The following is a 138,224-nucleotide window of genomic DNA, read 5'->3' on the forward strand; positions in this document are numbered from 1 at the left end:
CTTTTCAATTGGCTCAGCATTTAATGTAGTTGTATTACAAGTATTAGTGTTCAGTGACTTTTGGAGATTATATGCAACCTGTTGATAATACTTATTGAAAAAGTTACAAATGTCTATACTATCATCCATATAATTTCCATGTTCATCGATTATCCTAGGGACATTAGTAACTGTATCTTTTTGAGCTGCTCTCCTATTTCTATTAATTACCTCCCAAACAGCAGAGTTAAAATTGGTACTAGTTGTTAATATTTCAGCTGTTTTCTTACACTTAGCTTCACTCGGAACATCCCTCACTAATTTAAATTCCTCATAAGCTTCCCTAACAATATTTCTTTGAGTAAGAATATCTTCAGTTATCCATTCATCTACTTTGTTCAATTTACTTTTTACTTTGACTTTTTTTATTGGACAGCATACACTAATGTGAAATCTTAGAGTATCAATGAATTGCTTATATTTGTAATTTAGGTTACAACTGTTATAAACACTACTCCAATTTTCTTGAAGCAGTTCCTGCTTCAAACAATTTATATTTCCTAGCTCATATTGCTGAATTTCTTTCACAAAAGTTTTTTTTCTGCTTGGATTTTGGCCCTGCAACTTAACATCTAAAATTTGATAGTTATGATCTGATAGATCTGAGCTACCTAACCTGACATTACAACCTTCTATATTTGTGAGGATATTATCAATAATTGTCTGTGAAGTTCGAGTTACTCTTGTATATTCGTGGACCTTAATTTCTAAATTATTCATGTTAATAATATCTCTAATATCCTCTGTCATTTTATCCTGCCTGGGTTATTGTTGTTTAAGAATGAGGCTCCCAGTTAAATGAGCAAGGAAAGTTGTGTGAGTGTACCACACCAGATTTTTTTTTGGATAGTAGCTCTCATCGAATTTCCATCTAGCTGTTACTGTAACCCTGTTGTCAATGTCTGCAGTAGCAGAGGTCTTCGGGGTGTGATTTACAGCATTTATTTAGGATTTTCGTTAAATAATAATTATATATAAAAATAAATGTGTACAACAAAATTGGCAAATAGTAATAAACAGCAGTAATTGATAAATAGTACGGTAGTTATTAAAACGAGGTCCAACACAAGTCAAAACAAAGCTGTTACAGTTTAACAGATGAACACTGATGCTATTAAAAAAAAAAACTTCACATAGTTGCTTATGAAGCAACACAACCGATTAGTCATTGCAATTGGACATGTCTTCATGAGCAACTATGTGAAATATTGTGACTAAACGTGTCTTGTCTTTTCTTGACTAACTGGTGTGTGCCTACCCTAAGTTTGCTTATGAAGACATGTCTAATTGCAATGACTAATCGGTGTGGGTTGCTTCATAAACAACTATGTGAAGTATTGTGACTAATCGTGACTAGTCTAGCCTAGCCTAATGGAGCAGCAAAGGAAGTTAGTTTTCAAGCTTGTGAATGTTAAAAATAATGCATGCATTCAAATGGGTCAAACTATATCGTTCCACTATTTATAACATAGAATTATAGTAGGCTACCCTTTGAAATTAATAAAATAATAAGATAAAAATACAAATTATAACTACTAGTTTCGCTCCACTATATGCGTGACCATTTGAATACAGACATTCTTGTCAAACTCTCTCAAGCTTGAATCTTCCTTCGCCGATCCACTTTCCTTTACCCTAAGGAGTATCGTGCAATAATTATTGATGAGGGGCATAGACTGTTGTACAATATTACTGTATACAGAAATAGAAAGGTATGAACTCTTGTGAAATACATTAAACAGATTTTCATATCCTGGGTTAGAAAACGCTACAAAAATGTTATAATAATTTATTCATTTTTGTGGAGTTTTATATTGGAATGCATTCTACTTCTGAGTTTGGCCAGTCTGAGTTAGATATATTCCAGAATAATTGAGAGAAACTCGTGAATCTTCTTAGTTTCCTCCTACTCCCCCTCCTCCTCCTCCTCCTCCATCTCCTCTTCCTATTCATCAATGTCCTCCACCTCCTAAATTTATTTCTACACTTCCCTACTCTCCACCTACTCCTTCCTATCATTAGGCTACCAAACAAATTGGAAATAAAAAATTCTAAAGCAATTAGAAATTTATTGAATGATTCAAGTGGGAGAACTACGTCTATTTTATAGTTATTACTATTCAACTTTGCAATAAATATACAATACCTAATAACAAATGAACTTTTGCATCGAAATTTAGTTTTAGATAGGCTATTTGTTTTTCTTTTTTATTAATTGCAATCCTACCCTAAGTTCTGTTGCTAGCATAGTCTTTATTTTCACTCATCTTACGTATTTTGTTTAAAACAAAAATAATTGAAGATACTGCTCTTTGATGGCATCTCCCACACAGAAATTTCTCGGGAGTGTCTTTCTCAGTAAATTTAGAGATTATATTTAGAATATATATTATTGTAAGTACATCATTTTTCTAATTTCACAGAAGCTATATGTTTTCTATTTTGTTTGTACTTTTGTTCACTTTCTATACTGAAGAATAAAATTTATTATTAAAAAATATATTGGAAAAATAATTTGATAATTTGAAAAATAGAAGATGAAATAATAGGATATAGATACATTATGGAGAGGTAGGGTATTCATTGATGACACCCATCTGAAGAATCATACTATCACTTATTACACTGTAATTATTATCATCAATCATACATTGTACATTAAACAGTTGTAGTACTATTCTTTTCAGTTTCATTAATTTTTCATTATTTTGTAAGCAAAGATCTAAATCAATAATGAAAACAATTAATTATTATTATTAAACGAAAATCCAAATTTTTTGCTGTAATTCACCCCGAAGATTCCTGCTACTACAAATATTGACAACAGGGTAAGCAGCTAGATGGAAATTCGATGAGCGCTACTATTCAAAAATTATTTGTCAGCCCGGGGAAAAATATTTTTTGAATAGTAGCACTCATCGAATTTCCATCCAGCTGTTTACTCTGTCATCAATATTTGCAGTAGAAGAAGTCTTCGGGCATAGCCACCTCTATAGTGAGGTCCACGTTATAATGGCAGTGGATAAAGATAAAGGGATAGGGATGCTGATTCTCTGCATTAATTAATTATATTTCTACACTGTCAAAAACATAATTGGCATCGTTGTGGACCTAGAAAAGGATAGTACCACCGGCTTTGTCGAATGATAGACAAGGAAAGCAAAACCAAAGTTGATCAAATACTGTCATTATAACGTGGACCTCACTATAATACAGGATTAGAGGTGGTTATGCTTCGGGGTGAATTACAGCATTTAATTTGAATTTTCGTTTGATAATAATAAATTCATTAGCATTTGAATAATTGCAATATCTCAGTAATTTCCATCTGTAGGATGAAAACAATATATTACATATTGGAAAATCTTGATCTAGCCCAAGATTCATCAAAGCATCTCTATAACCTACTTTACATCTGAAATAATGCCAGATCTTGAGCTCCGGTACACTATTTCAGAAGCCACATGGCCAAAATGCATCACGGTTAATAATTTAGATAATAGATGAAACACTTCATGTTCCACATTATTAGTGGAATGCATAGAATATTATTATTATTTTTAGTTCCGTTCATCAGTTTGGTGGTGCAGCGGTAAAGTAGTACTAGTTAAAACCTTGACGAAACGAGCAAGAGGGGATTCTCGCAAGAACACCTATAAATAAGTCTAACTACAGTAAGACTAATTGTCCCGGTAATTGATAGGAAATTTTCAAATAGCGGTCTTTTTTCGATTAACAGGCCGTACTGTAACTTAATAATCAATTTTGACAAAATCTTGTGATTGCATATTTGGGAGTGAATTTATTCATGTTTTTTGACATGTTGGTGGTGGAAGTCTTTGAACCGAGGTTGGTGTATGGTGTGGTGGTGACTGTATGTTCAGAAACACTTTCGGTCGTCTGTTGGCTCGCATTCAACTTGTAGCTGTCTAATTTTAGCCAGAAGTTCCGCGGTTTCAGTGCGCGTCTGGAGTATTGGGTTATCGGGTTTGCGGCTGTTTCTGCCTTCCTGCCTGCGAGCATGCCATTATGCAGGTGAGTTTATTTCCTTTCATCATCATGTTTATTCACAACACCTGTAACAATCATGACATTGACATATCAGACAGTGAGAACTTCAATTTGAGAACTAAATAAATAATAACAATAACAACATTTAAAATATTGGCAGTTCATTTGAAATATTAGCTGTTCAAGTTAACACTAAAACTGAATTTGCTTATTAATAAAACTAGGATCTGTGTATATAAGCTCTTCGATGTGATTGATTTTGTGATTTGTCAATTTGAGAACTACATTAATAATAACAATAACATAATAATAATTAAACAACATTTAAAATATTGGCAGTTCATTTGAAATATTAGATGTTCAAGTTATCACCAAAACTGAGTTTGCTTATTAATAAAACTAGGATCTGTGTATATAAGCTCTTCGATGTGATTGATTTTGTGATTTGTTGTCAAGTTGAATAAAAAATATATTGAAGTTGCTTTCCATGACGAAACACTATATAATAACTTTGTTGTAGTCCATACACTGTGTTACTTGTAAATTTTTTTTGTGTAGTTGAGAAGTTGATATCGTGGTAATTGTTCATATTGAATGAAAAAGACTAAGAAATTGTCAAAAACCACAGATTTATTGATACTTAGAAAGACCGGTTTCGGTTATTACACCATTGTCAATCTCTGATAAACAATGATCAGTGATCAGAACAATGATCAGTGATCAAACAATGATCAGTTTATCAGAGATTGACAATGGTGTAATAACCGAAACCGGTCTTTCTAAGTATCAATAAATCTGTGGTTTTTGACAATTTCTCAGTCTTTTTCATTCATTACTTGTAAATATTTGAAAAAAACACTTACTTTTCGTGGAGTATTGAGGAATGCATTTCACTCCTGAAGCCTGAGCTTCATCACTCCTGTTGACGAGGCTGATGAAGCTCCTCTTCAGGAGTCAAATGCATTCCTCAATACTCCAACAAAAGTAAGTGTTTTTTCAAATATTTACAAGTACACAGGGTCAGAACTACAACGAAGTTGAAAGATATAATATTGTTATTGAAAATATGACATGAATAATTTATTATTGGTATTAAATTATACAGCCTACCAAATGTTTTATGTGATGTATCTTACTGCGAAATAGAGTGACAGTATGGTTTCATCATGCCATTGAGTTTAGCCAATTATACGGTTTTAATATGAGTGGATCCATTATTCAATTATTATTAAATATTTATATCAGTATTAGTACAGAGTGTAACTTCTTATTAATTTTTAATTATCCAGTGTCTTATTTGAATTATCGCAACTTGGAATTTTTAACACCAGTGTGTAAAAAGTGATGACTAAATTTCAAATCAAATCAAATAACTTTTTATTCATTATTCAACAACTTTTAATTTGAAAATCTACTTTGTGAAAATATTTGAGGACTGAAAATTTTGTGAATTAAAGAACTACAAGACTTAACCTATTTCGGACTATGTGTTATCTAAATTTGAGAGAGGAATATCACAAGGTTACCTTATTTTTCCTCTCCCTATCATTTTGATAATGTATTTATTGTATAAATGAATAAAGAAGAAGATGAATATACTTCTATCAATTATTTTTGAATGGGATACAATATAGAATTCACTTCAAATAATTTTAAATTAGCTACGGTATTACATGTTTTGTACTTAAAAGCTCAATTTTGATTCAAATCTAAGTTTTGTGTGCTTCAAATAATAACCATAACTCACTCTTGATTATATAAATATTACAAATACAATGAATGAAGAAACTGCCATATTAAGAAACCTTCATATTGTATGAGTGATGAGTTTATTCATAGAATTTCCAGATATTTAATTCTAGTTCCTATTAGAAAATGTAAAATAAATTTCAACAAGAGACAAACTGACTGGCAAAATCATGAAGGTTTCACATTCTTAAGGCAAAATGTCTACACTTTTCGGTTTGCTGTTGAACCCCAAAACTAATGAAATATACTTAAGTCTGGTGCTTTCGATAAAAGTTGACCCTTTTATCACTTTTATTGAATTACGGTGAATAAATCCTTAGAACCTTTGAATTTTTATATTCAACTATTTAAAAGCTCCCTCAACATGGATTTGTCAAAATAGATAAATGTGATATGAATAAAATCCCTACCTAATACTTAAATTTGACTTGATAATGGCATTATAGACGGAGCATGTAGTGCCAATAAAAATATATATAAAAGGGTGCTACTAGTTAATTCGGTATTAAAAATATAAAAAAACTCTGTGTAGTTAAATAATTTATTGAGAAGTAGCTTCTACATTAAAAAAATCAAAATCACAAAATCATAGACGAGATCCATGTACCGTACATGTTATATGTTTGTTGATCAATAAAATGTATTCTATTCTATTCTAATCAATATGGATTTGGAAAAAGAAATACCCAATAAATATTGATGAAACATTAATAAAGAAATTTGATTGTAGCCATGAATTATTTTTCAAAATACTAAGGAGCTTTTTTACAAGGAGAATATCAGTTTTAAGATTTTGAACTATTTCTAAATTACTAATCGCTTTCAACTTACCGTATTTAATTTAGAAAATTATAATTATTTCAAAATACGTTAAGGCTGTTGATGAATGATTATGCATCATAATACAGTACGGTAGTGATATAAGAAATTAATTATAATTACAATAATATATTCAGAGAATTCTTAACGATTCAATGCTCTCGCTCCAATATTAAAATGCAATGAGAAGTCCTATAACTGGAGTGACCACTCGGCAATTTCAAACTTCTTGGCAAAAGCTCCTATCCAGGACTCTCCAGTATCTATTTTTGATCAGCAAACTGGATTCAGTCCCCGTCTTGGCATAAAGTTACACAAAGAGATCAATGGGTTCTCTGCCCTAAATACGTTTTTAGAGTAAGTTTTCAAATGGAACAGCAACTGAACAGGCCTAGAGATATGAAATTAAAATAATGCTAGTAAATAATTCTTCACTTCAATACCTATGCAATCAATTCGATTTACTTATAGGCTAGTATGATTTTATAGTGTTCAACAATTTTAAAATATTTTCTCATCGTTAAGCTGCGTTTACACCAAAGTTATTAACAATAAAATGTTAATAACTTACCGTAATCCTTATAGATTCTATTAGATTAAACATAACTTATCATACACATGATGAACATACATATGAAGCACATGTATGTGTTTGTCAAGTTCCGTTCAATCTAATAGAATCTATAAGGATTAAGTTATTAACATTTTGTTACAAAATGTTAATAACTTAATCCTTATAGATTATAATACACATGATGAACATATTTGTTTGTCAAGTTCCGTTCAATCTAATAGAATCTATAAGAATTAAGTTATAAACATTTTGTTAATAACTATTAAGTTATTGAAATTTTGGTGTAAAATAACTTTGGTGTAAACGCAGCTTTACTTTAACTAATAGTTTTGGAACTCATAGTTGTGTAAAATCAACAAATTGGAATATCAAATATATTCAAATTTGTATATTCAAATAATTTAGAATCATACATTTTTGATAAACTTTTCACACCCGAGATAAAATTTCAATCTTCGGATGAAGAATGGCTGCAATCGTGAAAATACAGATAATCTGATCACAGAATAAATTATTTCTGTAATTTTTAATGTGAATGAAACTAACAAAAGAAATGACAGTGTTCATTTCCATCTTCACGCCTTATATCAGGAATTAAACATTAATATTAGAATTTTCTTTTGAGGGTTCAAATATTGAATGAACGGAGCTCATTAGAATACGAGTTATATAAAAAAAGCCAAGTGATATAGAGAGAAAAATCATAGTATTATCTTCAGCATAATATATTACAAGTAAAATATATGTTTTGATGGCAATTTAGTAAGCAATAAAATAATGAATGAATAATGATAGGTAGCGGTAGTGGTCCTTGGAAATATTATCATGGTTTTTTCACTTGAAGAGTTATTGTTCAAGTACCTACCGTTTGTAATTTCAATTTTTTTGAAATCAGTCTATGATTATAATATCCTAATCCTTGATATTTTTTACAGAACATAAGTAATGAAAGATGGCGTTCACCCCAAGCTGTGAGCCCCAACAATAAACTAAATAATAAGACATCTCGCTCAATGCCACAATGGCTGGTAAGTACCCACTCAATCTTAATTAAAACTACTCCAACCAGTAATTAGTTCTTTAAAACTATGATGTATTTAGAAATAGAATTCATTATCAAATGGTTGGTTTTTCATATTGAACAGAATATCATCATAGGAATTGAGAACAGAAAAACCAAGAGAATATTATACACAAGAATGAATTATTATTTTTCAAATAATAGATTTATACTACATTCATTTACCAAACAAAATATTCTTGTAATAGCCTCTGGCCAATTTACAATATAAATTGCTGAAGTTTTATCAGTAAAGAATAGCCTACTAAGATTTTGGCATTAATCTTCAGTATAGCCTCAGCAACGTCACGAATAAATATATTTTTTGGGAACTTCCATAGAATTTTTCGTCAAATTTCTACTATTGTAGGTGGATTTCAAGTGAGAAATATGACATTTTTCCAATAATAATGCTCTTACAGAAAATGTTTCCACTAAATAACCGGTTACCAGTTATTTTTTTAATAATTCAGATAATTCCAAGAAAAATTTTAGGTAATTAATTTTTTGGGAACTTCCATAAACCTTTCCTCAAATTTCTACTCAAGAACCCCCGACTCAATCAACCAGAAATTTTAATAACAGACTCGCTTCGCTCGCCCGCATTCTTCATTTGAGCTTCCTTCCTACCCTAAAATAGTTGAATACAGATTTTTATTTATTTATTCAACAATGACAAAACAACTTAATCATAAAATGATTGGAAACGAAAAAACAGGCAAAAAACCTACTCTAGTAGGTGGATTTGAAGTGAGAAATATATGGCATTATTAAAATAATGAAACTCAACATAGTATCTTAATTCACATACAGCATCTTATTATACCTACTATTTAATTCCCAATAATATAATCATTCAATATGCTTATTGTTTGTTTGTTTGTATTGTTTGTTTGGTTTGTTTGCTTATAAGGTACACACAGTTTCTACATCCATTAACAGCACACAAGTTCTAAATAGCTTACTAACTCTATGCTAAGTATTATGCTAAGTATCACTCATCTCATATTATAGCACTAAAACACTCCTTATTATAAGAATTATTTCTTCTTCATACAAATTCTACATCGTATCCATGCTCCTTTTATGAGAATCATGGCATTGAGGAATCCCAATTAGAATATTCATTTATTTACTTTTTACAAAAAAACACACAGATTGAGAGAGAAAAACTAAGGATATATTTTACCATTATCTTACAAATTGAGATAGCATTACAAATCCAAAATAGGGTTGTCTTTTAGATATATTTAGTATTTGCATAGCCACCTAATACAGAGGTGTATTAGAGGTGGCTATGGCATTTGTCTGATTTTAAAATAAAAGTGACATATGAATTCAATTTTCAATATAAATGAATATTACATACAAATGTAAGATTACATCAAGTTTCAAATATTTCTTATTCTTTCAATTACAAATAAACAATATGTAGCTGTAGACAAATTTTCAGAAGCTAAGCAACAGCATCCTATAAAGCATTTTTGTAGCTCAATTTCACAGAGCAGATTATAGTTGAGCATAGTGTGCAGTCTGTTTTGTCATAAACAGAGAAATTCCACTCTCATAGCATGTATCTCTGAATTGGACAGAAAAGATGAATGCAAAGTCTAGACTACTTTGGATTTTTGCCAATTTTCTGTCTATCTTTAGTTTATCAACTGCTTCGATCTGTTTTATTTTAACACTTCAAGACATACCACAAGTATTGCCTCAGCAACGTCACCAATAAATATATAATTTTTTGGGAACTTCCGTAGAATTTTTCGTCAAATTTCTACTCTTGTAGGTGGATTTCAAGTGAGAAATATGACATTTTTCCAATAATGCTCTTACAGAAAATGTTTTCATAAAAAACCTGTAACTAGTTATTTTTTTAATAATTCAGATAATTCCAAGAAAAATATTAGGTAATTAATTTTTTGGGAACTTCCATGAAACTTTCCTCAAATTTCTACTCTCGTAGGTGGATTTCGAGTGAGAAATTTGACATTTTTCCAATAATAATGCTCTTACAGGAAATGTTTTCATAAAAAACCTGTTACTAGTTATTTTTTTTATAATTCAGATAATTTCAAGAAAAATATTAGGTAATTAATTTTTTGGGAACTTTCATAAACCTTTCCTCAAATTTCTACTCTCGTAGGTGGATCTCAAGTGAGAAATATATGGCATTATTCCAATAATGCTCTTTCAGAAAATGTTTTCATAAAAAACCTGTTACTAGTTATTTTTCAGATAATTCCAAGAAAATATTTATTATTAATGTAGGCTAGGAGATTTTAGTGTTGTTATTGAGACTATTTACTGAAAAATTTCAAACTAAAATTTCTTCTCACCTCTTGGAAGTAGTTTAATCAATATTTCAAGATTGTAAATTTGACTAGAGATATATATGCCACAATACACAAGTCGCCACCACTCAAATTTGCAATTCTGTACACGTTTTCAATAGTCTTTATTGAATTCTATTTTATAATCAATCTCGATAATCTGCAACGGCAATACATATATTATTCACTGTAAAGCTCCAGAATTATTTTAATACATTTAAAAAAATCAAATCTGTACTAAATTCAACTACCGTAGTTTAATAATATATAGCCATATACTCATCTATTCCACTATCCATGACGAACTGCAAGTTAATAATTCGTTTTGAACTATTTTGACGACACTGGTCTAATTCTTTTGAATATTAGTTATTAAAACTAGTAGTACGGTACTCACTTGTGAAGCGCAGAATAGTTCAAAACGAAATATATAGTCAATATAAAACGTGCAGCCAGAGATTAATACAATGCTAATCCTTATAATTATAACAGTTGCGGGGAAGGCAAGAATAAAAAATAATCTTCATTATAAAATAAACCTTGGAGAGCGAAACGGAAAATATTCAGCGACGAAGCTGTTTATTTGGATAGGATAGGATGTTAAGAATTTTAGGACGACTCAAGGTGTAGGTTGACAATTTTTGACAGCCAACTACCATTATGCTATATGCCTCTATGACTCCATGATAAATTTGATTACATTTGATTTTGATAGACTTCATTCGATTACATGCAAACACTTTTCAGTGGCTTGAACCCTACCAAAATCTGTCAGTCTTAATTATAATAGTGGAATAGTCTACATTGACCGTTTAAATACAGTAAATCAACTCACAAATACCATAATAGCAGTACTATAAAACAGTAACTATAAAACTATAAAAGTTAGGGTAACTATAAAAGTTCATGCATAGATTTTAGGATAATTCAAGAATCACAGAAGTAAATGAATTCCAGAATCACAGCTAATTCCAGTTCACAATTAGAAAAGAGAAATACGTCTTCTATTTTCTATGAAGAGGAAGTTTATCTGGAATGGGAGGTGTTTTGCCCAAACACTTGCATATGCAAACTGGGTCAAAAGCAGTCGTTGAAAGCCGAACTAACACTCATCTAATAAGTGCTCTGTGTGTAGTTCTTCTGTTCTGATGGATTGCCAAATAATTTGGAAGCTCAACATCAGAGAAATGTGTTTCTATTCTTGCTGAAACAATCAGGCTGCCGAAAACGATTGACAACTGATTTTTCTCAGTTTGATTGCTGCAGTACAGAACACAACATGAATTAAACGTACAGTGATTGTGATAAAATAAATATCTATTAATTCGACAAACTTAATCAAACATTTTTTCTAGTTTTTCCGTAAGTTGTGTAGAATTTTACTGGAACGAATTAATAATCTTTACTGTAACACTGTAACGTAAAACGGTTCAGAAAACAAGAAAAGTGTATGACTGTTAATAGTTTATCTACAAAGAATTACGGTACACTTAATCAAACATTTTCTTCTAGTTTTTCCGTAAGTTGTGTAGAATTTTACTGGAACGAATTAATAATCTTTACTGTAAAACTATAACGTAAAACGACTCAGAAAACAAGAAAAGTGTGTGACTGTTAATAGTTTATTTACAAAGAATTACGCTACACTTAATCAAACATTTTTTCTAGTTTTTCCGTAAGTTGTGTAGAATTTTACTGGAACAAATTAATAATCTATACTGTAACACTGTAACGTAAACGACTCAGAAAACAAAAAAACTGTGTGACTGTTAATCGTTTATCTACAAAGAATATCGGTACACTTAGTCAAACATTTTCTTCTAGTTTTTCTGTAAGTTGTGTAGAATTTTACTGGAATGAATTAATAATCTATACTGTAACACTGTAACGTAAACGACTCAGGAAACAAGAAAACTGTGTGAATCTTAATCGTTTATCTACAAAGAATTACGGTACACTTAATCAAACATTTTCTTCTAGTTTTTCCGTAAGTTGTGTTGAATTTTACTGGAACTAATTTATAATCTATACTGTAACACTGTAACGTAAACAACTCAGAAAACAAGAAAACTGTGTGACTGTTAATAGTTTATTTACAAAGAATTACGGTACCGGTACACTTAATTTTGTATAGTGAGAGTTGAAGCGCTACTGCAACATAGAACCTATTCCTGAGAAGTAAATGAAGTCCCCTCTATTTTTACAGATTGAGAAGTCTCGTATTCTGACACATCAAGCTCAATAGTTTCTTTTGGCTGGGAAAGTTTTTTCTTTCGGTACGGTAGGCCTGAGCTACTTCTGAGGACTGAACATTTGTATATTGTTCCCTAGTTTGAACCAGGCTGAATGTTGTACAGTGGGTGTTTGGTTTTATAGTGTTTTGAAGGACTTGAAATTTTGGTGCAATATGAAATCCAAAGTAAAGATCGATGATTCAATTTTAAAATTTCTCTTCATTATTCCAATATTTGTTACTTCTGTTGCATTTACTACCAAATTTCTGGTTCCAATGTCTTAGTACGGTATTATATATGTTGGTAGCTTCTAAAGCAACTAGAGTTTGTGTTTTGACCCCATTATAGTTATTTGTGTAACTAGTGCGCAAAGTGACAGTTTGCTGCACCGAAAGAAACGTTTACGCACGAGCCGTAGGCGAGAGCGGAATGGTTTCTTGAGTGCAGCAGAGGAACTTTGCGCACGTATTTCACATTAAATTTTTCCTACAGTTACCATTGAATATGAGAAGTGGTTGATTATGGGTAAAATGATGGCTGAAATCCATCAAATGTTTGTCTGTATAATTTTGTTATTAATAACAACTTTAATTTATTTTAAACTTGATAATCCAATTAAAAATTAATAATCGATAATTTATTCAAATTAAAAATTTAATTAATCCAATTAATTTGAAAATTTGAATAATTTTGAGTGAATCTTAATTTCTAAATAATTTTTCAACCAATCAATTTATGAATGAAAAAATATTATTTGAAATAATGAATAATTAATAATATTCAAAATGTTTAATTTAATGTGTTCTCATTTTTATTTATTTGAAAATCAGAAAAAATATAGATAGAACAAATTCGCATTCAAAATACACGCCAACAATGTCAACAGCTGATTGGGATGGCTGCAAGATAATACCTACGCAAAATATTAAGAGTAGGTACGCAAAGTAATACCAGAGAAAACTTCTATAATCTTGTATTCTGTGGTAATACTTTGCGCACTAGAGCAGAAAAGTGATTCTTTGCGTTCTGTAATCAGTGCTGGAATGGTCACTTTCCAAGGTAACTGTAGGATATAGTTATTTGTGCAACTAGTGTGCAAAGTGACAGTTTGCTGCACCGAAAGAAACGTTTACGCCCGAGCCGTAGGTGACGGCGGAATGGTTTCTTGAGTGCAGCAGAGGAACTTTGCACACGTATTTCACATTAAATTTTTCCCACAGTTACCAATGAATATGAAAAGTGGGTAATTATAGGTAAAATTCCCTGAAATCCATCAAATGTTTTTCTGTGTAATTTTATTATTAATAAATAAAATAGAATAATGTATGTGTGTTTGAATGGCGGAGGGGGGGGGGGGCTGTGTGGTGTGTGCTGTGGTGGCACTGTGCTGTCAACTGCTGTCATCCACTGTTGTCCACCACCTCAAGATTCTTATAACGTGCACCACAGTCACAGTTACCAACTTAATTTTGATTTTGCTGCACTGGTGCTCCATATAACCTACTAACTATTTTGCGTTGCCATGTTGCAAATCTGGAGTGCAGGAAAAATTTTTCCCGCACTAGAGCGGAAAAGTGATTCTTTGCATTCTGTACGGTAATCAGTGCTGGAATGGTCACTTTTGAAGGTAACTGTAGGAAAAAATATTTTTTACAGTTGGTTAACTATTTTCAGTATAAATATAACCCGGATGTGTTTTGGTTTCCTTGTGATTCAATAAATATGCATTTTATCAATCAAGAAGAATCTATAAAATAAATAAAAATAATTTTCCTTTTTTCAGCAGGCAAGGGGTTCTGTATTGCCTCCCCCACCACCCCCACCAACCCAAGCAGACCTCACAAACCATGTGGATCCTGATTATGAAGTTATAGAGTTTTCAAACAATCAAGCTTATATTAATGCACCGACAATAATGAATCACGGTAAGAGTTTTCAAATAATATTTTTATTTCAAAATAATTATCAAAATACACATATTTTTATTCATATAGTCCCATTTATAAGAAAATTAATTAACTAATAGACAATATAGGACGTTGATAGGAAACCGAACCTATGCATCAAGTTTGGTATCTTTACCGTTCACAGATTCACCATAAACAAAAATAACTATAGTGAGATCCACGTTATAATGGCAGTGTTTGATTAGCAATGGTATTGCTATCCTTGTCTATCATTCAACAAAGCGGATAGCGCAATCTCTTTCTCGCTTTGCTCTGTTGCCAGGTCGTCTTTTAACAATGTAGAATTAATAATTAATCAACAAAATATTTCATCTTAATTATGAAAATTCATTATGAAAAAATATAATTTCTTGCTTAATAAAATATAATTGATTAGGTTATTTTAAACGAGAATGAACAGTTAATATTATATCAATAAACCTGTATCAGCTACCTTCTATAGAAGGCATTGACAAGATAGAGGATTGGCAACGTTTTTCTCCTAGCTATCTTTCTCCACTGCCATTATAAAGCGGACCTCATGATAGTTCAGGAAACAGTAATATACACATGATGGATGATGGAATATACTTATTTAAAAAGTTATTTATTATATAATAATTGAAAAATTATAAAGTATAAAGTATACTTTCTTATGAAATTAAATTGACAGTAGATTCCTGAATCAGTGAGACCAATAAGTGCTTTACATAGATACTACGGTATGCACTTTACTGACAGTTAGCCTATACCACCCAGAATTCAGCATAGTATAGTATACCGTAGTAGTTATTATAGTAGTTTTCTCTGCCTATACCGTAATCGATCTGATGTGAGGACTGATCGAATCTTGCCGCCACCAACATTTTTTAGTCGAATTTTTACTTGGTTTTAGATTTTTCAGTTATGACACTTCAATTTTAAATACAAAAAGAAAGTGCGTTCTTATTTTTACTTATAGGCCTACTTACATTTGTTCACTTTTTCTTCACAAAATATAAAAATTTTTGAATTGAAAAAATTGAAAAACAATTTGTAATTTTTATTCTCAAATTAGGTAAAGGAAAAGAAGGAAGGAGATGTGACCTGTGCGGGTCATCAGCTCCCAGTGTTAAATGTGATAAATGTGCTCAGCAGAACTTCTGCTATTCCTGTGATGATATGTACCATCGACATCCAAAGCGGCAAAGCCACATAAGGAAGGTGAGAATCGTATTAAAAAATATTTTTATTCATCTTTAACGATCAATCAAGTTAAAGTATAAGTAGCCTAAAAGTACCTCATGATAGAATAACTTTAGCATGTAGGGTATTGACATAGAGAAACAATAGCATAAGTAGATATCCCATGGTATAGGGCGTTTATGTCGTGACTTTTACTGTTATCTCAAGCTGACAGTACACTTACTTCTTTCCTGTGAAGCTTTATGACGCTGGTAGTCTCTCATATTGTGCCGTTCATACACTCTTACCCGGTCAAAATAGTAAGAATCGAGAATAATCGACAGTAATCGGCTTGAGATAACAGTAAAAGTTGCGACATAAACGCCCTATACCATGGGATATCTACTTACGCAATTGTTTCTCTATGGTATTGATTAATAGATAATAATTGACCGACGAAGTGAGGTCTAAGATTCAAGTCGACGGTTTGGCATTTCTCTTAATGTTTATATGTTGCGCATTCACGGTGAAACGCGGTAATAGATTTTCATGAAATTTGACAGGTATGTTCCTTTTTTGATTGCGCGTCGACGTATATACAAGGTTTTTGGAAATTTTGCATTTCAAGGATAATATAAAAGGAAAAAGGAGCCTCCTTCATACGCCAATATTAGAGTAAAAATCAGACTATAGAATTATTCATCATAAATCAGCTGACAAGTGATTACACAGATATGTGGAGAAGCCAGTCTATTGCTGTATTTCCATAAGGTCTATAGTTTCAATCAGGTACTTGTGGATGAGAATACTGCGTGAGGTCTACTGTTTACAGTGCTACTAGTAGTAAAGTCGTTAAAAAGAAAAAGTTTGTTTCGATCAATAAATTATTTATTTATGAGGTTCAGATTTATTAGCATTATGACCTAGAGCAAAGGATATACAAAATTTTATAATATATCTCATCAAGGAAGTTTATTTTAAATAAATAATTTATACTTTTCTCCTTCTTTGGCTGTGCCTTATCCCATTTAAATGGGGTCGGCATTCCTTTCTCTTAGTCTGCCTCTCCACAAAGCCCTATCCTATGCTTCCTCTCTCCTCCAACCACTCTCCCGCAAGTCAGCCGCTATTCTATCTCCCCACCTCATCCTAGGTCTACCTCGTCCTCTCACACCATCCAAAACCAAATCCTGCACTCTTCGTCCAACATAATCCTCCTCCCGTCGCTGTACATGCCCAAACCACCTCATCCTTGTCTCCTGCATTTTCTTTCCCAGTGGTCCAACTTTTACAGTGCCTCTGATCAATTTATTTCTTATTTTATCTCTTCTTGCAAACCCCACACATCCATCTTAACATTCTCATTTCAGTCACTTCCATCTTTCGTTTCTGTTTTAAATAATTTATACTTTTGCAGTGCAATAATCATTCATCCTACGTATACTCTCGTTTAAAATCGAATCAGATTTCAAGAAGATTTGATGTGTTTGATTAATCAGTTCACAAATAAACTATTTAGTTGAAAATAAAATTGAATTCTAATAGAAGTCTAGGTTCAGATTTATTAGTATATTATGACCTAGAGCACAGTATACACAAAATGTTACAATCTCATCAAGCAAGTTTATTTTGAATAAATTACACTTATGCTGTGCAATGATTATTCATCCTACGTATAGGCTACTCTCGTTTAAAATCTAATTAGATTTCAAGAAGATTCAATGTGTTTAAATAAAAAGATCACAAATGAATTATTTATACGTTGTTGGTTATCCATCGTGTTTTTACTTATATTATTGCTATTTTATTTTTATAACTTTAAAGTGAAAAAACACTCACATTCATTGATGTGGCGACGACCGTTTCGTGCTGGTGTTGCACACTCTCAAGCCAAAAAGAAACTGTCTTACGCTAGGCACACACCAGTTAGTCAAGACAAGACAATAAGACATGATCAGACACGATACTTCACATAGTTGCTTATGATGCAACACACACTGATTAGTCATTGCAATTGGACATGTCTTCATAAGCAACCATGTGAAGTATTGTGACTGAACGTGTCTGATCATGTCTTGACTAACTGGTGTGTGCCTAGCTCAAGTCATTGCAATTAGACATGTCTTCATAAGCAACTATGTGAAGTATCGTGTCTGATCATGTCTTGTCTTGTCTTGACTAACTGGTGTGTGCCTAGCGTCAGTTTTCGCCACCCCAAAGAATGTGAGTGTTTTTCACTTTAAAGTTATAAAAATACAATAGTAATGAACTTTTTAATTGAATTCTAATAGAAGTCAACTGCCAGATTCATATTCCTTATTCGTACATTATATGTCTATTTATGGTAGAGATCTATATGTTGAATGAAAATGACTGGAAGAGATTATTGTACGATATTTAGTGGCAGAAAACATAACGGTATATATAATTTTCCTCAATAATTGAGGTTAACAACACAGCAAATTGTTTACAGCCGTTGGAGCCGTCGAAAGCAAATTTCCGTCCCCCCCTACCCCCTAAAGGAGAGAGCTCTTCTGCCCCTGTCCCTCCCCCACGACGAAATAAGAGAATGAGTCGAACGTCAACCCCTGGACCACCTGATCAGGTAAGTTATCTTTTTTTTAGTAGGTTATTCATTAATAAATTGACAAATTAACACATAAATAGACCTTTAAGCACGAATAACGCACGACATCTCAATTCAAGTTTTCATGGATGTAGTTTGCAAAAGGCTAGAACAGTATTCTGAACACTTTACCAACTGAATGAAAAGAATGTAGTAGCACGATAAATTAAGGCTGTGCAAAGGCTAAAAATAAACTTTCTACTCGTGATATTTTCCCAAGTTTTTTGATTTGTATATCATCAAGCTATCAAAATGGAAAAGTTCTCTCAGGACAAAATTTTTTTCTGATCATTACTTTTTGAGATATGAGCGCCTAAAGTTTAAATTCTTGGGACAGAACATTTCAAATTCGGTAAGAGATAAATTCATGCGATTTATAGGATAGATTCTTCATGGTATTGTTGATCTATTAAAACAGAAATTTTCTGAAAATATCAATTTTTAAGATAGTTTATTCAATTTACTAAAAATAACCAAAAATAGCTTTTAGTTGAGTTATTTTTTTGGAAATTGAATAACTTTTTCAAAAATTGATATTTTAAGATAACTATTGTTCTGCTGGATCAACAGTACCATGAAGAATCCATCCTTTAAATTTCATGGATTTATATCTTACCGAATTTGAAATGTTCTGTCCCAAAAATTCAAACTTCAGGCGCTCATATCTCAAAAAGTACGTAATGATCGGAAAAAAATGTTTTCCTGAGAAAACTTTTTTATTTTGATAGCTTGATGATATACAAATCAAAAAACTTGGGAAAATATCACGAGTAGAAAGTTTATTTTTAGCCTTCGCACAGCCTTAACGCTTAAAGTGACTAACTTTACTGGTAGATTAAATGTTTGGGAAGTAGTTTTGAGAATAATCGAGAATTCTTTGAGTAGTTTATTAAATGAACTATGACAAAGAAATCGTTGCAATAAAATACTACTAACAAAAAAACTACGTTGCAATAAAACTACTTTTATAACGCAGATTTATTTCCAAATAAGAATTAAAAGTGCATTTGAAATCCAACTCACCGAATATTAGTTTCCGGATGTTGAGATGCCAATAACCAGTTCTTGCCAAAATGTTGAAAGAGTAGGTGGTAACTAAAACTAAGACTGCGCGCCACTACAAAATTATTCTGAATACAAAAATATCGAAGGAATCTTTATTTTTGAACATTTCACTCCTTGTTGCATAACATGGCTCTCTAGCTTCAGTAAAGTACTAGATCTAAGCTGGTCTGAAAAAAGCAAATGAGCTAGTAAAAAGGTATAGAAATTAGCTAGAAAAATGTCATAGTAGTTCAATATTTTTCATATTACAAACTGCGAGTTGAGAATTAATCTTCATTTCTTTATTGGCAAAGACAGAAATTTTATAAAACACAATATTGAGAATTCATAAAATAATAATACACTTTTTGTGTAGTTGAGAAGTTGATATTGTGGTAGGCTAATTATTCATATTGAATGAAAACGACTAAGAAATTGTCGAAAAATCACAGATTTATTGATACTTGGAAAGACTGATAAGCTAGTTTATCAGAGATTGACAATGGTGTAATAACCGAAACCGCTCTTTCTAAATATCAATAAATCTGTGGTTTTTCGACAATTTCTTAGTCTTTTTCATTTAATAATAATACAATTTGGACAATTTGAGCATATTATAATTACCAAAAAAATAATGCTAATAAGCCTGTTGTCCATCTCGAGTTACTAGATCTGTGTGAGAAATTATATTGAAATAGCAGTGCTCAATGGAAAAGTATTGCTAAGGCCGACAATTTGCTGATCTAATGATACATATTAATAATAGGATCACGGATTTATCAACTTATGCTTTGAAAAAAAAAACTTCTACAAAAGTATCTTCTTTTAATTGTTATTGATTGAGATTCTTTTCTCATAGAATGCATTTTAATTGGGAATGGAATGAAGATTATGTCTTGATAGAGTAGTTAGTCAAAATAATCGTGCCTAACCGTAGGCCTACTTGAATGGTTGAAAACTTTATTTCCACGAACACCTAAAATGCATGCCCGTATTTGATTAGAATTCAAATGCTAGTTTTTAACACATCAATACAGTTGAAATAACCAAGTAATCAATGAAATTATTAGAATTCTCAAAGTAGTTCTAAAACTATTTAATACCGTACTAAAGATGAAGCACGTCCTAGTGCATTAATAATTCAATTATCTTACTGTGTACAATGTATTACCGGTAATGGGTTTAAATGCAAAGCATGCTTCATGCACAGTCTAATGAACAATTCTAAAAAAATAAATATAATTTAAGGAATTTGAAACAGAACTGAATAATATTATTCCTTGTAGCCTACACGATTTACATTGCTCAAACTGAAAACCACTTCTCACATAGTTATAAGCTATTTTTTAAACTTCATCATAACCTTCTGCTTTCAATGTATGTAGTTCTATATGTAGTTCTGAATGTATTTTTTAATTATTTCAGGATTATGTTTAATAATTTTTACTGTATTAGCCTATTTGTCTAAAAATAAATCACTGCTATTATTGTTGAGTATTATGTTGAATGATTTGTAATAGCTTGTAATGTGTTATGAACTGTCATTTAATTGCTTTGACTTATGGTATTATCCCACTTTGACATTACCAAATTATTATGATTATTTATTTATAATTATGAAGATTGAATTGAATTTGAATTTTCATGTCTAATTAATATGCTCATTGTGATTTGTTCAATGTTTTGCTCACAATTATTCCAAAAATAATTATTTACTGGATCAGAAATGATTGCCTATTAATCAGTGGATAAAAAAACTTACTATTGTAGACCTATATCATCTTCCTAGACTTCCTATGACTCCTAGACTACCTATGACTTTCAAATCATAGGGTTTTCATCACCGTGAAGTAAAAGGCTTTCTGAATTGATCAAGTTTTTAATGAATGAGTTGAATCAATTGGGCTCTGAAAATGAAATTATTCAAAGCATTGAATCGGTGAAGGGAACATGAATATTTGTTTTCAATAATTTGTTAAAAATCTTTGTCGTTCAATTTAATTCATAATTATTGTATTTTATGTGTATGTCGCGGGAGAGGTACAAACAGAATGTTTTTTAGTGTAGTCGTTCTCATAGTTCTCATAGAGGACATAACATAGAGAATCCTACCAAAACAATTGAAATTCAACTTGATTTGTTGATTTTTAAAAATATCATTTTATTTACAAGTGTTACTTATGTTGGCAGTGCCAAAAGGAAAAATTGCTTTTACAATGAAGTTTACTGAACATTTCATTTTACTCCTACTACTGTACTATGTCAAGTTTGTTTATTAAGTTATTTACTTAATCTATTGTACATAAGTATTTAGTATAATTTATAATTTTGTTTCTGTTTTGTATAGTTAAATTTTCATTTTGTTTCATTTCATTTTAATGATGTAATATGTGCTTTTTGGCGAAATAAAATTCAATTCAATTTGATTATGATATCCGAAGACACAATATTTCACCCAAAGTTAAACTTTATCTAACTGGATATAGCATGCCTATAAGAAAAACTTGACTTACCAACAATGAAATTAAAGTTAGTATTTCAAAGTATATTGTAAGCAGGTTAATAGTTTATTTTTCCGGGTTTATTTGAAACTTCCGGTATGATTACAGGGGTTCAAAAAAGATGGAAGTTTAATGGGCAGCCTCAGAAGAATGATGGGCACTAGGCCACTGCCTCCCACTCCAACATGTAAGCCGAAATATTCATATTTCATTATAAAGTTAGTAATAATAATGAGGCTGCTGGATACAGTAAAGAATAACTATTTTGATTTTATTGAATGGCATTCCTTCAATTAGTTTCATATTTGCACTATAAGATGGGCAATCTGAAATGAAAACTTACTTTGCAACTGTTTAAAAATGGTAAAGAACCTTCTAGACTACAGTACCTATTACTTCTAAATCGATATTTTTTAAATGCTGCTATGGAATAAGGATTATAAGGATTTGAATAGGTCGTTCATTTTCATTCAATGTATATTGGAGAAAAGTTTTTCAATTCAATGAATTGGTTTTTAAAAGGCAAGAAATGAATTAATTGATTGATGAAATATCGTGGACATATTTTATGAGATTCTAATGTAATCTTTAAAGATTAGATAGATACGGTAATCTACTTTTCAGCAATTTGGAATAGTTATGTATTGTAAATTTTAATGAATTTATAGCGTTTTTATGTCAATGACGACTATTAGTTCTCTTGTAAGTTATTGATTATCTAATTGAAAAAAGTGAAGAAAATTGAGAACAACAGTATATGATTAGAAACCCAATGAAATAGGCATTTTAATTCAAAAGGATGGAATGAAATGGGTGTATCAAATTTTGTTTGAAATGTAATAGGTGATCATTTAAATAAATATTTTCAGTAATTTCAAGAGATCCAAGACAAGACAAGATGATGGAGTTCCAGGATCATCAGGTGAGTTTCATCAATAACTTGATTTGTTAATTGATTAATTATTACAGTTGAACAAGAATTTATCTTATACTATCCGACATTCATGGTTACGGTACTATTTATTTCAAATAACCCAAACCCAAATAACCCATGAGTAGGTCATGATTAAAGAAAAATATAATTTCATTTAAAAAAAAATTCATTTCATTGAAATGAAAAATATCATTTCATTTAAGAAAAATATCGCATCAATCACTAATTTTCTATTCACGCTACTCATGATAGATTATATGTATTATTGCTTAGTGAAGAACTGGTGAGAAAATATACAGTTGTATGAATAGATATAGTACAGTAGTATAAACTATACATAATGTACTGGGTTGCTGATGTCAGAGTTTTCAGGTAGTACCGTACCGAATCAATAATTTCAGGGCCTCTCACAAGATTTATCACCCTCAGTATTATTATTTTTTATCAACTGTCTTTAGGCAGCTCTATCCAAAACTCGGGAGTGACTAAAGAATATTTTGACTCACCGAGGATCAAACACTAGTAGAACTAAGGCTCAACTAACACGCGACTCAGGTCGAGAAGAGACTCGATTCTAGTCGAGAGCTTGTGTTTTCAAATGATGACAGTCGCGGAGACTAGAATCAACTGGTCTGAGTGTCACCATTTGGAAACACATGCTCTCGACTAGAGTCGAGTCTTTTCTCGACCTGAGTCGCGTAAGTGTGAGTTGAGCCTTAATGTTGAAAAAACTAGAGCTAATGAGCAGTTTTGAAAAATTAAATAGTTCAAGAACGGGGGACGACTTTGATAATATATATTTACAATAATGATTAAGTTACAAGAAGGGTACCATAAATAAATAAATCCATAGCAGATATGATTTTAACGCGATATATTATCCATCGGTAGAACTATAGCTCAAAGTTTATTTATCCACATTTCATCATACACAAATGAAATACATGATTAGAAAAGGACTAACAGGTCTAGCCCAATACTTCTTTTTTTGTAAAAGTTTGTCCAAGTGATTGAATTGAATTGAATGACCGGTTTTTTTCCTAGAGAGCGAAGTTAGGGCGCAGTCGGCCCTCTCTTACACTTAACTCTCTAGGTAATTTTATTGTGGTGAAATGAAAGAGATTATTATCAGATCCACATAACTTGTAGAAATTATAATGTGGAACTGACAATATCTTTTCCATTTCACCTTAATTTCGATAAATTCCACAACACCTTTGTGTCTAGTTTAAATGTTGTATAAAATATTGTCTTTGACAGCCTCCAAGCAGAGATAGCGGCTACTTGGATTGGGAACTGGACAGTCGACACAGATCAGGCAGCCTGACAGCACTCAATGCGCCAAACTTTGCACCATTAATGCATGTGAGCATGATATTATACAAGCTTATACGAAATATATTAATTAGAAACAATGACCAAGAGAAGATTCAAAATAAATTCCTCCAAATAATGAACATATGAATGATTTTGATCAATGAATATGTCGATCAGAATTTTGATGTTTGGTTTTGTAAAAATAAATTTTACTGAATAATAATGAACATATGAATGATTTTGATCAATGAATATTTCGATCAGAATTCTCATGTTTGGTTTTGTAAAAATAAATTTTACTAAATAATGAACATATGAATGATTTTGATCAATGAATATGTTGATCAGAATTTTGATGTTTGGTGAAGAGTGTTGAAACATAAGCTATTCATAGTTTTAGTACAAACAGGTAACCCGTGCTCCACAACGGGCTAATTTAAAACTTGACAAACTGAAATCTTGAAGAATTTGAAATATGCCTATTACCATATTCGGAAAATTGAGAATTGACAAGGAAAATTTCAAGTTAATCAGTCCAGTAGTTCAGATGTGATGATGCGTCAAACATAATTTTCCTATCCGCCGTACGTGTATGAGCCCGTTCTTTCCTTTATTATAGTATAGATTATAACACTATATCAGCAATCCTCAAAAATAACATCGATACTTCCCATTTAATGAACGCTAACAGTTCAATGTGAGTCTCATTATAGAAATAACCTTTTCATTATTAGAGTTTGTGAACGCTTCTTTTATTAACTGAAGATACAAAATATGGATAGCATTAGAATTATACAAAATAATGAAGTATTTCAAGAGGGTTTCTTGGATTTTCAATTATAGAAAATTACAAAAGGGAAATATTATTTTTCTATACCTAATCATGCAAAATAATGAAATTAATTAAATATGTGAATATTTCCTATTCTAGTTATGATAATGTGAACTATTTCTGCTAAGTTTAGTTTTGAAGCATCTAAATTTGAAAATATACTTTGTCAAAATACAATTTTGAGTACGGTACTGAGAAATTTTGTGAATTGGAGAACTACAAGACTTGACCTATTTCGGACTGCGTGTCACGTTATCTAAATTTGATTGATTGATCGATTGAGTACTTTATTTATGTAGATTACAATATATACTGGCTTATACACTTATATACAATAGCTTACAATACAGCAAAATTATAGATGAATTTACATAATAGAGACTAAGAAAATAATTATTGAACTGTATATGATATGAAAAAGCAATTTGTGATATAATAACTATAGATAATAATTATATTGTTATGCATCTACATAAATTGGCGGAGCTTTGGACATATCAATGTCCATTCTTCGGAAAGAATATTAAAAATATCCTCCCCACTAACTCTCTACCAAAAAAATTTGGGAGAGGAATAGCACAAGGTTACCTTATTTTCCTCTCCCTATCGTTTCGATAATGTACTTATTGTATAAATGAATAAATTAATTCATTCATATTCCTCATTCATTCATACAATAAGTAGGCTACATTATCAACATTATAGGAAGAGGAAAAATAAGGTGACCTTGTGATATTCCTCTCCCAAATTTAGATAACACATAGTCCGAAATAGGTTAAGTCTTGTAGTTCTTCAATTCACAAAATTTTCAGTCCTCAAGTATTTTTACAAAGTAGATTTTCAAATTTAGATGCTTCAAAACTAAACATAATGTGATGTAGACCTATATTCACTGGATGTTTTTAAATGAGGAAGTGATTTTAATAAAATTGTAATATGTAAATTGCAGGCACAATCAATGGCACAACTGAACTGCCCCAGCTGCCAACACCACGGCATGGTCTGGGATTGGAACCATCAACACATGGCCGGAGGCTTCAACAGGCCGGCCTGGAATGGACTGCCAACCGGCACCTGGCACGGCTCAGCCATGATCCCACAATTCAAACAAGAAAGCTCAATGGATGGCCTCCGGAGGAACAGTCTGAGGCCGAGAAGAAGCCGGCGGGATTTGGCTAGTGATATGTCAGGTGAGGAGGACGAGACATTCTTCAGGCGACGCCATACGTCTCCTGCGCGGTCGCGTCGGGGCATGGTCAGCGACTTCGATGACTCAGATGATGACGACCTTGTGTCTCATAAGAGTGGCAGGCGATCTAGGAGGAGGGGATCACCGACTCGGAATGTGTCTCCGGCGATGTCTAGGAAGAGTTCAGTCAGGAAGATGTCCGTTGAAGAGATGATAAACCAAAGGCTGAGAAAGAATGATGAGGAGAGCTTCTCATCGAAAGGGCGTAACTATGATGACAATGATACTGTGTCTCTTCGAGGAGGAAGAAGGACGGATGATCATGATACTGTGTCTCTTCGTGGAGGAAGAAGGACAGATGATGAGGTCTCTTCGAATAGAGGAGGAAGACGCTACCAGGATGACGAGGTAGCCTCAAACCATGGACGGAGCAGGAGGTACGACGACGAGACCATGTCTCAGAGGGGCGGTCGCCGCAGTAGCAATGTGTTGGACGACACACATTCCAATCGGGGAGGAAGAAGGAACTCTGAGATTCGGAGACGGCGCAATAAATCACCTGAGCCAAAGAGCCACGCGGCTCCCGTGAGGAGAGAACCGTCAAGTGAGGACTCCGGCGATGAGCTGTCCGATGAAAACAAGCAGTCAAGGATGACAACAAACAAGAATGAAGAAGTGGAGAAAGAAGTTGTCAAGTCTACAGAGGAGACAAACGGCAAGGAAAGTGCGAATGAGACTGAGGAGCCTCTGGGTCCAGTCCCGACGCAGCAGTGGGAGTGTGACCACTGCACGTTCGTGAACCGGGCCGGCACACGAGTCTGCACCGTCTGCTGCAAGACCACGGCCAAGCCAAAGTACATCGAAGAGAAGAAGAAGGCAACGCCTGTCGAAGCTGCCACAAAAGCCAAACCTCTGCTACCCAAACAGAAGAGCATCACCGAAGTCGACTTGGTGAAGAGGATGGACGACATGTCGTTCAGCGACAACGCTCACGACAAAGAAACTGCACAAGAAACAGAAGAGGAGAAGAGGAGGAAGAAGAAAGGTAGGCGGAGGACTATATCATTTTGGATTGGCACTAAGTTATATTCGTAAATTGAACCTGACACTCCGCAGTCAAAATAATTGATGGTTGTTATTCAATCACACGTTCAATGCTATCTCTCTGATTATGATGACACCACAATAAAACGTCTAATTCGATTGAAAATTTTCGTGTTTCTCTCAATTTTCCAATATCACATAGAAAGTAAAAAAAATATTTTTGCAAATAAATGCATCTTTGTTGTCAGTGAAAATCTATATAACCAGTATCTATCGGTACTGATAAAACTTAAGTTCCCGACATCCATAATGATTCTTGATTTTTGTTTTTAATTTATCATGAATGACATACTTAACTGGATTTTGTATTCAATGATTTGCTAGTATTGAGTACATTCAAAGTTCATCTAAGATAGACCGTACATCGCGAAACTGTTAATAGAAATCGCTGTATGATTAATAAGTGATATATTCTTATTGAATAGTAAATTTTCATAAACAGGATGATAAAAAGAAAAAATTATTTGTTCACAATCAAATAAAAAGAAATCAAATGATAATAAGTCACTAGTAATTTATTGATATAATCAAGTGCATATTTCTATAATAGAAAGGAACACATGAGTAAAAACACACTCTTATTTCTAGAAAATAAACTTGTTCCCAATCAAACCATAATTTTACTTGAACAAAATGTTTTCAAGTTTGAGAATCATATAATAAATCATTGATAAAAAATAAATATTGTTTCTCAATATTTGAAATAGAGTGGATAATGTTGAAAACAAAAATTAATACAAATTATTGAAAAAATGAAGCTTGAACAGCCAGTTTAAAATGTGCCAATCCAATAACCCAAATAATTAATTCAACAAAGGAATTTTTTTCCAACAATCCAGGCAATTACAATAAAGATTGATGAATTTTTTCGGTTTTTAAATCAAGAAGGCGTTATCAACTAAGTAAGTTTACCTAGAAGCAAGCTTCACTATCGTTTTAAAATCCTATTATATTAAGCGAGCAATTTCTGTATTTTTATATTTATATTTATATCTGGTTATTTATGTTCAACGGATCTCAAAACGGCTCTAACAATTTCCACAAAATTTGGAACATAATAGGTTTATAATATAAGAATTCAATTGCACTAGGTCTCATCCTTGGGAAAACTCGCTGAACGACATTAAAAGGATATTATTCATCCTTGTCTGAAACAGATGTGGATAGTAAAAAGTGAGAAAGCGATTGAGTATGTGAAAAATCAAAATATCGCATCCCCGAAATTCATAAGATGACATAATTATAGCCAGCTGTGAAATATAAACATGATCATTTTAGAGAATTGTGTTCTGTTTATCAATAAATAAAAATAACGAGCAAAGCTCGGTGCCCCGATATTAATAATAATAACAATTCTACTACTAGTGGAGATTTGACGAAACAGTTAAGCTGCGTTTACATCAAAGTTATTAACAAAATGTAACTATACAAAATAAAAAAAAATGTTATTACAAAATGTAAATTTTTTAACTTTGGTGTAAACCCAGCTTTTGAAGATAAATTTGATATTTTGTTAAGAGTATTTTTGACACTACTTGATAATAGGATAAATATACCCAAAACTAGTCATGTCTAAAATAAAATCAAGGGTACTAGTAAGTTAATTCTTTAAAACTGAATAAATACAAATTCATTTGCAGACTTACGACATTCTGAGACCGAAGCTGCGGCGAGCAGCGTCATTGGCTGACCACGACTTATGGGCGGCGCCACAGCGGTCAGTTAGTCGACAATCGCTGACAAGTGACAGTCAGGTGAGTTCATTTCAGTCCTCACCACCTTGACACTGACCTTGACCACAGCAACTGACCTTGACCTCACCAACTTGACCTTGCCTTGACCTCATCTTTCCTTGACCTCACCAACTTGATCTTCTCCTTGCCTTGACTTCACCAACTTGACCTTGACCTCACCACCCTGACGCCGACCGTGACACCACGTGACTGACATACGTTTCGTTGATCCTCAGAGCCTGCCGCTGACGCCGTCCCGCAGCCAGAGCCCGGGTGCCGAGAGCCTGCCTTCGTGGGGCGACCTGCACCTCAAACGGGACGCGGCCGCCAGGGAGCAACTCTGGGGAGACCTGCAGTCCGAGAACGGCAATGTCAGAAACAACTTCCAAATGACACGCAGACCCTCGGAGCCGGCACTCAATTCAAGGGTCGCTAATTTACATTCACTATCTTTTCATAATGTAACAAAACACAAAATGTATCACTCATGCTGTTTTATTTGGATGAATGTCTGTTGCATCACATTATGCAGTTATTTCAATGTACTATATTTTCCAATAATTGTTTTAATGCATTTCATTTCTCTATGTTGTATTCGATTGGGTAATTTCTTCAATGTATGTCTAATATGCATATAATTAATTTTTGTTAATGATTTGCAATTTGTTTTGTGTGTTGTTTGTTGATGCTATGTTATTTGTTAGAGTTTGTAATAATTTGCATATATTATTGTTGATGTTTTTTTTATTCTTGATGTGTTATAAAAAGAGTGTGTTGTGGATGTGATAATCTTTTAAAGGAAAAAGGACAATACAAGCTGTCCAACTTTGAAAAATGTATAGCCTTCAAATTTATCCCATTTACTTTCTAATAGAACAATCATTATGCTTAGACACAATGCATACTACATAATTATTGCATATTGCATATTGTGTTAAAATATGATGCACCAGCTGTATGTATAATAACCTGTATAGTTTCTGACAGTTGCTTCTTCTAAAAGTTTTGATGGTTTGTAAGCATCAAGCACCTTTTCTAATTATTGGTTAGAGCTCTTCTTGGTAAAATAAGGTACAGAAATTTCAAATCCTGGTTGAATAATAATAATTATTTCTTGTTGGTTATCCATCTGGTTCTCACTAATATTATTACTATTGTATTTTTTATATAACATAAAAGTGAAAAAACGCTCACATTCTTTGGTATGGCGACGACCGTTTCGTGTTGGTGTCGCACATTCTTAAACACAGTTTCTGAATTCAGTTTCTGTTTGGCTTGAAAATGTGCAACACCAGCTAGAAACGGTCGTCGCCATACCAAAGAATATGAGTGTTTTTTCACTTCAAGTTATTGAAAAAATACAATAGTAATAATAATTATTTATTAATGAATGGTAGGTAGAAAAAGTAAATTCGTATGGCTTTTGATGGTGGGGAGTCCCTAGCTGGAAGGTTCCACCGCCTGAATATATAATTTAAGCCGTCAATGGGCCTTACGACTGTCATACTTCAGCCTGGACCGACTGTTTTACGTGCCCATCCGATAACACGGGAGTGATCTGGTTAAAAAACTTTTGTCAATGAGAGGGTTTGAACCCGGGGTCTCTAGGCTGCTACGCAAGCACTCTAATGGTAGGTGATTTTTAACCAGATCACTCCCGTGTTATCGGATGGGCACATTAAACTGTCGGTCCCGGCTGAAGTATGACAGTCGTAAGGCCCATTGGCGGCTTGAATTATATATTCAGGCGGTGGGACCTTCCCGCAAGGGACTCCCCACCAACCAAAGCCTTACGAATTTACTTTACTTTTTTACATAAATATAGGTACTCCATAAGCCCATTCGGTGTTCCATTTTATCTAATTGTATGTGTTTTTATTGTTGTTAATTACAGTATATTCCAATTTTTGTAAACTAATTCTTTGCAATAGTTTCAATATTAACTGTTTCTGTCTCTATGAAAGTCAGATGTAAACTGACCAATTTAACAATGAACCTATGATTGCACTAATTTGTAATAAATTTCCTCAAGCACACTTATTACACTAGTATTATATGATTATGTTTCTAATGTCAGTGCCGCATAAAGACAGAACATTTATCATGGAGGTGGAGCTGCAGTTGAATAATAGCCAACTTAGAAATTAATTTAATCTTATATTGGAGTGGAAAAAATTCAGTACACAATTATTGTCACTCTTAAGGAATACCGTAATCACCCATGGACGTAATAATAGGGAAACGCTCTGTCTCCTCCTACTGTCACTCCCATAATTTTAATGATAAGAAAATTTGGAATTGAAAGAATTTAATGTGAAGTAACTTCTAAATGATTCGGAAGAACAATAATATTGTAAACGCTATCAACAGTGCCAAACTTTAAAAGTCATTGTCCACATCTATCTACTAGATGGCGAAATCATCTTTCTGTTGAGCATATCTTCATTTGGGCTGTGTAATGTGGTACGTTGTATTATTTGCAAGCTCTGAGTTCAGTTCAAGTACGGAAACACTTCTTAGTTACTGGCTCAACTAATGATGAAAATGATATATTTTTAGCCTTATTCTCAATTTGATGCATACTCTTCTGATTTTCTAAAAATATATGTAATACATCGTTACGTTTTTTACGATCTTTAAAACTCTACTATCCGAAAATCAAAATACAAAACAAATAAATTTTATTTCCATAATTATACAAATAAACAATCTAATCAATAAAATGTACATAATATTCAAAAATACAATACATGAAATTTACTACAAATATAAATAAATTGCATTTTTTCGGAAATTAACCTACTCAACTATGGGAAACCCATGTTCTAGAGCAGGTGTAGTAGTAATGCAATTAAATTCAGAGTGAGGGTGCAAATACATTATGTAAGTGAGCTCACATATTGTTCGAAATTATGCTTTCTATATTCTGTCTTCCAGTTGTTGTGATCCAGTTTTTTACGGCGCATTTAAATTTTCTTGAGTTTTCTATTATCTTGATGTATACAGGAAGTAAAATTTGTTAACATATGTTTGATTGTCTGTGATTTTTATCTGGTTTGCTTATTTTTTATTAGTTGCTTTTATTGATTGTCAGAATCTGATTTTAACTTTTCAAGGTAACTGAAAAATACTGATGTTTTGGTTTAGATGAATATGATGGTAATTCTCGAATTGATATTGTTTTCTTGTATGAAATTTCATTTGAACGATGAAAAAGTTCTAAACCGTAGTCAAATTAAGTCTGATACAACGTCAGTACTTACAATCGTTTGAAATTGTAATTGAAATTGTTTTCTTGGTTATTTCTCATGTGGGATAAGGCCCGCCGCAAAGTAGACCCACGCTAATCCACGAAAAGCAACCCACACTGTGGGATGTTTTGTAAACCATTGCTCCAGACATCTGTGTAATGATAATGATACATGCAAGAATAATCCACTTGTCAGCTGATTGATTATGAATAATTCTATAGCAATGGTTTACAAAACATCCCACGGCGTGGGTTGCTTTTCGTGGATTAGCGTGGGTCTACTTTGCGGCGGCCCAAGGTTTGAAATAAGTTCAATATATTAATATATTATTGCATGAATTAATATTAGCCCAGATACAATATTAGATGGTTTAAGTGAGATGTGGTTTTCAGTTGATTTATTATGATTCAGATGTCTTACGTCTTTATTTCTTTTAATTGTAAATGTTATTTATTTACGTAATTTTTGTAACACATGAATGGACAAAAGTGAGATGTGGTTTTCAGTTGGTTTATTTTAATTCAGATGTCTTTATGTCCATATTTCTATTAATTGTAAATGTTATTTAGTGACGTAATGTTTGTAGCACATGAATGGACAAAAGTGAGATGTGGTTTTCAGTTGATTTATTATGATTCAGATGTCTTACGTCCTTATTTCTATCAATTGTAAAAGTTATTATTTCAACAACTTGAGTGCTCAGACAAACACTTAGGCCAGACGTATCATCAGACACGTTTAGTCACAATACTTCACATTGTTGCTTATGACGTAACTCACACTGAATAGTCATTGCAATTAGACATGACTTCATAAGCAACTATGTGAAGTTTTGAGACTAAAAGTGTCTGATCATGTCTTGTCTTGTCTTTACTAACTGGTATGCGCCTAGCCTAATGTTTGAATTTGGGATGTTTCAGGCAGTTGTAAGACGAGCTGGTTCTCAACCACCAGAATATTTCAACACTCTTGTACAGAAGCAGATGAAACAGGGATTAGAAATGGTGAAACTTTTGAGGGTAAGTGTCACAGACAAATTCCAATAGCATGGGTACTCATGAAAGCGAGATCCATAGTATATAGTAGGTCTATTCTCAACTTTCCTAAAACTCTAGTCAATTCATCTCATGAAAACATTCTATTTTTTTCAACTCTCAAATCAGCTACACACATCTAATTGTCATCCATCCAGTGTTATCGGATGGGCACGTTAACTGTCGGTCCCGGCTGAAGTATGACAGTCGTAAGGCCCATTGACGGCTCAAATGATATATTCAGGCGGTGGGACCTTCCCGCAAGGGACTCCCCACCAACAAAAGCCATACGAATTTATTTTTTATTTATCTATTTTTTTTCAACTCTCAAATCAGCTACACACATGTAATTGTCATCCATCTAATTATCAATTATCTAAATTTGAAATTGTCTGTACTATTTTGATTTGTGATTTCAAGATTAATGATTTGGTGAAGAAATTGAAATGGACATAGCCCATATAATATTTGGAAAATTCTAGAACACATTTAGAAATAGAAAAAGTTTTGGAAAATAATAGCCTGTTTTTTATTTTCTGACTGTTGTATTGTATTGTATTGCTCTATCAAATGAATAAATAAAGTTTAGTTATCTATCATTACTCTAAATAAATTGAACTGCTTATAAATAGCCTGCTTTTTATTTTCTGACTATTGCATTGTTTGATCTAACACATGAATGGACAAAAGTGAGATGTGGTTTTCAGTTGGTTTATTTTAATTCAGATGTCTTTATGTCCATATTTCTATTAATTGTAAATGTTATTTAGTGACGTAATGTTTGTAGCACATGAATGGACAAAAGTGAGATGTGGTTTTCAGTTGATTTATTATGATTCAGATGTCTTACGTCCTTATTTCTATCAATTTGTTATTATTTCAACAACTTGAGTGCTCAGACAAACACTTAGGCCAGACGTATCATTAGACACGTTTAGTCACAATACTTGACATTGTTGCTTATGACGCAACTCACACTGATTTGTCATTGCAATTAGACATGTGAAGTATTGTGACTAAACGTGTCTGATCATGTCTTGTCTTGTCTTTACTAACTGGTATGCGCCTAGCCTAATGTTTGAATTTGGGATGTTTCAGGCAGTTGTAAGACGAGCTGGTTCTCAACCACCAGAATATTTCAACACTCTTGTACAGAAGCAGATGAAACAGGGATTAGAAATGGTGAAACTTTTGAGGGTAAGTGTCACGGACAAATTCCAATAGCATGGGTACTCATGAAAGCGAGATCCATAATATATAGTAGGTCTATTCTCAACTTTCCTAAAACCCTAGACAATTCATCTCATGATAACATTCTATTTTTTTCAACTCTCAAATCAGCTACACACATCTAATTGTCATCCATCCCGTGTTATCGGATGGGCACGTTAAACTGTCGGTCCCGGCTGAAGTATGACAGTCGTAAGGCCCATTGACGGCTCAAATGATATATTCAGGCGGTGGGACGTTCCCGCAAGGGACTCCCCACCAACAAAAGCCATACGAATTTATTTTTTATTTATCTATTTTTTTTCAACTCTCAAATCAGCTACACACATCTAATTGTCATCCATCTAATTATCAATCTATCTAAATTTGAAATTGTTTGTACTATTTTGATTTGAAGATTAATGATTTGGTGAAGAAATTGAAATGAACATAGCCCATATAATATTTGGACAATTCAAGAACACATTTAGAAATAGAAAAAGTTTTGGAAAATGGCCTGTTTTTTATTTTCTGACTGTTGTATTGTATTGTATTGCTCTATCAAATGAATAGATAAAGTTTAGTTATCTATAAATACTCTAAATAAATTGAACTGCTTATAAATAGCCTGCTTTTTATTTTCTGACTATTGCATTGTTTGCTCTATCAAATAAATAAATAAAGTTCAGTTATCTATCAATACTCTAAATAAATTGAACTGCTTATAAATAGCCTGCTTTCTATTTTCTGACTACGGTATTGCATTGTTTGATCTATCAAATAAATAAAGTTTAGTTATTATGTGTATGCCCAATCTATCTCACAGTATGGTATCTTAGCTTGGGGAGGCGCCACAAAGACTGTCTTGAATCCCTTGGAAGTGACTCAAAAATCTATTATTAAAACGGCGTTACAGAAAAATAGTAGGTACCCTACTGAAACCCTATTTAACGAGTTTAAAGTATTTAATATTAATCAGCTGTATGTTCGATCCCTACTTATGCACATCTACAAGAATAAACCAGACATATTCGCTCAAGTGCAACATGGCTACACAACCAGGAGCTCGGTGAACGTTGGCATTGTTATTCCTAGAGTATCCAAATCAATAAACACAACAAATTCCATCTATAAAGCAAGTATACTTTACTCAAAACTCCCCCAACACATTAAATACATTGAAACACGATCTATAGGCGTATACAAACGCCACTTTAATAGATGGCTTTTGGAGGTTGGTAGGATAAGAATTTTAGATTTTCTTAAATCAAATTATACTTTTTGATAAGACTAGCCTTAATGCATGCTGAGTCGGTTGGCCATTGATCTGATCCGTTTCACTTGTACTTGGCTTGACAGTGAGTTTTCTGCCCCTCATTCATTTTTTTCTCTCTCTTCTTCTTCTTCACTTCATACTTCATTTTTCCATCTCTCACATAATTATATTGTCATGTATTTCATTATGTTAACTTATTATGAACTATTCAGATTGCTACTCTTTCCTGCACACAGGCATTTTGCCCATGCATGGAAAAAAATGTGTATTATTTTTATTTGAAATGTATTCTGTTTGTAACATGAAATAAATAAATAAAATAATAAAATAGTTATCCATCAATACTCTAAATAAATTGAGCTGGTTATAAATAGCCTGCCTTTTATTTTCTGACTATTGTATTGTTTGCTCTATCAAATAAATAAAGTTCAGTTATCTATCAATCCTCTAAATAAATTGAGCTATTTTTAATTGCCAGGAAGCCGAAGATAACCAGTTCAGCGCGGATGAGCTGGGCATTGCGCTGAACCAGTGCGGCGAGGGCAACCCGGTCACGTGGTTGGTGAACAACTGGCGCAACATGGTGGACACCGTGGTGACGCTGGCCACCAACTACGGCCACGAGCGCAAGGAGAACACAGTGGGCACCATCTCTGTGGCTGAGGCCAAGGAGGCCCTCATCACCCACAACGGCAACGTGTGGGCCGCAGTCACAGAGTGCATTGAGCAGCGACAGAAAAAGGTTATTTACAGAAATTCACCACTATAATAAGCATCAAGCATTACACTACACAGTTCCCAGAAAAAAAAAATCTGGTGTGGCGCACTCACACAACTTTCCTTGCCGTTATGAAAATTGATCACCTGACGCTAGTGTTCACGCGCATCCCAAGTCTACTATTCAAAGATCTGAGTCAACTGGTGACAGGACAATAACGCTGGAGACACACGAGGTCTGCTATCTCTTCATAGCGAATGATTTAATAGAATCAACAGATGCCAACAGTTTGCAATTGAATAATCAGATTTTCTCACATTTTGAAGCCTATTTTCAATTTTAGGTGAAAATGTTACTGGACATTAATTGTAGAGATTTTCATGCTCAATCTTTTCCACTAGAAATTTTTCGTTTAAATTATATCTGAGACCTGATAATTGGAAATCTAGAATCAAACTTTGCATAGATGGGGCGGAGCTCCTGAAATTTTTACAAATATGGGACTTGTAGCAGTTGATAGAGCTTATCAATGACTATTTTAGGTATAAATTTGATCAAAACCGTTGGACCCGTTTTCGAGAAAATCGCAAAAAATCCTGTTTTTGACAACATTTTCGCCATTTTAGCCGCCATCTTGAATTGAATTTGATCGAAATTGTTCGTGTCGGATCCTTATAGTGTAAGGACCTTAAGTTCCAAATTTCAAGTCATTCCGTTGATTGGGAGATGAGATATCGTGTACACAAACGCACATACACTCATACACACACACCCACACACACACACATACAGACCAATACCCAAAAACCACTTTTTTGGACTCAGGGGACCTTGAAACGTATAGAAATTGGGGTACCTTAATTTTTTCGGAAAGCAATACTTTCCTTACCTATGGTAATAGGGCAAGGAAAGTAAAAAGTTATGAAAGATAAAAGAAAATAATAGTCTAATGAATAGATTTGAATTAGAGACATTAGAAAAGAGTTTTTAACAAACGTATTTAAATTTTCTTACAGTATGCTGACTTGATGTCGAGAGGCAATTTCACACGCGAAGATATAGTGACCGTTCTAACAGCAAACCATGGTAACCTGGAATCAGCATTCCTCGAGCTGAATAAGAATCAGCTGAAACCTTTTTTGATGAGAATATGGGGGCCACCTCAAGGCACTGACAATGATAGTGGCAACATTATAGGGCTCCAACAAACAGGTTAGTCTGATAAATCAACAAGGATAATCAATAATAATTATTGATTGAAATTTAAAAAAATGGAATCAACATACTGTACTATATTGTAAGCATACTCTATTAAAATGTGTAAGCTACTAAGTTTGGTCATGAGATTCATAAAATGAAAACTTATAACTCCATCCTCCTTTAAATTTTGCAGCAAAAACAGTAAGCTTACTACTTCTAAAACAAAACATGTTTATTGCTCGTATTGTACTATTGAAAGTTCATAGGAAGGCTACATAAGAGTTATATACTAAACAGGAATTTTAGATTTTCTTAAATCAAATTATACTTTTTGATAAGACTAGCCTTAATGCATGCTGAGTCGGTTGGCCATTGATCTGAACTGTTTCTCTTGTTCTTGGCTTGACAGTGAGTTTTCTGCCCCTCATTCATTTTTTTTCTCTCTCTTCTTCTTTTTCACTTCATACTTCATTTTTCCATCTCTCACATAATTATATTGTCATGTATTTCATTATGTTAACTTATTATGAACTATTCAGATTGCTACTCTTTCCTGCACACAGGCATTTTGCCCATGCATGGAAAAAAATGTGTATTATTTTTTATTTGAAATGTATTTTGTTTGTAACATGAAATAAATAAATAAAATAATAAAATAGTTATCCATCAATACTCTAAATAAATTGAGCTGGTTATAAATAGCCTGCCTTTTATTTTCTGACTATTGTATTGTTTGCTCTATCAAATAAATAAATAAAGTTCAGTTATCTATCAATGCTCTAAATAAATTGAGCTGTTGTTAATTGGCAGGAAGCCGAAGATAACCAGTTCAGCGCGGATGAGCTGGGCATTGCGCTGAACCAGTGCGGCGAGGGCAACCCGGTCACGTGGCTGGTGAACAACTGGCGCAACATGGTGGACACCGTGGTGACACTGGCCACCAACTACGGCCACGAGCGCAAGGAGAACACAGTGGGCACCATCTCTGTGGCCGAGGCCAAGGAGGCACTTATCACCCACAACGGCAACGTGTGGGCCGCAGTCACAGAGTGCATTGAGCAGCGACAGAAAAAGGTTATTTACACAAATTCACTACTATAATAAGCATCAAGCATTACACTACTCAGTTCCCAGAAAAAAAATCTGGTGTGGCGCACTCACACAACTTTACTTGCCGTTATGAAAATTTATCACCTGACGCTAGTGTTCACGCGCATCCCAAGTCTACTATTCAAAGATCTGAGTCAACTGGTGACAGGACAATAACGCAGGAGACACACGAGGTCTGCTATCTCTTTCATAGTGAATGATTTAATAGAATCAACAGATTCCAACAGTTTGCAATTGAATAATCAGATTTTCTCACATTTCAAGCCTATTTTCAATTTTAGGTGAAAATGTTACTAGACATTAATTGTAGAGATTTTCATGCTCAATCTTTTCCACTAGAAATTTTTCGTTTAAATTATATCTGAGACCTGATAATTGGAAATCTAAAATAAAATTTTGCATAGATGGGGCGGAGCTCCTGAAATTTTTACAAATATGGGACTTGTGGCAGTTGATAGAGCTTATCAATGACTATTTTAGGTATAAATTTGATCAAAATCGTTGGACCCGTTTTCGAGAAAATCGTGAAAACCCCTGTTTTTGATAACATTTTCGCCATTTTAACCGCCATCTTGAATTGAATTTGATCGAAATTGTTCGTGTCGGATCCTTATAGTGTAAGGACCTTAAGTTCCAAATTTCAAGTCATTCCGTTGATTGGGAGATGAGATATCGTGTACACAGACGCACAAACACTCATACACACACACCCACACACACACACACACACAGACCAATACCCAAAAACCACTTTTTTGGACTCAGGGGACCTTGAAACGTATAGCAATTTAGAAATTGGGGTACCTTAATTTTTTTGGAAAGCAATACTTTCCTTATATGGTAATAGGGCAAGGAAAGTAAAAAGTTATGAAAGATAAAAGAAAATAATAATGAATGATCTGAATTGGAGACATTGGAAAAGAGTTTTTAACAAACGTATTTAAATTGTCTTACAGTATGCTGACTTGATGTCGAGAGGCAATTTCACACGCGAAGATATAGTGACCGTTCTAACAGCAAACCATGGTAACCTGGAATCAGCATTCCTCGAGCTGAATAAAAATCAACTGAAACCTTTTTTGATGAGAATATGGGGGCCACCTCAGGGCACTGACAATGAAAGTGGCAACATTTTAGGGCTCCAACAAACAGGTAGGTCTGATAAATCAACTAAAGGATAATCAATAATAATTATTGATTGAAATTTCAAAAATGGGAATCAACATACTGTACTATATTATAAGCATACTCTATTAAAATGTATAAGCTATCAAGTTTGGTCATGAGATTCATAAAATGAAAACTTATAATTGAATGAAAAAGACCAAGAAATTGTCAAAAAACCACTGATTTATTGATAATTAGAAAGACCGGTTTCGGTTATTACATCATTGTCAATCTCTGATAAACAATTTCATTGATAAAATTGTCATTTTTGACAATTTCTTAGTCTTTTTCATTCAATATGAATAATTACCACAATATCAACTTCTCAACTACACAAAAAAGGAAAACTTATAACTCCATCTTCCTTTAAATTTTGCAGCATAAACAGTAGGCTTACTACTTCTAAAACAAAACATGTTTATTGCTCGTATTGTACATCGTATTGTACTATTGAAAGTTCATAGGTAGGCTACATAAGAGTCATATACTAAACAGGAATTCAAAATTCTACAAAAAAAAACCAATTAAGTTTAAAAATATATAATTATCTACATTTAAAATGGAAATTTATACAGAAAGCAATACCAGAGCATCAATAATATTATAATATTCAATTTTATATGAATAATATAACTTTCTTATGATCAGTGAATTCTATACTCATAGTCTTACAAATACTTTTAAAATCAGTAAGCTAGAGTATCTAGATTCATAAGCTAGATATACTAGAATGATTAAGGGCCGGTTTCCGAGCTCGGGATTTAGCTAAGTTCTTAACAGTTTTAAACAGCTGGAGTCAGAAAATTGGCTTTCCAAAACGGGGCGTAGTCGCAGTAAATAGTTGCAGCAAAATAAATCTTTATTTTCTCATTTCTATAATATTGGAAACGTTTTTCCTTGACGAAATAAAACATTCCGAAATAATACAAAATAGCTGAAACTTTACACTATTTCCTCTTTATTTAATTTGGGTTCAATCTTCTAGTTTTTCGGAATTTAATTTAAACGTGAATTTGACTATGACTAAGACTACGCCCCGTTTCGGAAAGCCAATTTTCTGACTCCAGCTGTTTAAAATCTAGAACTTAGCTGAATTATCATTTACATTATCATTAAATTATCAAGGTTTAAAGCAGTTTTGGGCGAATGCCTGTTCTTTTTACGTGCGTTGTATCTATTGTCTATGGATAAATGAAATGAAATAGATCCCGAGCTCGGAAACCAGCCCTTAGAGTGTTTCTGTAAGCTATCAATTGCTTGATAAACAGGTTGTATGATTTCAGATGGTACGGAGTTTGTGGAAAAGGCAAAAAGCATTGAAAGACAAGGGTCGAACACTTCGGATGAGGTGAGTGATGACAATAACTCTAACGAGGCCCCTAGATATTCTCAAGTAAAATCGTGGCTGGAGACCGCTCAGGATTCAGACAAAGACAGCGACAGAGTCGAAATGAACGTGCTAGAACAGCAACTGAGGAAGGTGTCACTGCCGGGTGACGAGGAGTATGTCGGCACCATGTTGCTGAAAAGCATCCCCCACAAACCAACCAATCAGCAGCTGATTGAACTTGCCAAGCAGCAGAACAAATGGAAGTCTGAATCACAACTGTTGCATTACTACGATAATGAGGAGTTTATAAGTAACCGAAAAAGAAAAAAGAAACTGAGGGAGGAAAAGTCCAAGACCGTGTACACCGATACCCTGGGAGATACAAATGTTATTGAGAGATTGATTCTTGACGGAAATATACAGCAGGTTACTCGACACTTGGAAGATCAATATAGATTTGATGATGAAGTTCCAAATGATATACAAGATCAAATAAAGAAAACTGTTCTAAATAATGCAAGCCACAAAAGAAATGAGAGACCCAATGATACAAATCTGCCTTTTGTTGACTTGAACGAACTAGCCAGTAGATTAAACTTGAAACCAGCTGCTTTAGAAGATCAAGAGTTTCAAGAGAAGAAACGAAATAATGTATTGAAAACTTATTCCTATGATGATCAAGGAAGAAACTCTTCCAGTGAAGAATTGGCCATTCAACCACAAAACATCAGACCAACTATTTACAACGCTGTAAATAACGTTTCACTCAGTCCAGAGAGCTTAAATCGTTCAGAGGATGATACAATCAAGTCAGTTGATAACAACTTTGATTATGCTCAATTTGATAATATCAGTGAACCAGAAGTGTTAACATCATCCAAGCTAATTGTAGCTCTTGATAAAGGTATGATAGATAAAATTAAGTCAGATCAAAAATCTGCAAATAGTTCTGTGAGTGATGATAATTCTCAAATGAACAATAATAGAAATCCACAAAAAGGAAATAACCCTTTGAAACGAAGCTCATCAATGGACATTAAAGTAAGTACACTTCAAATTCAAATCAATGGTAGTCCAAATAATAATAACAAAAAAATTAGTTTACCAGAATCAGTTCAGAAGAATGATATATCGAATGATACCACTGGTAATGTAAATGATGCAAAGCAAGAATCCACCAGAAGTGAAGTTGTTGTTCAAGAAATTGATCGCAAAATTGATGATGTTGAATTGATTCCAGAGGTCGTTTCAAAAGACTCTACAAATGGGAAGTATTTTGAAGAGATATTTGTAAGAACTGTTAATTCGTCCGAGAATGATACAAAGACTGATGACAATGAAGATGAGGATACAGAGGAGTTTCTTGATACACTCCAGAGTCCAATAGGTGATACCGGTATTCAAGATATTAATAACATTATTGAAGAGCCAATTGTTCCAGTAAATGTGAATCAAACAATCATCATAACCCAAGATCTCGATAAAAATGAAACAAGTGATGAGAGCGTTCTCTATTCATTTCCCAACAATGACGTCACGCCAATCTCTTCACCATCCACTCCAATTTCGGAGAGATTGTTGGAGTCCTATTCAAGTAACAGTTCACAGAAAACTAGTTCTTCGATCGCAGAAAGTCGAGCGGAAATTTTGGATTTGCTCAAAGCTAGCCTATCAGACGACCAAGTCTTGGATAGAATAGTTTTTAGTCTATTTTCAAACGTTTTGGGTGACAGAACTACTCCGACACAAACAAAAGTTGATGATCATTCCAAATCGTTCGATTCATCATCAAAATCGCCTCTGCCAACAAAACGCCTGAGCTTCTCTTCTGAATCAGAGATAAATGCTGAGAGCGAGTTTTATGAAGCTGAAGAAGAAGTTGAAAGTGTTCCCGTGCAAACGGCACCAGTCACTGTACTTCCACAATCGACTCTCCATGATTCGAAAGAGCAAGACTCAGGTTTATCAAATGTAACTAATAAGGGAGTTGTGGCCGATCAGAGAGAGATAGAAATTCAACCTACTCTGATCTCAAGTGAGAAAGAAATCACTCCCATAACGCGGGACGTAACTTTGGAAAGACTGAAAGATATTGTTGAGAATACCGTAGTGTTCAAAGACACTAATCCTTCATCAGCGAAGAATAGCTTGGAAAGGAATTATAACACTGAAAAACTCAAGCTGAATACCGGAAATAGAACGCAGAATATGGCAGATGAACAAGTCTTCAGAAACGAGGATGCTGAAGCCCCTGTGGTACAGGTTCAAGTTACACACACAGCAGATGCTCAACCGAATATTGGAAGAGCAATAGATGCAACAGAAGAACTAGAGACAGAAGAAGAAGAGGAGGAGGAGGAAATTGAGGAGGAAGAAGAAGTGGAGGAAGTAGAGGAAGAGATCGAAGAAGAACCGATAGAGGAGAGAGAGGTGGAAGAAGAGAATTTGGGGGAACCAGAGAATGATCAGAGCTCAATAAAAGAGAATCTCGTAGTTGAAATTGAGAAAATTGAAAATTTGAATAACAGAGAAGGAGAAACCAATTATAAAAAAGGAGAGGAGAGTACCATTGGAGAGGTTGCCAACCAAAACTTGGATAACTCAACAACCACAAATGATCCTATTTTGAATAGAGAGGTGAGTCTCAATACCCCAGAATGTATTTTCGTTGCTTTGCGATTTTTAGAGAGAAATCTTCGTTTTCAAATTGGTGCTTGTACTGTACAAACCAGAGCGTCCACATTCCATCCATACATGTTTTGTTTTCTATCTTGTAAGATACCACCTTCCATAGAAGTGCAGGTTTTTTATTCGCATGTTGATAAAACTGGGAAGCAAAATTGAATCTAACAATCTATACCATAGATATATTCAAATTAACCAATTATTCAAATTTGCTTACTCCTGTATTTATGTGAAAATAATTTTGTTTGAATTTTATGTTTTGAAGTTCATAGATGGAAGTTCTCCTACTTTTTAGCGAAATCACTGGAGAATAATAAAAATGCAATGAAAATAGCAGGAATCAAATCAATTTCAGACAAATAAAACAAAATGGAATAGAATCCATGTTTATTCGGACTTCCAATACAATAGTAATCTACATATAAATTTTCTATGACTATCGATAATAGTTTCTATGGATCAAAACCTAGTTGAAATAATCATCTAAGGTGAAATTTTATTAGCAGTAATAATAAAAAAATATTTATTTATTTCCGGGGAGTGGCCGTAGTCGAGTGGATCAGATGCTGGCTTTATTAGCAGTGAGCCTTGAATATATAATCAGAATTTGAAAATTCAATAATTTCAGTATAAAGCTTAAACAATGTTGATATTTTTGTGAACAAAGTTCAGAAATGGCAATTGAAGACTTGAACGACAACGAGACGACGGGAAAGAGACAATTATAAGCCGTGATTAAATGGTTCAAATTGTCCCCCTCCTGTTGTCATCACGTGCCATCACTCCCCGTTTTACGCACTCATCCCGCGTCGTTAACGCGTTTACGTTTACGCGTTTACCCTTTTACGTCGTTAACGCGTTTACGTTAACGCGTTTACCCTTTTACGTCGTTTACGCGAGGCTCAATGCTGAAAAATGAAATGGAAGTACTGCTATTCAATCTAATAAGTCCAAATTATTATCTTCGGATCAAAATCTACGTGTGGTAATTAATTGAATTATTGTCAATATTTATTTATTTATCGGATAGAGTAAACAATAGGTACAGTAGTTGGAGAAGAAAAAAACATGCTATTGCCCAAAACTTCTTCAATTTCCTAATTTTGTCTTAAATTGTCCAAATATTATGTAGTCCATTTCAATTTATACACTTAGGGCCGTTTGCACAGTGAAAGCTTAAACTGAATTCAATCAGCTGTTGGCTTAAACTCAAAATAAATCGCATTATAACAATTTATTATTATAATGAAAACCATGTTGTTTCTCGAATGAATCTATATTTAATCTAGTTTAAGATTGAATTTAGTTTAAACTGGCACTGTGTAAACGGCCCTAAATCATCAATCTGAATAATATACAAATCGAAATAAAACAAACAATTTCAAATTTAGATAGATTAATAATAACACTTTCGTAAAAACATAAAACAAACTTCAAATTCACAAAATAATTCTATGAAAACACATAAATTTTGAGCTCGAAAATATCACGTTCACCAAGACAACAGTTATTTTCAATGAATATTTTTATTCTATTTATTGTTGCTATCTGACTGTCTTGGAAGACATGGGTCTGATTGCACGAACCTCTATTAAGTTTAATCGTGATCAACCACTGATCCTATCAAGAACCGGATCTGATTTCATCATTGGTTCTTGTGGCATTTAATAAAGGTTAAACTCAATAGACCTACATGCAACTGGGTAAAAATGTTTATTGCGAGTGAATACTTTCCAAGTTCTTATAACTTCTTTCGCTTACACTGAGTAGCTTATTGTACATAATTGCCGACAAGCTTCCCTTTAACTTTATTTTTCGAAAATATTAGATGACTGTATCTAAAATGTAACGTTTTGTTGATTTAATTGAACAGAGACAAGCGAGACGTTACCTAGCTGAGGGATTTGTTGAGACTTACGACCAAGCAGAGCTGGCAGTTCAGCTGATGGAGTTGGAATTCGAGCGGGAGCTGAGTCTGTCGACGGCCAAGGAGTGCAGCTCACTTCCAGCTGCATTGGCGCTGCTCCAACAAGAGTGCCAACTCTGCGCTGAAAAATATACCATGAAACAGGTTAGAGATTAGAGATACAAATCATATCATCAAATTCAAATATTTTTTATTCCTTCAAGTATTTAGAGTGAAACAGTGATTGCATACCAACCTCTTTGTATGTTTCATGGGAACAAACACAAATAAAATATTCTTAGAGTGAAACATTTACAATGAAAAACTCAATATCACGGAATTCCTCCACAAAGACTAAACGTCTGCGTTTGGAGGAGAGTTTCAAAGACAACACAAGCAGTCACTACATAAAATAATTATAATAGAAAAGATAAGCTTCAGAATATAATAATGATAATAATGGATCAATTACTTATTCAAATAATAGTAAAATAAGAAATAATACTTAATTATAAGAAATAAAAGATAAAAAGAAAAATATTAACTAAACTTAGGATTGATTTTATTTCTTGTGCAGGCCAATAAATCCCAGGGAATGAAGGAGGCTGTGAGTTCGCGTCCTGTATTTATTTTATAATGCAATGAATTTATAGAGGAAAAAAATCAATATGATAAATCCTTTGATAGTTCTTGCTTTCTGATAGTTATCGAATATAACGTGAGCGGAGCAGAGCTTCTGCTGCCTCCCAGCCAATGTGATACAGACACCAGTCCACACCCCTTCGGTAAACGGCTAGACTATACACCTCCGCCTCTCTTATTTCATTCGGCAAGTTTCTATATAAAATGTGAGCCAGGTAAAATGAATTTGACAGTTCTGACCCATGTGTCAGTTGTGGAACATCATAATTATAGTTGGTAAACTATAATTATCTTAACTATATAATTAAATCAAGTTGATATTAGGCTGATCATCATGTTGTTTGATAGCAAACATTTAAAAATTTTATAATATTTTTCAAATTTGTTCAAAATAATAATAATAAATATCGGGGCATCGAGCTTCGCTCGTTATTTTTATTTATTGATAAACAGAACACATTCTCTAGAATGATCGAGTGTATATTTTACAGCTGGTTATATGTTAGCTTATGAATTTCGGGGATGCGATATTTTGATTTTCCACAGACTCACTCGCTCACTCACTTTTTTACTATCCACAGACAACGAAAGTCTCAGCTGTTTCAGCCAAGGATGAATTATCCTTTTAATGTTGTTCAGAGAGTTTTCCCAAGGATGAGACCTGGTGCAATCAAATTTTTATATCATAAATCTACTATGTTCCAAATTTCGTGAGAATCGTTAGAGCCGTTTTCGAGATCCATTGAACATAAATGAATAACCATAAAAATAACCAATTATAAAAATATATACAGAAATTGCTCGCTTAATATAATAGGATAATAATTCTGTGATTAAGGAAGAAGTGGCATATATCAGCGCATTAACACTTCTCCAAAACATGTGGCTGGAATTGGAGAGGCTAAAATCTACTCAATCTGCCCTACAAAAGGCTGAGAAAAAAGTTTTTCTAGCCAGAATGTAAGACTATAGCAACAGGCTTCCAGCATCAGCAAAGGTTCTATCAACCCTCTTACCAATTTTGTTGACAACGTTGAAAAGACCATGAATCACATCAACATATGTGATCAAAACGGACCAGATCACATTAAGCGTTTTATCGACCGTTTTTTCATGTGATTTTGTAGTGGCCAACCAAATCAACCAATCGGAGAGCTTCCTGCCCTGCCGACTCTAAAAACGCCTGGAAAAAACGCTTAATATGGTATAGCCCCAAGGACTTTCTTTTGTTATCCACTTTCTCATTCACTGATGTTTAACGTTAACTGTGATTTATTGCACCAATGCTGAAACAGAAATTCTGATAGACTGAGAAGATGAGACTAAACTACATTTTATTTTCAACTTTTTGATACTTGGTTCTAGGTTTTCTTCATCAGTTTGTTGCTTTGATGAACGATTTTTTAGGACAAAATGCGATAAATATGAACAAAATTTTTAAATTTCAGATGATTTCAATGCTGGAGTGTGAGTATTTCTGTTGCAAAGGCTGCATTACCAACTTATTATCAATATTTTATAAATTATTATAAATTACAAATTATTGTAAATTATACTTATTATCAATTATAAATGATAGATTTGAACGATATTCTTATTTGTAAATTTCAGATGATTTCAATGCTGGAATGTGAGTATTTCTGTTCTGAATAAGGCTGCGCTGCCCACTTATCCTATACTATCAAACAAGAAATTTCTGTTTATTTGTTTAGATGTTTGTATTTTACCGGATCTCGAAGACGGTTCTAACGATTCTCTGAAATTCAGAACATAGTAGGTTTATAATATAAAAATTCGATTGCACTAGGTCTCATCCCTGGGAAAACTCGCTGAAGGACATTGAAAGGATAATTATTATTCACCCTTGGAAAAACAGCTGATAATTATTTCGTCGTCTGTTGATGATGGAAGTGAGTGAGCGAGTTCATGTGTGTGGGACAGTGTCAAAATTATGACTCTGCTGTTGAACTTTTGTAATCATTCAATCAGGTACTTAGTGCCGGTTGCAAAAAAAAAACGGATTATTTTCAATCCTGATTAATTCCAGTAGATGCATCTTTTTGAAATGGTCTTCTCTGATTTGGTTCACGTGAAATTAATTTGGATTAAAATTTAACCGTCTTTTGTGCAACCGGGCCTTTGTGAGGGAAATTTTTGCATTCCTCTGGAATTAATCTCCATTTACTGTGATTAGATAGAACATTCTGTATGAACTATGAATGTTAATATAATTTCTTCTTTCGTAATAAATGTTTTATGCTTTTTTACTCCAGATCTTCAAGTTGCAGAAATGGGCAATTCGTGTTATAGTAGGAGAGTCAATAAGAACTAGTTGCAGACCCTTTTTTAAGCAATTAAAAATTCTCCCACTCCCTAGTTTATATATGTTGGAAGCAATTTGTCTTATAAAAAAATGAGTTTATGTTCAAGAAGGGTTTTATGATACATTCCTATGAGACAAGATACAGACATGTACTCAGGGATGAAACACATCATACAGCTTTATATACAAAAGGGGTAAGAATTCATCTATTCAATGCATTACCAACACATTTAACGTGTCTAACGCGTAGGAATTCATCTATTCAATGCATTACCAACACATTTAACGTGTCTAACGTGTAGGAATTCTTCTATTCAATGCATTACCAACACATTTAACGTGTCTAATGGGTAGGAATTAATCTATTCAATGCATTACCAACACATTTAACGTGTCCAACGCGTAGGAATTCATCTATTCAATGCATTACCAACACATTTAACGTGTCCAACGCATAGGAATTCATCTATTCAATGCATTACCAACACATTTAACGTGTCCAACGCGTAGAAATTCATCTATTCAATGCATTACCAACACATTTAATGTGTCCAACGCGTAGGAATTCATCTATTCAATGCATTACCAATACATTTAACGTGTCTAACGCGAAGGAATTCATCTATTCAATGCATTACCAACATTTAAAGTGTCCAACACATAGGAATTCATCTATTCAATGCATTACCAACACATTTAACGTGTCTAACGCGTAGGAATTCATCTATTCAATGCATTACCAACACATTTAACGTGTCTAACACGTAGGAATTCATCTATTCAATGCATTACCAACACATTTAACGTGTCCAATGCGTAGGAATTCATCTATTCAATGCATTACCAACACATTTAACGTGTCTAATGCGTAGGAATTCATCTATTCAATGCATTACCAACACATTAAATGTGTCTAACGTGTAGGAATTCATCTATTCAATGCATTACCAACACATTTAACGTGTCTAACGCGTAGGAATTCATCTATTCAATGCATTACCAACACATTTAACGTGTCTAACGCTTAGGAATTCATCTATTCAATGCATTACCAACACATTTAACGTGTCTAATGTGTAGGAATTCATCTATTCAATGCATTACCAATACATTTAACGTGTCTAATGCGTAGGAATTCATCTATTCAATGCATTACCAACACATTAAATGTGTCTAACGTGTAGGAATTCATCTATTCAATGCATTACCAACACATTTAACGTGTCTAACGTGTAAGAATTCATCTATTCAATGCATTACCAACACATTTAACGTGTCTAACGCTTAGGAATTCATCTATTCAATGCATTACCAACACATTTAACGTGTCTAACGTGTAGGAATTCATCTATTCAATGCATTACCAATACATTTAACGTGTCCAACGCGTAGGAATTCATCTATTCAATGCATTACCAACACATTTAACGTGTCTAACGCGTAGGAATCATCTATTCAATGGATTACCACACATTTAACGTGTCTAACGCGTAGGATTCATCTATTCAATGCATTACCAACACATTTAACGTGTCTAATGCATAGGAATTCATCTATTCAATGCATGACCAACACATTAACATGTCTAATGCATAGGAATTCATCTATTCAATGCATTACCAACACATTTAACGTGTCTAACGTGTAGGAATTCATCTATTCAATGCATTACCAACACATTTAACGTGTCCAACGTGTAGGAATTCATCTATTCAATGCATTACCAACACATTTAACGTGTCTAACGCGTAGGAATTCATCTATTCAATGCATTACCAACACATTTAACGTGTCTAACGCGTAGGAATTCATCTATTCAATGCATTACCAACACATTTAACGTGTCTAACGCGTAGGAATTCATCTATTCAATGCATTACCAACACATTTAACGTGTCTAACGTGTAGGAATTCATCTATTCAATGCATTACCAACACATTTAACGTGTCTAACGTGTAGGAATTCATCTATTCAATGCATTACCAACACATTTAACGTGTCCAACGTGTAGGAATTCATCTATTCAATGCATTACCAACACATTTAACGTGTCTAACGCGTAGGAATTCATCTATTCAATGCATTACCAACACATTTAACGTGTCTAACGTGTAGGAATTCATCTATTCAATGCATTACCAACACATTTAACGTGTCTAACGCATAGGAATTCATCTATTCAATGCATTACCAACACATTTAACGTGTCTAACGTGTAGGAATTCATCTATTCAATGCATTACCAACACATTTAACTTGTCTAATGCTTGAAAAACTGAGAGTTCAGTTGAAGACAGAACTGGAAGGACAGTGCTTTTATTCGATTCGGGAGTTTTTCAGTTGCTTTAGTTCATGGTGATTTTTCGTAGACCTTTGAGAGTATTATATGTTACAATCTGTTTTATAAATGCACAATTTGAGTTGAATAATTTAAATGATTGACAAGTCCTTATACCCCTTTGAGAGGAGGTCAGTGGCTGCTAAATTATACTATCTATCTATCTATCTATCTATCCAGAGCGAAGCTCGGTCCCCGATACGATATTCATCATAGATTAACATAATATCATTTATTTGTGAATTTCAGATGATTTCAATGCTGGAGTGTGAGCATTTCTGTTGCTTAGGATGTGCGACGCACTACTTTACTCTGCAGATAACAGAGCGCAACATCAACGACTGCGTGTGCCCGTTCTGCAAGCAGCCCAACCTGGACTCGTGCGACGGCGACCAGGCTCTCAACTACTTCAGCAACCTCGACATCCAGCTCAAGGGCTTCCTCGAGCCCGCCGTTCATGAGCTCTTCCAGAGGAAGCTCAGAGACCGCACTCTCATGCAAGATCCCAATTTCAAATGGTGTGCAAAGGTAAGAAGGACTGATATCGGTTCCCATTGTTATGATTTCCCTTAATAGTAATTCAATAATATTACACTTATTCTTAATACCAATTAAGAATATGTCTGAAGCGGAGAAAAAAGGCCACCACAACAAATGAATTGGATGTATTCCCAGAGGCTGTGCAAAGGCTAAAAATAAACTTTCTACTGGTGATATTTTTCTAAATTTTTCGATCTTTATATACTATCAAGCTATCAAAATGAAAAAGTTTTCTTTATGTGCGTACAGATATACGCGCCGCGAACATGAGCAATTAACTTTTAATCAGCTGATGCCAAGCTTTTTATATCTGTATCTTACCGTTTGTGTAAAAATACAGATATAGTCAGCTGATTAAAAGTGAATTGCTCATGTTCGCGGCTCGTATATTATCCGTACGCACCTTTAGGAAAACATTTTTTTTCTGATCATTACTTTTTACTTTCCTTGCCCTATTACCATATGTAAGGAAAGTATTGCTTTCCGAAAAAAATTAAGGTACCCCAATTTCTGAATTTCTATACGTTTCAAGGTCCCCTGAGTCTGAAAAAGTGGTTTTTGGGTATTGGTGTGTGTGTGTGTTGTGTGTGTGTGTGTGTGGTTGTGTGTGTGTGGTGTGTGTGTGTGTGTGTGTGTGTGTGTGTGTGTGTGTGTGTGTGTGGTGTGTGGTGTGTGTGTGTGTGTGTGTGTGTGTGTGGTGTGTGTGTGTTGTGTGTGTGTGTGTGTGTGTGTGTGTGTGTGTGTGTGTGTGTGTGTGTGTGGGTGTGTGTGTGTGTGTGTGTGGTGGTGTGTGTGTGTGGTTGTGTGTGTGTGGTGTGTGGTGTGTGTGTGTGTGTGTGTGTGTGTGTGTGTGTGTGTGTGTGTGTGTTGTGTGTGTGTGTGGTGTGTTGTGTGTGTGTGTGTGGTGTGTGTGTGGTGTGTGTGTGTGAGAGTGTATGTGCGTCTGTGTACACGATATCTCATCTCTCAGTTAACGGAATGACTTGAAATTTGGAACGTAAGGTCCTTACACTATGAGGATCCGACACGAACAATTTCGATCAAATGCAATCCAAGATGGCGGCTAAAATGAAAAATAAATAAATAAATAGAAAGAAAAATAAAAATCTCAGTACCCTTTTGAATTATTTTATCACAACATATTTCAACATTGATGCCATTTTAAAGTGATTTTATATGAATATTTTGTTTGGTGAAGCGTCCACACTGGCCACGGGCAAACATTGTTTGTCAAACATAATAAAACTGTTTCAACAAACATGGTTTGTTCAGTATGAATCCGGCTTAAGACTGTATGAGCTTTGATAATTTGTGAAAAATATTAACTCTGAGTTAGCTATTTGTATAATGCAATATTTTGTTATAATTTACCTATATATTAAGAGAGATCTTGTTTCACAGTGTTCTTCAGGTTTCATAGCCAATCCGAGACAGAGGAGATTGGTTTGCCCTGATTGCAGATCAATGACATGTGCCAGTTGCAGGCGACCTGTAAGTATCTTATTGAGATTTCAAATACTAAAATTTGATGTTGCTTTCCATGACGAAACACTATATAATAACTCTGTTGTAGTTCTGACACTGTGTTACTTGTAAATATTTGAAAAAACACTTACTTTTCTTGGAGGCTGATGAAGCTCCTCTTGAGGAGTGAAATGCATTCCTGAATACTCCAAGAAAAGTAAGTGTTTTTGACGTGACAACGTCTTATAAATTGGTTTGCCGGGAGACACTTCAAGAAACTGCGTTACGTTCCCACGTTATGCGCTCACAATGAGAGCGAGTGAGAGCGTTCGTTTCGGTTCACGGTCGTCTGGAAAGAGCACGAATAGGAGCAGTGGCAAGCCCAGCAACCCGAATGCATTCACCTGGAGAGCGAGTGAAACGGAGCAGTCAACCTGCGCAGGCGCCGCAAGCAATCTCCTGCGACTGCGCCACTAATTCAAAATGTCAAGTCAATGGTTGTCTCTCTCGCTCTTAGGTGGGCGCGGGCTAACCATGCCCGAGTGGAAGGGACGCGTGCCTCTCACTCACTCTCATTGTGAGTTATTATTTCATCCTTCTTCCTACTATACGAATGAATATTCACATTAAAATTATTTTACCACTCAAAGTCGTTGTCACGTAAAACTTTCGCCCATATACCGACTTTACAGGCAACCATGCAATTTTTTATTCAAATATTTACAAGTAACACAGTGTCTGAACAGCAACAGAGTTACTAAAATTTATGATACTGTAATAATTAAATCAAATATCACAAGAGTTCAGAATTTGTAATACAATTTCTCACTTAATTAGCGTATACAATGCAAATGGATTATTGTTATTCACAGACAAAAGTTTAAAATCACAAACATATTTCTCAATTATAATAAATATTGATTTATGAATTCCAGTGGGAGAAACAGCACGAAGGCGTATCATGTGCTGAGTATGCGGCATGGCTGGAAAAAAATGATCCGGAAAACCAAATCGATCAACATCTGGCTGAGCATGGTGTTACATGTCCCAAATGTATGGCAAGGTATAAATTCCAAGTAATACTCAGCTATTTTTCTTCGTACCTAACCATTGACTACTATCTAATAAGATAATGGATTGAAGATGCTAGACACTCATAGAATTCTTCTTCTTCTTCTTCTTCTTCTTCTTCTTCTTCTTCTTCTTCTTCACTGTACATGCTCAAACCACCTCATCCTTGTCTCCTGCATTTTCTTTCCCAGTGGTCCAACTCTTACAGTGCTTCTGATCAATTAATTTCTTATTTTATCTCTTCTTGTAACCCCACACATCCATCTTAACATTCTCATCTCAGTCACTTCCATCTTTCGTTCCTTTTTCTTTGAAATGGGCCATGTTTCTGTTCCATACAGCATAGCTGGCCTCACAACTGATCTATACACTTATTTTCCCTTCATTTGACAATTCACTCTCTTATCACAAAGAGCACCACTGATTCTTCTCCAGTTCATCCATTCACAAATTATTCTATGCTGTATTTCTACATCAAGCCCTCCATCTCTCTGTACACTTGAACCCAGGTACTTAAAACTCATCGAATTCCAATTTTTAATATAATTCCACATTGTTTATATCATTGGACTGGTGAGCGTTCATTGGTCAGCACCTAAAATACCCAGTTTTGTACGTACTTTCAAAATGAAAATTCTCAATTCTAGGGAAGCCTCCCCAAACTTTTCTTCAATACTCAAGTGGAAATCATTTTTGACAAGAAAACCTTGAATTATTCATCTTTTTTGTAACACAGTTATAAAAATTTGAAAAGTATTTCAATCACTAAGAAGTTTCTCATTTATAGTAACCAGATTGAGTACGGAGCTTACAATTATTGATCAATTATAATTACTTTTACATTTTTAGCATTCTAAAACAGCGGTTGAGTATTGATAATTGAACATCCGTCATATTAAAGTTAATAAGAACAATATGAAAACTTGTAGTACCCTTCATTATTTTTTGCCACACTGCAAGGAAAGCAGCTGTTTTCCAGTCCCTACGTAGATCTGAAACACATTGTTTGCAGAGTGCAGTTTGCAGAGTACCCTTTCCGGCCGCTAAATTTGAAGTGTGCTAATACAGCTGATCAAAAATCTTTTTATTATTTGAGTTTATTATTCAATAATTACAACATTTATAATAATATCAAGAATAAGAAAGTATAAACTCAACCTCCCACATAATTGAACATAATCTTTTAGGTTATTTAGACAAATCAGAATAGAAAATAAAAATACTTGGACAATTTCCTGATATTCAGATTAGCTCAGATTTGCTAGAGCTATGACCTTCCACTTTTGCTTTCGGAAGTGCTTAATAAACAATATTATTCTCATATATATGTATATATTTTTTATTTTTTTCTGTGTGGCGAAAAATAGCGTTCACACCACGGGCAAAAATGTTTTTTCGCCCCACTTGGATGTAATGAGCTGGTTTTCGTTCGTCATATGGAGGCCGAAAATGATTGTTTTCTGACCAGGCCGGTAAAATTTTTACGGCCCTAGGGCTGTAAAATAACCTTGAAGTCAGCTGATTCTGATTTGATGTGAACGTGTTTACAAAATAGTTTATGAAACGAAATCAGTTTATGCTTCTAGAATTGAATAAAGTATTTTGCAATAAGATACTATCATTTTATTTGGATGAATGAAATACAAATGAGATATTATAAACTATTCAAATTCAATTTTCAGAGTATAATAGAATCTAACCTCAAACCTCCTAGTACTGCGTTTATCACAAAACATGGTGGATAAACGGAATCAGTTTATTCTTCTAGAATTGAATAAAGTATTCTGCAATAATATACTATCATTTTATTTGGATGAATGAAATACAGATGAGATATATATTATAAACTATTCAAATTCGATTTTCAGAGTAGGATAGAACTTCTAACCTAAACTTCCGTTGACATTCAGATTGGCCAAATTTCAAGTGTGCTAAAACAGCTGATCAAAAACTTTTCATTATTTGTGTCATTATTAATTCAATAATTAAAACATTTATAATATTATCATCTTATTGTCATTTGAAAGAATGAAAAAGTATAAACTCAACCTCTCACATAATTGAACATAATCTTTTAGGTTATTTAGACAAATCAGAATAAAAAATAAAAATACTTGGACAATATCCTGATATTCAGATTTGCTAGAGCTATGACCTTCCAGTTTTGCTTTCGGAAGTGCCTAATAAACAATTCTTCTCATAAATATATATTGTTTTATTTTTGTGTGTGGCGAAAAATAGCGTTTGCACCACGGGCAAAAATGTGTTTCCGGCTCTCAATCTTTTCTAGTCCTCGGCCTACGGCCTCGGACTTAAAAACCGATCTCGAGCCGGAAAAGTCTCATTTTCGGCCCTAGGTGCGAAATATACTATTCCGGCTCTCAATCTTTTCCAGTCCTCGGCCTACAGCCTCGGACTTGAAAACCGATTTCGAGCCGGAAAAGTCTCATTTTCGGCCCTAGGTGCGAAATATACTATAAAATATTACAACTAGTTTCGACCATAATAATAAAGGGTACTACAAGTTATCATATTTTTCTTATTTATTTGTAAAAAAGTAGCCCATTCAAGTGAAGTGTTTTTTTTGTCATATTAAAGATATTCACTGAGTATTTATGATGGAACATGCGATTACAGGTACTCACTGTCTCGCGGCGGTTGTATGCACCTGACTTGTCCGCACTGCAAGCACGAGTTCTGTTCGGGCTGCGCCAATCCTTTCCTGATGGGCACCAAGTGCACTGTCTCCGAGTACTGCGCCAAACTCGGCCTTCATGCGCACCATCCTCGCAACTGCCTCTTCTACCTGCGCGACAAAGAGCCACAGCTGCTTCAGAAGCTCCTCGACGTAAGACAAGTTTGGAATACAATATTTCGGACACATCATAATAAAACAATAAAGGCCAGTTTCCGAGCTCGGGATTTAGCTAAGTCCTAGACTTTAAGGCTGTTTGGTACACTTTTTTTATTATTTAAATTGGATAATCTTTTTCAATATAATAGTTAAGATCATTATAAGAGTGAGAAAAAGTGGCAACTGAAATTTTTAAGTGGTCTAATAAGCGAGTTATGGGTTGTTGAAGAGCTAAACTCCGTTTTCTTTCCAGATCATAAACGGTTTCGACTACCTATATTATTAGAACTTCTCTTAAAAAAATGTATCTTTCTAAACTAAAACAATATTTTATTCCCCATATCGTTCATAAATGAAAAAGTAACATTTTTTGTAAATTCGATAATATTTTGGTATTAATCGCGAAAAAAACACATATTAGAACAAAGCCAATGATATACTGAATGTATGAAAAAAACGCCAATGGAAAATTCGAAACCGTTTATGATCTGGAAAGTAAACGGAATCTGGAAAGTTAGCACTTCAACAACCCATAACTCGCTTATTAGACCACTTAAAAATTTCAGTTGCCACTTTTCATCACTCTTATAATGATCTTGACAATTATATTAGAAACGATTATCCAATAAAAATAAAAAGGTCTACCGAACAGCCTTAAATAGCTGGAGTACGAAAATTGGCTTTCCAAAACAGGGCATAGTCGCAGTAAAATAATCTTTATTTTTATAATTGGAAACGTTTTTCCTCAATCAAATAAAACATTCCGAAATAATTCGAAATAGCTGAAAATGTACACTAATTTCTCTTTATTTTATTTTGTGTTCAATTTTCTAGTTTTTCGACATTTACTTTAAACGTGGACTGCGACTACGCCCCGTTTCGGAAAGCCAATTTTCTGACTCCAGCTGAAAGTCCAGAACTTAGCTAAATCCCGAGCTCGGAAACTGGCCCTGAATTGTTTGAAACATTTCGATTCAAATTTTCAAACATTTTCATTTTGTAACGAAATGCAGTCAATAAATTGTTTAAAACATCCAAATAGTTTACTATAGTTTACATACAATAGTTAGGAAACTGATGATTTAAACAACGAAACGCAGTCAATAAATATCGTTAAAAACATTTTTATCTATTAAAGACACTATTTTGATGTTTCAAACAACGAAATTCAGTCGATTATTGTTTAAAACATCAAAAATAGTGTGTTCAGAATGAATCAATAAACCATCATCAATAATAAGGATTCATCAATTAATTCAAATCTATTGAAAAGTTCACTCTCGTCATTTGATTGAAGTATGACAATACATTGTTGTTAATGAGGCAATAGATAGAACATCAAAGTCTCATTCTTTCAATAAAGATACGCTATTTTGATATTTTAAACAACCAAATTCAGCCAATAAATTCAAATTTCAATAAAAAGTTGAAAAGTTTCTCATGAAGTCCTGGTTAAAATATTCTATTCAATAACTTATTTCAAATGCAAAATATGATGTGTGTTGTAAATCCACTTTTTTCTACTATTAATTGGAACTTTATATAAAAAACACTTTTAAAGTGGAAACACGTTCTTTGTAGCAGTGACAACGTTGTTGGTCATCTCCAGACTAAGGAAATTGACTCTTGCTTCAATATTACAATATTTTCTCTACACTGCACAGAAAGCAGCTGTTTTCCAGTCCCTACGTAGATCTGAAAGTCATTGTTTGCAGACGACTCTCGTCTGACGTCAGAACAGGTTTCTTTCCGGCTAAGGCCGGAAAGAGTACCCTTTCCGGCCGCTACATTTCAAGTGTGCTAAAACAGCTGATCAAAAAATTTTTCATTATTTGAGTTTATTATTCAATAATTAAAACATTTATAATAATATCTTATTGTCATTTGAAAGAATAGAAAAGTATAAACTCGATCTCCCACAAAATTGAACATAATCTTTTAGGTTATTTAGACAAATCAGGATAAAAAATAAAAATACTTGGACAATTTCCTGATATTCAGATTACCTCAGATTTGCTAGAGCTAAGACCTTCCACTTTTGTTTTTGGAAGTGCATAATAAACTATTATTCTCATATATATATATTGTTTATTTTTCTGTGGTGGCGAAAAATAGCGTTCGCACCATGGGCAAAAATGTTTTTCCGGCTCTCAATCTTTTCTAGGCCGTAGGCCTCGGACTTGAAAACCGATTTCGAGCTGGAAAAGTCTCATTTTCGGCCCTAGGTGCGAAAAATACTATTACAATGGTATGGAGAGTAGGTAACATGTCGAAACGTCGCTACTGCTAAAAAGTAAATGTTTCCACTTCAAAAGGGTTTTTCTATACAAAATATTATGCATATTTATTGAATAAATATATCATTTTTTAACATTATTGTTCCCAGGACAACAATGTGGAATATAAAAAAGATTTACCAGAAAAAGAGGGAACTCGATGTACGATGCAATTGCAAAGAGAGACTCCCGATGGAATGATTGACGTCACCTGCTCTCAGCCAGTCATTTTCAGCGGTCTTTGCAGGTGAGATGAGTACGGTACCGTATTAGTCAAATTTTACATATTGAAAGGAATTTTCTGCAACAATAAATTGAAAAATTATAGTATTTCACAATCGAGAAATCTGAGGATACATGAAAGTATTTATCATTATCAATGCCTCACATTGATGATCATATTCAATGCAAATATTCATTGACGTACATTATTGTGTTTTATTATCTATTTGAAATCTTCAACTTATATACCTATTTTCAACAACTACAAGTTAATGTACAGAGTGTTCTGAAAAAGGTCCCATACGTCAGGGCGTGGTGATTCCTCTCATCAAAAGAAGAAAAAATCTGGTGTGGCGCACTCACACAGCTTTCCTTGTCGTTATGAAAATTGATCAACTGACGCTAGTGTTCCCGCGCAACTCAAGTCTACTATTTAAAGATCTAAGCCAGCTGGTGACAGGACAATAACGTTACAGACACACGAAGTCTGCTATCTCTTCATAGTGAATGATTTAATAAAATCAACAGTTGCCAACAGTTTGCAATTTAATAATCTTATTTTCTCGAACATCGAGCTTATTTTCAATTTTAGGTGAAAATGTTACTGAACATTAATTGTAGAGATTTCCATGCTCAATTTTTTTTACTTGAAATTTTTTGTTTAAACTGTATCTGAAGCCTGATAATTGGGAATCTAAAATTAAACTTTGCATAGATGGGGCGCAGCTCCTGAAAATTTTACACAAATGAGACTTGTGGTAGTTGATAGAGCTTATCAATGACTATTAATTTCAGGTAAGAATTTGATCAAAATCGTTGGAGCCGTTTTCGAGAAAATCGCGAAAAACCCTATTTTTGACAACATTTTTGCCATTTTAGCCGCCAAATTGCATTTGATCAAAATTGTTCGTGTCGGATCCTTATAGTGTAAGGGCCTTAAGTTCCAAATTTCAAGTTATTCCGTTAATTGGGAGATGAGATATCGTGTACACAGACCTGTAGCTACAGTAATTTTTAATATGTGTGACGAAATACGCGAAACTTGGTCCCGAAAAACAAGTTCCTTTAAGGTTTGAAGCCTATTCACTATGTTAAATGTACAATGAACACAAAATATTTTCTACAGAGCTTGTAGAAAATTTAATTTTGAAGAGAAAGATGTAGAATAAGTCTATAATAGACAAACGCAACCTTGAAAAAATAATCCTTAATTACATACAAAACGCATGAAAAATAGACAAAATCTGTTAAGCTCTCTATTTTTCATGCGTTTTGTATGTAATTAAGGATTTTTTTTAAGGTTGCATTTGTCTATTATAGACTATCGTCTATTCTACATATTTGGCTCCGAAACCAAATTTTCTACAAGTTCTTTAGAAAAATGTTTTATGTTAATTGTACATTTAACATAGTAAATCTGCAACAAACCTTAAAGAAACTTGTTTTTCGGGACCAAGTTTCACGTATTTCGTCACATATCTTAAAAATTACAGTAGGTAGCTAAAGGTCTGGAAACGATTTTATTCAATTTCTGAGTTCATTTTACATAAAGTACGCTAAATTGTACATCTTAATTAACAGCCAACAAATACCCATAAGGCCTCGTTTCAACGGGGGAACTGAAATTCTGTCGAAATCTTTCACCCTGTATAACTTAGTAACTGAGCATTTTCGGACCTATGTTAACTAGTAGTCCTGTGAACAGTAGACCTCACGCAGTATTCTCATCCACAAGTACCTGATTGAAACTATAGACCTTATGGAAATACAGCGATAGACTGGCTTCTCCACACATCTGTGTAATCACTTGTCAGCTTATTTATGATGAATAATTCTATAGTCTGATTTTTACTCTAATATTGGCTTATGAAGGAGGCTCCTTTTTCCTTTTATATTGTCCTTGAAATGCAAAATTTCCAAAAACCTTGTATATACGTCGAAGCGCAATTAAAAAAGGAACATACCTGTCAAATTTCATGAAAATCTATTACCGCGTCTCGCCGTAAATGCGCAACATATAAACATTCAAACATTAGGAGAAATGCCAAACCGTCGACTTGAATCTTAGACCTCAATTCGCTCGGTCAATTAGAGTTTTTTTTTCTTCTTTTGATGTGAGGAATTACGCCCGACTTATGAGCACCTTTTTTCAGAACATTCTGTATAATTTTTTTACGATGTGATATAAGATAACCCACTACAGATTAATGAACTCTTTAAAGAGTATTATTATTTCACTTTGATAGCATTGATGTAGTAAACTTTTAGCTTTATGTAATAATTACATAAATTATTTATAACAGAATACTTGAATGATCATACTATTTCAGACGTCACTATATAGAATATATAAGTCGATTAGTGCGTAAGCTTAAGATTGAGACACTTGGAATCCTCACATCAGAAGACCTTGAAACTGTGATTAAGCGAGCAGGAAAAAATCTACCACCAAATCCCTATGGCACTCCAAAGCTGCACTACCTCAACGCTCTGTTAGAGGTACAAGCAACATATCACATGACTTGCTTCACATTCCGATTTCATCCATTCTCTATAACATCCACTTTTGTAACCACCTTTAAGCATGCTCAGGTTCTTGCTCCACAAGTTACAAGTAAGTTTCCTTAAATAATTATCTAAAGCTGGTGTTTCGTTTGTGCGTAAATGCCGTCATCAACCACGACAGGGTGAGGATCTCAGATTGGGTAGATTTCAATTTGCCTAAGTAACTTAAAAAATTATGTTCAATTATGCTTTAATGAGGGAGGTTTAGTTTAAACTTTTCTATACTTTTAAATGACAATATGCTGATATTATTAGAAATGTTTGATTCTTGAATAATAAAACACAAATAATGAAAAGTCATTTGATCAGCTGTTTTAGCACACTTGAAATTTGAACAATATGAATGTCAACTGCTTGTTGTCGGCAACTGCTGAAATTTTCGCACAAACGAAAACACTTGAAATTTGGACAATGTGAATGTCAACAATGCTTGTTGTCGTCGACTGCGGAAATTCACGCACAAACGTAAATGCACCTTAAGCCATCAATTTACTTGACTTATTAAGTCATTTATTCTCATGAATATTATGAGAGCTGATCCACTAAATAGTTCAAAATGAATACTATTGAACATACATCAATCATAAATTTTATGTTAATATTTATGACAGATAATAGACAGAATATACATGAATATCAGCATTTATTGTGTCCCGGCACCAATGTGTAAAAATAGGTACATTTCTTGTTAAAAACTCAAAGGTAATAATACAGAATATTTGATTTCATTGGCTTACTACATTCGACTATCTATCCTACTATCTATATTCGATTATCTATCTATATTACTGAATGACTGTCAGATTAAGAAGTGGAAAATAAAATAATAGAACACTTGTCTCTTTTCTGTTTAGGGCTACTTGTAATATAAATAGAAATAAAAAATCTCAGTACCCTTTTTTGAATTATTTTATCACAACATGTAATTATCACATTGTGCACAAATACTTAAAATGAGGAAAGGCACAACAGGCTCATGCCCAAAACTGTCCCATTTCCAATTTATACTATACTGTCCAAATCAAAATGTTGGTTATGTCACTTCCACTTTTCAAAATACAATTTACGCTCTTCAATACTCAGATAAACGAGCAAATTTTGAATCACATAGATACTATTAGAGTCTAAAAACAAAAAAATCTAGAACAGTAACTTAATAATCATTCAAAAACTATAAATTTTGAGTGAAACTAGAAATTTTTGAGCTAAAAACTTCACACTTTACAAAAAACCACAGCTGGTTTGTTTCAACATTCATGCAATTTTCAATGAAAATTTTTAATGAATTTTGAAAAATGAAAATTGAAAATGGCATGAATTTTGAAACATGTTGTGATAAAATAATTCAAAAAGGGTACTGAGATTTTTATTTCTATTTATTTAGAAAACGTGTTTTATTCTTGTCAATCCCCCTTCTATTCATTTAATAACAGAACTGCAGTTTTGTGTTGCAACCAACACATCTTCAGCTGTAGAAGTTTTTTTTTTAATTATGGAGGAGTTCCACAAGAATCAACGAGTTTTATCAATGAAACATAAATTTCAACTACTCAGTTTATATTTAAGACTCCCACATTACATTAACATCTTAATAGTTCACAGTTTGACGGGAAACACTTGTCGAGCAAGAAACTCATGAGACAAACCCCTAAAATCAATTCTTCTACAACTGGCTGATTCAGTGTGTGTGAAAGACAACAAGATGGAATCACGTGCAGTTATTTCTATCATCGCTTTCACTCTTGTACACGTTTTGAGTGTTGGAGACTTTTTTATTTTTGGCATGACCTGGTTACTATACAGGTTTTGTTGTTTGTTCTGCTTAGGACACATTACATTGAATATTTGGTGAAGCAAATTGGTCAGCAGAAGTTGGATCCGATTGCAATTCTCGATCTGAATGAGGCTCAACAGGAGCTGCGCAGGCGAGGCAAAGCGTTGCCGGAAAGGCCAAGTCATCTGACCGACGATGACTACCTCAAGCTCTGTGCAAAGGTATGTCCAGTCCAGTCCGAACAAGCCTCTGCCCGCCCGCCCGCCGGTTCTCTCTAACTCACAAGCAAATTTCTGAAAAACAATTCACACAGTTAGTTTGCACATACCATACATCATGAACATGACTCCCAACAACATTAATTACTTACAATAGTGGATGGACTCTGCTATTAAACACTTCCAAATCTATCACTCCGTTGAAGCACATATTGAGGGACTCAGAGACTGGAAACGCGTTCAAAATGAATTAAGCTGCGTTTACACCAAAGTTATTAATAAAATGTTAATAACTTAATCCTTATAGATTCTATTAGATTGAACGGAACTTGACAAACACATATGTTCATCAAGTGTATGATAAGTTATGTTAATAATAATAATAATATCGAGTGACCTGGCTGGCTCAGGTCTGGTGTCAGAGTTTTCAGGTCGCAGCTGATCAATTTCAGGGCCTCTGACATGACCTAACGACTGCTTTTTAGGCAGCCGGGACCGACGGCTTAATGTGTCCATCCGAAACACGGGAGTGGCCCGAGATAAATATCTTGCCCGGGCCGGGATTTGAACCCGGGCCTCTGAATCATAAAGCCAGCATCTGATCCACTCGACTACGGCCACTCCTATAAGTTATGTTCAATCTAATAGAATCTATAAGGATAGTCTAACATTTTGTTAATAACTTTGGTGTAAACACAGGTTAAGGGTCATATGCTAACACTACGTTTAACGCTAAACCACGTTTACTTGTAGATATGGTTGCATTTATTATAATGAGTTTCATACGGGGTTTAAACGAACATCTGACATTTCTCCGATTAATCTGCATACGAGCCTAAGTTATTTAGTAATGAAGTCCTCAGATACTTATGCGATATAAAGGTAAATTTTTATGCGCAATTGATAGCACCCGCCAAAAAAAAATCAGTTTCTATGAATGACACTAAAACTATTTTCCAGTACAGTACTCAATCTTTAAAGTAGAATGGAAGATGGTAGATTTTATTATAAATTGCAGTTAACTAACTGTATCATAATTACTTTAAATATCCAATGAAAGCTATAAATAAAAATATTAAAACACTTCACTTACATGGGCTACTTTTGTACAAATTAATTTTTTTAATAAAAATATAAATCTGTTAGTATATTTTTATTTATTTTAAAAGTAGCTCCAACGAAAAAAGCCAATGAAAGCTATATAAATAAAATCAAGGACTTCTGCTACTGCAAATATTTGGTCAACTGTTGCAGTAGCAGAAGTCCTCAGTTTCATTTATACAGATTTCATTGGATATTCTAAATAATATTTCTGCCAATAAAACATTTATTTATTTTCTTTTCATTTATTATTATACAGTACAATGGAAGAGTTATATTTTTAGCATACTCATATATAAATCAAATCCGGACAAAAAATATATCATTTTAATGAAACCAAATCAAGGAAGAATTCAAAACTGAATTAGATTGCATATAGTTTGTCTTACGAATTAGTAGCCCAGATTCAAGGAATTTATATTCAGAATTTTCTATTCAGCTTTTGTTTGCTCAGAACAGAATCATTGATTGTCTAATATTGGGAGCTAACAGAAACTATTGAGATGTGCAAGTTCTTCAGAAGTGGCCATGGAATGTAGCTCAATGGCCCTTTCATGTAAAAAAATGTCGAATGGCTGTTCATGGAATAAAATTATAAATGAAAATTGAATTAAACGCTAATTGGAAAACACTACCTATTTGTGGGGTATAAATATTGATGCGCTCAACACAAATACATTGAATACAACGGTTACAATTTGTAATTAACCAAAGTATCAATAGTTTTGCATCTAAAGTAGAACAATCGTAGCTAAATAACCTATCAGTAACTGAAGCTGACCAGTTTGATTCATCTTGAGGATTATCCTGAATTATTCTAACATTTAGAATTATGATTTACTGATGAAAGTGTTTTTTGTTTCAAATGCAGCAAGCTGCTAACATTTTAACCATAGATTACTACTTCATTCTATAACACCACGCTTGCACGCTTCTGACATCCCTAATATTTTAATTGTCAATCTATAGGCCTAAGTGGGAGAAAAGTTTGCGAAATAATACCTAAATAAATGATTGTTGAAATAATATTTTCCAAAATATGGAGAACAAACGGCTCAATAAATAATTGAACTAAAGGATTAAATTGGCTTAACAATTTAGGAATGGAAATTCCATCTGATATAGTCCCCCAACACAATTATGAAATTATTATCACTTCACATTTAGAAATGGTAGAATATTAAAACCTGATCCAGCGTGGATATTCGACTACTTGATTAAATTAACAATATTAATGTTTTTGAGAATAAAGAGTAAGCCCATTTTTCCTATCAATCGTTTTGCCTTGAATCAGACACCAAGATCTCTTTTGTAAATTACTGATATATTGCAATTATTCAAATGCTAATGAATTAATATTATTAATAAACGAAAATCCAAATTAAATGCTGTAATTCACCCCGAAGACTTCTGCTACTGCAAATATTGACAACAGGGTAAACAGCTAGATGGAATTTCCCGGACTGACAAATAATTTTTGAATAGTAGCGCTCATCAAAATTCCATCTAGCTGTTTACCCGGTTGTCAATATTTGCTGTAGCAGAAGTCTTCGGGGTGATTTACAGCATTTAATTTTGGATTTTCGTTTATTAATAATCTCTTTTGTATGATAATAATTATTATTTATACAACTTGAGGAGAATTAGAGGGATTCTATTAATTTTCATCATATGAAATACGAGCGATCAATAACTTATTTCTATTCTTGAGTAGTGAAGGAAAATTTGCCAATTTTCAATAACTTTATTAGACTTCCACTCCAGAAACATGCTAAGTTAGTAACAGGAAAGTACTGATCTTAAAATATTTTTTTACACAAAGCCTTGATGCTTCAATGGAGGTTTTCATTTGGAAATTAATCAGCTTAATCTTCTTCTTATTTATAGTTCAGATTTAGATGAAAATCGTTGCCATTATTGTTTGTAATTCATGCAGATACAGTTTACTCAACATTTTACTGTTTATTAGTTATATATTATCATAGAGAAACAATTGCGTAAGTAGATAACCCATGGTATAGGGCGTTTATGTTGCAACTTTTACTGTTATCTCAAGCCAATTACTGTCGATTATTGTCGATTTTTATTGTTTTGTTGGGGTGAGAGTGAGAGAACGGCACAGTATGAGAGACTACGAGTGTCATACAGCTTCATGGGTAAGAACTACGTGGACTATCAGCTTGAGATAACAGTAAAAGTGGCGACATAAACGTCCTATACCATGGGATATCTTCTTACGCTATTGTTACTCTATGATATTATTTAGTGTTATCTTGATGAGTGCTACGGTATTTCAGTTGTAAATTTATAATTGACTATTTTCAGATTGTGAAAGAGGAGATTCCGCTGGAATGAAACTTACAGAACTTGAGAAAAATTCGAGCTGATAACATAACAATAGTAGCAGAGTCAACAGTTAACCGGTTTATTATTTGTATTTCATACAAGTGACAAGTTTATCAATAAAACCAATGTTTTTTTACAATAATTGATTTTTATACATCATGTTCTTCTCCTCTATTCAGAATATTCAAAGGAATGAGAATATTTCTTATATTCCATGAAAACACAGATAATAAATAAATAAATAATTTCAATAATATATTTAGTATTTTAGGTCCATAATGTGATCACAAGACCACAAGGACATGTCAAAAATTAAAAAAAGAAAGCTAATATCTAATAGCTGGTCACAACAACAGAAAGTCAAAAATCTGGTGTGGCGCACTCACAAAAATTCCTTGCTATTATGAGAATTGATTACCTGATGTTAGTGTTCACGCGCATCTCAAATCTACTATTCAAAGATCTGAGATAGCTGGTGACAGGACAATAACGCTGGAAACACACGAGGTCTGCTATCTCTTCATAGTGAATGATTTAATAGAATCAACAGTTGCCAACAGTTTGCAATTGAATAATCACATTTTCTCGAATTTCGATCTTATTTTCAATTTTTGTTGAAAATGTTACTGGACATTAATTGGAGTGATTTTCATGCTCAATCTTTTCCACTTTTTTTGTTTAGACTATATTGTATCTGAAGCCTGATAATTGGGAATCTAAAATCAAACTTTGCATAGATGGGGCGGAGCTCCTGAAATTTTTACAGATATGGGACTTGTGGCAGTTGATAGAGCTTATCAATGACTATTTTAGGTATAAATTTGATCAAAATCGTTGAAGCCGTTTTTGAGAAAATCGCGAAAACTCCTGATTTGACAACATTTTCGCCATTTTAGCCGCCATCTTGAATTGCATTTGATTGAAATTGTTCGTGTCGGATACTTATAGTGTAAGGACCTCAAGTTCCAAATTTCAAGTCATTCCGTTAGTTGGGAGATGAGATATCGTGTACACAGACACACATACATTCATACACACACACACACACACACACCACACACACACACACACACAACACACACACACACACACACACACACATATATATATATATATATATAATATATATATATTATATATATATATATCCAATACCCAAAAACCACTTTTTTGGACTCAGGAGACCTTGAAACGTATGGAAATATAGAAATTGCGGTACCTTAATTTTTTTTAAGTAATACTTTTAATACCTACGGCAATAGGGCAAGGAAAGGCAAGGTCTTCTCGTTTATCGTCTGTTATATATATATAAGAAGGAATGGTGATCGTTTTACAACTGTAAGAGCTAGCCACAATTATTCTTCAAGACATGGTACTAATTTGCTACTTCCCCAACATCGTCTTGCCTTGTCTGAAGGGGATATAAATGTCACTTGTATTAAAATGTATAATAAATTACAGATAGCTTGAAGTCGATTAATAATAATGCTTTGTTCAAAAAAAACCTTGAAAAGTTTGTTGTAGAAGGAGAGTTTTACTCGTTGAATGAGTTTTTGTCTGGCTGACTTTCTCTGACCTTTTATTATGTTAACTATATCCAAAAGACATGTTACACATTACCTATGTGTATATAATTGTACTTATGACGACTGCGATATACAGACATTTCTTGATATTGTATTTATGCAGAAAATAAAGAATTTGAATTTGAAAAGTAAAAATACGAACTCATTAGTGCCAGTGTGTTATCCAACATTAAGAGCTCACTGATGGAATACAATGGGGTCTCCACCAGCAATGCCATCAGCGCGTCCTGAAATCGCCAGGTCGACAGGTCTTTTGCCGCTATTGGCAGCTTGTTGAATAGTCTCACAGACAGTAGGTGGGCAAGGCCAGTTCGCGGCCTGCTCAGCCTCTGCTACGGTACGTCTAATTTATGGCCCCCCTTGTATTGTAGGCATGAAAACTCTGCCTGGTGGCAAGATCACCCACATTCGTATGTGTCCTGCAAAGCGTATTAAAAATATATAGTGCAAATACCGTAATTATCCTCTCTCTCTCTAACAAAGAGAGGACGACAATGAGCCAGTCTATCTTAAATATAATATATGAACATATTGAGTTATATTCCATAAATAATTAAATATACACTGCCTAATATAAAAGAGTACAGAGGTATAAAAATCAATTCAGTAAAAGGATATGAGAAGCAGTGAAGTTCTCTGCTATTCAACATTTATGAATTCTGTATATGAGACGAAAGATTTGACACACTTGTCGTAAGGAGAAGAGCCATCTCAATTTTTCAGATTTCTATGCAGAATTAGGCTAGGCACACACCAGTTAGTCAAGACAAGACAAGACATGATCTGACACAATACTTCACATAGTTGCTTATGACGCAACACACACTGATTAGTCATTGCAATTAGGCATGTCTTAATAAGCAACTATGTGAAGTATTGTGACTGAACGTATCTGATCATGTCTTGTCTTGTCTTGACTAACTTGTGTGTGCCTAGCCTAAAGGTTGTGGCAGATCAAACTCTTAGAAAATAAAGGTTGTAGTAGATCAAACTTTCAGAGCTTCTGAAAAACTTTCAGAGGCGGACACACTTGACGCAAGCTGAATTTCATAAATGACGAGTGACGCACAAAGTCACATTGGAGCAACTGACGAACTGAGTTTAGCAAACCTCTTGAAATTGAGAAGATTTATGTATAGTTCTATAGTGAGGTCCAAATTACTAGTAGTTCTGTGATCAGTAGACCTCGCGCTCAGTAAGTTACATTGACCTGTTGATATGTTTTCTCAAAAATTAATAAATAATTTATCAATTTAAAATGTCTAGAAAAATCCAGAATAAATATAGAGCTTTCTGTCCTATCGTACCGTGACGTGTCGTCCCGGAATGTGAGTGTGAGCGCTGTTATCAGGTCTGGCTGTAACTGTCTACAACGTTGATGGAAAGATACATTTTCAAGATGTTCGATGTTTTTGAACGGGTAGTATTATAGTCAACTGTCTACTAACGTTGATGGAAAGATAATTTTCAAGATGTTCGATGTTTTTGAACGGGTAGTATTATAGTCCACTAGACAGCTGATTTATGATAAATAATAATTCCATAGTCTGATTTTTACTCTAATATTGGCGTATGAAGGAGGCTCCTTTTTCCTTTTATATTATCCTTGAAATGCAAAATTTCCAAAAACCTTGTATATACGTCGACGCGCAATTTAAAAAGGAACACATATACATGTCAAATTTCATGAAAATCTATTACCGCGTTTCGCCGTAAATGCGCAACATATAAACATTAAACATTAAGAGAAATGCCAAACCGTCGACTGAATCTTAGACCTCACTTCGCTCGTTCAAAAATGGCAGTGGAAAAAGATAGAAGAATAGCGTTGCCAATTATCTGTTTTGCCACTGCCTTCTATAGCTGATACCGGTATATTCTGATGAAATATTAATTGTTCATTCATGTTAAAAATATTAAATGATATTTTATTCGTAAAAACATCTATTTATAATGATTTTCATTTTGAGATTTGACATTAATTATATTTCTAAATTGTTGAAAAACGATATGGCAGCGTTGCAGAGTAGAGAAGGGTGGCGCTATCTGCTTTGTCGAACGATAGACGAGGATAACAACACCAATTTTTATCAAATACTGCCATTATAGCGTGGACCTCACTACAGGTGCACTATAGCACACAGTGACACAGGACACGTCAAGTCACGGCTGTCATGAATAAATGCTCATGCTAACTTTTCTATTTAATCACTTTATTTTTACTAATAAAAAGAACGGTTCGGATTCAAATCTGACTGCTAGTTGTTTTTTATTATTAAAAAAGTGATTTAATAATAAGCAGTTCGTGATGGAAAACAACATTGAAGTTTTCTAATTTATGCTAATGAACATATATAATGATGTTGAATGGAGCTCAAAATCAGTTGATATCAACTAGCCAACTTTGAAAAGGAGAATAACATTTTTGATGAGAGCTACAATCGAAATTAATTGCTATTTTCAGTGGCGTAAATAACGCCAATGCAACCAATGCGGTGCATTGGGGCGCAGGCCAGGTGGGCGTGAAAAACTGATATTCTAGAAAATTATCACAAAAATGTAGCAAAACTCTTAGTAGTTTATCGTAGTATAGTAGTTTATCGTTTATAGTATTAAAGTTTATCGAAAATTTGGCCACGCAATTGTATTCGTTATACCATAGAAAAAGAATAGATTTAGTTCATATCTGGTTTTACTAGCAATACCATACCATGAACTCTTATATTTGATAATTATGATTAAACTAATTATATTTATTTGACTAATCCTCCTTCAATTGGATAGAGATAGTATAATTAGTCCAGGCAATGAATGCTCAAAAAAGGGTATAGAGGGAAAAATTTGGAAGACAATTTTCGACCCTGCAGTTCTGTTTAAGTTAGTGAGGAGGTAAACATATCAAGAGTTTCCTGTGATAAGAAAGTGAGGGAGTGGTCCAGCTTTCGCGTTGTTTGGTCGGTATGGCGTTATGGTCTTACAAAAAGTATTCTATTTTATTATTAATTCAAGTGAAATTAATTCACTTTAATTTGACGTGCTCTATCCCGTCCTGATGTAGGATAGAAATGTTTTTGTTCTACTTGAAAAAGACTCTGATGAGTTATCTTGCTTTCCTCAGTTCTCACTATCATCTAGGACACAGCAAATTTAAGGTAGGACATGAAAAAAAAACAGTTACTCCTAATCTTGAAAACATTTATAGAAATAGAATGTTCAATATATTTTAATATTATTCCCAAGTATTTTTTTTCATTTCAATAATAGCCTATCCCTCTTTAATGGGCCCTTTTTCATCTCCACACACTGTTACTGAACATGTAATTGAGGAGGAACAATTGGTTAAAAATGCATGAAAAAGATTTTTGCCAATCCCGGGATCCCGCCATTGATATTGGATAATCCCTAAATACCGGGATTGGAAATCAGTCCCGGGATTGACATCCCTATTTGTAATATTGCAGGAGGTACTGGGTTTGATTCTCGGGCTGGCGTATAAGCATAGAGAAACAAAAGCTCATTTCGCTATAACTTACGCTATTGTTTCTCTATGGTATAAGTTAAATTTTATAGAGTATGTGGCTCTCATCAAAATTCCTTCAAGCTATTTATTCTCCAGTATCTCTCGTTGTAAATATTTTCAGTAGCAGAGATCTTTGGGTAGTTGATAGCAATTAATTTGGAGTTTTGTTTAGCATTAGAGTAGCATTGTATCAACAAATTTATTAACATTGCAAAATTCAATAGAAAGTTTTATCAATGTTACTACAGAATAGAACAGTGTCATCAATCACTTAAGATACAATAGACACGTAATCAAATTGGGAAAATATACTATTTTACAGCACATTATTTTCAAATAAATCAAGAATGGACTGCTCATGCTAACTTTTCTATTTAATCACTTTATTTCATCAAAATTCCTTCAAGCTATTTATTCTCCAGTTCCAGTAAATACAATAGACATAACAAGCATTAAATAATTATCTTCAATTTTGAAAACAGGTTTACCATTTTTATCCATCTTTAATACAGAAGGTACTGTTTAGGTACTAGGTAGGTACTGTATGTGAGTAATAAAGAAGCAAGTTATTCACGAACAAGACTCGCAATCTCCATTTATGTCAGCCTTGAAGAGAATAAAGTGAGTTTGATTTTGAAAACTCTTGGACTGCAATAATATTTATGAAATATTAATTTCCAGCATTTGAAGGTAACTTGTTGAATGATATTAGGCTATGTTCATATAATAATGCAGTTTATATATTAGGTATTATTGTCAATCTAGCATAATTGACCTGTAACTGACCTCATCAAATGACAGCATAAACATTACTTGTTTGTGTTAATTTGTCTATTTCACTTTTAGTAACAAGCAATAAGGAATTAAAAGGAATGGTACAGTACTTTAAGTACCGGTTTACAGTATAGGGTATAGAGACCAACCCCAATTTTTGAAAAATTACTCCTACCCCCTAAATGATTCAGTGAATGAGCTATCAACTATTCTCCTCACAGATTTCTTCTGCCATCACAGCACATCTTCAGCGGTTTAGCACACAAGAGAAATTACCCCTTAGTAGGATTCCACACAGCAGTATTATCAAATGAACATGGAAAATTTTAATGGAAGGGTTGTTTTCTATGAAGAAACATTTTTGAATATTAAAAGGCTTATTTCAAAATAAGACTTGATTGTAAAAAGATAATTTGAATTACACAATGTATACTATGCTACTGATGGTGCAGATGTCTAAAATGAGGTTGGTTAAGGTCATATCACAAGTGAAATGCATAATTATTATTTAGCGGTGTCAAAAAGTGGGTTTTTCAATTTACTGTGAAATAATATACATCGTATAAAGTATAAAATACTGATGTACCGTACGACTTACTGCTACTGTACAAAAATTGACTGGTACTGCTGAAAAATACACTATTTCAATTACAGAATTAACAAGTAGCCTAAACCTCTCATAAGTCCTAGAAATATTTTTTCCCAACAAATAGCTATCAAATAATTAGCAATTGTTGGATAATAGCTATTTGGGAACAGCTGGAAAATATATTCGAACTGGACTTATTGTTATTTCATTCTTATTTCCAAATTCAAACTTACTTTTATCTTGCCAAAAAAGTAAAAAATGCAAGTGATCGCTTATCATTGAATTTTAAAATCTAAACAGGCTATTTATATTTTATTTTGTCTCTAAACTATTTTATAGTAGTATTGCGCAATTTTTACGTTATTCATATTATTTAAACATACTATAGTAAGGTCCAAGTTATAATGGCAGTGTTTGATTAGCAATGGTTCCTTGTCTATCATTCAACAAAGCGTATAGCGCTATCTCTTTCTCGTTTTGCTCTGTTGCCAGATTGTCTTTTACAATGTAGAATTAAAAATTAATTAAACAAAATATTTTATCTTAATTATGAAATAATATTGAAAAATAAAATTTCTTGCTCAATAAAATATAACTTAATTGATTTTTTAAACGAGAATGAACAGTTAAATATTACATCAATAAACATGTATCAGCTACCGCCCATAGAAGGCATTGACAAGACAGAGGATCGGCAACGTTGTTCTCCTATCTTTCTCTACTACCATTATAGCGTAGACCTCACTATTACCAAGTACTGTCCAGTCTTGCCTGATGACGTCAGATTTTCCCAGTTGCTTCAGTCCTCAATTTGAACTGTCTACTCTATATCTCCACGTCTATGGACTAAGAGCAAAAACAGTAGACGACAAAACATAACCTAAAAAGTGAAAATTAAATCTTATGACAGTGAACATAAAACGTGTTTAGCTTTTAGCCAGACTTTATTTATATTGGTTTTATTATCTTACACTACTAGATCTAACAGTGAATTACTATATTATATACATTTCATTTGATTATTAATGTTGCTTTTCCATAAGATCAATTAATAAGTGAACTGTATGACTTTGTTTGGGACTAAGCGTGAAACCGAAATGATTTCCTACGACTTAGAATTTGATTATAAAATGCATGTTAAACTTGCATTGAATGTGAAGAACTCCAAGGAAATATCCGAACGATTAAAAAGTGGTAATTTGAACTGTGCGTTAATAAGACCCCATCTAGTTTTAGACCCCTTTCAGATCGCCGTTGCTGCAAACAAAGCCGTTTACAATATGAAGATGTCTAATCTTGTGACCAAAAACATCAACAGTGAGATAATCTTCAACTTGGGCATTACGAGGAACATTAGTGCTTCATTCAAAGATTTCGGAATAAGAATTGATGATGATAATTTTCTGGTTGTCATAATTGGTGATGAACAGACTGCCGAAGACATTTGGCGGCTAATTGAATGTTCCTATGCCTTTCCATCATCCATCAAACTGAGAGACTATAATGATGAAAATGCAATATCCAAATATTATAAAATCTCGGAAAATGAATTGAATGCTTCAGATTTACTAAGTTCAGTAGTTTCAAGAATAGCTGTAAAAGGAATTGAGCTGATTAAACATAATTTCATAAATTTGCAATCGTTTATCATTATCTATTCCATTTTCAAATAGAAATAAAGGATCACTTTTTGAATTGTTAATCATTTCGGTTTAATGCATTGTTCCCACGATATAAGCGTGGAATCAAAATAAAGCTGGAAAATGCAACTTTTAAACCAACCTCATCCCTTTGGGGTAGGGTTGGGTACTTTTTGATATGTTGTCCTCCTTACTATTCCCAGCTAAGCTGCAAAGCCAAAAATTGTTTACGAAAAATTCCTTCGTCAATAAATCGGTTTATTGTTGCTAGACTGGAGATTTCACACTTAATTCTAAAGCTGCTGCAGTCGTAGGGAAATGCGTAACAATGTGAAATCACACATCAAATTGAAGAGAATCCATTGCTCTATAAGCTCATAATCAGCATGCATCTTTTTCATCAATTTTGAAAAAAATGTAAGAGCAAAATAGCAAAAAAATAGGAGGAAAACTGTTTTTCCAAAAATGTTGGGCCTTCAAGAGCGGATAACACAAAAAATATCTAGATAAAATGAATATTGTAGGAAATTGTGTAAGCAATTCTGTATAAAACAGTAATGTTCGTAAAATACATAGTTTTAGAGTACGGTAAGTTATATGCGAAAAAACAAAAAATGGTACCTTTGAACCTAATCTTCCAAATTTACCCTCTATAACATTTCCCTGACTGGACTACTTCCGAATTAGTTCTTGAAAAATGTGAGAAAGCGCAGTAGAACCGCCTATCCTAGGCATAACTTTGGAGTTCTTTTATTTAGACACTAGCCGTCAGGCTCGCTTTGCTCGCCATATCCGTATAGCCAGGGGGCTCCGCCCCCTGGACCCCCGACTGGTTCGGCCAAAAATGAGATCAGCAGGCTCGCTTCGCTCGCCTGCATTTTTCATTTGAGCATTTTTATCATATGTTAGGACGATCCAGTCGGGGGTCCAGACTAAACGTCTGGCTAAACGGATATGGCGAGCCTGACGGCTAGTAATATAATATTCCCAGGAATAGCTCCGATTGAAGTAGCAGTGCCCAATCAATTTTTCCGCAATAAGTGCATTTCAATCTTCAACTTGGTGCCAACCTAACAAAGTCAACTCAACTTAATGCCAACCTGACAAAATTATTTAGTTACCAGTTAACAACTGTTTCGAAGAGGTACTCTCTCTAGATTATAGTTCTATATTAACATATGGTATGGCCTTTTTTCAATTATAATTAAGATAATAAGAAGAATATACATGCTAAAAGACGAACTTTAAACCCTTAGAGTTGAAATATTGCCAAAAGATTTCTTAGTGCGCCTCTAAAGGGTCAACTGAACATACCTACCAAATTTGAACGTTTTTGGTCCGGTAGATTTTTAGTTCTGCGAGTGAGTGAGTCAGTCAGTCAGTGAGTGCCATTTCGCTTTTATATATATAGATGAATCACTTGTGTGATTACATAAGTATGTTACTCAAGTTACACAAAATGAGTAACAATACCAAAAAATCTGATGTGGCGCACTCACACAACTTTCCTTGCCATTATGATAATTAATCACCTGACGCTAGTGTTCACGCGCATCTCAGGTTTACTATTCAAAAATCTGAGCCAGCTGGTGACAGGACGCTGGAGACACACAAAGTCTGTTATCTATTCATAGTGAATGATTCAATAGAATCAACAGTTTGCAATTGAATAATCACATTTTCTCAAATTTCGAGCTTATTTTCAATTTCAGGTAAAAATGTTACTGAGACCTGGGGCCTGTTTCATAAAAGTTACAAGTCCTGTAATACAGGAGAATCACCATTACAATTACATGCTCAATATAGCCGATAAAATCAGCTGTTCCTGTATTACTGAACTTCTAAATTTTTATGAAACAGGCCCCCTGATCATTGGAAAATCTAAAATCAAACTTTGCATAGATAGGGCTGAGCTCCTGAAATTTTTACAGATATGGGACTTGAGGCAGTTGATATAGCTCATCAATGACTATTTTAGGTATAAATTTGATCGAAATCGTTAGAGCCATTTTCGAGAAAATCGCGAAAAACCCTGTTTTTGACAACATTTTTGCCATTTTAGCCGCCATTTTGAATTGCATTTGATTGGAATTGTTCGTGTCAGATCCTTATAGTGTAAGGACCATAAGTTCCAAATTTCAAGTCATTCCGTTAATTGGGAGATGAGATATCGTGTACACATACGCACATACAGACCAATAGAGATTTTCATGCCTAATCTTTTCTACTTGGAATTTTTTATTTAAATTGTATCTGAAGACTGATATTTGGGAATCTAAAATCAAACTTTGCATAGATGGGTCAGAGCTCCTATATTTTTTACAGATATAGGACTTGTGGCAGTTGATAGAGCTTATCAGCAATGATGACTATTTTAGGTATAAATTTGATCAAAATCTTTTGAACCGTTTTCGAGAAAATCGCAAAAAAACTGTTTTTGACAACATTTTAGCCGCCATCTTAAATTGCATTTGATCGAAATTGTTCGTGTCGGATCATTATATTGTAAGGACCTTAAGTTCCAAATTTGAAGTCATTCCGGGAGATGAGATATCATGTACACATACACTCACACACACACATACATACAGACCAATACCCAAAAACCACTTTTTAACTCAGGGAACCTTGAAACGTAAAGAAATTTAAAAATTGGGGTACCTTAATTTTTTTGGAAAGCAATACTTTCCTTACCTATGGTAATAGGGCAAGGAAAGTATAAATGGAAGGTACAATAGTTTTTGATTAATGTGATGAACATTGTGGATATAATTTGAGCCTAAAAAGGCGTCCTCATATAGTTTATGATACATCAAAAAACATTACATAGAAAATCAAAAAACTGATTTACATAATATTTCTTTCTTCAATAAATCAAAGTAAAAAAGGAACATTGAACTGTACAAATTCATTCATTATTTTGCAAAGTTTTGTCACTTTTCTCTCCGGTATTGCATTTTGAGTCCATTCTATAACCATCAATAATATATAATTATTTTTATAATATATCTTTTTTCAATAACATAATTACATTATTCAACACCAGCCTGTTGCTTTTTTTTGATTTTGAAACATTACATAACTGTTCAAACAAAAGCACAACACTCTTTAAACATTCTTCTTTATTTTGCTATAAAGCCAACATATTTATTAACCAACCAACAAGTAAAGCAATCAAATAAAACAATAGCATTAATTTACTCTCCTCCCATCTACATGAAATCTTTTACATTTTCACGTACTAGCACTATAGTGAGGTCCACGTTATAATGACAGTATTTGATCAACTTTGATGTTGCTATCCTTGGCTATCATTCGACAAAGCAGGTAGTACTATCATTTTCTAGCTCCGCAACGATGCCAACTCTGTTTTTGACAATGTAGAAATATGATTAATTAAGGCAGAGAATAGGCAACGCTGTTCTTCTATCTTTATCCACTGCCATTATAACGTGGACCTCACTATAGCACATTTTCACGTACTTCATCTAAACTAGCAACAATAAACAATCAACCAATTAGTAAGTAGATATTTTACTAATTTTATCAAGATGCTTAAATATTCATGTACTACCTGTAACCAACTTATTTATATTCTGGAATCAATACGATAAATTTTACAATCAAAGTACGAATTAGTATGAATATTTTGTCTAGTGAAAATAACTTCATCAACTACTGATAACGTTCAACACAGTATGAAAAAGTAATACTACAACTGTTAAATTGCCAGTTGTATGAGAAAAAAAATTTAATATACTTTACAATGAAGCAAAAACTATGAATGATATTTTTCAATAAGTTCTATTATAGAGAAACAATAGCATAAGTAGACATCGTATAATGCATTTATGTCGCAACTTTTACTGTTATCCCAAGCCGATAGTCCACGCAGTTCTTTCCTGTGAAGCTTTATAAATAAATAAATATAATATAAATTTAATGACGCTGGTAGTCTCTCATATTGTGCCGTTCATACACTCTTACCCGGTCAAAACAGTAAAAATCGACAATAATCGGCTTGAGATAACAGTAAAAGTTGCGACATAAACGCCCTATACCATGGGATATCTACTTACGCTATTGTTTCTCTATGGTTCTACCAAATGACTTTGACTGTTTCACATCCAACACAGTTTGATGAATATTCTAAAACATTAAAGAAAATTGCACTTTGCCTATCAACAAATTTCAGCCCATATGTGTGTATTTCTCTTCCTTGAAGCTACAAACTCTATCTCGTACTTTTTGTAGGCCACACGTTTTACACAATTGAACCACTACTACCATCCATGTTTTGCACTTGGAACACCAACATTATTTTTGTTCAATTTCAATTTATACAAAAACATTATACATTACATAGTATGAAAAAACAAAGTAAACGCAATATATCAGATTGTAACATTAATATGAAAAACAAGTGAAAAGTAAATGAATAACTGCATGCTTGGACGATAAGTCCGTGTGCATGGAGGAGTCTTCTAACTGAATGAAAAAGACTAAAAATTGTCAAAAAACCACTGATTTATTGATAATTAGAAAGACCGGTTTCGGTTATTACACCATTGTCAATCTCTGATAATCAGAAACCGGTCTAATTATCAATAAATCAGTGGTTTTTTGACAATTTCTTATTCTTTTTCATTCAGTTAGAATAATTACCACAATATCAACTTCTAAACTACACAAAAAGTCTTCTAACAATCGATAAGAAAATTAATAACAATACTTTATTGACACTAGATACTATATAAAATGTAGTTACTAAGAAAATTACTATAAATTGAAAATTATAAGCAAAAATAATAGTTTAACAAGTGACTTGAACTAAAAAAAATGTTCAATAATTAATAATATTAAAACTCAGTAGACATGAATGCTCGCATGCCATTGGTTTCCTTCAAATCCTCAATGCGAACAAATAGTGAGTAGGTTTTTGATTTTGTATCAACATTTTTTAAATAAGTGCAATATTTCTAAAGTTTCTAATTTATTGCGATACATTCTGTGATTCATTTAGAATATAAAATCAACCTTCAAAATTTTAAATCATCATTCCTTGAACAACTCACTGATTACGGTCTTCCACAAGGAACAGTCTTGTCGCCGATTCTCTTCCTAATCTACATTAATGATCTTCTCAAGTTAGAATTAAAAAATGGTGTCTCAATCGCTTTTGCTGATGACACTTCATTGTTATTCAGTGAAACGAATTGGGAGGATACTAAAAAAGCAGCAGAATCCGGACTTAAAATAGTAAAATCCTGGTTTGATGAGCATATATTAACATTGAACATAAAAAAAGTAATTTCATGTCTTTCTCTCCAAATTCTATAGGCCAGCCGCAAGGTTTGGATTCCATTAAAATCCATAATGTAAATTGCAAAGAATCTGATTGGATAAATTGTACATGCTCAAAGCTTAATAGAGAACATCGTGTTAAATATTTGGGTGTAATGATTGATCAACATTTGCGTTGGGATGTTCACATCAATAGTACATGTAACAAACTCAGACATTGGATAAGTAAATTCCGTAATATCAGCCAAGTTAGTAATAAAAAAATCTCAAGACTCATATATTTTGCCTACATTCAATCATTTCTGCAATATGGAATAAAAATTTGGGGTGGAACATACTCAAACCACTTGGAGAAACTTTTTGTAATTCAAAAACACATTATAAGAGCTATATTGGGAAAACCCAGACTCTATCCAAGTGAGTACCTGTTTAGTGAGCTAGATGTTTTAACTGTCAGGCAGCTTTACATAAAAAATTTAATCATCTACATAAATAAACATATGAATCTTTTCAACCTGCGTGTTTCACCATATAACCTCCGTCCCTCATCTATTACCTTTCAAATTACAGATACTATTTTATCAATTTGTAGAAAACAATTTTTATATCAGGTATCAAAGCTCATCAATGTTATTCCTAACCATTTTATCACTAGTAAATTGAATAGAAAACTGTTAATTGAAATTCATACATGGATAATCTCGAACAATGTAATTTTGACAATGTAATTTCCTCATAGCTTAGTATAAAGACTTCTCATGTTTTTTATGTAATCTTCAACTATTCTTTACTTTCCCCTATGCCTTCACTCTGCTCTTTCTCTTCCCTTCCTCTCTCACTTTTTCTTTTCCCTATTTCTTAATAATATCCCATTATTATTTTCATGTACTGTTAAGCATTGAACACTCGGCCTCTGCGCTCAGGTTCCTCGAACCTTGCAGGGACTTCCCGTTTTTAATATAGTTATGTATAATCCTATTAATGGTATTTTTCTTTTTCATTTTATATTGTATTTTACTTTTTTCATTTATAACCATTTTTGTCATTGTAATTATGTTTTTGGGACAAAATAAAGATTTGATTTGATTTGATTTGATTTGATTTGATGATTATAGTATACAATAAATGAATTATAAATTATAAATGAACACACAACGGGCGATGGCTAGGGGTCCTCTCATCATAATCGGTATTCTGCTGCAATAAGCAATATTTATAATAAACAATTGCAACAGAATACCGAATATGATGAGACTCCTTTGCTGCTGGTGGCTCTTTTTTGGTCAACTCCATGCTGTTACAGTAATTCAACGATCTGGCTGTGCCCTTCCATGGCGGCGATTTGGAGAGGCGTAGTACCTGCATAACGAGAGGAGGGGTCTTTTACATAGATGCAGTGGACAGCATCAATATAGAAAACCCCTCCTCTCGTCAAAACAGTTGGTGTCCTGGCGTTGGGGGGAGTCTCGTCCGCCGCGCTGCATCCACTAGCTTATTATTTAGATCACTCATCAAAATAATTCTAAATAAAAATATTCGATTTCCTACTGAACAACTCTACACCGAATTTCCTGATCTTGACATAAGACAAATTTACATTAAAACTCTTCTTATTTTTATCAAATCGTACAGAACAGAAATTTTTACACAGCTACACCATATAATTACCCAACTAGACATATGTTGAATTTTGGATTTAATACACCTAGAGCTACCGTTACATTGGTCGATAACAACCCATTTCGTATTGCTCACCTACTTCATCGCAATCTTCCAATTACAATAAAAGAGGCTGAGGGATGCAGTGTTGCTAACTACAAAAAGAAGATAGTCACATGGTTGCTTGGTATTGGTCGGGAGGCATCAGAAGCCCTCATAAACTCGCCTTATATGTAGATCCTGATTCAAATTCGGGTACTGTGATGCAGCACTCTGAACATTAAAATAATTAATTTAAAAACTTTAGGAGATAGGTACTCCAACATAATACTATAGTAATCTTCAATAAAAAAACCCACATCATGCTCTGTTATAAAAAAATATTTATATCTACTTTTCTGTATATAATATATTCCCAATATTGTAATAATCAAGTGAGAATAATATTAAAGCAGAATTCTGCAGGATTTTTTATTTTACAGTTATTATAGATAGGAATTCTTCCCCCACACACGGACCAATAGTCTATATGGGGGAATATTTATTTCCTGAAAATATTTATTATGAATTGTAATGTGAATGTTTCATTGTTGTATTTTTTAATGGAAATAATTGAATTGAGTTCCACTATATTAGTGTGACCTCTAGCTGTGGCCAGATGCAATGCATCACTTTTCATTTGATTATTTATTATGTCATCAACAAGTCAATCCCAGACTTCATCTGGAAAATGCTCATCGTCTTTATCACCATCATCATCATAATCATGATGACCTTCTTCGGCATCAACATCAGCTTCACCGCCGTCAATACCATCTTCATCATCAGTATCGTCCTCAGTTTCAATATCATCATCTCTTTCACCCTCATCCTCTTCATGATAATAATCATCATCATCTTTGTCAAGATCCTCCGATTCTTCTTCTTCCTTAAATCTTATCCTCTTTTCATCTTCTTCATTCATCAACAAGTGACTCCCAGTCTCAATCAGGAAAATGCTCATCTTTATCGCCATCATCATCGTAATCATGATGACCTTCTTCAGCATCAACATCATCTTCACCGCCGTCAATACCATCTTCATCATTAGTATCGTCCTCAGTTTCAATGTCATCATCACTTTCACCCTTGTCCTCTTCATGATAATCATCATCGAGATCATACGATTCTTCTTCTTCCTCAATTCTTATCATCTTCTTCATTCATATCCACTATCATCTTACGTTTTTTTCTTGATTCTCAAAAAGGAAATTTCCCATCCGACAACGTGTATTTCCCATCTTGAATGAAGGAATGTGTCTCTCCTCAAAATTATCAAAGTAGCTGCGTTGATGCTGGGATGCTGCTTTACTGGAGATCTCGTACACTAGTTACTTCTGGAGTCATCTTAGGACAAAATTTCCAGACACTTGCTGAACTTTGTATCAAATTTGAACATGATCTGTCATGTCAATTAGTTATTGAGAAAGCCTAGAAAACGCTCGAAACCCGCCGATCTTGAGTGCATTTCAAAACCCTTCCATTACAACATTTGTATGCTTCAGCAGAGCCTGAGTAGGTACCAAATTTGAACATTTTTTGCCAATTAGTTTTTGAAAAATCGTAGATTTTGTGCGTATCTTTGTAATTGTTTTTCATTCCTAAATCTAGTATATTTAGATGATATTGTGTACAAAAAATAAATTTCATTTCATGAATCAACAACCTTTTGACATTTTTCAAGTATATGTCAGAATTATTTATAGATAAAAAATTGAAACGTAGGTACATGCCTAGGCTTCCCCCCCCCACCTAGTGTAACTGAAATTTGAACATTGCACATAGTTTGTGCACGAACACTGCATATAATAATAATATGTTCTGAGTAGATTTTTGCCCACACCTGTCTCTATCAGAGTTCCCAGTGTCGCTCTGGGCCGGCTAAACTCAGTCGGCGACTGGGGAGGGCCGCGGCAGGGGACGGGAGTCTTGGTGGGGCGTCCGTCAACCACCCTCGCTCGGGTTGGGGGTTGAAACAGGGTTTTGAGTGCTCTGGAGGAATGTTCCCTCTTTTAGGAAAGAGGGGCCGTGCTTTCGCACTGCCAAACAGGGTTGGTCGCGGAAAGAAGGGAACAGGAACCTTGCAGTGTTAGTCGTGAGAAAGGGCTTCGTGTCGGGACTAAGTCCTAGTCCTCGGGCACCGGGTGCCTTCCCGGGGTCCGGGTTGGTTGCGGAGCTCTGGTAAAGGCTTTCCCTGGCCTTCCCAGAGGTCCTCTTGCGATCCCGCACTGGACTAGTGCGCTGCGGCGGCCAGTACTCTGGACTTTCCTAAGTCCCACTGGCCGGGCACTAGCTGTCCTCCCGGGGTCCGGATCGGCCGCGGAGTCGCGGGAAAGGCTTTTCCTGGCCTTCCTAGACGTCCTCTTGCGATCCCGCACTGGACTAGTGCGCTGCGGCGGCCAGCACTCTGGATAAGATAAGATAAGATAAGATAAGATTCTTTATTTCGCAACCAATTTACAACAACAGTACAGCGCACAAAACTGAAAAAAAGAAGATAGCAAATAAGAATGTAATCTAGCACAGCTACACTGTTTTACAAAAATACACCATAATTAATGCACGAAATAAAATACTGCATGCAAAGACCTTGATACAAGGTCACGTTCGCATTGCAGGAGCATCACTGAACAGAACTAAAGGACAGTTCAAAACAAGCAAAACTTAAATTAATAAATAATAATGACAATAGATAAAATATATTAAAGTTGAGAAAATAAATACAATAAAATATAATAAGAACTAAAAAATACAAAAAAAAAATCTATCCTGAATATAATTCAAAGAACAAAAGTACTGATAAAAATCGAGGTAGTCAGGCCAAGTTAACCAATAGTTTAAATATAACAATAATATAAACAGATCAAAGCAAGGCAAATGAATTAGGCTTACATCATTTAGCCATTTGATTAAATTAATCAAAATGAGGATCTTCAATGAATGAATGATTATCTTAGTGTATATTTGCTTTTAGAGATATATAGATGATTTTATAAGGTATACTCATAGGTCCTAATGATTTTCATTGATGCATTTAGCAAATTTAATAATTAACAATGCTCATATCTATGGTGATAATTTATAACCAATTCTTCTATAAGGTAATATACTTAAATTGTTTTTGTAAAAAGAATTAAATGTGTACTGGATCCAATTTTAAGTATTTGCTCCAATTAAGTATTTACTTAGACAGTGACGTTGAAAAGATCTTCCAATCTCTCAGGCTGAAGGAGAGGAGAAATTTTTTCAGGTTTCCTTTAATTAGCTGTATTCTATTGCAGTTATTGTATAAGTTTTTTATCGGAGAAGGTAGAAGATTGAAAAATTTAGGAGTCAGGAAAATAAAAGATTTTTTAAATAAAGTGCAGTTTGGTCTGACACCCCGGATAAACCCTCATCAGCCTGCCTTGTATGATGAGGGTCAGTTACAGTATCACTATAATCTATTGACACGCCATCATTCATACTTATCAAATAGAATATAGAGAGTACCTTATATACATATAGATGTCTCACCGGGAGGATGCCAAGTCTATCGAAAAGCGGAAAGAACTGTCACGAGGCCCCACTCCAGCAACTACCCTTATGAATGATTTTTGAAGCTTGATTATGGGTGACATAGTTGTGACGTAAGTACTGCCCCAGCAGCTCAAACCATAATTAATTCTAGCATGAGCAAAAGAGTAATAAACCTCTTTTAATGTGTTGATATTGCAAATACCCTTCAATTGATACATCGTCCTGAGGTAAAAATGTAAAGATTTTTTAAGACTTGAGATGTGGGCCTTCCACGTTAGATTATGGTCAAGGAGGAGACCCAAATATTTAATTGTGGTCTCACCACCAACTATTGGGCAATTGCAGCAATCATGGCTGCAGTTGCTGTCGTGAAGGCGAAGAGGAACAGCAAAACTCTGAGTACCAGTGAGACTAAACAGGATGTAGTTGGTCTTCTGGACATTTATGGATAGCTTATTGCAGGTGAACCATAGTGTCAATTTATTAAGGTCATGCTGAATATCCTCCCTAAGCGATCCTGAGTGTTTGTGTAGGCCAACGCAGAGTCATCAGCAAAAGCAGTTAACTGACCTCTAAATTCACCCTTGAACAAGTCATTGACGTAGATGAGAAATAAAATGGGTCCAAGTACTGAGCCTTGCGGTACTCCGTGATGGATAATAACAGATCACTTGTATCATTCTTTATCTGAACCGCCTGTTTCCTACCCTGCACGAATGTTCTCATCCACTCCAAAGCTATTCCCCTGATGCCCGCCCTCCACAACTTATGGAACAATAGGCTATGGTTTACAGTGTCAAAAGCCTTGCTGACATCAATAAGAGACCTGCTGCCCTGCAACCATGTCCTCTATTCAGGCCTGAATAGATAGTTTTCAGAAAATGCTGCAAGGCAAACTCTGTATTTAGGCCCTCCCTAAATCCAAACTGCTGATTTGAAAAGAAATTATTGGAATTCAGGAAATGCAATACCCTTTTCTTGATAAGCTTTTCAAAAATTTTAGATAAGGTGGGGAGAAGAGCTTTTTTGAATATTGGGATAACACTAGCAATTTTTAATCTATCAGGGAATTGACCTGATGTAATGGAAATGTTGAACAGATGCACTAACACATTGGAAAGATATGGAAGATTCTCTTTTAATATTCTGGCTGTAAGTATATCAGTCCCTGAGCTTTTATTTAATGACAGTTTATTTACATTTTACACAGTTCTCTCTCATTGATGGGATTAATGAAAATACTTTTAAAACACCTTTCACCCCTGAACTCATTGGAGTATTGCCTGACCAAGTCAGGTGACATTTGAGGACAGGTCTGTGAGAGTATTTCAGGTATTTGGACAAAATATTCGTTAAAAATACCTGCTATAGTTTTGCTATCAGTTATAATAGTGTCATCCTCTCTCAAACGAAGTTCCTGATTAATTTTACTCTCTCCAGGTAATACTGAGTGAAGAATTTCCCACTTTTTTCTAGGATTATTGTTATGTAGATTTAATTTATTGGAGTAGTAATTAACCTTTGCATCCTTCACCCATCGTTTTATATTGTTTTTCATATTCATAAATCTGTTTTTCAATGTAATATTGTTTGGATCTCTCTTATATTGTTTATACAGTTTATCCCTAACCGCAATACTATTTACTAAACCAGGACTCATCCAGGGTTTCAACAACTTAATATTGTTCTTATATTTTATGCATTTTGTAGCTCTTTGTAACATGTTACCAACCAGCTCATAAAATTTATTAAATGCCTGGTTTGTATCATGAAGATCGTAGACATCATGCCAATGTTGCTGTCTCATTAACTCAGTAAGCAAATTATAGTCAATTTTAACAACCTCTGAGGCCTGTACCGTTTTACTACCAGCAACCGGCAATACACCAGCTATGGCACGGTGATCTGTGATGAAGTTTTCAATGACAGACACCTTATTGATTGTAAGCTGATCAGAACGAAAGGAGAGGTGATCAATACAGGTAGAAGATAAATCATTAACCCTAGTGTTGATGTCTATTAGCTGCTCAAGACCATGACAGTTTAAGCATTCCAAGTATTCATCCGTAATATCATTATCTATGGCAACATCAATATTAAAATCACCAATACAAACAAGATTTTTTGCTTTTATTCCATTAAGAGTGGTGTCGAAATTGGAAATAAAAGATTGGCGATCACCAGAGTGCAATCTATAAATACCAAGAATTGTGAAACTGAAATTTTTATAAACACAATTCAGTAATAATGAGTCGCAGTTCTCAATTATGCACCTCTGAACTACAGCGGTTATAGATTTATGAACATAGCATACAATACCACTTGCCCTAGAATCAGGAACAAATGATGAAAAACCTTCATACTCATCAATCTGATAAAACATAATATCATTTACATCATTCAACCAAGCCTCGCTTAGCATAATTATATCTGGTTTTTTGTTTAAACTCTCAAGATACAACAAAAATGCATCAAAGTTGGAATGACAACTACGTATGTTTTGATGGTATATAAATAGGCCAGTTAATTCAGAAAAATATGCGTTTACCTCATCAATATCACTGAGTAATTCAGCTACAGTCATAGACGTGGCCATCAATACAATAATTTTCATACAGAATAAATAAATAGAATAAATTTGAGAAGGATCAGTATTCACTAAAAGGTAATAATGTTCAATAAATGTAAGTATACCCGTACACATGACAAAAAAGATAGTACAATTTTCATGGAAATGAAGCAATTGCACACATAATACATCATTGCTTGATAAAATAATAAAAGTAAAATAGAATTCAAGTAAATAATACAAACTACAAGAGCCAAATACCTCGTATTTCAAATAATAATTATCGACCACTACCGATTTATGATAAATACAATCAATAATATTAATCTTCAAGTTCTTACAAGTCAGAGTCATTGGAAAAAAATATCAAAACTACAATTTATCATGTAAGGCAGTTCATATAGATTTCAAATCCTCAATGCCGCGTATCAAAATAGCTGGTTGAGCAGCCTCCTTACGGACATATATCTTTCCGTCCCTTGCCCACACGTACTTGTAGCCCTTTTGGACGGCGACACCCCTAACCAGCTTGAGACGCTCCAGAATATGAGGAGGTAGGTGCTGATGAGCGAAAACCTTGCCCTCTGGAAACACATTATCGATGGATCTTGTAGGAACACCATTATAAGAGCCATCCTTGAAAGAAGCCTTCTTGAAATCCGCCATCCAGATCTCTTTATCCTGTCTACGTAGGAATTTTACAACAATTGGTTTAACACTCGTCTTGTTTTTTGTTGGTAGTCTATGAGCGGTGCTAAGGTCTCTGGATGTCAATCGACTGTTAATTGTGATAGATACCTTTTCGAATATATCGTAAACAGACTCGTTAGTAATTTCAGGAACACCCGTCAAGATCACATTCTCTTTACGGGTATATTCTTGCAGAGAGGATAACTCAGATCTCAACTTAGAATTTTCATTTTTCAAAAAAGCATTTTCATTCAACAGAGATTTAACGTTACTTTTTAATGGAGAAAGTTCTGCTTTGAATTCCTCAAATTCTTTTGAGATGAAATCAACAGAGGCTTTGAATGCACTTATCTCCTTTTGCAATGGGGCAAGTTCAGCTTGAATCATTTGTTGCACTACAACGCCTATCGCCTCAAGGTCAGCCTTAGAAAGAGATAATGTAGCACCGACCTTATTCTGTTGCGTATCGTTATCACCTGATGATAAGCGTGTTGACTTTGAGCCTGCTCCGACTGACTTGCAGCTCAGACAAGTCCACTTCAATTTCGTTTCCGATGACATTTTACGAAAATTTGCATCTTTGATTGATTGACACGAAAAGTGACAGTCAATTTTGCACTTAGAACACATTATTAGGTCACGGTCCTGCACCTCACAATTACAATCAGTACACAACATTTTAAAAACGTTTATCGTTAGTAGATAAGAAAAGAAAACGGAGCAACCAAAAACACGACTGTTCACTTCGCCTGCTCAACTGATACTGACTTTCCTAAGTCCTACTGGCCGGGCACCAGCTGTCCTCCTGGGGTCCGGATCGTCCGCGGAGTTGCGGGAAAGGCTTTTCCTGGCCTTCCTAGACGTCCTCTTGCGATCCCGCACTGGACTAGTGCGCTGCGGCGGCCAGCACTCTGGACTTTCCTAAGTCCTACTGGCCGGGCACTAGCTGTCCTCCTGGGGTCCGGATCGTCCGCGGAGTTGCGGGAAAGGCTTTTCCTGGCCTTCCTAGACGTCCTCTTGCGATCCCGCACTGGACTAGTGCGCTGCAGCGGCCAGCACTCTGGACTTTCCTAAGTCCTACTGGCCGGGCACTAGCTGTCCTCCTGGGGTCCGGATCGTCCGCGGAGTTGCGGGAAAGGCTTTCCCTGGCCTTCCCAGACGTCCTTTTGCGATCCCGCACTGGACTAACGCGCGCGGCGGCCAGCACTCTGGACTTTCTTAAGTCCTACTGGCCGGGCACCAGCTGTCCTCCTGGGGTCCGGATCGTCCGCGGAGTTGCGGGAAAGGCTTTTCCTGGCCTTCCTAGACGTCCTCTTGCGATCCCGCACTGGACTAGTGCGCTGCGGCGGCCAGCACTCTGGACTTTCCTAAGTCCTACTGGCCGGGCACCAGCTGTCCTCCTGGGGTCCGGATCGTCCGCGGAGTTGCGGGAAAGGCTTTTCCACACCTTCCCAGGTGTCCTATCTCGCCTCGATGCCCCACTGGTGGCCTACCAATGGGGAGTCAGGTTTCGACCAAACCTGACGTGTCGTCGTTGGTCGAAACTGGCAACCTGTCGTCCAAACAGGTTAAGTGTCGTTTAACACTCGCCCAAACGAGTGTAGAGCAGTGGAGTTCACTGTGTGAGAGGCTAATCAACTTTAGCCTCGACACAACTCCCGGTCGCTGAAGAAATCGGAGTTCACTTAGTACTGGTGTACTGTGACGTTGCTAGCTGCTCGCTGCTTCCTTCTCACCTCTCTCGACCGCTCGACTTGGCTCTCCGAACTCGACTGCCTCTTGCTGGCCTTTCTCGAGCCTCCCTCAGTGACCGAGAGGGAGGGGAGAGAGGATGCGCAGCATCGCTGAGCGGTAGGCCAGTGGCTGGCTTGAACGTTGACCCCTCAGATTCTATGAAAGATAGCCGAGCGTCGAATAAATGAGCCCTAAATTCAATTCCTTTCTCTAGTTACGATATACATCGTGACACACTGTTCCTACTAAGGGAAGGGGGGGGAAAAGAGAGGGGGAGGAGAGGGGGGGTGAGGATGGAAGGGGTGAACGGCAGACAGAATGTCCCAAATGCCTGAGTACATTCTGCCGCCTCTCCGCCGGTCAACATAGACCGAACATAAACTGGGCGCCAGGTTGGCTCCTCGCCAACCGGTGGTGATGCGTCGGCACCATCCGAAGAAATGAGCAAGCTACCCGGCCAGATCCTAGGCCTAGCTTCAGAGAAGATCTTGAAGATCTGCGCCGTGCTTTCGCACTGCGTTGAGACGCCGTGTTCGCACACTGCAAGAGACCGCCGTGCTTCCGCACTGCGATGGGGGACGCCGTGCTTTCGCACTGCAAGAAACGCTGTGCTTTCGCACTGCAAAAGGACGCCGTGCTTCCGCACTGCATGGGGGACGCCGTGTTTGCACACTGCAAGAGGCCGCCGTGCTTCCGCACTGCAATGGGGGACGCCGTGCTTTCGCACTGCAAGAAACGCCGTGCTTCGCACTGCAAAAATAAGGACGCGGTGCTTTCGCACTGCAAAAGGAATGCCGTGCTTTCGCACTGCCCGGGGCGCCGTGCTTCCGCACTGCCAGGAACACCATGCTTTCGCATCGCGAAAAGGACGCCGTGCTCCCGCACTGCAGAGTTGCCGTGTTTCCACACTGCCGAGGACGCCGTGCTTCCGCACTGCAGGTGAGAGCGCCGTGCTTTCGCACTGCCGGGGAGCGCCGTGTCACACTTGCAGGACACTGCCGGGAAGTGTCGTGCTTCGCACTGTACATAAATGGACGCCGTGCTTTCGCACTGCCGAGTCGCCGTGTTTTCACACTGCAAAAGGACGCCGTGCTGTCACACTGCAGGTAAGAGTCGCGGTGCTCTCGCACTGCCAGGAGGGACAACACAGGGTACACAAAACACACAAAAAACACAGAAACACAAAAAACACAGAAACACAAAAAACACAGAAACACACAAACACAGAAACAAATCGCCGGGCTTTCGCCCTGCAGGCCGTGCTTGCGCACTGCGTGCCGTGTTTTCACACTGCCGCGGTGTTCCCACACCGCGAAGGTGTGCGTCCGCATAATGACAATCCAGACACTCACTGACCGATGTGTCATGCTTGCGCACGACGTTCGGACGAGCTCGCAATCTGGCTGCAGTGTTCCCACACTGCTTGGTCAAGCTCGCGCACTACCTTTGCCGGGCTTTCGCCCTGCGGGCCGGGCTTTCGCCCTGCATGCCGTGCTTGCGCGCTGCGATGGGGGACGCCGTGCTTTCGCACTGCAAGAAGCGCCATGCTTTCGCACTGCAAAAATAAGGACGCGGTGCTTTCGCACTGCCAAAGGAATGCCGTGCTTTCGCACTGCCCGGGGCGCCGTGCTTCCGCACTGCCAGGAACGCTATGCTTTCGCATCGCGAAAAGGACGCCGTGCTCCGCACTGCAGAGTTGCCGTGTTTCCACACTGCCGAGGACGCCGTGCTTCCGCACTGCAGATGAGAGTCGCGGTGCTCTCGCACTGCCAGGAGGGGCGGGTAACACAAAAAACGAGGTGAACAACACCTCAGACAGGTTCCAAGAACCTAAATAACATTGCAAGGAAAACGCCGTGCTTCCGCACTGCAATGAGTCGCCGTGCTCTCGCACTGCAAATATAAGGGCGCGGTGCTTGCGCACTGCAAAAGGAACGCCATGCTTTCGCACTGCCCGGGGCGCCGTGCTTCCGCACTGCCAGGAACGCTATGCTTTCGCATCGCGAAAAGGACGCCGTGCTCCCGCACTGCAGAGTTGCCGTGTTTCCACACTGCCGAGGACGCCGTGCTTCCGCACTGCAGATGAGAGTCGCGGTGCTCTCGCACTGCCAGGAGGGGCGGGTAACACAAAAAACGAGGTGAACAACACCTCAGACAGGTTCCAAGAACCTAAATAACATTGCAAGGGAAACGCCGTGCTTCCGCACTGCAATGAGTCGCCGTGCTCTCACACTGCAAAAATAAGGACGCGGTGCTTGCGCACTGCAAAAGGAACGCCGTGCTTTCGCACTGCCCGGGGCGCCGTGCTTCCGCACTGCCAGGAACGCTATGCTTTCGCATCGCGAAAAGGACGCCGTGCTCCCGCACTGCAGAGTTGCCGTGTTTCCACACTGCCGAGGACGCCGTGTCGCACTGCAGATGAGAGCGCCGTGCTTTCGCACTGCAGGCCGTGCTTGCGCACTGCATGTGCCGGGCTTTCGCCCTGCATGGCCGTGTTTTCACACTGCCTTGCTTTGCCGTGCTTGCGCACTGCATGTGCCGGGCTTTCGCCCTGCATGGCCGTGTTTTCACACTGCCTGCTTCGCCGTGCTTGCGCACTGCATGTGCCGGGCTTTCGCCCTGCATGGCCGTGTTTTCACACTGCCTTGCTTCGCCGTGCTTGCGCACTGCATGTGCCGGGCTTTCGCCCTGCATGGCCGTGTTTTCACACTGCCTTGCTTCGCCGTGCTTGCGCACTGCATGTGCCGGGCTTTCGCCTGCATGGCCGTGTTTTCACACTGCCTTGCTTCGCCGTGCTTGCGCACTGCATGTGCCGGGCTTTCGCCCTGCATGGCCGTGTTTTCACACTGCCTTGCTTCGCCGTGCTTGCGCACTGCATGTGCGGGCTTTCGCCCTGCATGGCCGTGTTTTCACACTGCCTTGCTTCGCCGTGCTTGCGCACTGCATGTGCCGGGCTTTCGCCCTGCATGGTCGTGCTTGCGCAACTGCCCCAACTTCCAGCATCAGACAGCTGGGATGAATCTCTAAGACGACCAGGAACTCGTCGTGGTCTCAGCAATAGTCAGCTGAGATACAGCTCCAATAATTCCAGGAGCTCGTCGAGGAAGTAGACTCAAGTTGCAGTCCCCATCCTCAAGAAGAAACGTGATACACAACAATGTACCACTTCACAGGAGGCAGAAGTTGACAGAGGTGAATTGGAGTCCAGGAAAATCACCAAGGGTCAGAGTGATGGATACCCTCACTTAGTTCATTGTATCAGCCATCATTGTTCAAAAAAAAGATGAGAGATGACAATATGATGTAGAATACTGAATTATTATGGTTGACATGAAGCCACTGGTGGTGATGTACACCACATATTTCGATTTTATCACAATTAAATGTGGTCGAAATAATAATAATTTTCGATCTGTTATGAGGATCTCAACCTTCTCATTAAATCACAATAATAAAATCGGAACTATAAATTTCAACTCAATATTCCACTTCTCACTGTTCATTTCAATAAGGAAATCAATCACATGATTTACTTATGCAAAGTAACTCCATTGGATATAAATGACAGTGTGTTTATTATAACAGACAAAATCTGCTAATTAATTCACAATCAGTGAACATTTATTGCTGTCTCTCGCTTTCTCACTTCAAGACTATTTCACCCCGAAATAAATCTTAATTTACTTTTCCAAAGTAATTACTCACACAAGGTGTATAATGACACAACAGCTGTTAATTAATTCACACTCAGTAAATATTGATTTTCCGAAAAATAATCACAACAATCAGCACAATAGTAATAATTGAATGAATTAATGCACCGTCAATAAACTCATGATGGTAGGTGAGTAAGAATTAGATTCACCCTCGAGACGTGATCTAATTCCAAACTAACAATAGCACGATCTAACACAGACTGACTCAATAACAGTAGAATATCTGGAAAAACTAGAATTCACATGAATTCTATTTATAAATTGTTATTGAAAAGGAGAAGTAATTCTCTTCTACAGACTAGAAGCTTGGCGATAGCAGTTAGCCAGTTGAGATAACGTTATCTTATCTTCACAGCACAGCACAAACAACTTTTCGATCCAACATAGAATTAATTCCAATTGAAATAAATATTTTATTCCAATTTATAGTAAGTCCTCCGACTTTATTTTTCAAGTGAAATATTAGAAAATTTGAATCATAATCTGAAGCTAATAACCCCCGATTGTAGTACATCTCGACTCACAATCAAACGCAATTTATTCATTCCACATGAATAATTAATTGCAACGTAATTCACTTTTATCCCACAGTATAATAACGTCTGTTAATTAACTGCACCGTAACACTTTACACGGATTAAAGCAATTACCACCAGCTTCATTAAATGATTTCAATTATTATAACCATTACCTCATGGTTAAAATATTAGTCAGATCATACTGATCTATAATATTTTCTAATATTCTCCATCCACTCATTTCGCCACCAACTATTTATGGCAAATAAAAAACAAGCTACTGCAAGTTTTATTTGTTAACCTGTACTTGGTTACAACAATATCGGTAATACCGATCAAGAAAATTTAGTCTAGTTGGAATCGATTGGCTGTTATTAACTAGTCATAGACTATAGAAAATTTTCTTGATTATCCTTGCTTGGTCACATCTAATATTGTAAATAAATTTCAATCTGAAATTATTGGATTGCCTTCAGATCAAAAGAAACGTATTGATTTGTCAATAATAATTTTTCCATTAATCAGCCAGTGCTTCATGACCGATTATATTAATTAAACTGTAATGGTTGAGTTGCCATTTAGTTTAAGTAGAACTCTATTTTATGAGAAAAATTAAACGGAATATGCTGTTTCCTTTTAATAAACTATTGACCAATTTCTTTCAATAACAATAATATTGTCAGTCTTTTAATATTTTCATCATTTTCGGAATCGTGCTAATGCTATCTTCAAAATTCGGCCAATAAATTCGTGCTAATAATTCTGAATTAATTTTCTTCAATTTCTATGCAATCTTGTCTTTGACAAAAAATTTAATTTCCTCATTTTAAATGGGATAATTTATGAATCAAAAATAGCTCTAAAGCTGTGATATGATTGAACTCTTATGATATTCACCCCTTCTCGCCTCTTACCTCCTTATTGGCGGCGCGTGACACCTCTCTGGTATCCCATCCTTCGGATAGGCAGCGACCTTCTATAGACTCGCTTGGCCTCCTGCTGTCCATCCGCTCGAATTCCGTCCACCTTTTCCGCAACTGCTCCATCACCATCCTCTTCCTCATCTTCGGGCAGGTGTAGCTGGAGCTTGGTGCCTTCTTGTGCACAGTAAACCTCTTACCGGCACTCAACATTTCCTCGACCTCATAGAGGCCAGAAAATTCCGGCGCTAACTTCGCGGCAAGCTGATTAGCACCCGAGGACAGGTGAAACTCCTTCCTGTAGACTAGCTGTCCAGGGTTCACCTTCCTTTCCTTTTCCAATTATAATACCGGTTGGCATTATAATTCTTGTCTCCAACATCCGAAACTACTTTGAGTGTAGTTTCCAGCACCGGCAGTCTTCTAGACTGCACTGCTGACGATTATCTCAGCTCCTTGCTGAAAATTATCCTCCTTCTTCCGCCTCCGGTACCGCTTTCCGGACAGCTGAACCTCCAGTGCCCAGCTCGTTTACAGTGCCAGCAAATGAACTTTCCACGGGCTGGAGAAATTTTCTGAGAAATAAATTCCTCTTTTCCAGTCTTCCACACGGCTCCTACGTGTTTCTGGACTTGAGGAAATTTCTCCTTCTCCTGCTTCTTCACAGGAATAATTACAGGTGGCTTCCTCGACCTCCATATGTCAGGCTGGGTTTTAACAGTAGCCAGCCTCAAGTTGACAGCTCCTTTTACCACTTTTGGAGTGGAAATATCATCTCCAATGTGCTCTTTGACGAGATGAGGATCCCATTCCACTGACCGGGAATAGGGGTCTATTCTCACCCGGTGCTCACGGAGAAACTCCATACCAAGCAGAATATCTGGAGAAAGCCCATCCATTATTGTGAGTGTTGTTGATAGGGATATTCTGCCGATTTTCAGGTTGGTTATAACACCACCTCGCAGATGTGCAGCCGCTCCGTTAGCCATAACAGCGCCGCGCTGCACAGGCTCTCGTTCCACTGCTTCCAAACTATTAAAAGCTTTATAGCTAATATAGTTGGACTCTGCTCCGGTGTCGAGAAGAGCACTATACTGTCTGTCTCCTATTTTCACTGTAGTGAAGAGACGGCTGTCATCCTGGAGCTCCGGCTCTAGCTGGATTTGAAGCCTTGTTTTAACCACAGCTGTTCTATCAGAAGTCTTCTTCTGCTCTCTCTCACAGGAACAATTTGGTCGTGGCTTCCCGCACTTTGAGCAGAGTGAAACCTCCGGACACTCTGATCTCCAGTGTCCCACCTTCTTGCACTGCCAGCATACGGGGCCTTCTGGAGGTTGTTCACTCCGGCGCTGTGTAGTAGTCGTCTCCTGTCGAGGCTTGGTCTGCTTCCTCACCTCCTCCTGCTTCACAGCTCGTTGTCTCTGTTGAGCACTCTTCTCCTCGAATTTAATTCGTTCATATTGCCTCGCTAAGTGTAGCAAGTCGTCGGTGGTGTACACTTCAGCCTCCCTGATGTAGAGCTTGTAGCGTGGTAAAAGATTTTTGTACAATCTCTGTACCTGGCTACTCACTGAAAAACCACCTCTTCTCCTCATCAGCGTTAGCAGCTCCTCAACATAGTCGTCTATGAGCTCGCCTTCCTTCTGCCGCCTGTCGAGAATTTCATTCTCAAGATCCTCCACATAAGTAGGTGGATAGTAACGAGACCGAAAGTCTCTCAGGAAATCGTCCCAGTGTCTCCACTGTTCTCTCCTATTCCTCATCCATAAGGAACATTTCCCCGCTAACATTTCAGGTAGCGCTGGAAATAACTGCCTGCCAGACAAGCCATATGCTTGTTGCAGCTCCTCGAGCCGCTCCATAAAACTTGGAGCATCTCCACTCCCATCATATGAGAGCCGCCACCCTCGAACCTTGTCACACACGGCACCCGGGTCCATACAGGATGTAGCAGGCACCGCTGACCCGGTAGGTGACCTCAACACATGCCTAGGCATGTTATTATGCCCCTCCGGCATCTCCGGCCTCACCAGTGCAGGCTCTGCCTCCTCGCTAACTGGTGCTGGCCCTCGCGCTCTTCGACAAAGCGCCTCCTCCCCATTATCCAGAACAGGGAGCATCGCAACAATCCGCCGTCGTTGCTCCAGTAGAGCCCTCCTCAGGCTCGTACTTGTGCTATCTGTCAGCACTGAGTCGAGTAGTAGATCAATCAAGCCCTGATCGTGCACTCTGTACACCCAGGAGTTGCTGGAGTCTCCATCAAACTCTGGAGACGTCTCCTTGGGTATTTCTTCCAGTCTGGAACATGCAGTGGCCTCCGCGACTGGTGGCCACAAAGCTGCAGCTCCTTCCTCTTCCTGACCTGTGCCAGCTCCGCCACCGATCCTGTTTAGACCGGCGGCCTCCACCATTGTCCTCCGGTGGTTTTCGACAAGAGCTCTCCTGAGCTCTGCCATGGTACCTGTTGTAGGTAGCCCTGCTGATGCTGCTAGATCCACTGCTTCTTTCCGGTGGAGTTTGTAGATCCAGGACACTCCTGGATCGCTGTTATCCTCTCGCGCCTCCTGGTCTTCTCCGGCGCGACTACATTTCTCCTCTGCACTCATTGCTGTTTTTCTCCTCCTGCCTTGGGCCCCACGTTCGTGTGCCAATCTTCTGAGTAGATTTTTGCCCACACCTGTCTCTATCAGAGTTCCCAGTGTCGCTCTGGGCCGGCTAAACTCAGTCGGCGACTGGGGAGGGCCGCGGCAGGGGACGGGAGTCTTGGTGGGGCGTCCGTCAACCAGCAGAGGATTTTAACAGTTTTTTCATCGAGGTTCCAAACCGTGTTGGAAGTACTCACAATCTGCTAGCTTCAACAAGAAACGTGGTAGGTAACTGCAGCTCTAGGATGAGATTTAAACTTCTTAGTCCCAAGCAAGTGGAGGTGCTCATTAAATCGCATGACAATAAAAATTATCAATCAAAATGGGCTGTAATCAATGCTGGTGTACCACAGGGCTCCATCCTTGGTCCACATTATTTATTATATACGTAAATGATCTGTCATCTTGCTCTACTAAGCCACTTATTCAGTATGCCGATGACACATCATCTATTATCACTAATTCAAGTTTGAGAGCTGTAGTCACCCAAACACAGGAAGAGCTACTGAATATCAAGAAATGGTTTGCTGCAAATGGTCTGTCTATGAACTCAAGTAAGACCAAGTTCATTACCTTCCAACCCCCCCATTTTGCATCCAGAAACTTTAATGAGTTGGCCGATTTGAGTGTACCCCAGCAGAGCGTTGCTGTTGATCTTCTAGGAGTAACACTAGATAGTAGATTGGACTGGTCAGTACACACTCAAAAAATATGCTCCAGGGTTAACTCGGCTATTTTCTCTCTGCGAGTGCTCAAAAACACATTGAGCTTCAAAGCCCTAATGGTGGTATATTACGGTTATCTTTTCCTTTCCTCAAGTATGGCATAACCCTTTGGGGAAGATCAAAATTCTTCATCCAAGTATTTAGATCTCAGAAAAAAGCATTAAGAGTTATTTCTGGTAAGCCCCCCCAATATCCCTGTCGAGAACTATTCCTGAGTAGCAGGATACTTACACTGCCGTCACTGTATATCTTGGAGATCTGTTCATACGTTCACAAAAACCTACCAAACTTCACCCGCAATAATGAAATCCACAGTTACAATACAAGGCACTCAGCCTCCCTATCAGTGGCTGCTCATAGAACCGCCATGTTTGAAAAATCTCCGCAATATATGGGCCCAAAATATATAATAGATTACCTCAGGATATTAGAGACATGGCGGACTTACGAAGATTCAGAGGAATGTTAAAGAGGTTGTTACTTGAAAGGCCATACTATTCTGTGGATGAGTTTCTGCAGGAGTGATATATTATTGTTCCTTGTCTTTGATTCTTCCCAGGTCCTTGTACATAGGTAATCTTGACTAACTGCGTTTTTATATATACTGTATATATATATATATTTATTAATATTTCATGTGACTATTGTATAATTACAGTATTTTAATGTATCATGATATGTGTTGAGAACCTCCTTTAGGTTGCTCTTTTTGACTTATCCCCAGTCTGATTATTCAGATGTTTGGGATGAAATAAAAATAATAATAATAATAATAATAACCCTCGCTCGGGTTGGGGGTTGAAACAGGGTTTTGAGTGCTCTGGAGGAATGTTTCCCTCTTTTAGGAAAGAGGGGCCGTGCTTTCGCACTGCCAAACAGGGTTGGTCGCGGAAAGAAGGGAACAGGAACCTTGCAGTGTTAGTCGTGAGAAAGGGCTTCGTGTCGGGACTAAGTCCTAGTCCTCGGGCACCGGGTGCCTTCCCGGGGTCCGGGTTGGTTGCGGAGCTCTGGTAAAGGCTTTCCCTGGCCTTCCCAGAGGTCCTCTTGCGATCCCGCACTGGACTAGTGCGCTGCGGCGGCCAGTACTCTGGACTTTCCTAAGTCCTACTGGCCGGGCACTAGCTGTCCTCCCGGGGTCCGGATCGGCCGCGGAGTCGCGGGAAAGGCTTTTCTGGCCTTCCTAGACGTCCTCTTGCGATCCCGCACTGGACTAGTGCGCTGCGGCGGCCAGCACTCTGGACTTTCCTAAGTCCTACTGGCCGGGACCAGGTGTCCTCCTGGGGTCCGGATCGTCCGCGGAGTTGCGGGAAAGGCTTTTCCTGGCCTTCCTAGACGTCCTCTTGCGATCCCGCACTGGACTAGTGCGCTGCGGCGGCCAGCACTCTGGAATGTTAATTGATCATTAACACACCTACAAAAATGTTAGCCTAATTGATTATTTTCTTGGTCAAATCAATAGTCATTAGTGAGAACAATACATGCTTGTGGCCCTGAAAACATAAAATTCATCACCTTCTCACTTGGGAATTGAGGGAATAGCTTCTACTAAAACCTTTAATTTCTCAGAAGAAGGTTGATATGACTTACACCACTCTGATTTTCACAGGCTCTATTGTTGAATTTTGAATTTAATACACCTAGAGCTACCTTACATCGGTCGATAACAACCCATTTCGTATTGCTCACCTACTTCATCGCAATCTTCCAATTACAATAAAAGAGGCTGAGGGATGCAGTGTTGCTAACTACAAAAAGAAGATAGCCACATGGTTGCTTGGTATTGGTCGGGAGGCATCAGAAGCCCTCATAAACTCGCCTTATATGTAGACTCTGATTCAAATTCTGGTACTGTGATGCAGCACTCTGAACATATAAGTAATTTAAAAACTTATGGACTCGCCACACCAAGCTCGCCAGTACCGCCGAGGTAGTACCGCTGGTGGTAGTTTTCTCGGCTGAGCACGCCACACCGAAAAACGTCCGCTAGCGGTAATCTCCGAGTAGTGAGTCTAGTAGTGGGGGGAGGGCGTGACTTCAGCACTCAGCACTGCGCTACCTCTTCGAATCGCCTGCCATGTATTCAGGTTGAGCGCGCCACACTGAGCTCGCTTTGTCCGCCGTACTACCTCTCAGCGAACTTTTGTTGAATCGCCTAGCAGGCGGTCGTAGGTGGTAGTGCGCCGTACTACCGCCGCGGTAGCGAACTCGGTGTGGCGCGCTCAACCTGAATACATGGCTAGCGATTTTTAAAACTTCGCTACCGCCGCGGTAGCGAGCTTGGTGTGGCGTGCCCTTTAAGGAGATAGATACTCCAACATAATACTATAGTAATCTTCAATAAAAAACCCACGTCATCATGCTCTGTTTATAAAAAAATATTTATATTTATTTTTCTTATATAATATATTCCAATATTGTAATAATCAAGTGAGAATAATATTAAAGCAGAATTTTTTATTTTACAGTTATTATAGATAGGAATTCTTCCCCCACACACGGACCAATAGTCTATGTGGGGCAATATTCATTTCCTGAAAATATTTATTATTGAATTGTAATGTGAATGTTTTATTGATGTATTTTTTATGGAAATAATTTGAATTGAATTGAGTTCCACTATATTAGTGTGACCTCTAGCTGCGGCCAGATGCAATGCATCACTTTTCATTTGATTATTTATTATGTCATCAACAAGTCAATCCCAGACTTCATCTGGAAAATGCTCATCGTCTTTATCGCCATCATCATCATAATCATGATGACCTTCTTCGGCATCAACATCATCTTCATCGCCGTCAATACCATCTTCATCATCAGTATCGTCCTCGGTTTCAATGTCATCATCTCTTTCACCCTCATCCTCTTCATGATAATCATCATCATCTTTGTCAAGATCCTCCGATTCTTCTTCTTCCTTGAATCTTATCCTCTTTTCATCTTCTCATCTTCTTCATTCATCAACAAGTGACTCCCAGTCTTAATCAGGAAAATGCTCATCGTCTTTATCGCCATCATCATCATAATCATGATGACCTTCTTCGGCATCAACATCATCTTCATCGCCGTCAATAACATCTTCATCCTCAGTATCATCCACAGTTTCAATGTCATCATCTCTTTCACCCTTGTCCTCTTCATGATAATCATCATCGAGATCATACAATTCTTTTTCTTCCTCAATTCTTATCATCTTCTCATCTTCTTCATTCATATCCACTATCATCTTACGTTTTTTTGTTGATTCTCAAAAAGGAAATTTCCCATCCGACAGCGTGTATTTCCCATCTTGAATGAAGGAATGTGTCTCTCCTCAGAATTATCAAAGTAGCTGCGTTGATGCTGGGATGCTGCTTTACTGGAGATCTCGTACACAAGTTACTTCTGGAGTCATCTGTATCAAATTTGAACATGATCTGTCAAGTCAATTAGTTATTGAGAAAGCCTAGAAAACGCTCGAAACCCGCCGATCTTGAGTGCATTTCAAAACCCTTCCAATACAACATTTGTATACGGTACATCAGCAGAGCTGAAAAAAAAACTGAGAAAACGTAGATTTTGTGCGTATCTTTGTAATCTTCCTCAATTCTTATCATCTTCTTCATTCATATCCACTTTGTTTTTAATTTCTAAATCTAGTATATTTAGATGATATTGTGTACGAAAAATAAATTTCATTTCATGAATCAACAACCTTTTGACATTTTTCAAGTATATGTCAGAATTATTTATAGATAAAAAATTGAAACGTAGGTACATGCCCAGGCTTCCCCCCACCACCTAGTGTAACGGAAATTTGAACATTACACATAGTTTGTGCACGAACACTGCATATAATAATAATATGTGCATGCAAACTGAACAAATTATTCGAAAATTAAATTTGGGGGCCCAGGGTTGTCACAGAAGTGAGGTAGGCTACAGTACAGGGGCCAAGGAAACGGTTGACCCCGAAAGTGATAAAAGGCAGTAAATTTAGGTAATTTTATTTTGTTTCACTTAGGGGTGAGAATAATAATTCATCACTACTGGGGGCAACTGTCTCCTTGGCCCCTGTACTGTACCTCACTTCTGTGACTAGGTACCCGTTTTCTTGCTTAAAAAGTGTGCGCAAATGTTACATGTACGTGCACAAGCTATTGAGCCAAAAATTGGGATGTTTTGACTGTTGGGGGGGGGGGGACAGCCCCCATCACTTGTTGCAAGTTTTTGCAATTGGTGTTGATGACGGCGAAAGTATGTGCACATACGATGCACAAACGAAATCCTTCCAGCAATGCTTAGATTCAAGAAATGAGGGGGTCTCGTATCCCTAGCCCCCAAATTAAATTTTTTAATATTTTTTTCAGTTTGCATGCACATACGCAGAGTGGTCGTGCACAAACGATGTGTAATGCTCAAATTCCCGTTAAGTTTGGGGGGGAGGGTGACCTGGACATGCACGTAAAATTGAATACTAATTGGAATGAAATTACTTACAACAAACAGACTTACAACTACTACAACATTACTTTATAACAAACAAAATTAAATTACTTACAACAAAAACTTGAAACAAAATTACTTACATCAAACAGGAATAGTAATATATACACATGGACCAATATGAATATATTATATATAGAACTATAATTTTTCTTTGTACTTAAGAAAATAAATATAGACCTCTACGAAATATAATATGCTTGTATGTGCCAAATACAGTCCAAATTTCTTTACAATATTATACATACAATTTCTACTGTAAAACTATTATTTGTACCAATATCCAAAGTGTAAGTAGTTCATATATGAATTTTCTTCAAATCAACAAATCTGTTGTTAAATAGTTTTAGATCATTGTATGGCATTCTAGAAGTCGGCTGTCATTGCCTTGCAGTTGGATAGGAAATCTGTTGTTAAATAGTTTTAGATCATTGTATGGCATTCTAGAAGTCGGCTGTCATTGCCTTGCAGTTGGATAGGAAATCTGTTGTTAAATAGTTTTAGATCATTGTATGGCATTCTAGAAGTCGGCTGTCATTGCCTTGCAGTTGGATAGGAAAACTGTTGTTAAATAGTTTTAGATCATTGTATGGCATTCTAGAAGTCGGCTGTCATTGCCTTGCAGTTGGATAGGAAATCTGTTGTTGAATAGTTTTAGATCATTGTATGGCATTCTAGAAGTCGGCTGTCATTGCCTTGCAGTTGGATAGGCTACAAGAGTAAATGATTATGCATATTTTTCGTTATTATGCTCTCACCAATTCAATTAAAAGAGTGTGCTTCTGTGAATATTCTCTAGCACATCTTGTTTTTCGAATACAACTCTATGTCGACCAATAAATGAATGTCATTTGGTGGATTTACATAAACTGATAATTGGACTCTTCCATAAATTCATTTTTTCTGGAAATTTTTCAGAAGTTTCAGTGAGAGTTTTCTGCAAATGTCAAAGAAAACTTCTATAATATATAAAACTTTCATATAAAATTCCCTGTCGACCATTTGGTTCAATGAATGGACATCGTTTGGTGTATCAACATATATTGACAATGGGACTCTCCCATAATTTCTTTTTTTATCAGGACATTTTTCTGCCGTGCATTCACTTGTTTCTGTGACAGTTGGCAACAAATTTAAGAGTCTACTGTAGACTCTTCTACTGTCTACTGTAGCAAGTAACTTGCTAGTGGTGAAACACCCGTTTCACAGGGAACTTGTTTTATGCCCTCCAATAGACTTACAGGTTCGAAAATATTCAAAAGAATTATCCTTTTAATAAGTTTTCCTTGAAATTCCCTTAAGAACGAGATCGCTCACTAAGCTGAAAAATGATAGCGGTGAACGAAAATATTCAAAAGAATTATCCTTTTAATAGGTTTTCCTTGAAATTCCCTTAAAAACGAGATCGCTCACTAAGCTGAAAAATGATAGCGGTGAAAGAGGTTCTAAACTCGGGCTGTCTTAAAAGACTTTGCAGTTGAGAGATGCTATCAAAATCACAGGTGTTTGATTAAAATAATTTCCCCCCTTCAATTAATAATGGTCTTAGAAGTGCAAAAACTGATAATGAAGATCATCAAGCAGAGGCCACCTCGTTATCCGTCAGACCAGCTCTACAATGAGTTTGGTGTGATGGACATAAGACAGCTCTACTCCTTGGAAATAATTTGCAGACTACACAAAAACCCGGAAAGCTCTCAACAAAGGAACCACAGTCATAACACAAGAAACAGAAACCTTCTTATTAGGAACGTGGCTAAGAAGGCAATATATCAACGACACTTCAACCACCTAGCACCAAAACTCCACAATCCACTTCCTGCACAAATCAAGTCAATAGAAAACCCAAGGAGATTCATATCTGCCGCTAAGAACTGGATTATTTCAACTGGAAGACATCATATAGAAAACATAATCTCAAACAATATATGAGCTCACTTACCCAACGTATTTGCAGTTTGCACCCCCACCCAGAATCTATTACTACTACTAACACTTACTCTAGTACATGGGTTTCCCATAGTTGAGTAGGTTAATTTCCAATAGAATTAAATTCCATATTTTTTATAGACCTATTGTATTGTATTTTAGATATTTTGTACTTTTTATGTTTTAATAATTGCTTGTTTGTATTTTTTAAAGGAAATAAATTTATTTATTATTTATTAATATCTAAAACAAATGTACATTTTTCAAAAATGCAATGTTCTCTCTCTTAGTACTTTTTTCCGAGGTCACACACACTGTACTCAATTACATGACAAATAGGAGGTAGGCTTTATTTTTTGCTGTCTTTTTCTATTACTAGACCTTTCCAGTTTTCTAATTCTTCCACTCTTTGAGTAGTTGAGCAAGAACCAATAGACTACAGCTCTTGAATACATGATGACATCCTTTCTCTCTATGACAATACTCTAATTCCCATTAACAGAATGAGAACTGAACATGAACAATCATCACCATTTAACCAAATTGAAACAGCCTTATTTTGTCTCACAAAAAATATAGCCACTCTGTCTTCAGGTGCGTCTTCAAGTGCAGCCTTCAATGCATTGGCACACTCAACATACACTACATATGCAACTATTTCCTGCTTAATTCTAAACTACATATCATTGAAATGAAGAAGCTCTGAGATTTCATCGACAAGTAATAAAGGATCTTATTGTTGCAGGATAAATCTTCACCTATGCCAAACCCCATTTGAAACGCTGAGATTGTAAGGTCTTGAAGTGAATTATTTTTTAATGCTATTGCTGGTGTCTAATTTTCAAAGTCATATATTAGGAGGATTAAAAAACACTTATTAAAATGGGCTGCTTTTAAATTAATAAAACAAAATAAATCTTATAGCACCCTTTATTCTTTAAAAAACTTTAAAATAGTTGAACAACTAGTTTCGGTTTACACCATCTTCAGGTTCTAAAATAAATAATAATAATCTATTATTTTAGAACCTAAAGATGGTGTAAACCGAAACTAGTTGTTCAACTATTTTAGAGTTTTTTAAAGAATAAAGGGTGCTATAAGATTTATTTTGTTTTATTAATTAGGAGGCTTTTCTGTGGGAATCATGTCTTGATATCTTTAATCATTGATTAAAAGGAGGATGTAATGAATAGATATTCTGTAAAACTCTCAATTTCGGTTAAAAGCAGATTTGTTTGATGTCTTTGTAAGCAAACCTCTGCTGCTGAGCACACAGGGATATTAAGTCGTTTGAAGTTCAAATTAGGAAACGCTAACTGAACTTTTCATCTGAAATTTGCGATAATTTAGTGTAATACGATTAGACTGTCCATTTATCAACTGACAAAAATCTGTGTGGAGTAAGACCTTCGAGTTTCAGCTACAAAGATAAAAGTAATTGCTTTCAAAGGAAAATGGCTAGTCCGAACAAAAATTGTGAATGGAGATTCTATCTTGGAGTAAGTTTGAGCCTTTACTTATTGGGGTTGTACTCTAACCTACGAAAAAGAGATTCTATCTTGGAGCAAGTTTGAGCCTTTACTTATTGGGGTTCTACTCTCACCTACGAAAAAGATGAAGATATTTTCAATAAGTTAAAAAAAATCCAATATATTTGTGGAACAATTCATAGGGCATTGAAAAATAAAGTAAGGAGAGTTACAAAGCTGAAATTCTACAAGACCATGGCTATCCCAGAGTTGACGTATGGAAGCGAATCATGGGTACTAGGTAGAAAAGAAATCAGCAGAATCCAAGCGGCTGAGATGCGCTTTCTAAGGAGTGTAAAGGGATGCACAAGATTGGATCTACTCCGGAATGAGGACATTCGAGAGGAGCTCGAGGTTGAGCCAATGAAGAAATTAAAAAGTTTCTAAATAGATGGAATGCCAACCGGTAGAATCCCTGTGAAAGGTCTCAACTATAAACCATCAGGTAAGAGAGACGTTGGAAGACCAAGGAAAAGGTGTTAAAACTACCGTGTCTTAAAACTAGACACGATCATAAAGTTAAATTTTAACTTATATTTTTGATGAATGTTAATTTCCAAGGCTATTTTAAAGACCGTAACAGGCAATCATGCCTATACCGTAGAAGTCAGAAGAAGAAGACGATTAGACTGATAATACCTGTACTTGATTCAGTTTACCATCCCACATAGCAGTGTGGCGTCTGTAAAACGCAAATTGTGTTTATGTGGATGCACATAGGTTAAATACGAGCCAATAAAGTTATGTGACGACTATGCAACCGGCCATTACTATGATAGTTCATTCAGTGAACGTTTATACATTCTATAAAAATTCAATGTTAAATCAATCTGTGAAAGACCATTCAATAATTCAAATTGTGCAATAATTGCTAAATTGCAATTATAGTTTCAATAAATTGGAAAATGTTTCAATTAATCTAGTTGCAACCTCAAAAAAGATATACTGCCTATATTTTTAAACCAGTTAATTTTGATTTGTTCAGTAAAACATTAATGAAGAGTAATATCGACTTTTGAAATCATGATCTGTAATAACGTTTGAGATAAAACTTAATAAAAAGACAAGTGCATTATTAAAACATTCACAATTTTTCCACTCTACTATTATGTGTAGCACTACACTAATTCCTCACATTATAACGATGTGAGAAACGCAGAGAGTAGAGAGTTATTGCTCTTTTTCTTAGTTTCTGTTGACGAAATTGTTGGCACATTACTCTTCATCTCTTTCGCAAGAGTATGTTTCAACTTTCCAATATTCATTTTATTTTTCTTCTTTTTCTTCAAATGCCTATTCTGAATACTAAACACAGAATTTGTATTATTAGAAGTAGTAGATAGATTACTATTTATCGTTGAAGTTGTAACAATATTTGAAGCATTGTTCGATTGTTTATGCTCTGGACCAGGAATTGTTGATTGATTTTCTGTACCGGTTATTTTGCACTTGAGAACTGCTTCCGACTTCAAGCCAGCATAAGAGTCCTTCTTTTTCTTTTTCTTCTTGGATTTCAATGGAAGGGTGGTCTGCTCACTCGACTGGAGTTTATTGGTAATGAGGTCCGGCTTTTGTAGAGGTACTTTAGTTTCCTTTTTACATACATGACACGTCACAACCTGAAAAATGAAGCCACTATTGATCACACAACACTTCGAAAACTGCATAAAAGCTTTATTCCTCATTTCATTTGTCAAGTATTAATTCTCACTTCTTCACTTCATTTCTCTGCAATCTTCTATTATATGTTGGTCTTCCACATTTTAAAAATATTTAACAGTGATTCATTTCATTCCACTTCATGTAATGTAGATTATAGTATTATAGTTGAATTTGTGATATTTCAAAAGCAAACACAAATCTTTGCCGTTATCTATATATATAAAAGCGAAATGGCACTCACTCACTCACTGACCGACTCACTCACTCACAGAACTAAAAATCTACCGGACAAAAAACGATCAAATTTGGTAGGTATGTTCAGTTGGACCTTTAGAGGCGCACTAAATTTCCAAAGATACGCCCAAAATCTGCGTTTTTCCAGCGTTTTTTAACGTTTTCTCAGATTTATCAAGAACAAATGAACAGAAATTGTTCAAATTCAGTACATAAGCTAAGCTAGGGTGTAATAATGTTGTGTTAGAAGGAATTTGCAATAACGTCAAAGATACGACCAAAACTAGCGTTTTCCAGCGTTTTTTTTTTATTTTTCTCTAGTTTGTCGAGAACAAATGAACAGAAATCGTTCAAATTTAGTACAGAAGCTAAGCTAGGGTGTAATAATGTTATGCTAGAAGGAATTTGCAATAACGTCAAAGATACGCCCAAAATTAGCGTTTTTTTTGCGTTTTCTCAGTTCTTTCATGAAGTAATAGACAGAAAAAATTAATCGGTGATTGAATCGAGCGAGGAAGTACTTTGACTTTCTGATGGAATGAAGCATCCCCAAATGAAAACTGCAGGCGAGCGAAGCGAGCCCGCTGATCTCATTTTTGGACGATCAAGTCGGGTGTCCAGGGGGCAGAGCCCCCTGGCTAAACGGATATGGCGAGCGAAGCGAGCCTGACGGCTAGTTAAATATAAATGCACTAGAATATTACATTCTCAAACTGTTTGTCCATGTGTCGATACAGTCAGTCTGTACATATTATTCTTATTTTGCCTTCCCCTCTAGTTCTGTATTCTTGTAATGTGGAGTGAAGTCTGATGATAAGCAAACATACCAGTGTTTCAGACTCAAGTTTAGTCAGATACAATTAGCATTTCACTTCAGCTTGAAATTCAATAATGTTATTCTTTATTCTTGATGCTCAATCAATCTGTCCTTATTGGTCTGGAAACTCTCAAGGATGTCTTCTACCAAGATATTAATAACAGTTCAGTCTTGAATGTATATAGGTGCAAAGACCTTAAAGAGATATAGACCCACAATGCCTATGCCTTCCCAATGATAGCTCTTACTTGAAATTGAAGGCCGCCATTGGGGTATTTTAGCACGAGATATTATATATATATATAATGTTATATAATCTATGCAACTACTGTTATAAAAACTGCGACTACGCCCCGTTTTGGTAAGCTAATTTTCTGACTCCAGCTGTTTAAAGTCAAGAACTTAGCTAAATACCGAGCTCGGAATCCGGCCTTAAGTTAAATTCTGAATACATAATCAGTGTTTCTGAAACTGTGATTTTACTGAAATGCAATTTTATAGTACCGTATACATGTATGCACCGTACTTGTTGATTGACTTTCTGATATAAAATTAAAAAAATATGGTGTGGCGCACTCACACAACTTTCCTTGCCGTTATGAAAATGATCACCTGACGCTAGTGTAAACGCGCATCTCAAGTCAAAGATCTGAACCAGCTGGTGACAGGTCAATAACGCTGGATACACACGAGATCTGCTATCTCTTCTTAGTGAATGATTTAATAGAATCAACAGTTGCCAAAATTTTGGAATTGAATAAATTACATTTTCTCAAATTTCGAGCTTATTTTCAATTTTAGGTAAAAATTTTACTGGACATTAATTTAAGAGATTTCCATGCTCAATTTTTTCCACTCGAAATTTTTCGTTTAAATTATATCTGAGACCTGATAATTGGAAATCTAAAATCAAACTTTGCATAGATATAACTCTGAAATTTTTACAGATATGGGACTCGTGGCAGTTGATATAGCATATCATGACTATTTTAGGTATAAATTTGATCAAAATCGTTGGAGCCATTTTCGAGAAAATCGCGAAAAACACTGTTTTTGACAACATTTTCGCCGCCATCTTGAATCGCATTTGATCGAAATTGTTCGTGTCGGATCCTTATAGTGTAAGGACCTGAAGTTCCAAATTTCAAGTCATTCCGTTAATTGGTAGATGAGATATCGTGTACACAGACGCACATACACTCATACACACACACACACACACACACACACACACACACACCACACACACACACACACACACACACACACACACACACACACACACACACCACACACACACACACACAACACACACACACACACACACACACACACAACACACACACACACACACACACACCACACACACACACACACACACCACACACCACACACACACACACCACACACACACACACACACACACACACACACACACACATACAGACCAATACCCAAAAACCACTTTTTTGAACTCAGGGGACCTTGAAACGTATAGAAATTTAGAAATTGGGGTACCTTAATTTTTTTCGGAAAGCAATACTTGTTATTTGTGGTAATAGGGCAAGGGAAGTAAAAATCATCTTTCTGGTGATTTCAATTGTGGAACTGGATCTAATCTGGATCGCATCTGAACTGAGGAATCCTTAAAAAGTGTTAGATATTGAATGTATTAAATTAAAGATGGTTGATATGAAGAGTATTATTTAAATACATTGAATAAATAATACTCTTCGTATCAACCATCTTTATTCTAAAGGTGTATACGGATTTAGGCGCCGCAAAAATGAGCAGTTCACTTTTAATCAGCTGATGCCAAGCTTTTTATATCTATATCTTACAGTTTCTGTAAAAATACAGATATAATAAGCTGATTAAAAGTGAATAGCTCATGTTCGCGGCGCGTATATCTGTACGCACCTTTATATTGCAGTATTATATATATATTTTATATATATTTATATATGTAAAATTACTACATATTTACGAATACAATTTTTGATAGGGAACGGTTGGGGATTGGGGCTTATTTCTTTCCTTCATTTAATTTTTTATCATTTTTGTAGTTATTAGTAAATGAGTAAAAAATAATAAGTTGATAAGTTAATAAGTATATATTGTACAAGAGTAACCAATAAAGATACTACCTTGGACTCATTTTCGCACACAGGCAGCAATGCCTATGCAAAAATTTTATTTCCTATTCATATTAATTTGTATTTAATTTAAGACTCTTTTCAGTGTACCTTATTCATTGTCAAGTGTGTGATTATTTTGTACAGCTGGAATTTGTTTTTTATTATGTTTCTTTGAAATAAAATCTTTTTTGAATTGAATTGAATTGAATTATAAGACTAGTATTTCTTTAGTAAGAAATTGCATTGCATACTAGCGCTGCATGTGAGTCTATGCATCTTTAAGGTCTTTGCTTAAAGATGCATAGACTCACTTGCAGCGCTAGTGTCGTACTTGGAATTGAAATTCGCCATTGAGGGGGCAACCCATAAGATTATTACATACCAATGCCACCAATGCCTTTGATATCTATAGTATTATATATATATATATATATATATATATATATATAATACTATATATCATGGTATGGTGGCATTGGTATGTAATAATCTTATGGGTTGCCCCCTCAATGGCGAATTTCAATTCCAAGTACGACACTAGCGCTGCAAGTGAGTCTATGCATCTTTAAGCAAAGACCTTAAAGATGCATAGACTCACATGCAGCGCTAGTATGCAATGCAATTTCTTACTAAGAAATACTAGTCTTATAATTCAATTCAATTCAATTCAAAAAAGATTTTATTTCAAAGAACATAATAAAAAACAAATTCCAGCTGTACAAAATAATCACACACTTGACAATGAATAAGGTACACTGAAAAGAGTCTTAAATTAAATACAAATTAATATGAATAGGAAATAAAATTTTTGCATAGGCATTGCTGCCTGTGTGCGAAAATGAGTCCAAGGTAGTATCTTTATTGGTTACTCTTGTACAATATATACTTATTAACTTATCAACTTATTATTTTTTACTCATTTACTAATAACTACAAAAATGATAAAAAATTAAATGAAGGAAAGAAATAAGCCCCAATCCCCAACCGTTCCCTATCAAAAATTGTATTCGTAAATATGTAGTAATTTTACATATATAAAATATATATAAAATATATATAAAATATATATATAATACTGCAATATAAAGGTGCGTACAGATATACGCGCCGCGAACATGAGCTATTCACTTTTAATCAGCTTATTATATCTGTATTTTTACAGAAACTGTAAGATATAGATATAAAAAGCTTGGCATCAGCTGATTAAAAGTGAACTGCTCATTTTTGCGGCGCCTAAATCCGTATACACCTTTAGAATAAAGATGGTTGATACGAAGAGTATTATTTATTCAATGTATTTAAATAATACTCTTCATATCAACCATCTTTATTTTAATACATTCAATATCTAACACTTTTTAAGGATTCCTCAGTTCAGATGTGATCCTGATTAGATCCAGTTCCACAATTGAAATAACCAGAAAGATGATTTTTACTTTCCTTGCACTATTACCATAAATAAGGAAAGTATTGCTTTCCGAAAAAAATTAAGGTACCCCAATTTCTAAATTTCTATACGTTTCAAGGTCCCCTGAGTTCAAAAAAATGGTTTTTGGGTATTGGTCTCTGTGTGTGTGTGGTGTGTGTGTGTGTGTGTGTGTGTGTTGTGTGTGTGTGTGTGGTGTGTGTGTGTGTGTGTGTGTGTGTGTGTTGTGTGTGTGTGTGGTGTGTGTGTGTGTGTGTGTGTGTATGAGTGTATGTGCGTCTGTGTACACGATATCTCATCTACCAATTAACGGAATGACTTGAAATTTGGAACTTCAGGTCCTTACACTATAAGGATCCGACACGAACAATTACGATCAAATGCGATTCAAGATGGCGGCGAAAATGTTGTCAAAAACAGTGTTTTTCGCGATTTTCTCGAAAATGGCTCCAACGATTTTGATCAAATTTATACCTAAAATAGTCATTGATATGCTATATCAACTGCCACGAGTCCCATATCTGTAAAAATTTCAGAGTTATATCTATGCAAAGTTTGATTTTAGATTTCCAATTATCAGGTCTCAGATATAATTTAAACGAAAAATTTCGAGTGGAAAAAATTGAGCATGGAAATCTCTTAAATTAATGTCCAGTAAAATTTTTACCTAAAATTGAAAATAAGCTCGAAATTTGAGAAAATGTAATTTATTCAATTCCAAAATTTTGGCAACTGTTGATTCTATTAAATCATTCACTAAGAAGAGATAGCAGATCTCGTGTGTATCCAGCGTTATTGACCTGTCACCAGCTGGTTCAGATCTTTGACTTGAGATGCGCGTTTACACTAGCGTCAGGTGATCAATTTTCATAACGGCAAGGAAAGTTGTGTGAGTGCGCCACACCATATTTTTTTAATTTTATATCAGAAAGTCAATCAACAAGTACGGTGCATACATGTATACGGTACTATAAAATTGCATTTCAGTAAAATCACAGTTTCAGAAACACTGATTATGTATTCAGAATTTAACTTAAGGCCGGATTCCGAGCTCGGTATTTAGCTAAGTTCTTGACTTTAAACAGCTGGAGTCAGAAAATTAGCTTACCAAAACGGGGCGTAGTCGCAGTTTTTATAACAGTAGTTGCAGTTTTTATTTTTTCATTTCTATAATTGGAAACGTTTTTCCTTGACGAGACATTTCTAAATAATTCAAAATAGCTGAAACTTTACACTAATTTCTCTTTATTTCATTTTGTGTTTAATTTTCTAGTTCTTTGAAATTTAAATTGAACGTGACTATGACAATGACTACGACTACGCCCCGTTTCGGAAAGCCAATTTTCTGACTGACTCCAGCTGTTTAAAGTCTAGAACTTAGCTAAATCTTGAGCTCGGAAACCGGCGCTTAGTCACTTTGGATGGAAAAAATGTTCTTCTTCCAAGCTTTTGAAATTAATAAATAAGCTTCAATTAACTTAATAGTACCACACAGTTTCTACAAACGAAAAACACTATTATAGATTGATAAATGCACCAGAACCAGTCAAAAACTAGAAAAAATATTTATTTATATCAGGGTATCAATATTATTATACTGGGTATTTTGGTATTTAAAAAGCCTCATGTGGACGTATTTTCTGAAGAAATACATGCACGCCAAGTTATCAATTATTGACATAGTTGGCTAGGTATTTTACCTCCTTTCATTCTATTCAGCACACCCCACCATGAACCTGTTTTTGTATTTTAATTAGAAATTTGTAAGTCAAATTTATTCATTCATTTGTCTATGTAACAAACAGCACTGATGTGAAAACATTGTTATAGTGAGGTCCACGTTATAATGACAGTGTTTGATTAGCAATGTTATTAATACCCTTGTCTATCATTAAACAAAGCGGATAGCGCTATGTCTTTCTCGCTTTGCTCTGTTGCCAGATCGTCTTTCAACAATGTAGAATTATTTATTAAGTAACAAAATCTTTCATCTTAATTATTGAAAATATAATTTCTTGCTTAATAAAAAATAATTATTATTTTAAACGAGAATGAACAGTTAATATTACATCAAAAAATCGGTATCAGTTACCCTCCATAGAAGGCATTGACAAGACCGAGGATCGGCAACGTTGTTCCCTTATCTTTCTCCACTGCCATTATAAGGTGGACCTCACTATAGTATTTTAGCCCTCTGTGGGTTGTAGGAGCTTTGAGTCGATCATCGTACTCAAGAATGTGTTGAAAACCAGAATTCACCCACAGCCATGCTTGTCGTAGGAGGCGACTAAAATGGACCTCAAGGACACTCCAGAAGTTGCCTTGCCTTCAAACCTACGGGATCTGCCCCATCAGGGCAGTTTCGGAGGGGCAAAAAGAAAACACCAAGAGACCAGAGATGGGTGAAACTCCAGGCACAAATGATGGTCAAGAGGCTGAGTCGAGGTTGGCCGGGCGCCGGGCGCCCTAGAGGCAGTTTGGCGTCCCCTCTCTCAGAGGAAGGACCTATAAAAAGGCCAAGAGTGGAACTCACGTAGGTCACGAGTTTGTGGGTGGAGAGGCCAAAACTCATTACTGCTCAAAGAAGGGCGGCCATTCAGGCAAAACTTCTTGGGAGAGGTGAGGCTTTTAACCCTGTAGAGTTTCGGAGGGGAAAAAAGAAAAACACAAGAGACCAGAGATGGGTGAAACTCGAGGCACAAATGTGGGTCAAGAGGCTGAATCGAGGGTTGCCGGGCACCCTAGAGGCAGTTTGGCGTCCCCTCTCTCAGCGGAAGGACCTACAAAAAGGCCAGGGGTGGAACTCACTTAGGTCACGAGGACTAATCAGTCTGAAGAGAATGCCAAGCATATCATACTGGATTGCGACAAGGATTGCAACCAGGTGATGAATGGAATGTTAGTATAAGGAAAACTTCTGGTTCTTGTAAAGGACATAGGTATTGGTTTGCCTAACTAATATACTACTTGGAAACACAATAAGCTTCAGTTGACGTGTAGGGTTCTTTGAACCTTTGGCCTTTGGATCCTTGAATCCGTCCCTTCAAAAACAATAAACAATAGTACTTTATCTATCCGCTGTTGATGAGTGAAGGTTTAAATCTTCTAATAACGATGTCAGTGATTTCATTCATTCATTAGGGCACTGTACCATTAGGACTAGACTTACAACCATCATGTTTGTGAAAAAAACAATTTTACTGAATACATCTGTAATGTTTACTTACCATTCTATTGCATCGACTCGTACATTTGTTTCTCCGCTTCACCTGCATTTCAGTCAATATTCCCACATCTCTGTTCAACAAAGAGCGCATGAATTTACTTGTGCGTTTCTGAGGCTCTATTTTGAACGAGTACATCCCTTCTGACCAATAACAGGAACACCATTGGCATACTTTCAGTAGATTCTTCTGTTTGGTAAAATTTATACTCAATTCACTCTGTGATGCCACCTCCAAGCTTTGATTTCTGGAATTAAAAAGGTAACAGAATTCCAACTTATAATTTCAACTATAAACATAATATAATTTTGTCTAAAAATCAACGACTAGCACTTAGCAGTCTATTTTTCAAACATTTAGGTTCAAAGGTTACTAGCCGAAAGATCTCGTTGTCAAAGTGAGCAACTTTCAAACCTAAAAATTTGATAATAGATTGCTAGTTGTTTCAATTCATAAAAACGATTCAAGTGAATTAATAATTGCATTCTTGATAGAATCCATAATTATTGATGAATATAATTTGGTTGACATATTACAGAATTCGGGATTGATAAAAAAAACCTACAGTACCTATATAATGATAAAATATCAAAGAAGAGCATAACGAAATGGATTAAAGGTGAATATTTCTTCACTTTGAACCTAGCACTGTGATTTGTTTTTTTTTCTGTTTCAGTTTTCAGTTTGGTATTCTGAATTCTGACCTTTAATAAATTATCAATATAGGTGTGAATTATTCTACTTTGGATCACATTTTCAAAGTAAATTGATTTAAAGTATATTTTGTGTCTCTACTTTTGTTATAAAGCCTTTTCGTTTCAATTTCTAGTTATTTTAAGGATTTTTTAAGCAACTCTCACCTGCGGGCAAAGAGTTTTCTTTCTACTAGTGATGCCTAGGCATTTAATAATTAGTTTTTCTTCTCTCATGTATATGCATGTATGTGTAATATTGTATTATGAACATTTTATTTTTGCTCGTGTATGTATGTGTATGAGTAAATTATTGTTTGTTTTCTTTTTGGCAATAAATGAATTTGATTTTTATTTGATTAAATGATTTAATAGACATTTTGTGAAACATAGAAAATGAAGGGAAGGGTAAGTAGGGAAGAATGTTTTTTTTTTAATTATGAGTGGAAAAACAATGACAGCAAAATTGTACAAGTGGGTATTATGTTGTTGGATTGATAAATGGATATTTCTAATTAATGGAACTGGTGAAATATTTAGTTCAAAAGACTGGAATGTCTTGTCAATGGATAAAACAAATTTCAGTCCAACATAAAATAGTGCATTTAAAAATGAATGAACTCCGATAATTACTAGTCCTCTGCAGTTGGTGAAAAAGTTGGTGTATTGGAAGATAATACATTTTATTCTGAGGATAAAAATCTCTTTACGTCCTGTCAATTCTAACAAGTTCATCAATATAAGAAGAAATAAGTTCAATTAATTGTCTTTTTAGATAATACGCCAATTGATGGGTAATAATTATTTATAATTTAAAAATTGAAGAAATGTGTTTAGGGAGCCATTTCGCGAGTTGCTAGCCACAAGATAATAATAATTATTACACAACTGTTTACAGTTATTAAATTATTAAAATTACTGAAAAAACTGAGGGCCAAGTGTTCTGTAAACCGTTGTTTTCTAGACACCCGACAAATCACGATTTCAACCGTTTTGCAACAAAAATTGGTTCAAAGTTTTACTAACATCAAAATAAAACACAGTTTGTAAGTGAAGTTTGATGAACATAGTTGTAGTAAAGTAACGATTAAAAGTAAAATTAAAAATACAAATAGATCAAACCCATTTTCTACTTTAATAAAAAAATATTCAGCATGTTTTATCAAATATCTTTGTACTTGATTCAGTACTTTAGAAGTCTTTTTTATTACTTCAGAAGACATCAATTTGTTAGTAAAAATTAGAAAGATGTCTTCTTGAATTATTTAGTAATTACAACAGTAAATTAACATTAGAACAAACTATTTAAGCGGGCCATTTACTATCCAATTTTTGCTCAATTGTGTTGGACTGATAGAGAAGTCCAAGTGCTAGTTGCACGCAAATTTTAATCATATTTAATTCTACGAAAATCAATCAGAGAAGCCGTCTTTTCAAAATAAACCTTCTGTGATTGGTTTTCGTGGAATCAACTACGGTTAAAATTTAACCGGCTTTTGTGCAACCGGACTCAAAAGTCGTATCTTTGACGCTCTGATTGCTGTCCACGAGTTGGCCCAGCATCCCCACTCATGTTCAATTCCAACTCAACTGATCTTGCGATGTTGGATAAGTGTTGTAAACTGTTTAAGCGGGCCATTCACTAGCCGATTTTTTGCCCAAGTAAAGGTGCATTTTCGTTTATGCGTGAATTTCCGCAGTCGACGACGGCAAGCATTGTTGACATTCATATTGTCCAAATTTCAAGTGTGCTAAAACAGCTGATCAAATAACTTTTCATTATTTATGTTTATTATTCTACTAGAATCGAACATTTCTAATAATATCAACATATTGCCATTTAAAAGTATAAACTCAACCTCCCCCATTAAAACATAATTGATCATTTTTAGGTTATGTAGATAAATTGGAATCTACCCAATCTGAGATTCTCTCCCTGTCGTGGTCGACGACGGCATTTACAGACAAGCGAAAACCCAGCTTAAGTTGGACCGGTAGAATTGGTTCTTTCACCACTCACGCTCCAATCAGTTGTCCATGGTTTAGTCCACAATCACAGTATACATACAGTATGGAAACTTGGATAGTCCCTGACGCCAAAATCCGCCATCTTGTTAGGAAGCACCGCATTGTCATAGTATTGATGGTAGGTTCGGATCACTTTAATGATCCGGATCAATTGATCTCGTTCACTGCCACGAGCCAATCAGACAGAATACCAGGATTGGAACTTCCCAAGGTCACGTGACATGTTTAGTATTGGCGTCATGTAAAAAGCATTGGTTAGATAGGCGTTTGATTACAAGTTTCCTTTCTGTATATATTCTGTGCCACCATCTCCATTCACGTTCCAAATCGACTCTCACTAGACAGCTGACCTTGCAAGGTTTGATAAGTCGGGTGAACTTTTTATGAGCGGACCATTCACTATCCGATTTGTCCAACTTGAGGTTCTATATTCAAACATTGTATTCGACGTCGGACCGTGAATGGGGAAGTTTTGCGGTGGCGAATGTTGCCGGACAAATTGGGCAAATCGGATGAACAGTTCACCCGAATTATCCAACCTTATCCAAGCCGCCTAGTCGAATCTATTTGGAACGTGAGTGGGGAAGTTGGACTAACCAGCTGAAGCGTGAATGAAGAAAGATCCAACATGGTGGTTTACCGATTTGTCCAACTCGTCCGGCAACATTAGTCCAAAACCCCATTCATGGTTCGACGTCGAATCCAATATTGAACAATATATTGAAATCCAATATATCGAATTCAATACTGAACCTCAAGTTGGCATGAAATCGGATAGTGAATGGCCCACTTTACATACTACCCAAATCAAGCAATGGGAGATTAGGCTATAGTTATTTTCAAGTCCAAGGAGTACCGATATAGAGATATAAAGGGTTAAGCAGGCCATCCACTATCACATATGTTGTTAACTTGAGAACCACGTCGAGGTCGGACCGTGGATAGGGTTGTTGTGGGCGGGGCGAGTTGTGATGCCAGACGAGTTGTAACAAGTCTGGTGAACTTTTCACCTTGGCCAAGGTTGCAAGGTCTACCGCCTATAGTCCGTACAAAATTACTTCTGACTTGGATGAATATGCGGCGCAGAGAAATGGAGGGAGATCAGCCAATTACAGTGATTATAACCTAGCTCCGCAGTGCAGGCTGGATGCTTGTCTGACTCGGACTAGGCGCTGAGACAGCAAATAATAGCAGCGTTGGTGGGAATGCAAGCGGCCGCAGTAACATCTTCCACCCAGCAATGGTCGGCGTAGTTCCGCCTAGCGGACAGACGAAAGATTAATCCAGTCAATTATTTGATCCCTCCAGCCAGGCTCAGCCAAGCAGCCGAGACAATAGAACAATGGAGTGACGGTCTTATTCGAGTTCATCAGCAGTTTTCTTTCTCACGATTATTTTTATTTTTGTGTTGCCTATAAACTCCAGTCACCAGTAAAACGTTTCCAGAAACGTGGTGTACTACCATATTAATGACTTTTCATGATGATTTTTAATTATTTAAAAAAATTGTTGACATTCTGAGCCTTCAGGCCAAACTTGGGGACGCTGAGAACGAATCTGCAATCAGAATTTCTCTATCACGAAAAATAACGAAAAAAATCCAGCTGTTGATCTTCCGGCAACCGTTAACAGTCATCCAGCAATGCGGCCGAAACACTTCCAAGCCAGACACCCATCTCAAATGACAACGCCAAACTGTGAGAAACCATCCTGCACTGCGGCGCTAGGTATAGAGTCATAGGTAGAAGAGCAGTTGCTAATTTGTCAGTCGTCTGACTGCTGCTTTCAGACAGGAAACTTCGCATGTGCATATTAACAGTCACTAGAAGTTGGAAAACGCTGGCCGCTTCAAAACGGCAACATTGCGCCTCCGTATCCATCCCGCTTATGCTTTCTCTGCTGCGCATGTCCATCCAAAGTAAGAAGTAAATTTTTACAGAGTATAGTCGAAAGTTCAATTTGGAACAGAGTAGGAAGCCGGAGTGTGAGTGGTGAAAGATCCAACGCGTTGGCCCAACGAAGTTTCCATATATATCCTGGAGACAATAATCTTAGCAAAGAAGACAAAACCCACACTAAGAGGTGACAGACATGGTCTTCATACTAGAAACACCAAGGACATAGACCTCCCAATGCACCGTCTCGCTAAATTTCAGGACTCTCCAGTTTATGCAGGAGCCTTCTTCTACAACAAACTGCCGGATATACTGAAGAATGATATACGACACTCTCTTTGCTAAGGCATTCAAGTGCTACCTGATAGAGAGACCGTACTACACCACAACGGAGTATGTGCAGGAGCATACCTACAGTCACTATACGGGACGAACTGGGGAGTAAGACTGACGCGAAACCCCATCGAAGGGAAGATATCTGACGATTCCCCGGTCACCTGACTGCGGAGAAGACTAGACAAGTAAGTTGGACCAAATTCTCAGATAATGAAAGACCTGCTTAATATTTATATGAGTAACAAAGTTTAAACAAATATCAACCCCCCCCCAGAAACATACATCACAGTCTATAAACTTGTAATATTTACTTTATAATAATCTCAGCATTTTCAACTATGTGATAATTACAACATATATATGGTAAATTGAGCATATTATAGACGATTTTTCTTCATTGTACAAGAGGAGAAAAAAAAGGGAAGAGAGGACAAGAAAAACCACGTGCTTAAATGCTCTATGAATGGCTTAAATGCTCTATAAATGGCTTAAATGCTCCATACATTGCGTAAATCTAGGTCCAGTGCCGATATCCTGTCATCAAACAGGATGTTTGGAAACATCCTGTCATGTTATTTTGATCACAACGGCTGCCACTATTGTTTTTAAAATTAACAAAGTTCAAAGTAGCACAATTTTGCATGCATTTAACATATACCGTTTCAGCCATAATGGTTTTTAAACTATAGATAGGTCGATGGTTCTTATAAATGTACTAATCTGATCACTAATCCCTTCCAGCATATTATTGCCATTCAAGTTAAAAGCAAAAGCGTAACCTTTTACCTTTGAAACATTAATGAACATACCTCACCCTGGACCTAACCCCTTCCAGCATAATTATTGCAATCCCAAACCAAAAACTTAACCTATCATTTTACCTTCAATCGTTCGAAACACTCATAAACATGACTTGACCTAATCTCTAACCAGCGTAATTCTAGGTCCAGAGGTGTGTGTAATTAGAGGACACCTGGACAATTTGAGAATAAGCTTACTATTCATGACGACCGTTGGGAAGACCGAAGAAGTAAAAAAGTGTGAAAAGTCTTGATCAAAGTGAGGTTAGTAAAACTAAATTATTTTTAATTTGTGAAGAGTAGCGGCCGTTTAATTTTTGTGATAAAAATAACATATTAAATCGATCCCAACCAAATATTTGATGACAGGTATATTGGGAGTGAACCTAAAGTTTAGCCCTATTATAAATAAAAAATATGCCTATACTCACGTCAATCTGCTTTGTATAATCCTATAAGAAGCTGAACATTTATTTTTGAATAGCAATGATTTTCTCAATAGATGTTCAACTAATTTTTCTTGAGGTTGATTCATGGTTTTGCTTTTAGATGAAATGTTGATAGTTAACCTCTAAAGATGCGAGATGGCCATGTGGCGGATGTGGCCATGGCCATGCAAGTGCGAGTCGAGAAGCAACCGGAAAACAGAGGAAAACGTGATATCCAGAGTGGGTTGACGACAAACTGGGTTGATCCTCATTTCACATTGACGACAAACCGGGTTAACGACAAATGCGGTCAGCGACAGATTTTCAATAACTCTGTAATGTCTACATTTCCTCAACACTATAGTGTGTTAGAAAAAATCTATGCTGAGAAAGTTATACCATATACTGAAAGGAAGATAATACCTCATAATATTAGTGCTACATCAAGTGATGAGTGATTATTCATAGAATAATAACTACAATAATTATAACTATTATAACTCATTAACTTATAAGTAATAAGTGAAAATTATGCTTATCCCGGGCTGACAAATAATTTTTGTATAGTAACTCTTATCGAATTTCCATCTATAGTGAGGTCCACGTTATAATGGCAGTGAATAAAGATAGAAGAATAGCGATGCCGATTCTCTGCATTAACTATTTATATTTCTACACTCTCAAAAACATAATTGTCATCGTTGTCGACCTAGAAAAGGATAGTACCACCAGCTTTGTCGGATGATAGACAAGGATAGCAAAACCAAAGCTGATCAAATACTGTCATTATAACGTGGACCTCACTATCATCATCATCATCATAATAATTTCTTTATTCATAAATTTGTACAGTGTATACAATGAATAGTGTCATAAATATATATCTTTGATTAGATACAATTAAAAATAAAATGCATAACAAATAAAACATCTACAGAAAACAACAATACAAACATACAATACAATTCAACTCATAGGAGCTGATCTCATTCATTCAAATATTCATTTATATTATAAAGAGCTCTCCCAGTTAAATATCTCTTTAATTCCAATTTGAATTTATTGGAATTCAGCTCTTGTTGGATTCGCGTCGGAAGCTTGTTATAGAACTTGGCTCCTATGTATGTGGGCTTCTTCTTGTAGAACTCAAGTCTATGGCTTTGCAAATGTAAAAGTTTATCTCTGTTTCTAGTGCTGTACCTATGATTATGTCCTAACTTCAAAATATTTCCAAGATTTTCTTTCACACTCATTATTGTCTCAAAGATGTAAAGACTGTAAACTGTCATTATATTCAAGTGAGCGAAATGTTCTTTAACTGATGCTATGGGGTCTAGGTGTAAAATTATTCTTATAGCTTGTTTTTGTGATTTGAGAATCGAATCCATGTTCTGATTTGAAGTAGATCCATAAAGACTTATACCAAAAGATATTATAGAGTGTATGTAGGCAAAATAAATCATTTTCCGCGTTTCCATTTTACAAAAGGGAGACATTTTTCTAAGAGCATATAATCCACTCGATACCCGTGACAACACCCTTGTGACATGTTCTGTCCAATTCAAGTTTTGATCTACTGCTATAGCTGTTTACCCTGTTGTCAATATTTGCAGTAGCAGAATAAGTCTTCGGGGTGATTTACAGCATTTAATTGAGATTTTTGTTTGATAATAATTATATGTATTAATTAGGATTTGAACAATAATGCAACTTCCAATTTATTTCCATCTGAAAATTATACCTTATCATACTAGTAGTTCTGTGAACAGTAGACCTCACGCAGTATTCTCATCCACAAGTATCTAATATCACTTGTTTTAAATGTTAACAAACCCAGTTCACGTTTGAACTTGTATTTTATATATGATATAATTCATCCAGTTCCGTGATAATCTTTCTATCTGATGAAAATTAATCTTTTACAATCTAAAATGTTATAATTACTCCAGCATTATTTTGTTCATTTGTTTATTTTTAATCATCTATAAAATTAGGTTTTTGGAAGATGGGAATATTGATACTAATGGGCATGCACTAGAATAACATTCTAGAATAACAGTTATAACATTACCATGACTGCGAAACAAAATATTGAGACCAAAGACCTTAATGCTGCAATTAGATAAAAGTTATTAACAAAATGTTAATTGCTCAATCCTTATAGATTATATTAGATTGAACATAAACTTATCATACACATGATGAAGATGTGTGTTTATTAACTTCCATTCAATCTTATAGAATCTATAAGGATCAAGCTATTAACATTATGTTAATTGACCGAGCGAAGTTAGGTCTAAGATTCAAGTCGACGGTTTGGCATTTCTCACGTTTGAATGTTTAAATGTTTATATGTTGCGCATTTACGGCGAAACGCGGTAATAGATTCTCATGAAATTTGACAGGTATATTCCTTTTTTAATTGTGCGTTGATGTATATACAAGGTTTTTGTAAATTTGTCATTTCAAGGATAATATAAAAGAAAAAAGGAGCCTCTTTCATACGCCAATATTAGAGTAGAAATCAGACTATAGAATTATTCATCATAAATCAGCTGAGAAGTGATTACACAGATGTGTGGAGAAGCCAGTTTAGCTGTATTTCCATAAGGTCTATAGCTTCAATCAGGTACTTGTGGAGGTCCTGCGTGAGGTCTACTGCTCACAGAACTACTAGTAACTTTGGTGTAAACCCAGCTTTAAAGATGCATACCTCTTTAAGGTATTTGATTAAAACTATCCCAATCAGCAAAATCAACTTGAATCGAAATCAAAACAAGCTCGTTTTGTCAAACGTGAGGGCTTGATTCAAGATTTCATTCGCATGCGTTTTGCTCGAAATGAGTTGAATTCAAGAGTCCGTTTATACATCGTTCAAGCCAGTTTCGAGATCGAAATGCAGGCTCTAATCAGGCTGGTGCTGCGAGCTAAAATCAAGATCGCGTTGCGTGCTCGATTCAGGCCCGAGATGCACGGTCGAATCAGGAATGAGATGCAGTCTTGACTCAGGCTTGAAACGCATGCTGGATGCAATCCGTCCATTCAAGGCCACCTGGCACACCTTTCACGAAATTCAAGCTCGATTCTATTGTGATTCTAGATCAATTAGAGTCGGATTCAAGCTGGATGTTTAGAGTAAATCAATCCTGATTCAAGGCCAGTGCAATCCAATATTAATGCTTAATCATAATTCAAATCTCATCCAGAATTTGAAATAAATCTGTAATTCTTATTATTCATGATTCAATTATTCTTCCAAACTAATGCTCCAATCTTACTATTGCCTTAATACTCTATTTCTATACTCAGTGGACATCCATACATTCTATATAATTATAGATGAAATCTATATATAATATATAGATTATATAATATATATATTATAGATTTCATTAATATATAGATTATATAGATGAAATCTATATAATATATAGATTATATAATATATATAGACTATATAATATATATATTATATAGATTTCATCTACATATAGAATCTATGGATGTCCACTGAGTATAGAAATAGAGTATTAAGGCAATAGTAAGATTGGAGCATTAGTTTGGAAGAATAATTGAATCATGAATAATAAGAATTACAGATTTATTTCAAATTCTGGATGAATTTGAATTATGATTAAGCATTTATATTGGATTGCACTGAATCAGATTATTAATATACATTTTATATTTTTAATATTATTCAAATTGAAATATTCTTTAAAATTCTCCTGTGAATGGCAAATTACTTAGGTATTCATTCTCTCCTGTCAGGGCAGTCTATAAACTGTCTCTGTAGTTGTATTGATTGAGTCGAGATCGACCTCTGCTAACCAATAACAGCTTGCAGACTGTCCTGAGAGGGAGCAGTGCATGAGTCACTCGCCATTCGATGAATTAATTAAATCAAATCTGCTCTAGTTCAACAGCCCTCTATGCTTGCAACACCTCAAATGGAATACAGTTCATATACATCTGAGTAACACATCAATTATTACTTTGAATATCTATTAAAATATTAAATATTATATATTAATATCTATATTAGTTTATTTTCTTTAAAGCTTAACTTCAGAGTATATCTATATGAGCGAAAAATGTAAATAAGAAAGCATTATTTTCAATAAAATTCAATGATTTTTATTAAATATTACAAAAATTGAACTTTCAATTTATTACTAATTATATTTTTTACTTTGAACTGCTATCGTCCTCGATTTGAGCTTCATGAGGCGTAGTCTCTCTGCTCTTGGTCCTGTAAAATATGAAATGTACAGTTTAGTGGGATAACTTAATAGGTTATTATGAGTAAAATATAAAATTTCTCGGTAATCAATTCTCAGAATGCTGATTATGTAGCTTAAAAACTTTTATAAGTTGGAGATATTGTAACTTTCAGGATAAGTTATTTGGTCGAATACTCTACCTTTTGACATACATAAATGAATTTCAACCCCTCATAAGTGGTTGACTTAGACCTTCATAAGGACATCTCATTTACATTTATGACAGTTTGGCACACTGTCAAACGAGAGAATAAAGGGTCTCGAGCATTTCGGGAGCATCTTTTGAAATGAAATGTAAAAATCTGGTGTGGCGCACTCACACAACTTTCCTTGCCGTTATGAAAATTGATCACCTGACGCTATTGTTCCCGCGCATCTCAAGTCTACTATTCAGTGATTTGAGCCAGCTGGTGACAGGGTAATAACGCTGGAGACACACATGAGGTCTGCTATCTCTTCATAGTGAATGATTTAATAGAATCAACAATAATTTGCAATTGAATAATCACATTTTCTCGAATTTAAAGCTTATTTTCAATTTTAGGTGAAAATGTTACTGAACATTAATTGTAGAGATTTTCATGGTCAATCTACTCCACTTGATTTTTTTGTTTCAATTGTATCTGAAGCCTGATAATTGGGATTCTATCTGCATTGATGGGGCGGAGCTCCTGAAATTTTTACAGATATGGGACTTGTGAAAGTTGATAAAGCTTATCAATGACTATTTTAGGTATGAATTTGATCAAAATCGTTGGAGCGGTTTCCGAGAAAATCACGGAAAACCTTGTTTTTGACAACATTTTCACCATTTTAGCCGCCATCTTGAATTGCATTTGATCGAAATTGTTCGTGTCGGATCCTTATAGTGAAAGGACCTTAAGTTCCAATGTCAAGTCATTCCGTTAATTGGGAGATGAGATATCGTGTACACAGACGCACATACACACACACACACACACACACACACACACACACACACACACACAGACCAATACCCAAAAACCAGTTTTTTGGACTCAGGGGACCTTCAAACCTTCAAACGTATAGAAATTTAGAAATTGGGGTACCTTAATTTTTTTCAGAAAGCAATACTTTCCTTACCTATGGTAGGCTAATAGGGCAAGGAAAGTAAAAAGTACCAAACAGATTACTAAATAAATAATCAGTTTTTCAATGTGTTTCGTTATTCATCAAAAAAAGTGTTGTTTTAAGTTTTATTACTTTTATCAATGTTTCATTTCTATAAAAACTAAAACTTCAATCAGCCGCCATTTTTGATAAAAGTATCATAGAACATTTTTATTGATGTCGTCATTCTTGTTTTAAAAAGGCCTTTAAAATTATGTACCACACAATGGGTGTTTACATTTTAAATATTTGAGTTACAAACCCTCATTTCTTCAAAAACTAAAACTTCAATCAGCCGCCAAAAACTGTGTTTGAAGGAGGTTCCGTCTTTGGGTAGCAGTGATTGGACATTGGTTGCAAAAAGGCAAACATGTAGAAGAAATTTGAAAAGAGTATTGGGAGCAAGCGGTGAAGTGTACGAAACGATGAGTTCTTCTTTGATTCAAGTAACTGATTTGCAATTTCTCCACATGTATTGGGACTACTAATTTATGATTATTCCATACTTTCATAAAAGAAAGCCTTTTTGACATGATTGTTTTATTCACAAATAAGTTTATTGAATGAACTATTTTCATTTCACAACATATTGGACAATTCAATTTTCTATCTGTAAGTCAAATATTTTCTTGGATTTTTATTTTATACTTTGAAAACATGATCAATAATAATAATTTACTAATGATGAATTTTGTGTACGTATATGTATGTCATTGGCCTTTGATGATACTGCTATTTCCTTATAATTGAAAAAAAATGGGTTGGTTCAGGTGGTTTACACTCAGCAAGAATAGTATAATAATAGGTTGCCTTGATCACATAAGACGCGTGGAGAACGCAGCCTGCTATGGTGTGACGTCATGCTGCGACCTCTCGCCCTGGCTTAACATGCATTCAAATGTAAAAATGCCAACTTGAGCCCTCATAGCAAATCAACCATCAACTTTACATAGAAGTGATTGACATCAAAATGTTCAGCATTTTATCCCCTTTGAAACAATATCAAACTAATTTTCAGTAAAAATCCTATAAATGTTACCGGCGAGTCTAAAACAAATCGTTTGAACACACAATTTGATTTGATAATACCATTTCAAATACGTTTTGTACTTTCTATTAGTTTTTTCTGCATCGTTTTAGTTCTTTCTCTTAAACAGATTCCATTCTCATTTAGAAATTTTATCCTTATGAAGTCTGTGGAAAGAACTAACAGCTTCTTTAGGAATTTCAGGATATTAACGTTATTTTATCAACAACTCCTGAAAGATAGCAATGCGAACCCATCAACGGTTGCCTAGCTTTATCACAAAAATAAACAGTCTAGATAAGCCCTAAGAATATATGAACATCATTTAAACATATAAAGATTCTTATTTATCCCAATTATGATAAAAAAATAGATAATCATGACTTTTAATGACTTTAATGCTGTTATTTTATCAAAAATAAAACGCATTACACTACTGTACTGTAAAGTAGTTGAATATTTCATGAATAATTAATGTTATATTATTTGAAGTCATAATTTGATGAACTATTTAAATTATAATTAAGATCTATTCTTGCTTTACACAAGTGTTTTTTGCATTCATAAGTATCCCATGGACACATTGAAATAAAAAATATCATACTACCGTGAATAATATATGGTATTTCCTTTGTAAATTTGTGTCCTATGAAAATAATCGATAAAATATACTAATAATAATAATACTGCACTGAGCAGAAACAAAAACACAATACAAGAACAACGTGTTGGCACTACGCTTTCCAGTAGACAACTGAAATAATTATTAGTAACCAGACAGTTCAACGTTCTAAAAATAACTTGTAACCATCAGTTCCATGATTTCGCTAAATTGGTTCTAGGTATATGTCAATTAATAAAGTCTTAAACAAATATCATTAATACAAATGCTTGCAACTAGCATTCCAGGCGACGATACAACTATCAATTTTCACAAACAATTGTCAAATAAGGAACAATCATTTTTAAATATTATTGGACGACCAGCATAAAATTAAATGAGTTCGCTTCATTTTGTCATATTATTGTTTAAAATAAGTCCAAAACAAATAAGTTACCAGCTTTTTCACAAATATGAATAGGTTTTACCGATTGAATATAGTGATAGACCTTATACAAATACAGTAATAGACTGGCTTCTCCACACATCTGTGTAATCACTTGTCAGCTGATTTATGATGAATAATTCTATAGTCTAATTTTTACTCTAATATTGGCGTATGAAGGAGGCTCCTTTTCCCTTTTATATTATCCTTGAAATGCAAAATTTCCAAAAACCTTGTATATACGTCGACGCGCAATTAAAAAAGGAACATACCTGTCAAATTTCATTAAAATCTATTACCTACCGCATTTCCCCGTAAATGCACAACATATAAACATTAAGAGAAATGCCAAACCGTCGACTTGAATCTTAGACCCAACTACGCTCGGTAAAAAATAAGTTCTTCAATCGGTGTTATTCAATGTTATTTAATCAGTATTTTATAAAATGAATGAGCATATTATATTATTTCCAAAATATTTCTTATTTCATAAAATATTTTACTCATTTTTAATGTACTTCATTTCCACACATTGTTTAAATGCTCCCGCCAATCAGAGTTATTGCGATGCGATCCAATGTTAGTAGACAGAAATAGACGTAGTCTGTCTACTAACTCTGATTGCGATCATCTTAATATTTTTGAGGTTATACGCTCGAATCTAGTTTGTTCCTGAGGTATACGCTACTCTACGCTGCGCTCCTATACGCTACCCAGTGTGTACAACCACTGATCAATGCATGACTTTGTTTCAAAACATACGCTACTCTACGCTACGCTGTCTGTGTGTTTCTATACTTTCATTCCTGCACCCCCCGACAAATGCGTTCAGCGACAGAGTGGGTCACATTCCTGAGCAGACCTAGTTTCTCATGTCATGAGCCGACAAATGCGGTCGATTTTCATTCCTGCACCTCCCGACAAATGCGGCAGCGACAGAGTGGATCACACTCCTAAGCAGACCCGGTTTGTCGTGTCAATAGGCGACAAATGCGGTTGATTTTCATTTTACAGTTACCTCCAGACGTTGCTGGTTGGTAAGGGAAAAGGGGATCAAAGCTATCCTTTGATAGTTTTGGGAGTAATTTCCAGCAAACTTAGATAAGTGGATATAAGAATTATCTGTGTCAAAAATTAGAATTAAGGAATAAGAAATCTATGTTCAGAATTAAGACTGAAGTTAGTGTAGATAGCCTCTAGTTGGCAGGTTAAGGGAAAGTTTAGTCTCTAGCCTTCGCTAGTTGGCGGGGTGAGAGAAAGTATAGTCTCTAGCCTTTGCTAGTTGGTGGGGTAAGAGAAAGTATAGCCTCTAGCCTTTGCTAGTTGGCGGGGTAAGAGAAAGTATAGCCTCTAGCCTTTGCTAGTTGGCTGGGCTAAAGAAAGTATAGATTCAAGCCTTTGCTAGTTGGCGGGGTTAGAGAAAGTATAGCCTCTAGCCTTTGCTAGTTGGCGGGGGCAGAGTACAAACATTAACTCCTGGCGGTCCAGGCAGTGCCTTAGTTCAGTTTTCTTGGGTAGTACTTTTATGATAGTCCTGATTACATATTCCATTAAACATATTATTCATAATATTTCACTGATATTCCATTCAATAGCCATTTAAATCATTCATCTGAATACTTGACTTAGTTCCTTTCACAGATGCGGGCGAGTGTCCACTTTCTTCATCAGCTGAAGTCGCCATGATTTCAGTTCGAATCTCTTAATCGAACTAATTCAGCATTCGCTTCGCAACCATTTTTATTCAATTATTCATTGTTGATTAGCGCATTCCGAATTTTCAAAAATGCTTGAAGATGACAACGCCAGTGATATTCCAAGTGAAATTTTAAAAGAATCTGAAATCCTGATTGCAAATCTTCTACCACTAAAATCAAGAGATAGGAACGATAACTTAACGAGTATTCTTTATTTTGTATTCTTTATTTATCTTGTCAGCAATACCTGTAGTGTGGTGAAAAATATCGTACGCACCATAGGCAAAAATGTTTTTCCGGCTCTCAATCTTTTCTAGTCCTCGGCCTACGGCCTCGGACTTGAAAACCAATTTCGAGCCGGAAAAATCTCATTTTCTGCTATAGGTGCGAAAGCGAAATATACTATTCCACCATCTCAGCTCATAATTATTATAAGTTATAAATGAATCATTATCATAATTCTATTCAAAACATGACTGTATTTCATTGTCTTTTTTGTACTATAAAATATTAAAAACTTAAATATTCCAAATGGAAAACATTTAAAAAATTTAACACAATTTTTTTCCTTCACTCTCAGATCAGAACAATCACTCATCTTCAAATGCTTATAACTCAAAATAAAAGTGAATTTCGCCAATGTGATGACATATTATTGTTTCTCGTGTCAAGTACTATTATTCCTGAAAGTTTGAGCAATTTTAATATTTGATCATTTTTGCAAAAATCCATTGAATATCAACCTAAAATCACACAAACTCTCAGGAATAATAGTATTTGACAAGAGGAACAATAATATGTCATCACATTGGCGAAATTCACTCATATTATGAGTTACAAGCATTTGAAGATGAGTGATTTTTTTGATCTGTGACTGGAGAAAAAAATTTATGTTCCAGTGATTAATCTCGCCCTGTATTGTAGCAAAACGTCTCATATTATAGCACAACACTTGTTAGGTCAACCTCTAACCATAGCACGAATATCAACCAAATCTGGGCAATTATAATTTTTCATGAAATCCATCATGATTTTTTGCAAAAAATGTAAAATCGCTCAAACTCTCAGGAATGATACCACTTAGAAAATAGTACTTCAAAATAGATTGAAGATAGTTTATTCCAGGTGGTAATTTGTGTCACCTGTTGAACCAAAACAAATCAATAAAAAGTTGTTGATGTGATAATTTCTGCATTTTAAATAATCCAATAATATCGGTAATTCCAGAGTGATCGTTTTAATTTCAAGTAAAAATGATATCTTCTATTTTTATCGGGTAAGTTATTTATGTAATTAATGATTTTTTTATATATTACCAATTACTTTTGTTAGCGTTTCTATACAATCAATCAATCAATCTAATTTGTGTCACCTGTTGAACCAAAACAAATCAATAAAAAATTGTTGATGTGATAATTTCTGCATTTTAAATAATCCAATAATATCGGTAATTCCAGAGTGATCGTTTTAATTTCAAGTAAAAATGATATCTTCTCTTTTTATTGGGTAAGTTATTTATGTAATTAATGATTTTTTTATATATTACCAATTACTTTTGATAGCGTTTCTATACAATCAATCAATCAATCTCTTTATTCAAACCATACATCAAAATGTACATGAATGCGTCTTTCTTTATTATTTTCAACAAAATAATAAAATAAATACAAGTAAAAAAAACAAAATACATCAACAATAGGTAGTCTAAATAAATAATGAGTGGGCACTATAAAATTCTTCATAACTGTATAATTCTAATTCCACGATATACTTTTTCAGTTTTTGTTATTAAACCAAGTAATATCTTTCTCATGATTGATCTTAGTAGGAAGGTAAGTAATGAATTTGATGCCCATATAGGTTGGGCTTTGTTTGTACTTCTCTTTAGTATGTCCTTTGATTATAAAGTTGTTCCTATTTCTTGTATTATAGTCATGCACACTGGATTGCCTGGGGAATTTGTCTTCATTATTTTTTACGTGTAATATTGTTTTATAGATATAAAGTCCATACACCGTCATTAATTCTAACTTTTTAAAAAATGTCCTGCACGACTCTTGTCTATTTAAATTAAATATTTTTCTTACTGCTTCTTTTTGGAGTTTTAATATCCTATTCAAGTTAAATGCACTAGTCCTTCCATAAATCTCAATGCCATATAAAATATGAGATTACAAATGGGTGCCAGCCTTCTCAGTGCAAATATTCCTGTACTTACTTTTTTACATACTCTTGATACATGCTCTTCCCAATTGAGTTTGTTATCTAGATCTAGGCCTAGGAATTTTATGTATTTAGGTTATTTAGCTTCACTGTACTTTTTCTTTTGGGACTTCTACAGGTGAAATGTACAAATTTCGTTTTATCATTATTTAGTAAAAGGATCATTTCACTTAGAACGTTTTTTAAAAGCAATATTGTGTCATTACATTTTTCTTCGATTATATCCAAATCTTTGTTGAATATGCTCAAACTAATGTAATCAGCGTACATACAAAATTTAGTATTTTCAATTACATCTTTCGCATATTTTGGTAATCCCCCCAAGTAGCAAAGGGACAAAAATGGCCCCAAAACAGATCCCTGCGGAACAGAGTAGTTCATGTACCTTAAACTAGATTTAATATCACTTACTTTATTTTTATCATAATACTTTATATTTACATATTGACTTCGACCCACCAAATATGATTCTATCCAGTTGAGCTCTTTTCCCCAAATTCCATAAGTTTCTAGTTTTTTTAATAATATTCTGTGATCTACAGAGTCAAATGCTTTTGTTAAATCTAGGAAGGTGCCAACAATGCTGTATCCTTTGTCCAATTTTTCTAAAATATTTTCAATAAACTCTATCAAGGCAGTCGTTGTAGACCTGTTTTTCTGTAACCATGCTGTTCCGTGTCTATAGTAATTTGTTTGTTTCAAAATAATTAATAAGCTGTATTAGCATACTTTTTCAAATATTTTTGCTATTGAAGGTTGAATTGCTTAAGTGCTAAAGGTTGAATTGCTAAATATACTGAATTCCAGTCAATTTTATATTATCTGTTCAGTTAATTTTATACAGTTATCTCAATGTACCTGAAATACATTGTATTCTAGATACGGTACCTTGAGTTATTTCTTATTCCAATTACTGCATATTAATTTTTAGCATGTGACACTGCAACTGTAACTTTTATAGAAAAATATGATTGAAACTATCTTTTAATGTAATAAAACTCACATTATTGTTTCAAATACAGCTACAGTACAGACTTATTCATAATTCTCTACAGATTATTATTCTTATAAAATTGTACAGTCGTAAAATTCTAGTCTCACCATAATATAATTTGTTTTATTCCAGAATTTTCATTCTCCATTTATATCATAACATAAATGGATTTACTGATGCTAAAGCATTGCATAAAATTGTGAGTGCATATTCTTCCATTCATACCAGAAATCATATTCCAGACATTCAAATACATGATGTTGAAACAGATAATCTACCAGAAAATTTTGAAGACACAAGAAGTTCGAAACAAGGCTCAAATATAAAAGAGAATACCTATGATGATTACAATACTAATTTATTAATTTCTAACTTGGCAGATAAACCACGAAATATAAATGAAATATTGGAGCAGATTCTGAGAAATCGATGAAAGGAAACCGTAGGGTATATGTTTTTCTGATTATAACAAAGACGAATTATTGAAAGTTGTATCCAAAGTAAACTTTCTTAATCGAAACTTTCTTAATTAAATTAAATAGAAATGGGACAGTTTAATGATGAAAATTTAACTCAAACTTCAAGAAATTGAATTGTTTAAACAAGAAATAAATGTGAATCACAAGTTGAAATGTAATTAATAATGCGTTTCATTTCAATTTGTCTTCATCGATGTACTCCAATACAAATCTAATTTTGTCAATCACTATCAAATGCGGTTAGCTGATTATCGAATGGCAAATTTGTCATTGAGGAAGGTAATGTACCAATTTAGTAGACCTATACATTTAGTTGACCGAGCGAAGTGAGGTCCAAGATTCAAGTCGTCGGTTTTGCATTTCTCTTTGTTTATATGTTTGTTTATATTTATTTTACGCATTTACAGCGAAACGCAGCAATAGATTTTCATGAAATTTGACAGGTATGTTCTTTTTTGAATTTCGCGTCGACGTATACATACGGTTTTTGGAAATTTTGCATTTTAAGGATAATACAAAAGGAAAAGGAGTCTCCTTTGAGCGCCAATATTACCGTAAAAATCAAACTTTAGAATTATTCATCATAAATCAGCTGTCTAGTGAACTATAATACTACCCAAAGACTTTAAAGAGATAAGGTCTTCTGCATCTTTAAGGTCTTTGATACTACCCGTTCAAAAACATCGAACATCTTAAAAATGTATCTTTCCATCAACGTTGGTAGACAGTTTTGTCTACTAAGCTGAGGCCATGATTCTAGTTTGGAGTATGGAGTGACATTATTGATAGAAAACATTTTCTTTTTTAATCTGATGATTAAAATAGCAACAAATATTATTGAAAAGAAATTGATTTATAAAATCATGAAAAGAGAGTAATGAAGTTTGTAGGAAATCAGCATTATGGTAGTTTATTTTATTAATTTCAACACACCGATTTTTCGCCAACAAGTCAACACAGAATGTTCTCTGATGGGTTGATTGGACTGGCGTATCGACGGCAGCCAAACCTGATAACAGCGCTCACACTCACATTCCGGGATGACACATCAGGGTACGATAAGACAGAAAGCTCTATGTTTATTTAGTTTTTTTCTAGACATTTTAAATTGATAAATTATTTATTAATTTTTGAGAAAACATAACAACAGGTCAATGTAACTAACTGAACGCGAGGTCTACTGTTCACAGAACTACTAGTTTATTTTGATGATTGATTCTTGATATTTAGAATAGAATTACTTCTTTATTTATGATGTGGCGATTTTTGTCAGTAATGTCTATTCTACTACTTAACTACAAGGAAACATTATATAGTTCAAACAGGAAAAAAATATCCAATATCATATTTTATCTGGAAAGCAAAAATAATTTTTATTTTCAAATAAAATCATTGTCATATTGAATAAAATCAATAAATGCATACATTGAGTAAATATTTTTGAGAATTATGATATTTTTCAGACTTAATGATTTAAAATTATACACATTCAAGCAAACACAAGAGTTAGAAAATCAAAACTATACTACTTTAGGATAACTTTAGGATCAAAATAATAATTACGGATAGTAAAACTCTTCAACTACAAGTAACAAGTAATTAAAACTTAACTGTAAGCAATGATTAAAATAAAAGAAAAAATCAACCGACAAATGATGAAAACAATAAAATAAAAATACATTTACATTAATGCATAAGAAAAATCACATAAAGTATGAGTATTTTACGTTAAGGGGAATAATATCAA

General features: G+C 35.2%; 3 protein-coding genes across 4 annotated transcripts; 1 reads left to right on the forward strand and 2 right to left on the reverse strand.

Annotated features, from left to right (window-relative positions):
- The first annotated feature begins 4,089 nt into the window (after positions 1-4,089).
- Positions 4,090-67,972, forward strand: LOC111044060 (E3 ubiquitin-protein ligase lubel). Its single transcript, XM_039425458.1, has 25 exons — positions 4,090-4,147; positions 8,128-8,220; positions 14,603-14,744; positions 15,823-15,968; positions 18,403-18,534; positions 22,209-22,287; positions 22,970-23,022; positions 24,295-24,399; positions 26,133-27,464; positions 29,108-29,230; positions 29,446-29,637; positions 33,381-33,479; positions 36,458-36,721; positions 37,714-37,909; positions 38,691-38,971; positions 39,964-40,159; positions 41,458-44,141; positions 46,063-46,260; positions 51,649-51,927; positions 53,341-53,430; positions 54,339-54,466; positions 57,112-57,322; positions 59,715-59,851; positions 64,218-64,386; positions 67,810-67,972. Exons 1-25 carry the CDS (start codon positions 4,127-4,129, stop codon positions 67,837-67,839), a joined length of 7,380 nt encoding a protein of 2,459 aa, XP_039281392.1. The 5' UTR covers positions 4,090-4,126; the 3' UTR covers positions 67,840-67,972.
- Positions 67,973-102,672: 34,700 nt separating this feature from the next.
- Positions 102,673-103,200, reverse strand: LOC120350725 (prostatic spermine-binding protein-like). Its single transcript, XM_039425459.1, has 2 exons — positions 103,011-103,200; positions 102,673-102,839 (listed from the first exon to the last, which is right to left on the reverse strand). Exons 1-2 carry the CDS (start codon positions 103,198-103,200, stop codon positions 102,673-102,675), a joined length of 357 nt encoding a protein of 118 aa, XP_039281393.1.
- A 4,299-nt stretch (positions 103,201-107,499) lies between these two features.
- LOC111048099 lies at positions 107,500-123,839 on the reverse strand. 2 transcript variants are annotated; one of them, XR_005570996.1, is made up of 4 exons: positions 123,601-123,839; positions 117,422-117,665; positions 107,992-109,536; positions 107,500-107,926 (listed from the first exon to the last, which is right to left on the reverse strand). XR_005570996.1 is itself a non-coding variant. In XM_022333950.2 (3 exons), exons 1-3 carry the CDS (start codon positions 123,702-123,704, stop codon positions 109,054-109,056), a joined length of 831 nt encoding a protein of 276 aa, XP_022189642.2. In that variant the 5' UTR covers positions 123,705-123,839; the 3' UTR covers positions 107,500-109,053. The 2 variants fall into 2 exon arrangements, 1 of the variants encoding a protein (XP_022189642.2); XM_022333950.2 differs by having other exon boundaries at positions 107,500-109,536.
- Between the last annotated feature and the right edge of the window lie 14,385 nt (positions 123,840-138,224).

The sequence above is a fragment of the Nilaparvata lugens genome, chromosome 3 (assembly GCF_014356525.2).
Source record: "Nilaparvata lugens isolate BPH chromosome 3, ASM1435652v1, whole genome shotgun sequence".
Taxonomy (NCBI): Eukaryota; Metazoa; Arthropoda; class Insecta; order Hemiptera; family Delphacidae; genus Nilaparvata; species Nilaparvata lugens.

What these genes read in the sequence shown, in the direction of transcription:
- LOC111048099 (XM_022333950.2), bottom strand. Translation starts at nt 123,704, where the DNA reads ATGAATCAACCTCAAGAAAAATTAGTTGAACATCTATTGAGAAAATCA. An exon ending in ATTATACAAAGCAGATTGAC is followed by an intron (nt 117,666 to 123,600) that starts GTGAGTATAGGC and finishes TTTTAATTCCAG; the next exon opens with AAATCAAAGCTTGGAGGTGG. An exon ending in CGAGTCGATGCAATAGAATG is followed by an intron (nt 109,537 to 117,421) that starts GTAAGTAAACAT and finishes TTCATTTTTCAG; the next exon opens with GTTGTGACGTGTCATGTATG.
- LOC111044060 (XM_039425458.1), top strand. Translation starts at nt 4,127, where the DNA reads ATGACATTGACATATCAGACA. An exon ending in ACTTTGCACCATTAATGCAT is followed by an intron (nt 24,400 to 26,132) that starts GTGAGCATGATA and finishes TGTAAATTGCAG; the next exon opens with GCACAATCAATGGCACAACT. An exon ending in TATAGGGCTCCAACAAACAG is followed by an intron (nt 37,910 to 38,690) that starts GTTAGTCTGATA and finishes AAATAAATTGAG; the next exon opens with CTGTTGTTAATTGGCAGGAA.
- LOC120350725 (XM_039425459.1), bottom strand. Translation starts at nt 103,200, where the DNA reads ATGATAGTGGATATGAATGAAGAAGATGAGAAGATGATAAGAATTGAG. An exon ending in TGATGTTGATGCCGAAGAAG is followed by an intron (nt 102,840 to 103,010) that starts GTCATCATGATT and finishes ATTATCATGAAG; the next exon opens with AGGATGAGGGTGAAAGAGAT.